The sequence below is a fragment of the Aristolochia californica genome, unplaced genomic scaffold (genome assembly GCF_029961685.1).
Source record: "Aristolochia californica isolate CCGP_79_NKW_82.1479 unplaced genomic scaffold, dmAriCali1.0.hap1 SCAF_7, whole genome shotgun sequence".
Classification (NCBI taxonomy): Eukaryota; Viridiplantae; Streptophyta; class Magnoliopsida; order Piperales; family Aristolochiaceae; genus Aristolochia; species Aristolochia californica.
In genome coordinates, this window is record NW_027182268.1 from 36,245,031 (window position 1) to 36,354,854 (window position 109,824).

The window sequence follows — 109,824 nt, forward strand, 5'->3', positions numbered from 1 at the left end:
CTATATTGAAGTCTCCTAATAGGAGTCATGTGATTAATTATCTATTGAGCACCCCTTGAAGATGAGGTCAAAGATCCCATAGAAAACATGCTATGAAGGTCATAGTCACCATAAGTCACACATGTCATATATTTAATTATTTACAAATAATAATATTTTTTACTCTAGTAACTCATTTTTGTTCTTACAATTGCCATCATAAAGACAACAAATTTATTTTTTTAAATAATTTTTTTAATTAATTAGATATAAAAAAGAATATACTTAAAAAATGGTACTTTTATAATGTCTAGATACTTAATCAAATTTTCACTTTTATAATATCTAAATTATCACTCTTAAATTAGTAATTTAATATACTATTAAAAGTCATGAATATAAAAAATAAATAAATAAAGTATTTTAATAATAAAATAAGACTGATTTTTGTTAAGTCTAAATTAATACAATAATTACAAAGGAAAAAAATATTAATTTAATTAATTATAAAAATAGAATACTTAAACAAAAATGTTTACTCTAAATACTTGATCAAATTCTTCCTTTCACGATATCTTAATTATTACTCTTAAATTAGTATTTTAATATAATATTAAAAAGTATGAATATAATAAATAAATAAGATATTTTATTAATAAAATAATACGAGTATTTCCATTAAAATCTAATTGAATTAGTCTAGAGTCAATGTCGAGCGTCGAGTGAAAGTGAATTACCTGTGTAATTCACTTTCACTTTTTACTTACACAGTACAATAATGTTTTTGGAGCCGTTTTCCCTAGTAAAAGTGAATTCATTTTCACTTACACGGTGCACTAACAGACCCTAAGGTAACTTACAAGTACCATGAATTAAATTTACGAAGCATGACTCGCTCGAGTCATTCTGGCTCGTCTTCTTTCTCGAGACTGAACGAAATCTTCACGAGCAAAAGATATCCACGTAAAAAATAGAATAGGAAGTACATTATTTTAACACGAAATTGAGAAAGAAAAAGAGCATTTATCGATAAATTGGAGAAACATAGACTTGAGCAAACTATATGTATTAATAACTGTACAGTATCGTATAAATTACTCTAAAATGGAAAGAAAATCTTCCATTAATACGAAGAGATGAAAGAAATATTCTTATTATTTACTAGTTTTACACAATAAAGCTTGGCTAATAATTTATTTAAACAAATAAAATTATGGTAATTTTCATGCTTGATCTAGCAAGGCAATCTCAAGTTATAGAAATTTTTTGTTTAGAATATTGTAGAAGATTTCCAAAACGAAGGTATTTTGGCATTTTCGAATGATAAAAGAGGTTTTTGTTTCACAGACTGGTTATCTGATCAAGAAATTTTCCAAAGAAAGAGAGCTGGATTTCTCATTAAAAGAAGAAGGGGGTAGAACCGGCGTTCTACAGCGACAGGAAGGGTCCGACCAGCAGTGCAGAGAGTTGGCGTCGCATAGGAAATGCAGCCTATAATTATAAGGGCACCTGCAGTCATTTCTTCTCTCTTTTCGTCCCTCTTTCCTCTCTTTATAACATGACCGGTCTGTCTTCGTGGCGTCGGGAATAGCTCGGAAATTTTCGGCCATGGAGAAACTTCCCCTGCAGCTTAATTGGAAGAATTTATTATCAATAAAGAGCGACGAGCCTCCGGCGGAACTCGAGGTCTTACCCGGATCATCCCCGAAAGAAAATTATGAGTCTCTCCAAGATAACCAGCTCGCTGAGTCGATTCAGCGGCATCAATGTCACCTCCGTCTCTCTCACAAGTTGCCCGACAAAGGCGAAAAGCTTCGCGCCAATCTCAAGCGCTTGACTGATGAGTTAGAACGCAGAAAGTTGTCCAGACTGCAGAAGGTTATTAATCTCCAACCGCCTTGCATCCTTCTTTTAACGTTGTTTTAAGGTAGTTGATGTTTTTAACTGAGTTCCTCACTCCACTTGAGTGTTGAAATTTTCCGACCTTAAGATAGTAGGGGCAAGGTTGTGCTGCTAACGACGGCGATGATTTCAGGGTTGAATGTTGAAGCGTTCTTCCTGTTATGACATCCCGTTCTTTTGCAAGTATTCTTGGTTTGAAACATACAATTTCATCGTTGTTATCGCCAGTTTTTCCCTTTCCTGATAGCAGGCCTTTTTTTTGGGTGGTTTTCTCAAGACCGATTACTTTAATCTTTCATTGAAAGCCTTGATCTAGATTCTAAAATGCTCTCTGCTGCGGTGAAAAGAAATACTTGTAAATGAAAACGTGATTATTCGTCTTTTCTAGTGAGAAAGTGTCTTCAGGTAAAAATTACTTTTTCAGCAAATGGTGGCCGCAATAGTTACTACTCTAGACTGCACCTTGGTTAGCGACCAATTGTGGTACCATCTTAATGTCCACCTGTTCTTTTAGCTTCTTTTCTGGTTTATGATATTCATTCAACTCACTCTTAGTGCGTTCCCATGTTCATCATGTCATAAGATTTATTTGATTTAATCTGCTTTTATATTTATTAATTTTCTGTGATCCTTTTTATGATTGTAGACACAGCTCATGATTATCTTGTAAGCTGATGAACTACTCCGTGCTAAACAATTAGACAATATGAAATTTGGTGGACCAGTGCACATTACCTGAGTTTTTTTTTTTTTTTTTTTAAAAAAAATTTCTTGTAAGTTAGAGGCTTTGATATATTCATCATGTTTTCCATGGGTATGTTTTGCCCATTGATAGGATGCTGAAGGATCTGAGAAGCCAGTGTTGTCAGGAAGCTCATATTGCTCAGGTGAGATTAAAATGAAGCAATGAAATTTCTTGCAAAATTGCTTTTGTAGCATTAGTTAGTTTTTTTTTTTTTTTTTTTTTTTTTTTGAGAACACAATTGTTTGGCCTGGACAAGCATATATTTTTTTATTTTATTTATTTTTTGCCCTGAAGTGCAAAGATGGTTTTGAATTTAGAAAGTCTTATGGAGGTAAGCTGATGATAGAGTAGATGGAGGAAGAATCATGTACCTGATGCTAACATAGTTGGGATAAGCTATGGGATGTACATGACGACAATGCTGATCTGTTACCAATTGGGAGTTAAAAGATTCGATTTTTGATGAAAATCTGGTTTCTTAGGTGCAAACTTTTACCAAAACTGTTGGGTTGTTTGTTAATGGTAGTATAGCTGTCTAGAATCGGCTCCTTCTCCCACTGGCAGAGCTGAGAATATTGTAAAGGAACTTTGCATGGAGAAAAAAAAAATATGACGAAGAGACATGGAAAAATATGATGGAATTGGCACGCTTAATGGGCGTGATGTATCATGAACAGCTGAATGGGGACATTACGGCGTCGGGAGTTCAAGGCTAGGGTAGCAAATGATCTTGCTGTCTTGGAATGTCAGAGGGATTGGCTCTACCCGGAAGCGCGACACGATATCAAGTTACCTATCTCAATTTAAGCCTTCTATTGTCATATTCCAAGAAACAAAGTGTCAAGAGATGACAGATGATATTGCCAAGGAACTTTGGGCGTGCCCCTCAATCAAGTGGGCATCGGTGAATGCAATTAGCCACTCCGGAGGTATCTTTGTTGCATGGGACACGACTAAGTTTGACTCGCTTAATATCATGGAAGGTCGTTTCTCTCTGGGTATTCAGTTCAGAGATTTATCCACTAACAAAATTTGGTGTGTGGGTGGAGTTTACGGTCCAACTAGTTACAGGGACCGTAGCCTACTCTGGGAGGAGCTTAGTACGCTTCTGGAGAATTGGAATTCCCCATGGCTCCTTGTAGGGGATTTCAATGCCATCAGATACTGTCATGAGAAGAGCCCCCCGGCTACTCGCATTACAGCCTCTATGCGAGGCTTCTCAGACTTCATTGGGGGGAATGGTTTGGATGAAATTCCCTTATCCGGTAAGAATTACACATGGACAAGCAGTCAACAGCAACCCGTATTATCTAAATTGGATCGGTTCTTGGCATGTTACAACTGGCTGCAGATGTTTGGAAATGTTACCGGAAGAGTTCTGAACAAGGTAGGCTCAGATCACTGGCCTATCTTGTTGACATCAGTGTTTGAAAAATGGGGGCCATCGCCTTTCCGGTTTGAAAATTCTTGGTTAATGGAGGAAAATTTTGAGTCTCTAATTGATGGTTGGTGGGATGAGGGTCCAAGTCTTGGCAGAAGGGAGTGGGCATTCCCCCTAAAACTGCGCTTCATTAAAGGAAAAATTAAGGAGTGGGCCACTAGTCGTCATACCTCTCTGATTGCCGAGAAGGCTTCCCTCATATCTCAAATTGCGGCTCTGGACGTGGTGGAGGAACAAAGGTACTTAATTTCTGATGAATTTTCGCTTCGAGTCTCTCTCAATTTTAAGCTCAGCACTATTCTGCACCAAGAGAAAGTTCGATGGAAGCAAAGAGCCAGATTCAAATGGCTAAAAGAAGGAGATGCAAATACCAAATTTTTTCATGTTGTCGCTTCGGCAAAAAGGAGGTCCAATCGAATTACCTCATTATGCATTAATAATGAGGTAACGTCGTGTCGGATCTCAATAACTAACGAGCTGGTTAAGTTTTTTACAGAATTATACTCAGAGGAGTGTACCAGTAGGCCGAAGCTTACACACATCCGTTTTTCTCGCATCTCCCCAGCAGCGGCAGCACTAATAGAATTTCCTTTTTCTTCGGCTGAAATTGAGCGGGCGGTCCTGGGCATGGAGAGGGACAGGGCACCTGGCCCAGATGGTTTTAATGGAGACTTTTTGAAAAAGTTTTGGGCTCGTCTGAGGGAAGATATAAGTGCTATGATCCACGGCTTCTTCAGAAACGGCATCACATACCGCAGCATTGGCGCGTCATTTATCACATTGGTGCCGAAAAAAGCAAGTGTTGAAAAACCTGAGGATTTTCGCCCCATCAGTCTGGTTACGAGTGCATATAAAATCATTGCAAGATTATTAGCACATCGTTTAAAGGCAGTGCTGCCCATCGTCATTCACAGAGGTCAAGGCGCTTTCCTAAAGGGGAGAGAGATTCTGGATTCCACAATGGCTGCACACGAGCTTATGGATCATTTTAGGTGTAATCTGGGCCCTAGAATCGCCCTAAAGCTCGATCTCGAAAAAGCTTTTGATCGAGTAAATTGGATCTTGCTTGATGAAATAATGGAAAAAATGGGATTTAGTGAAAGATGGCGATTTTGGATTCGGAATTGTGTGGGTTCAGCATCATATTCCCTTCTACTCAATGGCTCGGTATGTGGATACTTTAAAGGAACCAGGGGTATTCGACAAGGGGACCCTCTTTCCCCGCTCCTATTTAACATAGTAGCAGAATTCCTGTCCTCTATGTTCTATTCAGCGGTCGACCTTGGGTGGCTACCTCCCACAAGTCCGCACCGGGCTTCAGTACGCAGATGATACTATTATTTTTGGAATCGGAGATATGCACAGTGTTAGGAGGATAAAGGCAGTATTGGGTCTTTTTGAAATAGCAACTGGGCAGAAAGTTAATTGGGGGAAAACATCTCTCATAGGATTTAATGTGGACCAGGAGAACCTTGCAGAGATGGCAAGTTCATTTGGTTGCTCTACTACTGCACTACCTGCAAAATATCTTGGTCTCCCTCTCTTTCATGGGCGAATTTCTAAGAACTTATGGAACCCGGTGGTGGAAAAAATTGAAGCTCGGTTAGCAACTTGGAAGGGGCGGCTCCTCAGCAAAGCAGGTAGATTGATACTCCTCAAGTCATGTATTGCTGGCATACCAAACTATGCGCTATCCTTTTTGCCCTGCCCGTCATCGGTATGCAAAACCATGGATAAATTGAAAAGAAGATTCCTTTGGAGAGGTTCGAGTGATTCCTTTAAATATCACCTGGTTAGATGGGATGAAGTTTGTTTGCCTAAGAAATTAGGTGGACTTGGGATTCGAAAATCAAAAGAACTGAACAAAGCCTTGCTTCTTAAGTGGATATGGAAGTTTAACACAAATTCATCAAACCTTTGGAAGGATATGGTTCGTACCAAGTTGGGTTGGAATTCTTTATGGTGGATGTCAGGGGGAAATCGAAGAAGGCTATCATCAATTTGGAAATCTCTTCATTTACTTCTTCCAGTTTTCTCCTCAGCTTGTAGATTCTTTGTGGGTAACGGCAGGTCTCTTAAATTTTGGGACGATTGGTGGACAGGACAGGAACCTTTGAGAAACTCTTTTAGCAGTCTATTTCTCATCTCCACTCAAAGGGAGATAACAGTGGCAGATGCTTTCGAGGGAGGTGTTTTGAGTCTCCATCCCAGAAGGGGTCTTTCTGATGTAGAAGCAATGGAAGCAAGCCGCTTACTGGATTCTTTGAATCATGTCAGGATGAGGCCTTCTAATACAGACAAGTTCATATGGTGGCCTGACAAAAGCTGAAAATTCTCAGTTGCATCCTCATACAGACACATTAATGGTTGGGACCCAACGCATAGTGCGCTTGATATTTATTTTGTGTAGCGTCTTTGTTGCCCTCCAAAGGTAACATGCTTCATGTGGAGTGCCTGCCAAAATAAGATCCTTACAGCGGATGTGCTTCGAAGAAGGGGTCACCCCTGAATAGACTTGCTATGTCCTCTTTGTAACATTGAAGAAGAATCCGCCAGCCATACCCTGTTATTATGCCCGTATTCTTGGAAGGTTTGGTCCTCTATCTTTTGCAATTTCGACTTGCAAATATGTATCTCTGCAGATCTGTTCAGTTTTAGCAAGTCAATCTATGGTTATCCCCTTCCTGGGCTCGGTAAAATGATGCTATCGACATGTGCCAATTTTGTGCCATGGGGGATTTGGAATGAACGGAATAGGAGGCGGTTCGAGGCTAAATTTGAATCTGAAAAAAATGTAGCGGACAAAGTGATGGGCCAAATATCCACCTGGCTCTTGACAAAAAAACCTTTTAGTTCTTTCAAGGGTACTTCTATTCGTGAAAACTGGAGCAATCTAGCAAGGATGTATTTGGGGACCAAGACTCAAGTTATGAAAGAGTGGGCCCCCCCAGAGGTTGGCTACTTAAAATTGAATTTTGATGGTTCTTCTCTCGGTAATCCGGGGATCGCAGGTTTCGGAGGTGTGATTTCAGACTCATTTGGCAATCAGTGGTTTTCTTATGCGGGTCCATTAGGCATCTCCGACTCAACGTCTGCAGAGCTTCATGGTCTTCTCAACGGGCTCCGGATTTTCAAAGATAAATGTAGTGGCCCAATTCACATTGAAGGGGATTCCAAGGTAGTCATTGGATGGGGCCGTGGCACTTCATTTCCGCCATGGAGGCATTGGGAAATTTTCCAGGAGATTTTAGAGATAACCTCACTATTTTCTTGTATTTGGTCTCACACTCCGAGATCTGCAAATTCGGCAGCAGATGTGCTTGCCAAACAGGGAGCATCTCTTCAACATCTTGTTGTTACGGATATGCTCCCTATCTCTTTGTAATTTTTTGTTTTTAATGGATTACATCTTTATCAAAAAAAAAAAATGGTAGTATAGCTGTATCTGTAACTTTAATGAATTGTTTTATTCTTCTTTGCCCTGACTTAGTGGTTGCTTGCTCTTGATATTTTTGCTTGGTTACAATGTTAACATAGCTTGATGGGCTGGAAAAGTTTTAACATTTTCTCTTAGCAACTTGTTATGAATATTGTGCAAAATAGTTATGCCTTTTCTGAAATTATATTTTTTGGTGGCCCTATAAATCATTGAAGTATTAGTATTCATGTCATTGTTTCATAGTTATTGGCTTTCCCGAAGAGGATATAAAACCCCAATACTGCATACTAACTGCCTAAGAAACCTTAGATTCTTAATTGTTTCATATAAAATTTTCTGGCAACTATCTATTCTCATTTTCAGCGTGTAATTCCACTGACTGCTGCTAGCTCACCATCCACTTTATCTTCAAATTGTTAATTTTTTCACGCAAACTCTTCTGGCATACTATGTATTCTCATTTTCAGTGTGTAATGCCTGCTACTAACACACCATCCACTTGATCTTCAACATTTTCCTTACTATTGGATACTTCCCTGCACTATAGGGGTTTTGACCTAAAGAATTATATGGGCATCTTGAGCATGAGTCTTAACATTCTTTCCATCTTATTGTCTTTCTTCCTCATTTCACTTAAATATCTAAAGGTCTCCTTGGTAGAAGCCGAAGCACCCTTGTTAGGAACAACTGTTTTTGTGTTAAGTTTCCCAATTGTTATGTCACTCAGTTTGCCAACATCACTCAATTTTTAATGTTTCGCACCTGCCCGCCACCCCCCCCCCCCCCCCCCCCCCCCCCACACACACACACACACACACACCCCTCCTCTTTTAAATTCAACAATACTTCTCCAATCCAACTTTTGGCCAATCAGTCTCACCACCAGTGCATAAAAGGTGATTGCTTCCTTGCTAATCGCCTCAGGGCGGTTCTCCCTATTGCCATTCATCATGGGCAGAGTGCTTTTATCCAAAGAAGGAACATACTTGACTAGGCCATGGCATATCACGAGCTCATTCACCACTTTAAGGTCTTAAAGCTCCCCAAATTCATCCTCAAGCCTGATTTTGAAAAAGCCCTCTACAAAGTTAACTGAAAGCTTCTTGACACCCTCCTAGGGAAGATGGGATTTGGGGAAAAATGACGCTTTTGGATCCAAAGTTGCATCTCCTTTGCAAGCTACTCTGCTCTTCTCAACGGAACGGTTTGTGGGTACTTTCAGGGAACTAGGGGAATCAGACAGGGAAACCCCCTTTCTCCCTTGCTCTTCAATGTGGTGGCAGAATTTCTATCGTCCTTGATCTATTTGGCCAAGAACTTGGGATGACTCTTCCCCACGACGGACTGCACAACCTTTGATATTCCAATCCTCCAGTTTGCAGATGATACTATTTGTTTCAAGGTTGGTACTAAGGATCAAATCAGAAATTTGCATGTTGTTTTTGGGATTGTTTGAATTGGCTTCTGGTCAGAACATCAACTGAAAAAAAATCATTCTTGTAGGCTACCACATCGATTCATCTGTGCTTTGGGGTATGGCTGACTACTTGGGATGCACCTTGGGAAATCTGCCAGTTACATATCTGGGGCTCCCACTTTTTGACTCTTGGCTTTCGGTGTCGCTCTGGTCCCCCCCTCATTGAGAAATTTGAGAAGAGACTAGCTACTTGGGAGGGGTAAGCTTCTATATACAGCAGGGCGTCTCACTCTCCTTAAGTCTTGTTTGGCAGGGCTGCCAAACTATTTGCTATCATTCATGCTTTGTCTGGCCTCTGTTTACTCCAATATTGACACCATCTATCAGCGCTTTCTCTAGAGAGGATCAAAAGACACCTTCAGATATCATTTGGTCAGTTGGAAGGATATTTGCATGCCCCGTAATAGGGGAGGATTAATCATCCGGTCTACGAAGGAAAGGAACAAAGCCCTTTGCTCAAATGGATCTGGAACTTCAACATCAAGCATAACAGCCTATGGAGAGATATGGTTAGGTTCTACTTTCAATTTTCAGGTGCCTGGTGGAGTGAGGATGGCGTCACTCGCTTCCTATCTCCGATATGGAAATCAATTTATAGGCTTCTCCCAGTATTTAGAGATACAACTTCCTTTCACACAGGCAATGGAAGGACCCTCCTCTTCTTATTTAGAGATACAACTTCCTTTCACACAGGCAATGGAAGGACCCTCCTCTTCTGATTGGATGAATGGTATGGCCCCTGCCCCCTCTCTGAGAACTTCCTGGGGCTCTCTAGGGTGGCTAGGGACCTCTCTTGCTCAGTGGCTGATTCTTGGAGGAATCATTCATGGAGTCCCTTGTTCTGTCAGGGACTAAATGATCAGGAAACTTTGCCTTTTTGCTCTCTCCTCTCCAAACTTAATAGTACTACTATCCGGGAGTATGCAGTTGATAAACTGACTTGTAAGCCCAACGTTAATGGCCGATTCACTGTTGCTTCTGCTTACTCTCATATTAGAAAGCAAGTCTACAATATGCATGAGCACAAGGCAAACCTTGCATGGAAGCTCTCAAAGGCAAGTAAAATCAAATTTTTCGTGTGGTTGGCCATCAGGGAATAGATCTTCACATCTGACAACCTTTATAGAAGAGGCTTCACCACCTCTGATCGTTCTTGACCCCTTTGTGGGGTGTGCAATGAGATAGTTCAACATGTTCTCTTACATTGTGGATTTTCTTGGCAAGTTTGGATGAAGATTTTTCAGAAGATTGGGCTCCAAATGGGCTACACCAGGACCTCTTCGGCACCTATGAGATGGTTATGGGGATTTGCCTTCCTCGGTTGGGCAAGTTAATTATCTTGGCATGTCCCATGGTGCCTATGGCTAAAGCGAAATAATCGGAGATTCAACTACGAAGCTAGCACCCCAGACAATACGGCTTCACATGCTGTGGGCCTTATCTCGATCTGGTTACATACCGGGAAGGAGTTTACTGCTCTATCGGGTGTTTCCCTTCGGGAAAACTGGAATTTGATTGCTCATATGACAGGCCCTTGCTGGACTTTGGTTATGGCCATCTGGGATCCTCCCCCTTGCAACTGCATCAAACTCAATTTTGATGGTAGTGCTATTGGCTATCCTAGGCCGGTTGGAGCAGGTGGTGTTGTCAGAGGTAGCAATGGAGACTATATTCTATCTTATGCTGGGTCGGTGGGCTTTGCTGATTCAAATATTGTTGAAGTGAGTGCTCTTCTATTCAGCCTCCGAATCTTCAAAGAACGTCTCCATGGCAAGTTGATTATTGAAGGAGACTCAAAGACTGCCATTAGTTGGTGTTCAAAATATAGCTCCCCCCCTTGGCGCCACTGGCCCATCACTGATTGTATTGTTGACATTGTGTCCTTATTCATTGTAATTGGAATTTCATTCCTAAATCAGCCACCTCTTTGGCTGATAAATTGGCACAATTTGGAACTTCCCGGCGATCTCTCATTATTTGGGAAGGCGTCCCCCATTTGTAATCTGCTCATTTGAGCTTTTGTCTTAATAAAATTCAGCACCATTTAAAAAAAAAAAAAGAAGAAATTATTCAAAGATTTGCTTAAGTGACACTTTCTTTATAATGCAAAGTACTTAGACTTAGAGAAACGGGGGAAAACTCCCTCTCTATCAAGGTTCCCCATATCATCTTTATTTTCTGCTTTTTGTCCTAAATTGCTGATACTTAGTGGTTTGCAGATGCATCGCCTGCCATTCAATTAAAGTCTGGAACACCTGAATCTGAGCCACGGTCTTCACTTACACCAAAATGCTCTCGACAAATGCAAGACAAGGTAAAATGCTATAGCAACTTCTTGCGTGTACCCAAAACGACCTTTATGTAGCATTCCAGAATGTGCATCATGGATGTGTGACTTGGTCCCACCAGCCAAATCTTCCTGGAGTGAAGAGGTCAATTTCCAATAATTTATCTTACTTCTTCTTGAAAATTATATTTTCACTCTTATCACTTAGCAACAAATGCATGATCCCTACCAATTAACCAGATAGGGCTAATCCAAACAATGAGATTTCCCTGTTGACTCCATGACCTTTCAGCTGGTGGGTTCTTATCACATGTAGATATGGTTTGCATCCAAAATATCCAAGGGCCAAGTTTAATAACTTTGTGATTCTGGATACTACTGTATTACTTTATGTATCTTTGGTACGTCCAGACTTTTTAATGCTTACTTAGCAGATAATAAACACGTTCTCTTTCATCAGTCAGATGGTAGCCTCTCTAGTGCATTTGATCAGGACCTGAATTATTTTGGTCGGACTAACCGCAAGAGTTGCAGAAGGATGGAGAAAGGGAAACCAATGCCTACTGTGTCTTCCCGGGACTTACCTTTTAGATCTCCAAGCAGTTTGTCTGACATGAAAGATAAAAGTGGACGCCCAAATGCAGATCAGAGTGGTATCTCTTATTCCAAAATTTCTTATCCTTGTAATGGGAGAAGCTCGCCTGGCCATTCTTCTAAGAAGTATGCTTTTCTTTCGTCGAGCCTTTATTTTCCTGTTCCAATGTATTGTCATGCTTGAATTTCTTAATTCATAAGTTACTTTAGGGTTTATCACAATATTAAATGTTATTCTAATGTACTTACGGTTGGTTGGGTTTGTTTTGGTTCTTTATCCAATTACTTGACAGCAGGCCATTTTGTTTTTCCTCTATACCTTTTTTGAGTAGCAAATTGAAGTTGGATTGTCAACAAATAAATTGATATTCTTTTACTTGCCCTATCAACTTCAAACTGGTTGATATCTAAATTTAGGGCATTCATTTCTGTATTTCTCTCCTATTGTAAGATATCTGGTATAAAAATAATCCACATTATTTTTCTCTTGTTAATATACTCCAAGTTCTTTGAAAAGCTGTGCATGAATGGAGTCAGTAAACTCTCTCTCTCTCTCTCTCTCTCTCTTTCTGTGTGTGTGTCTGTGAATATGGATTTGTATTTATGAGTTATATAGATGTGTATATGTGAACAAAATATTGAACCATCCAATTAATTAAATTTAGTATAACACTTCTTCTTTATATTTGTTGAGCATAAGGCTGTACTTAGCATTTGAGATACCTATCTAATATTTTATTTATTACTCTTGAATAGAAGGGATGCCCAAACTAAATCTTCACCAGCTTCAAAAGTAAGAAAGGTAAATCTGCTTTCTAATTCTTTAGTCCATGAGAGTTCTAATTATTGTTATTCTTATTGTTATATTACTTTACTTTTAGTTATTACAATTATTGAACTTCCATCAACATGAAATTCACTATCCTGTTATGCAGTGTTGATTTATATTGCTAGTTCAGAAAGCAACTGTAGGATTTTCTTCTTAATGAGACAGGTCCAGACTGTGGTTCTTTTGGATGAGGATGAGGCGCAACCCACACATCCTGTAGAAATAGAGAAGGCTGAAAAATGGTAAAGTGACAAGCTAGACCATATCTTTTGACGTATGTTTGGCTTTTATAAGTTCAATTATGCTCAATCTCCTAGTTGTCAAATTGTCAATCAGCTGTAGTTTGACATTTGTTACCTGCTTCAGGATGAAGGATGCTAAGATTTATTACCCTTCAAGGTATTCTTTTACTCTTTATCTATTGTGCAAATGCAAATATTAATGGAACAATTAAATCTCACACTTTCTCATTTAGGAATATTAAATGCAATTAGTGTGTAACATGGGCTTTTCTGCATGCAGGAGTGATCCGGAGGCTGTTGAACTTTGCTTCTCTGATATGGAATGCTTAGATCCCGAATCTTTTGTGTCATCACCTGTTATGAATTATTACATTCAGTAAGTATACTTTATCAAAAAAAAAAAAACATTCAGTAAGTATATATTTGCTTCAGATTATTAAAAATTATGCTATTTTATTGTGTTGATACAATGGGCTGAGGCTGTGGCAGGCTCGTTAGTATGTTATGGAAGCAAATGCCGTGTTATATCTCATTTGCATCTTGCATGATCATCATGTTCAGAGCCTTAAACCCACTATTTTTGGTCCAGTATTTGCTTGGCATCACACACTACAGTCAGCTATTTCACTTGCTGATTCTAGCTAGAGATGGTATTGGCCTCCAACACCTTGTTGTTGGAAAAATTCTGCTCTTACAGGCTTGCATGTTTATTTTGTCTCTTTCCTTTCTTTTATTTATTCTTGTCTTCCTTCTTCATCAATAATATTACCCTCCCAACAAATATAAGAAGCTGAATTGCTAAACATTTAGACCATAGTCCTGGTGTGACTCATACATAAAGTGGGTGGTAACTTCTGACATTTCATGTTTAATTTTTATAGAGATTTTATGTGACCTGCCAATGTGATGCAATACCCCTTTACCAGGACTTGGGACCGAGGATTAATTAACTATTGTTGTATTCCATTTTATAAATACAAAATAATTGCTTCCTCTCTACAGCTTTTGTTTAGCTTAAATATAACAACTTCTGATTTTAGTTTAAGCTTAAGTCTTAATTAACTATTGTATCTTGATGTGTAAAACTAGTAAATAATAATAATATTTCTTCCATCTCTTTGTATTAATGAAAGATTTTTTATCCATTTTAGAATTAACTAACCAATAGGGGTGGGAATGGGTCGAGTTTTGTGCAAAACTCGACCCCAACCTGACCCTGACCCTGACCCCAATCCTAAAACCAGAACAAAACTCGACCCCAACCTGACCCTGACCCTGACCCCAATCCTAAAACCAGAACCCGAAAAAAACTCAAATCGTCAAACCCGACCCTGACCCGATCACTGTCCCCACAGGCCCGTCCCTGCCCTGTTCCCATAAACCCGACCCATCCCCGACACGTCCTAACTTTGTTTTATATCCTTGCCTTGTCAGTGTGTCCAGTTCAGGTTAGGTTTTGGAAAATCCATTTCCCGACCTGAAACCTGGTGGATTTTTTTTCCCGCCCTGTCCCCAACCCACGGTGGGAAACTAGAAACCCAAACCCGAGTTTTTTGTCGTGTCGGGTTCCCCGTAAAACCTGACTCAATTGCCATCCCTACTAACCATTGGTGTTTGTCAGTTCCTTCCAATTATGAGGGGTCCCAGAAGGAACTAAAAAACATTGATCCATTATTATTGTGGATTTAGTGCAAATGGTCTCATTCACAAGTTCATTAAGGTCAGAGTTGATCATCAATTTCTTGTTGTTATGATCTTCCCTCTTTAGTGTTTGTTTGCTGCTTTGGCCTTTTGGCTCTTAATGAATTCGCCTTTTTCAAAAAAAAAAAAAAAAAACTGATGAATTAGTGGCGTGAAACTTTATATATGGAAGCAAGTTGTGCTTCAAGATAGTTTATGAATAACATTTTAACAAAATGATAGCTCATCAATGTAACTTCTGTTTTCTATGTGAAAAGTTACATTTGTGATCGTTACCATTCTAATTGTCACATTTTGGCAGATATCTTCAGAAATCAAAATCTCCAAGTGATAGGCCGGGGGGTGATTATCATTTCTTCAACACATATTTTTATAAAAAGCTTGAGGAAGCTGTATCTCACAAGGTAATATTTCTTAGACATTCAAATGAATGTTGGTTTATGTATTCGTCACTTTCAGTGAAGGAATATCCTTGTAGAGTCACATATTTTTCTTTTGACTAAGATGGCAAGAGGCATTTAAAAAAATAAGATGGTAATGTTATTGAAAGGAAAATAGAGGTAAATTACAAGAACAGGAAGGCATGGGGTCTAGAGGGAGGAGAGAGAAATCTAAAGAAAAAGATGGATAAAGAGCACAAGTTCTTGATAGGGAGAATCGCTAATGCATATAGTCCTAGGTACACCATTTGCCGGAGAGTCCACATAAAGAGCATTTTGGAGGAAATGATTCGAAGAGATCAGGCTGGGGAAGGCAGTAACTATGAGATCCAAATTTTCATCAAACAAATCTCAGCTTCCATGGTCAATAGGGACAGACTTTACCTAAAGACAGGTATTAGGTGAGAACCTTCAAAATCAGTGGCAAGGGCAATGCTTGAAAAAGATCTGTATCCTTTGGCTGTGAGAGAGAGCCTCTGCAGTAGTGGCATCAGCCATGCCATGGGGCTCATAAATTTAAAAAATTGTTCCTCCTGATAAGTCTCCATTAAACCTCCTTGGCCACTCGAACCAGTGTTACCATGAGTTCTTGCACCAAAATTACGAGGAGATTTAGGCATGTATATAATGAGATTATAAATTTATGTCAAGATATGCATCAGCAACTAAACATAATTGAACTTTCAAAAAAAAAAAAAAAAAAAAATTATGTCAAAGGAGAGGAAGAAAGAAGCTCAAAATTTTTACTTTTAGTATGTATCTAGTTTTGGAAATTCAGCAATTGGAAAGTCAAACAATGGGGAAATCAGCCAGTCGACAACTTCACTTATTCTAGGAGAGTTGCATTAGAGAGCCTAGAATAACTAGGTCTTATCTGCATAAAAAGGGGGGTTAGTGTGACTTAAATTGCTTTGGAATTGAAATTCTATTCTAGATCAGCACTGATTCTAGATTTAGCATGTCTAGAATTAGTTGTGGACAACTTTTTCAGAAGCCCCAACTTTTCTAAGCAAATCTGGAATTCCAAATCAGTTTTCCAATAACTGAAATGGAATTCCAAAAATGAAAGCAAAATAGGAAAAAATCAAGTATTTTTGTTTTTATATAAAAATAAGTTATTATTTGAAAACATTATAAAATAATTAAGTTAAATTTTATTTAAATAAATAAATTAAGCTATTTAAATATATCAGTTTTTTAAAATAAAAATCTAATTTTCTTTACCAAAATTAACTCAATCATTTAATATTTATAATCTTAATTATAATTTAAAATTTTCAATTTTTACAATTAGTTTAACTATTTCAAACTAACAATTCAATTATAACATGTTATTTATTATTAGTTATTTAAATAATAATAAAATTTAGTCATTTAATGATTTAAAATAATAATTATTTTTATTATTATTATTAGATACTCAATAAAATGATAAGATGTAACCAAACTAACAATAAAGTTATTATTTTTAATAGTGAAAGTGCAATTTTATTTTAATAATATAGCTTTAAATTACTCTAAATATGTTTTAGTTATTTACATGATTATGTAAATTTATTTAAATACATTGCTCTAAAATTAATTAATAATATTTTAAAAATAAATATAATTAATAATTAATAATGTTTTCTTTATTATTAAAAAGATGAATTAATATGATAAAATATTAAGAGAAGTGCAATACAATTGCTATAAATGATTATTATGATATTTTAAATTATGTAAAAAATAACTTCTGAACAATTTTTAATTATAATAATGCTTTATTACTATAAAAATTCAGTACTATGATAAAATATTAATACATTAAGTACAAGTTATTTATTTTGATTAAGTAATATTTATCTCAATTCTTTTGATAGATCCAATTAATTATACTATCATAATATTTATATTATTTAAAAAAGTATGTTAAAATTCCAATTGTCACACAAACTCTGAAATTCTAAATTCTAGAAGCATTTGTTCTAGAATATTAAATACCAGTGACAGAAATCCAGTATAATAATTCCAAACACACTAGCACCCCCTTATGTGCTCTGCCTTGAGAAATTTTTTTCCTTTTAACTAGATGCTAGAATTCTTTCTAAGCCTACTTAAAAATGTCTTGGTTGAATTTTATTTAGTTCAGTCCTGGGAAATTATATATTATTAAATTGCATGAATTAGTAAGTGTATGGTTGAGTTTTAATAGGAAACTCAGTTCTAAGAGGCGACTATGGTTATAGTATTGAAATTAATGATATTTCATTGTACCTTTGGCTCAGATTTTATTTTCTCCTTTTCTGTTTTTTTAATTTGTGTGCTAATTCATTGAATCAACTCTAGCTTATGGACTGTGTTACTTCTTTAGGTAACTCTAGTAAAATCTTGAATCTCAAATAGCAATCTTGAGTACACAACTTTGTATCTTTGTATAAATGACTGTCATGCGGTACTTAATCAAATAGGAGCCCGTAAAGCAGCATGGTTGAGAATGGAGAAATATGGATGGAAGTAGAAAAATCTCATCACTAAAACAAGTAAATATATTTAAAAAAATGTTAAAACCTGATACCATTACTTGTATGATAGGGCCTTAAGTGCATTGACTAACTTGTTTTGAGAGTCTAATATTGAAGTTAGGGATTTTTTTTTTTTGGTATGTATGGTGTTAGATTTGACTGTGAAACATGTAGCACAAAGACAAAGACGAACATGAGAGACCGAGAGTGAGAGCACCAGAGAACTGAGGATTTTGAAAAAGAAGGTGGCACGCCGGAGAATGAACAAGAAGGAAGGACCACTCACTGGCCAAGGGAGACAAACACGCACCTTACAGTTCCGAAAGAAGCCAAAACCTCCATCATCAATGGTGACAACAAATACTATCTGGATAAGCTTTTTCAAAAAAAAAAAAAAATACTATCTATCATCCAACTTGGAGGGAGCTTCCAATAAAAATTGTACTAAAACATCCCTAGCATCAATCTTTTTATCAAAATCAGGGCAGAAGATTTGGACGACCTGATTCACCTATTAAACAAAACAACAACAAATGGAAGGTTGGGAGGATTGATGTCCACGCAAAATGCAAACTATCAAATGGAAATATACGAAGATAGAGACAAGAAATCTGACGGATAGCTGAAATGCGCAAGACAACGATCGTCGAAGCAATGGCGATATCCAAAAATCTCAAAAGTAATAATGGATGGAGATGGCTCAAAACAAAACTACTAAATTTTGAAGAAAGATAAACCCCATAAACATAATGAACAATGGATCGATAGAAGAAGCATGTCCAGCAGCCCCTCCAACGAACCAAAATCCAACAACGAAGATATATTAGGATATGCTACGCTCGAACATAACACCAGCACCAACAAAAGCATATGCACGGAGACTGGCACTGGTGCTGAAACCGGCCTTCACCCAACCATGGCAAAAAGAATTAGAGAAATGCTTGGTTGCAAACACAACAGGAAAATATGCAGATGGGGAATACTGACAGTAGAGGACTTGCCGCACCTGGAGATTAGCAACACCTCCCAAATTTCATTATATGGGACCAGATACTTGGCTGGTATCCTTGGAAACGAATGAGCGAAAAAGACGAATATTAGCAGTAAAAGAGGAAATCAAGGACGACCCTTACTGGGACCTAAAAGAATGGGAGCCTCAGATAGCAGCAGATAGTCAAGCCATTTGGGTCTCTATCAAGGGGATTCCCGCTCATCTATGGTGCGCATGGAAATCGTTTAGGCCATCATAGTAATCATTGGTGTGGTCACAGACTTAGACGAAGAAGCAACTTCAGGCTGAAGGTTAGATTGGCTAAGAGCCCACATACTGGTCGCAGGAGCTGTCATAGGCAGGAGTGAAATCCCCATACAAGTAGGGGGATACATATATCGAGCGAGGGTTGAAGTAGATATGAATCTAGAAATGGCCAACATAGAAAATAGTCGCAATTCGAATAATCACTCAAGAAGTAGCTAGGCTGGGAAGAAAGCGAAGAAAAACTCATCCAGCAATAGTGACAAAACAACTGATAACAGTTTGTCAAGCCTGACGAACAATGCAAGGACTAACACGAACTTGACCCCCAACCAATGATAAAGCTGCAGAAGTTGAAAAAGTTGCAGTAGCTTTAAATGCAAAAGCAAATTCCAATTCAAATTTTAATCGCATGAAGGAAGCATCCAGAAAGTGGTTCCAATTTCAGAATTGATTGTGGATCCGAAAGCCGAGGTAGCATCAGTAGAGGAACTGCATACAAAGAGGGCTCCAGATCCGATCCTCGGCCCAATGGGAGTGGTGTAAATTCCATTGGAGGCAGAAGCAGCATCAGAGACTCCAACTCGCACCAAAACCCCGATGGGCCTCCCAACAGTTGATCGCTCGCGTAATATTGTGTCCCAAGTACAAGTGAATGAAAATTCTGAACTAACCCAATCTAGTCCTAAGCTGCCCGACCCAGCCATTTCCCGATGTCTCTATGTGAGGTAGGAAAGCTCATCGTCCCCGAGCGAAAAAAGAACCCCCCGTAGAAATCGAAAGTGAAACCCAACAAAAACATCAGGTGGGGTTCCTTTGAGATACACATACGACGAAAGGAAATCGAATCAATTGATAAAAGCATCGAAACTACCTTGCAAGAGCAAGATGAATAAAAGCATTGAAACTACCCTGCAAGTCAAGATGAATAAATCAACAAAGAAACGTCATGAGGAGATGATATCTGCCAATGACCATGAGGACACAAAAGAAGAAAAAGAGCAAGTATGTGCCTTCGAGGAAAAGATAGATCTCTTCCTAGAAGCTGCAATGTACGAATTCAGTGCCTCCTTAAAGATGCGCAAATAAGATATTGATGCTTGCAGGAAGAGAATCAAACAGTTGAAAGACAACAATAGAGCTAGTAATCAATGTATCTTATGTCTTGGAATGTGCGAGATCTCGACATCAACAAACAAAAGAGCAATAGTCAGGGAAACACTATAGAGAAACAAGATATCACTGACTATCATCCAAGAAACAAAAACTTAGCCAAAGTATAGGTTATGCTAGAGACATTTGGTACACAAGCCAAAGGATAGAAGCCAAAGCAGTAGGTTCTACAAGAGGCATGGCCATTTTCTGGTACCATCAGCCAGTGGAAATGATAAATGCCGAGGTAAGACAGCATATACTGCCAATTCTCTTCAAATCAGAGAAGGATGGATCTCGCTGGCTGCCTTATCTGTATATGGACCAAACTGCCATTCACTACGACAAGCAATGTGGGAAGAGATTGCCGGTATTCTAAACTTATGGCCCTTGCCATGGGTAATCCGAGGGGACTTTGATTCCATCAAATATGGTTTTGAAAAAAAGAGAGGTAATAAAAGTCATACTACAATGCGAAGGTTCTCTGATTTCATATCAGGTCACACCCTGATCACACCTTCCCTATCGGGGGCTGAATTCACCTGGTCCAATGGCAGATCCCCTCCAATAATGACTAAGCTAGACTTCTATGGAAACTCATCGGGGAAAATTCTTCCAAGACCTACCTCAGTTCGTAGCCCAATTCTTCTGAACCCCCCTTCTCCATTTAGATTTGTTTTAGAGATGGCAACTTACTGATTCAACCAAAAACTTGAACTGTTGAATGCTACACTACAGGTATGGCAACTTACTGATTCTGCCAAAAAGTCGAACTGTTGAAGCAAAAAATCAAGGCATGGAGTGTAGAAAGAAAGATAAATTTTGAGAGAAGGAAAAAGGTTGTCTCCTACACAGGATACAGGGATTTAACAGAAAAGAGGAACAAACAAACACTTACTGCGCTAGAAAATATAGAAGAATCTTACTCAAAGAAGCCTTCAAAAACACTGTCGACCAGGAACCAATATACTGGAAACAGAGAGCAAGATACAGGTGGGTGAAAGAGGGGGATAGCAATACTAAGTTCTTTCATGCAATAGTCTCAACACAAAAATGAAGAAACAGTATTGCACAAAGCTTGATGGCAATTTTTGAAAGAGGACATCATAAAGCTATAGGAAGAATTCTAAGCACATGGGATCACGGCCAAGAGTATGGGTTCATCATTCATTACTCTGATCCCCAAGAAGGAAGGAGCTTGCCACCCAACAGAATTCAGACCCATCAGTCTCATATCAAACCAATACAAAATCCTCTCAAGAGTGCTGGCAAAGAGAATGCGCCAACAGCGATAAGCAAAATCCAATCAGCCTTCCTGCAAGGAAGACAAATCCTGGATTCAGCCTTCACTATACATGAGTGCATGCATCACTTCACAAAAAAGGGTATCCAAGGTGTATTTCTTAAACTGGATTTTGACAAGGCCTTTGACAAAGTAAGTTGGTCATTCCTAGACTCCTTACTAAAAAAGGTGGTACTTCTGGTCAGATAGAGGGGCTGGATAAAAAGTTGCATATCATCTGCAAAATTCTCTATCCTCATCAATGGCATGCCAAAAGGATATTTCAGCAGTACAAGGGGATTAAGACAAGGAGACCTTTTCTCTCCTTTATTATTCAATGTTGCCAGCAAGGCATTTTGCTCAGTGATATATGCTGGACAAAGAACAAGGATGGTTCTCAGGGCTGCAGCTAAAGAAACAACAGCTAAAGATTCCAATTCTACAGTTTGCAGATGACACAGTGGTGCTATGTGAGGGGGAATTAGATCATATCTTAAACATTAAAGCAATACTGAATCTATATGAGATATGTTTGGGCCAAAGCCTCAACTAGGGAAAATCAGGTATAGGAGGCCTCAATCTCAGTGGTTTCATGCAAAATCAAATGGCTCAAATTCTAGGCTGCAAACCACTACAACCCCCCTCAAATTAGCTGGGCTTACCACTCTTCTATGGTAAAATATCCAAACATCACTGGCAGCCAATTCTAGATAGATGCCAATGAAAATTTGATACATGGAAGGGACCACTACTTTCACAAGCGGGCCGGACCAAACTAATCAAAGCCACCTTATCAGTCATCCCGATGTATTACCTGTCGTTACTATCCTACTCAGCAAGTGTGTAACTATCTTTTTATTTGATGTAATAGAAAGAGGGACTTGGCTATGAAAAAAACGGAGGGATTAGCAGCTCAACTATTTTGGTTGATGCCCTAATGTCTAAGGTTTTATGCAATGGCAACTTGTCATCTAAAGTTCAGTTTTCTTCATCAAATCTTGAAGGTTTGATCTTCACATGGTATCAGAGTCTAATCTGTTAGTCCTTTATGAGTGTTTCTATCTTTAATTTTCTGATTTTGGTCTTCATGTGAAGATATTTTCCCGAGACATGTTTTTGGGACATCTTGACAGCAGCTCGTGGGAAATTCTTAATTTGTGAACTGAATTGAAGAGGTTTTGAAGTGCCGAATAATTTATTCAAGCTGTAGAAAAGTGAGGAATCAGCTCATGATCTGCTTATTCACTGTCTTTAAGCTTCCATCTAAGGAGGGCATTCTTAGTATGTTTGGTGTCAGCATTTGCTTACTTGCAGCATTCTCTGGCTTTCGTTGATCATTTCCTTGCATTAGTAGAACTCTATGAAAGTTAGCTATGGCCACCGTTCCATCTCTGGCTCCTTGGGGTGTATATTTGAAATTGCCCAGCTCTCCATTCTGCTTTGGCAAACACACAAGAAAATGTCCCCCTGCTTACTAGCTCCTTCATCTGTGGGCACTACAAGATTGTAATTTAATTTCAGAAATCTCATGCATCCCTTTGTCATTCCTGTGGTGCATCCACAAGGTTGGTTAAGACTGAATTTTGATGGCAATTCGCTTGGTAACAATGTCCTGCAAGCATTGGAGTTGTCAACAGAAAGTGGAGGCTGAAAGGATGTCACTCCTTGCAGGAGTCAAGCTGTAATTTCAGTTTTTTTCCTCCCTAGTAAAAATAGGAGACTTAACTATAATGATGTTGTGGATGACAGTAAAATTAAATCCACTATGGTGGCTCAGTTATATTTGCTTCTGAAAAAAAAGTACTGATTTAGTATTGTTTCTTTATCTCATTTAACTGTTATAAATTTCCTTGCTAGTCACAAAAAGGAAAATCTGAGATAATTCTTTTGTTCTCTGTGGATTTCGATCAGTATTATGGCATGTTTTCCTCCAACTCTTATTATGCGACTGAAGGAGATTTTTTTTTTAGTTTTGTTTTGTTTTGTGTCCTTCTTATGCAGAGGTTGTGTTGGATTTTAGTCAACATCCATAGATCTGGTTCATTGAGATTCAACTGAACAGCTTTTTTATATGGGTGTCTTTTGTACTTATTCTCTCTTGGGAACTGAGAAATCTCCGCTGCAAATTTTCTCTTCTAAGTGTACAACCCAATCTTACAACCTATAGTTTCTAGCTCTTGTTTAATCTCTGTCCATTCTTACGTTTTACAGACAATGCCAGAAGCTACTTTGTCCTTAAACTAGCTATCAAAATCATATGTTATGTTTGACCCGAGTTGCAATTGACAAAAGAAAATATCTTTAACTTGAATGATAGTCAGAATTACTTGCAATGGTCATTTCCTTTCGAAAGTTCCTCCTTATCAAGGGTATCCGGAATGTCTCACAAAATAGCCTCTAAAGAAGGAAATCAGTGATTAGTATCAGAAGAGGATACTCCAATTGTCTACTTTGCTGAACATGTTTTCTCTCATACTTTGCCATTTGTGTGCCTCCCTGAACTTAACATATCAAGAGTATCCTTTTGGCTATACATTCACTTTTCTTACTGTATTTAGATGTTTTGTTTAATTTTTTTCTACTTTTTGTGGTCAATAAATACATATATATAATTTAACCTTTTTTTACTGAATGAGATCATTTTTGTCACTGTGTGATTTACAGCGCCGTGATAAGGACACTTTGTATGAGAAAATCAGAAGGTGGTGGAAAGGTGTTAACATTTTTGAGAAAGCATACATATTTTTGCCAGTACATGCAGAGTGAGTTTTATAAAGATTTGTTCATGACCACATAGCTTTATCTGCATTATATTTTGAAAAATATGGATTGTGTTTTCCCTCTGAAGGGGGCTTTCTATACTTTTTTATATAATTAAAATTATTTTATACCTGTTTTAAGGAAATGTTTACACATTTATAAAGAGCATATTCTTTTTATGTAAACCTTACATATGATCTCCAACAATTGTAGATTTGCTAGTTTTAATGATTTTCTTCTGGTCTGCATATTTGGTTTTAATATTTACAGTCATCATTGGAGTTTGGTCATTATTTCCTTTCCCGCTAAGGAAGAGGAGACAGGTCCAGTTATTCTGCATTTGGATTCATTGGGATACCACCCAAGCAGCGTAATTTTTGAGAACATTGAAAGGTACAGCATTTGAACTCTAATATGTTAAAATGCTTGTGATTGAGGACTCTTTTGTATTTACGTTTCTTGTTTTTAAATTTAGTTCTGCTTTTGCCCTAGCTATCTTAACAGCTTGTAGAATACTTGCTCCATCTCCATTTGAGATGCACTGACGTGGGAATAGGGCTCTGTCATACAAAAAGGAGGCTAGCATATGGTTTATACAATTATACCTGACCCATCATGTTCCAAGCAAAAAGAGAAAAGAATATGGACTGATATGAACTAATCATTTTTGTGGGACCCAAGAAAAATTCATGTTGACCTTGGTGTTAAAATGGGCTTTTATGGTGGTGTCTGCCTATTCTCTTGTTCTTGGAGCATTTTAATGTTTTATTTGTGAATCCTTACTAGGATGTAGCATGTTCTTAACATTGCATGTTTCATTTCCTAAAACTGCTTGAGAAAACCATGGAGACTACTCTCAGTAACCATTTATTTTATGTGGACATGCCCTTTTTTTTGTATTGTATTGTAATGTACTGAAGACCAAATCAAATCATAAAATAAATGTAGCAGAATGATAGAAAAAATTCTGCCCTTGATTTTGATATGTTCGGGCCATTCTGAGGACTCGATGCAGACAATATGAGAGAGAAAATATCCACCAAGACACTGGAAGATACTATTTGATTGTTTGGAATTTGTTTTGTTTCCTACAAACTATTCACCGAAGCATTCAAATAAAACAAGCAAACTTAAATTTTTCCAAAACCAAATTTATAGATGAAAACATTGTGAACTAACTTATTTGTTGTTTATAAATGATCTCCGTGTTTTTTTTTATATTGCACAGTTAGTGAATTAACTTTTCTTCTTCTTTTTTTCATTTTTCATTTTTTTTTTTGTGAAAATTTTGTCTTGAGTTTACAAGACCTTTTATATTCATTTCATGTGTGGATGCAACAGGCAGATGACCTATTGTGCAGGATCTTTTACTTAGCATTATGGATAGTCTTAGTATTGTATTTTTTATAGTCTCTTAGGGAGGCTCTTTTCTTAATCTGAGGGAAGTTTTCTCTGATCTTGTGTAGCTTTCTGAAAGAAGAATGGAAGTACCTAAATCAAGTTTGTGATCATACAAATGTTACTTTTTCAGAGAGAGTGTGGAAGAATCTTTCTCGTAGAATTGAGCGGAAAATCATCCCGGTAAAAAAAAAATTTAGCAGTGCATTCTCTGTGCTTATTGACTATTTCATGTTTCATCTTTTTAGTTCCATTTTTTTTCTTTGTTACAACTGAACTTTTCTACATAGCTTCTATAGGCCAAATCCAGTTCCATGCTGATCATTAGCACAGTAGACTAGCTTTTATACTTTTGTTTTTTAATTGTTTGAAATGGTGGCTATCTTTTCCTGCTGAGAAGAAATAATCAATTACAGAAAGAGGGCAGAGAAGAGGCTCTTAACTCTTCCCCTTCTCTGCCAGGGGAAAAGAGTTCCCCAGCACTAATGCTGGCCAGGAGATACCCTCCTTAGTTAATACATCAGATACTTTACGAGCAGCGCTAAGAGTGTCTGCGAAGATATTGCTAATAAGATATTTCATAATAAACATAAGTGAACTGGTATGGAAGGGTGGAACTTTCTTTCATCCAGCTTATCACAATCTAAGTGTCCCTTTTGATTATCACCGGGGCTAATGTTGCACATATCATTTCTTGGAGTAGAGCCCTGCTTTCAGCTTCAGCTCCACCATAAGTGTCAACGGGACCAGAGAAAGTCATAAGAGGAGAGCCCAGTTGATCCCACGTAATGCTCTTGATTCTAGCTGGATCATGCTTCCCCATAAAATTCCCATCGAATTACTGCTTGAAGGAACCATTGAGGATAAACGCACACATTATTGAGCCGAGGCTGGGGAGAGTGAGAGGCCATTAATTTTTAGTGTTTTCTGATAATGGATAAAGGGAAGGAAGCAGACCTTTGTAGGTACTGTCGTACCATTTTATGTGCAATATTTTTCTCAATGAGGCCTCCAATTGAAGAAGAGCTTCGTCTGAATGTCCTTTTGTTTCTTTCCTTCTAAAGAAACCATGGGACAACAGCTACAAAGGTTTTTCAAAGGTGCTGATTTGTTATTGGCAAATTCCAAAGGAGAATCCCGGGGAGATTGAAGCGAATCCTGAACTTTTTTCGAATTGCACCCTTACCCAAGAGTCTGAAGGGGCAATGAAGCACCAAGCGATCTACTGTTTCTTTGTTTATGACTGGGATCCTCTCGTGTAACACATCATTTGTTAAAATCTTCCTGTGGACAGCAGTCCATAAGAAATGGATTGCCTTCTCTGGACCAATTAATCACGTCCTCATGATATTACAATTGGGGCAAAGGAGGTGCTTGTAGGATTCTTCTGTCGACGAAGAGCCTGATGATCCCAGAGATCAGATAATTGAGCCACAGCCCTCCCCTTCTGCCGACCAACCAACCCTTCAGCATACCTCATCAAATATTCCGTTCATTTAGGCCTCTTCTAAATTATAGGATCCATGATTTTGAAGACCTGTGTGTCCAATATATTCTGAATTGTGATTATTCTGTTTATGGGAAGGTTTTATAATCTTGTAAGCCTGTTTCTCAGTTGTGAGTTACCCAGCCAGGTATCAGTCCAGAAATTAGTGCTGCTACCATCCCTCAGATGGAACCTTATGAACTGCTGCTTGCATTTACAGATTGCCCTCCATATGCTAGAGGCTCTATAGGGGGAGTTTCTGTGGGAAGCCAACTTTTAGGATCATATCCGTATTTTCTGTCAAGGACTTGACTCCATAATGAGGATTTGGCTGCTGCAAATCTCGAAAGCTATTTTGTTAATAAAACTAATTTTGCGTGGAACGTAGATGTTTTGATTATGTCAACTTCACAACTGCAGTGTCCAGGGCAGGTGTCTCGGTTTTCTGTGACATTGGTTGAGATGCCTTGGGTTTAATGTTACATGCTGTTTCTAAACACCCCCCCCCCCCCTGAAAATCCAAGATGTCTTACCAGCACACCCCAGGAAATGGCAGCTCTGATTCTAAGTCTTCTCAGTCTTGTTAAGGCGTTGCAATAACACCTATAGAACTTTTTTTATGTCTGCACAAGGGATAATTGTTTATTTATGTTATTCTCTTATGAGAGTTTGACATTAAACTAATACAATTTAATAAAACTACAGTCTGCCCATCGTGGAACATAATTTAACAAAACCACCTTTATTTATGTTTCTCATCTGCAGTCTTTTTTCTTTATTATTGTGGATAACTTCAGTTGCCATTTTCAAAACCAGGTGCCGCAGCAGAAAAATGATTACGACTGTGGCCTTTTTGTACTTTACTTCATGGAGCGCTTCATTGAGGAAGCCCCAGAAAGACTTCGGAGGAAAGATCTTGCTATGGTAAATGTTCAACTCCTATGGTTTCATTTCATATTCTATTTCTTAGTGACTAAAACTCCTCGTGTTCTTCAGTTTGGTAGCAGATGGTTCCTGCCGGAAGAAGCATCTGGTCTGAGAAAGAGAATTCGTAAGTTGCTTCAGGAACAATTTGAAAGAAGTAAATTAGAGAGTGATCGTAAAGAATCGAGCGACTCTCCTGTAGATAGCGAAGTGCAGTCCTGCGATTCATGAAGGGACCTACTACTAATGATCGGCATAGAGAATGTATAGTTCCCCATTGTCCATAATTACCTCGGCTTCATCCAACGTAAATCAAGGTTAGATTTAGGTCGAACTTCAAATCATATGCTGTTGACAGAAATCATTGGTGTATCTTTTAACTTTTCCATATCGCCAGAAATCGTGCTTATTTTAGGGCTCAATCTGCTGTTTCTGTCTCTTTTCTTGTTTTTCCTTGTATCCTGGATTTAATCAGGAGAAATCAAATTTGATGCTCGATGACATGTTCAGTACTAGTGCTTCGACTTACCCTTGTGGGAGAGAATCTCCAAAGCTGTATTTTTACAATGTTTTGACATTATAATATAAAATATTATGTTCTCTTCGATTTTCATCACCAAAATTATGAAACGTTGATGTTAGGACCACAAATGCCCTTCTAATCGATCTACAAAGGAGCATTTTTGTTAAAAAAAGTAATTGTGAAACAATTCTCTTTTAATTTCCCTCTTATTTCTCTTCCATTCTTGGTCTCTCTGCATCTTTGTAATGTTTCTAATTTGCTAATCCGACACCCAGGAGTAGAACTGCTTTTGCCCATCCAGATGCCTGAGGTAAATTAATTTAGTTTTAGGAAATTTTAACGGGTTTTGTTTAGATCCCGAAATCAATATTTCGTAATTTTGGTGATAAAAATTTGAAGAAAGTGTAATGTCGATCTGTTCAAATAAAAATATTCACAACTGATCCCAAACCCTAATGGGCATTGCTGCTGGATTGAGAAGGTAAAATATAAGCTAGTAACCAAGCGTCGTCACACAATTGCTGGCAAGGTTAAGTAACATCTGTAACTCCAAATTGCAAACATTGTGTTACATGGAACATGTGAGAACATCCACGAGGTAAATTACATAAAAGAACACCCACGAGGTCAAGAAGGAGGTAACAAGTCTATCATCTTGGCTTCGTTGACTTCCTCTGAATCCCATACAATCTCCATGCTATGAGCGATTTTCTTATACCAAACTGGAGCAAAATGAACAAGAGAATTCGATAACCAATTGCCATCAGGAACAGGATGAGTAGGTGCGACCACTTTGAATTTCTTTCTGGAGAAATCTCATAAGAAGAACGAAGGGCCTGTATTCCAGGAATGAACCTCACCTGCCCAACTGCAAATGAAGTTCCAATATACTCGTTTTCTAGGATACCCTGTGACATTAGCAGAGACTACAATTCAGCAGATATTTTCTAGGACGAGGGTACCATTAGCATATAAATAGTTTCATACAATTTGCTTGCATGTAGGCATGTATCTGTTTCTATTGCTGGAACAAAGAGCAATTTTCTGGATGAAATGACAGAGCGTTGACATTGAGAGACATTTCCAGTTCAATACAAACGAGAGGAGGTTGACTCAAGCTTAGCTAGGTAGCACCCAACTTTACCGATCGTTAGAAACTATTGTATTTAGAAATTGTCACCGATTTGATTAGTTCTACAACAATGTCATTATCTCAATCTTATTATTCAAATCTGATTAAAAATAAGGGATGCACATATACCATGGATGGATAAAAAAGGGAAAAAAATATGGATCTAATAAAATAAAAATATGAGTGCACATAACTTTCATCAAATTGAGTTTATATTTCCATTTATATGAAGCATTATAATTGTTGTTTCCTTTCTAGAGTAATCACACAGATTTCAAGACATCAACTAGAGTTACCTCCTTGGCAATTTCCACACAAGAACTAGAAAGATAAAGACAAGAATACAGTGGTAATATACAACAGAAGATGGAGGTCAGGGGCAATCTCTCTACCATGCTTTCTTTCTATGGAAAGGGAAAGAAAAAAGAGAAAGAAAATGAAATCCGTTCTACTAGCACAACAACCAGAACACTAGTCAGACTCAGGATGAGAGCACTGATGACCCATGCATACAGAAATCGGGTCAAGATCTATTGAGTGAAAATTAGGTTTGAGGAAATATCACATACCTGGATGCAGTAAGTATGGATAGCAACATAAGACAATGGATATTTCCAAATTGGAATAGGCAAAGCACTTCGCATTCTGAAATAGCCTGACACCAACATCATGACTATCTGTAGAACATAAAATAGTACTATATCAATGAATTTTTAACATATCATTATGCTGAAAATAAACACCAACTTCTTAACAATCAACAAGGGCAGAGGGGGAGAGAGAGAGAGCCACACAAAGAGCTGCAGATCAGGGAACTGAACCATCATAGGCTGCCCATGTATGTCTCCACTCTCTTGAGGAGCTTCTCCTCATCCTCCTCCATAATCAAGTTTACAACTGTAGCTGCAAATTGTTTTCTTCACTGCTAAACATGTAGCCCTCTGAAGAAGCCAAAAGCAGCCCTATATATCCAAGTAGAAGCCCTTAAAAACAATCACTTCGATTCTTTGATCTATTTTTCTTACAGAAGGTTTACCCTGCCCCAGGTTCTGCTCAACCAATCAAGCACAACCCAAGTTTCATCCCCACCAAACCAAAACAACTCCATTTTTTATATATGAAAGAGCCAAAATAGAGAAATTCCCTAAAAAATGAGACTCACATGTACACATAGAAGAGTCAAAATTCCCTGAAAAAGGTTGAGCCAGATGGAAGCAACAACCATCATGAGTCCTTCGATTGTTAGGAGGCACATGAACATATTTAATACAAAATACATCAGCAAGCTAAACTCACTCCTCATCCCAACCAAGAAGTAGAAAGCCAGACTTGAAGAAATGGATATTAGGAAGAGGAATGGAATGCTGGAGAGAAGGTGGCCTAGAATGAAAACTATTGCCCCAGAGTGGCAATTTGATTCCTCGTGGAAGTATATCTGCAGAACAGAGCCAAAAAGATTAAACTCGCCCAGATGAATGGATAAATAAATATTGGTTCAGAAAAATGTTTGAATGTCTAATAATACTTAGTATCATGGCATATTATCAGTTTTAACTAAGAATTTCTTTTTCCAGTCCATTTTGGCATAATTCATTTCCCATAATCTGAATTCATGAGTGCGAAAAAAGTGAAAAAAAAGATTATTTTTTCATAACATCGAAAAAAATTTCATACAAAAACTTTTGATGGATCTATTTCAAAAAAAAAAAAAAAAAACTTTTGATGGATAGCTTGTTCCAAAATATTATATTCTTTAAATTAATTAGAACATATAGTTTTTAGGAAGATAAAGGAAAAATAAATACATAATGCAAACTGTAAAACCTTGATTGACCACACAATTCCTCCTTTGCATACAGAAATGAAATATTATAACATTAAAAAGGAACAAGTTGGGCCTTCATAAATGACTTGTAACCGACCACATGAACTTTTGGCATTCCCAGAACATCTAAAGGTGCCAACATTGCCAAGTGATGCTGGCAGGTATAATTCACGCATCAAATAGTCTAGAAAAAAAAACTGAATAGCAATATGGACAAGATGAATTATCATTTCGCAAACTAAGAAAGAGTAACACAATTTTTTGAGAATCTTCAAGTAGAACTACCTTTGTGTCTACTTTCGTTTTGCACAAAAAAAAATTCTGAAAAGTAGTCCCTACATTTTGAATCATCGCTAAAATTATAATCAGCAGGTAATAAAAAAGGCTAAACATATTATTTTAAAATGATTTCTAATCCCCTGGACCACTATGCTTGTAGTCACGCACAGAAGAGGATCCACAAGTGCAATGATGATGCAAAAATGCGCCTGTTGATGAATCTAAAGAAGTTGAGAACAATGCCACAGTTGTCATTAGCTGGACCCCCTCTTGCTGTCCCCAGCCACAGCACCTCCTTCCGTGCTTCGATGAGATTCTTGACCACAAGATACCCAGGCCGCACTTCCTAAGAGAAACCAGCATGGCTGATTCCCTCATGAAGGGGATCCAACAACATGTCATTGTGGGAGACTCCATTCCTCCTCACCTCCAGAGAGATTGCACTGGATTGCTATATCTTGTCTTTGGTCTTCCCCCACCCCCTACATTCATCTTAATTCACTTATTGCCTCTTTGGGAAAAAGAAAAAAAGAAAAAAAAAAGGAGAAGAAGGATAGCCTTTTTTGGGTTTATAGAGGGGTTGATTAATGCAAAAATTGGTCATTGTTTTTTTGTTGATAGAAAAGCTGTAGAGGAGGCAGTTTTGATGCTTTTTTTTTGTTTTCACTAGCACATTTCATATTTAAGCATAGTTAATTCATTTCTGGAATCCAATAGGGTGGTTTGTATGGAATATGGACCATCTCTTTTAAATTCTTTTTAAAATAATATAAATCAAAACAAGCCCTAAATCTCCTGTTTTCATTCAACCAACTAAAGCCAGTATAGGTGCACAACCAAAATTAAAGAAAAAAATGGTTAAGAAATCAGTTTTACTACAAATGAGAATTAAATAGAATTAATATAGACCATCTAGTAAACTCCAGAAACACTGAAAATTCCCTGCTTTTCACTGTTGTACAATTACCAAGTGATGCCAATAGTACCTTAATTTCTTTTATATGTGCAGGTAGTCCAGTAATGCTTAGCAGTGATGTAAATGATACAAATACAAACACAGCTGCTACTCTGACCTGCAACATAGAACAGTAAATAAGAAAAAAAAACAAATGGTAATTCAAAATCACATCCTACATTTAGACAAGAGATAGCACTACCTTATTGCAGCAATGTGGCTGTTATGGGGGTCTAAGCATACATTCATAAACTAAAAATAAAATAAACACTAAACTGTTCTAACAAGCATAATGTGCTAGTAAAGTACTGTCACACTACCTCACCCCGCCACCTGTCGATGGGGCTGACATCGCCCAAGTTCTGAGAAGAAACCCAGCACCGCCCTTGAACTCCTTCCCACAACCCTGCTCCCCCTCGAATCTTGCGTCAAAGGAATCAACTCGCACCCGAAACGTGTGATTATCAAGGCGACCCTTTTTGAATGTAAGCCAAAGATTGCAATATTGGTTGAAACTAAATTACAATCTTTTGATAATAATGTCGCTTGTGACCTTTGGTATAATTCGGACCCTGAATGGGTAAAGGTTGACGCGATTGGGCATTCTAGTGGCATCCTTTTCATCTGGAAACCAAACTCTGTTGAAGCCACCTTCACCCAACCAGGCCTATTCTCTATTGGAATCCGTTTTCGGGACTGATCCTTGGGGACATCTTGGGCCCTAGCTAGCATCTATGGACCTACCCGCCACAACGACCGTACCTCCTTTTGGGAAGAAATTCTGCTCCTCGTCCAACTCTGGGACCTCCCCTGGCTCCTTGCTGGGGATTTCAATGTCATTCTTCAATGTTTTGAAAAATGCCCTCCCGCCATTAGAACCTCTTCCACAATGAGAGCCTTCTCGGATCTCATTAGTAGCCTCGAACCATCTGAAATCCCTCTCTATAGAGTTTGTCCTCTCCAAACTTGATAGATTCTTTGCAAGCAATGAGTGGTTCCAACTTTTTCCCAACACGTCGGGCCAAGTCCTCAATAAAATTGGTTCCGATCATTGGCCGATTCAAATCAACACACACAACCCAGCTTGGGGCCGATCTCCGTTTCGATTTGAAAACTCTTGGATCCTGGTTGAATCCTTCAACTCCGATCTTGTTGTATGGTGGCAAGAACTCTCTCATCACCCTAACCTGGGTTGGGTGCTCCCTCTAAAACTCAAAGCTCTGAAGGCGAAGATCCACACATGGGCATTCAACCACCGCGCTGCTGCTGCCTCTCGGAAAAATTCAATATGCCGCCACTTATCTGAGTTGGATCTCCTCGAAGAGCAAATGTCCCTTTCTTCTCCTGATTTACTTCTCAGAAATAAATTGAATCTTGAGTTTTCAAAATCTTCTTTGAAATGATACCATGCACTGGAAACAAAGAGCTAGATTCCGCTGGCTAGCCAAGGGGGATAGAAATATAAAAAAATTTCATGCTATTGCCTCGGCCAAGAGGAGGGCTAACCATATCCCATCTCTCTATCATGGAAACCAACTGATCACGCCTCCATATCTAACTCTCTTGTGAAGTTCTTTTCAGATCTTTATTCAAAGGAATACTTCACCGTCCATCACTATACCAACTTGAATACAAGCGTATCTCCTCTTCTGATGCGGATTATCTAGAACACCCTTTCAATACTGAAGAAATCGATCTGACCTCTCTTGGCCTTCCTAAGGACAAAGCCCCTGGTCCAGATGGTTTCAACAGTGAATTTTATCACAATTTTTGGGGAGTAGTCAAAAAGGATGTATATGCATTTGTCCATAATTTCCACCAAGTCGGTATCACTCACAAAGTTGTTGGTGCCTTTTTCATTGCACTAATTCCAAAAAAAGGCAACTCATTTGTTCCCTAAGATTTTAGACCTATCAATCTCACCACTAGTTTTTACAAAATCATAGGTCGAATTCTTGCCAACCACCTCAGATCCCTCCTTCCAAAAATCATCAACCCTTGTCAAAGTGCTTTTATTTGTAGTCAAAATATCCTTGATTCTGCCATGGCAGCCCATGAACTCCGACATTCTTTCAAAAACTCTAAGTTGTCCAGATTCGTTCTGAAACTTGACTTTGAAAAAGCCTTCGACCGAGTCAATTGGAAATTAATTGACCAGCTTTTTGACAAAATGGGTTTTGGGACCCGCTGGAAATTCTGGATGAGAACTTGTATCTCTAATGTGTCATACTTTGTCCTTGTTAACGGAAAACCTTGTGGCTATTTTAGTGCAACAAGAGCCATTCGGCAATGTGACCCTTTATCTCATTTCCTCTTCACTCTCATTGCAGAACAACTGGCACCCATGGTCCGTCTTGCAAAAAATTCCAGTTGGCTTAGCCCTATCTCGGATGACCCCAATCAAGATATTTCCCTCCTCCAGTATGCTGACGACACCCTTTTTTTTGAAGAAGGTACTATGAACAAAATATTTCATATTAAAGCCTTGCTTAACTTATTTGAACTCTTATCTGGACAAAATCTTCTATCACTAGCTTCAATATTGATCCTAATGAGTTAAACTCTATGGCTTGTTATCTAGGATACAAAATTGTTTCACGTCCCTGTACCTATCTGGGCCTCCCCCAGTCACCTACTCTACCTTCCAAAAGCTCTTGGCATCCTGTTATTGAGCGATTGGAGGGCCGTCTGGAAAATTCCTCTCTAAAGTATGTAAGCTTGTTCTTATTAAGTCTTGCCATCACGGCATCCCATCCTATTTCCTCTCACTATATCGATGCCCTGCTTCTATTCGAAAAAGAATTAAACTACTTAAAAGGAGATTCCTGTGGGGAGGACCGAACGGTGAAAGGAAATATTGTCTTGTGAAATGGGCTGAGGTATGTAAACCAAAAATCCTAGGAGATCTTGGGATCCGTGATACTGCTACCACTAATTCGGCCTTGATGCTTAAATGGATTTGGAAATTTAATTTGTATCCTGATCTGATTTGGAGGACTTTAGTTGCTACTAAGGCAAATAAATTACCTGGTTGGTGGACTGAGGGTGGGAGGCGTAATAAGTTGTCCCAGGTGTGGAAAAAAATTGTAATATTGTTACCTGTTTTCAAAAATGCTGTCAAATGTTACTCTGATACAGGATTTCTGACAAAATTTTGGTCAGACTGGTGGACAAGCACCTGCAGTATCAACATCAGCCATAGTTTGATTTCAAATTTGACAAGAAATTTGGAAGCCTCTATCTCTAACCAGCGAACTAAGTCTGGAGAATGAAACTTAAAATCTCTGGAGAGCTCTTTCGGACTCAGAGGCTCTGGTGGCATCCAACCTCATCACTAATCTATCCTCGGTAAGCCTCGGAAATGTGCCTGATACTCTTATTTGGACACCCTGCACTAAAGGTAGCTTTTCCACCTCCTCTGCTTATAATTTCCTGAACTGCCCCAACCCCCCACAAACCAATCATCTTGTTGCCATCGCATGGACTTGCTCCTCCTCGTGCTAAATTTTTTATCTGTTGCGCCTGTAGGAATAAGATCCTCACATCTGATTCCCTAATCCGACAAGGAACCCCTGTCCAGGACCCCTTATGTCCCTTCTGCCAAAATTCCCCAAAAACAGCCACCCATGTCCTTTTACATTGCAACTTTGCCCACTTTGTATGGACTAGCCTCCTCAACAAAATCGGTCTCTAGTACTGCCCCTCTCAAAATCTCTCATCTACCATCCTCTCAGTTACTAATGTTAGCATCCCAAAACTCGGGAAATTACTTATCTCTTGTTGTGTTGATCATATCATTTGGGCATTATGGAAAGAAAGAAACAACCGAAAATTCAATTTAAAATCTATCCCTAGCGATACACTTGTGGAAAAAATTGTTGGCCAAGTTTCTACATGGATCCTTCTGCGTAAGGAATTCCAAAATCTAAATGGATCCAACTTCCAAGAAAAATGGTTAGAAATTGTTGGCATGTCTTATCCACCTCGCCCCCCAATTATGGAAATTAGGACTCCTCCCCCAATAGGCCATTACAAATTGAATTTTGATGGAAGTACTTTTGGATACCCAGGCCCTATGGGTTTTGGTGGTGTTATTTGTGATTGCAACGGCACTTTTCTTTTCTCCTTCACGGGGCCAATTGGTATCTCAGATTCAACCACGGCGGAGCTCTCCGGTCTACCCAATGGGCTTCAGATCTTCAAAAATAATCTTGTGGGGCCTCTCTACATTGAAGGCGACTCCAAAATTGTCATCAAGTAGTGTGCAAAGACAGTTCTTCCACCATGGCGACACTGGGACATGTTTTATGATACATGTAATTTTTTTATTTTTTTTAAACTATAATGGGAAACACATTCCTAGGTCAACTAATCATTTGGCGGATGCTCAGGCTAAATTAGGTGTTTCATTGCAACACCTTATTGTGGAGGAAGGCCCTGTTTAGCTAGGTATACACATCTTCATTCAAAAAAAAAAAAAAAAAGTATTGTCACACTGGTAATTCCTTTATTAACACATCATGGTAGTTTCAGTTCCTTTCTATGAGAGTGATCATCCATTACTTTTTAAAAGTTAAAAAGAATTTAATCCTAACACTTCTATTTTACTTGCGAGCAAAAGCTTTCCTTGAATAGAATACACAAGATTCTAATGACCTTACATAGAAAACATTGGAACAGACATCTCCTTAAATTTTATAATCTTACTAAAGCAGGTATGTAGCAGAAATGTCCTTATATGTTTGGTTTGGTTCAAACATATCAAAGGTGAGCAATTCAGTCTGGTTATCACAACTCTTACTTAATTAGTCATGGAATTAAACTCAAAACCAACCTAATTATTGATCGTATAAACCAAAAACCTACTCATTTATAACTTGGTTGGATTCAGGTCAAATAAATGGATTAGATTATTGAGTCATGTCAAATTTTGCCACTCTTACAGCAACCTCCAAGAGGCAAGTGATATCTTGAACCTTTTCATACAAATGGCCAACCTTAGGAGAATCTTTTAGAGCATCCCATGAGGGTTCAACTTTATGAGTCTCTTTCCACAATCACAGGCAACAGAAAAGAAATCCGCAAAGAGCTGCAAGCCATAAGGAATACAGCTGACTTCAGCTTTGATTGAGTCAGCAACACTAAGAGCGATCAAGTTCACCAACAGCACAAAGACATAGTTTTCATTGTTAAATTTGGTCTAAGATCAAACTTTAAACAGGCCACTTAGGAGACCTTTAGTCCAAGCTTGTCAACCCAACAAAATAACAAGCTATTTTAGATGCTGGGCTATTCTTCAACAATCCTAAATGACCTGGAGGTAGGGGTTACCTTTAGAACTCCTGTCAAAGTTTAATTTAAGACAAAGAAAAGGGGGAGGGGACCAAGGAGTAAACTGGTTTAACTGATCTTCAACATCACATTATGTTGATTAGACATACTTTTTAAGCTAAATTTCAGCTCACTTCTCAATGATATTTGTTAAAGAATAGTCCAACATGGATTAGTAAGTACAAAGATCTTGAATTTATTAGTTGGGAAAGAGGTTTCCTAAGTTGACTAGTCATTTCGGGATAGGGCCTTGAACCCAATTTAACATGGTATCAAAACAGGTACTAATATGTGGGCCTGCACCTAAAAACTATCTACTTGTAAAACCACAAAAGAGGGCCTACACCTAAAACTATCCACTTGTAGACCACAAAAGAGGGCCTACACCTAAACTGCCTACTCCTAAATTATCCACTTGTAGAGCTACAAAAAATGGTCACACGTGAGGGGGAGTGCCAAGGAATAGTCCCACATGCATTAGTGAGTACAAATATCTTGAGTTTATTTCCTAAATTAACTAGTCATTTTGGGATAGGGCCTTGGACCCAATTTAACAATATTAATAAGATATAATAACAACCAGAGTATGCTCCTTTGCACAAAGGACTTCAACTAACCAAAGAATAACGCTAAGGTTAATTTGCAATGTTTCTCAATCAACAGACAAACAGTATAGCTACAAACTGCAGAAGCATATTCTGTACTTAGTAAAAGAACAAGGAAATGAAGTCAGAAAATTAAAAGCCATATGTTTGTGGCATAAAAGTTGCATATATAAGATGCTTTTATGGTTTCATGACTACGCTACTGTCAAAGGTTAACCAACATACCGCAACGGATGACAAAGAATGCCCAAGGTTGTAGAATATGGTGCCGATAGAGAGACTGAGAAGCATACACAGAACAAGTCGAAGCCAGAAGTAATTCCATTCCCTCGACATAATCAACAGTGATCTCCATGTTAAAACTGCAATTCTAGTTGCAGCACTAGCCTTACCCTTGCTTCTGGGAAGTGGGCCTTCCTACATGAGGTACATGGAAAAAAAAAGAAGTACAAAGACAAATGAGTAAAGAAAGCAGCTTCCACAAAATATTCCATTATCTAATATCTGTATGAGATAAGAAATAAAGTAAGAGTGATCTGCAGGTGAGTCCATTTCCAAAAAAAAAGAGCAGAGAAAATTCAGTGAATTTCCAGTAAATATGCTTCTAACAGTTTTTAATTTTTGAACAGCACGCATTCATTTAAATCCTGATATCTCTATATTGTTCCACTTTCATGGAAGAATTGGAAGCTTTACTTAATTTTTAAATGAATGGGGTAGGCATTCATTTGCATATCCCAGTAACAAAGATAGAACTTGTCCCCGCCTCCAGCGTGCCTCACCAATGGTTGTAAGAGAGATTGATCCAGAGAATATAGGAGACACCAAAGATAAAATCATTTAAGAAAGAAACTCAATAATCCAATTTTAGAATTTTTCTAATTTGGAAAGTTGAAAACCAACCCTAACTAATTCTTGCTTATTGTTAAAAAAGTCAACTGGGATCATTTTACTTTAAAAAAATTTTAATAAGCATGTCTTATGTTTTCTTTTGATTTTGGCATTTCGTCTTGGTCAACAAGTTTTTCTTAATTAGCTCTGGGAATTTGTCAAATAGAGAGTTATTTCACTCTAGAAAGACAAAGTTGACTTATCTGCTATAACTCAATACTAAGAACTATCTCGTAACATTACTTAGCAAGTATGTGGGAGAGACTTAGGCAGTTACAACCTGGTGAGGAAAAGATGATACAACTATCACTTCAGGTTCATATTGTTCAAATTTTCAGACCATCTTTAGTTTTTGTTCTCATGTTCTCTGTTTCTCTCAGCCCTTTGCTGCATTAATTCACAAGCCTAACTCCAGCATCTACACTGTGTCAACGAAGCAGGCAGGTCATTGTGACACCAAAAGACGTACAACCACACCAGACTCAGAGAGCAAAACGGGATGCAAATTCACCTTGTCAGTCAGTTTCTGTATCATAGATTCAACTGCAGCAGCATCACTAGATGATTTGTATGTAGCTTCCAGAGTGCGAATTGCTACAGCTGTGTCCATATTCACAGAGGAGAAATCACCATGGTCATCCTATTCAAGGTAAACCATCAGCTATTAGAAGCATAAAGTGCAAAACCTTTTGCAACACGTAAAAGCACTAAAAAAGAGGATTCACCCCAGCCAAAACAACTAGCTAAAACAGGTTCCAGAAATTTTGATCTACATCGCCTATCCAGTAATTGAATCAACAGAAACAACAATATTTTATGTTCCCAGAGTATGAACTTAGTTTCCTAATCCAACTCAGTAGATGGGTGTTGGACCCTTCTGAATCTAAGATGAATCAGCTGACAAGTGCTATGTCTATCCAGTTTGGCTTAAATGGGCCCCTTCAAAACAGTCTGAATTAAAAAGTAGCAACAGAATAGTAGCACAAAAGGTACCTGCCAATTTTTGCACATAGCTATTATCCTGTCAAAATCTGTATTTATGGCTCGCAAAAAGTGGTCGGAGGGACTTTGCATAATCGGACAAGGAAATCCAGCATTTGAGAAGTGCTACCACATCAAGAACCCAAGTTATTTCCCCACTTAACTGTGAACAAGTAAGATATGTACATAAATAAACAAGCAACAATATGTTGCAGACAAATGAAGGAACGTAGTCAGAAGCTCAGAGTCACACATTGCTCAAGTATTAGACAAGTAGAAACAAGATAAATGATGTAGGATCACTACAAGAAGAGATATGTTGAGCTCAGAAGAAGAACGATGTGCAGGGACAAATAAAGATCTGAAAATCCATCAAATGCCACAGCATCGATAAATCATGCCCCAGAGGATAAATGTAGGCATTTCTGCTGCCAGGTCAGGATCTTTCCTCTTAAAGGATCTCTGGGACAGCTTATCTCAGACTGAACTAATTGCAGAAATAATCTGAAAAGCCATAAATAGAACATTTTATCATTTACAAAATGAGTACATGAGCTTCATCAAAGTCAAAATTCAAACCATGTTTTGTTGAAAAATGAGAAGCACAGTTTTTCCGTGTAAAGACGACATAAATGAAGAAAACAAGCAGTCAAGACAAATTATTCACCTGGAGGCATGCTAAAGTTTCCCCAAAAAAGAGTGTATTTCCATTTGAAAGCAAGCAAATCCTGTCAAAGAGGCCAAATACTTCAGTGCTACTTTGGTACATGGTAAAGATAAGAGTACACCCAGTGCCAGCAAGTTTCTTCAAAGTCACCATCATTAAAAGTGCTGACACACTGCAACAAAAGACAGATGAATAAAAAATCAAAATTTGAATAAGGGGTGAAAGCAGTAAAAGAAAATCAGAAATTTTCTTTGGAATATTAAAAAAATGTTTTAAGCATTCAAATAGTACGGCTACAGACTCCCACCAATAGTAAACACTCAAGTAGCCTCTGTTCATGCAAAACACATGAACCACTCAATTCAACAAAAGGATTCACAGAAGATACGTGATGAACAAGGTTCACCATCAGGCATTAAGCCAGCCAAACCATGAGCTTTGGCTGATTGGAAAAGGATCTCAAGCTAGCTCAAACTGTCAGATGGCATGTTCAATCGAATAGTAGCTCAAACTGTCAGATGGCAAGGATCATTCCTCATCCATAATGAAACATTTCAAAGTCATTTTATTTGCAAGCATTCGTCCTACTACATAATTGCCACTATTCGAAGTGTCAAGACCTGTCAAGCTGGTATAGAGGTTCATCTATAAATAAGATGTGTGGCCGCATCACTAGCTCCCTTGCAATGCTAACGCGCCTCCTCTCACCACGAGGCAGACCCTTCATGTAACAATAGCCACCTATGAGTTTGTCTGCATAATCTCCCAAAGACATAGCTACAATAGCATCCTCCACCACACTCTTCTTTTCTGAGAAGAAACCAGGAAGTTGTAAAAGTGCAGAGTAATATAACATCTCTCTGACTGTAAGTGATCCAATCAGCGTATCTTCCCTCTCAACATACCCCTGTAATATCAGAAATGAACAGGACTATAAATCAAGAACAACCTTTTTCTTTTCTTGGAGATTACATAAAGCGTTTCTGGTATCTAGCAGAAAATGTATTGCTTGAAACCAGCACTTATTTCAGCACAAGTCACAATATAAATAACTAAAATCAAGATCAAATCTCAAAAAGTAGGAATATTCAGAACCAAACTGTAGAAGAGCTCCATTGTCTCTATGAGTTGACAACCAACTCACAAACCTACACAACCTGTTCGGATTCTATATCGAAATTTGCAGGAGAAAAGAAATGGGACATATTTGGGTTTTAGACCCTTCTCCCCTATTTATAACTTCAACAATATGAAAAATCACATGCATGACCCTGATCTCCCTCAAACCCTAGGACACAACATTCCTTAAAAACAAAGTAAACTAAATATAACCTAATTACACTTTCCAACAATTTATACTTACCCTACTTGAGATTCCTAGTTTAATGTTTTCTCAGAACCAAGAACATCAACACTTATATTTAGTAACATCTTGAGTGATTTCCCTCAGAACACCATAGATGCCCATTATATAAACATAGTGAGCTATTTTGAGTTGAAAGTACAAGCATAGAGTATCTGTACAACTTTAAAAGAGGAACTTAAAAAAAAACAAAAAAACAAAGAAAACAAAAGAGAAAGCAAGAAGATAAGAATGGAAAACCCTCAGCAGCTTCATGTGACTTCTTACAGCTGACAAAAGAAGTAAAAAGCATGTAATTTGTTCTTTGATGTAATCACTATGCAAATACAAATAAGAGAAACCAAGGAATGTACCCTTTTCCCAACACAAATGATGAAACAAAAAGGGGAATACAAGTGAGCACATACATATGACCCATATGGCAAGCGGACTTTTGAGCCATTCACAAATACTTCACCATACATTTTAGCAGAATCAGATAGCCTTCCTACAATAAAACACAAAATCAATGTTAGGGGTGTTATCAACCTTTAAAAAAACTCCATTACATAACAAAATCTGCTACCCCATTACAGAACAAAATTTGCCAAATAATGCACCTGAAATAGCCCTCAATAGTGTTGACTTCCCTGATTTGGCAGGGCCCATGATCACTGTGAGGGTTCCAGGCAAAGCATAACCGTTCGAACTCTTTACAACCTTATCACAACTCTTTCTCTTCCCCTTAATTGTAACAGTCAAGTCCTTCCACACCACTGAAGCCCCAGCCACTTTCCTGGTAACAAGAGCAGATTCTGGCAATAAAGGGGATGGAAGTGACCCACTGTTGAGCTTTGATAGAGACGGGGAGGCTGTAGCAGTGGCAAGATTGATGGAGTCCCCTCCTTCCTCCATGCGTACATCTATTTCACTGTCCTCCCATTCTGGTGAGTCCTCAAATGAGATGGGTCTCTGCAAATAACCTGGTTTTCGCAAGTAGAAGAAGGAACCAGATGGCACTCTACTTGTTGGACTACTTGCTGAGGAAGAGGATGATCGATAATTGTCTGAATAAGATTGTATTTCTTCCATCTCTATCCAAAGAGCAAAATTTCAGACAATCAGACACTCTATTCCATCAGACTTATGCCAAGAACAGTGCAAAATCTAGCAAAAAACAACACATAGACACAAATTGAAAAAAAAAAAAAAATTGTATACTTAATAAAACCAAATCATTGTCTTTTTTTTTTAAATAAAAATTGAATCTGAATCCACGTCTTGTTGTGATTTTAAAGACTGGACAGGTTATCTAAAACCTACAGGGCAGAGTTATGGACTAATAAAAAGGTGAATTGGCAAAATATATATATATATATATATATATATTCCAAAATGAAGATAATGGAAAATCGAAAGAACTCCTCTGCTCAGCTTCAGAAGAAGCACAAGTTCACACTTAAAGTCAAAAGCTTCTGTAGCGCAAGCAGCAAATATCAGACAAATAAGAGATCCCCGAGAGCCAGCAAAAATCTCATTTACTCGTAATCAAATGCCTCTTTGCAACTCAGAAACCCACTTTCAGAAGCTCCCTCCAAGAGAAAATCTCACAACTATACCCCTTACACCCTCCCCCCTTCTGCTCTTACAAAAGCTGAAATACAGTTCAGTAAAACAAACCTCGACAACGCACTTACAGTCACGGGTAATCACCTCACGAATAACGATGAAAAACAAATACAAAATCTCTTCAATATGAAGATAAAGCAAAATTGAAAGAACTCCTTTGATCAGCTTCAGAAGAAGCACAAGTTCACATTCAAAGTCAAAAGTTTCTGTACTCCAAGCAGCAAATATCAGACAAATAGGAAATCCCCAAAAGCCAGCAAAAATCTCATTTACTCTAAGCAAATGCCTCTTTGCAGCTCAGAAACCCACTTTCAGAAACTCCCTCCAACAGAAAATCTCACAACTATACCTTACACCCCTGCTGCTCTTACAAAAGCTGAAATCCAGTTCAGTAAAACAAACCTCGACAACGCATTTACAGTCACGGGTAATCACCTCCCTAGTAACGATCAAACAAATACAAAATCAATAGAAACTTAACATTTTTTCATAAGCCCAGGTGTCCAGCATTCTTAAAACCCTACCCATTCCAACACGGAGCTACTTTCAAGCACAGAGATCCACACTGAAGCCAACCTTTCAACCTGTCACAACTCCAAAACCCATAAAGGAAATGCAGTAGAGAAGGAAAAGAAATACATAGCAACGTTGAAGTGACACTAAAAACAGATGGATTCCTCCCGGAACCACTTTTTCTTTTTCTAAAGCCGTCAAAGAAATATCAGAAAAGCAATAAACTACACTGTGTGAAGAGCACAATTGGATCTGGGTAAGAGCGGGAAATAGGACTTTCGAGGGAAACGAGTTGGAGTAGAAGCAAAAACTGATAGCGATGCGTATTTGACGCTTTTGAGTATCGTCGGCTGCTTCGACTGTCGGAACTTGGAAGTCCTTTTTGGATTATTCAGTTTTTTCTTCGTAAAATAGAGTTACGATTGCATCGACGCGCGCCCACTTCAGAGCCACGTGATCGAACAGCACAAGCTGCGGTGATTGGGAGTTCTTGCCGCTATGGAACCCACAAGAGAAATTCTTCCAGATTGTTCTCTGCCTGCGTGGTGCTCCACAGTCCCAGTCCACTCTAATTTGAGAATTCATCTCCCGCTAATAATGTTTAAAAGTCTAAACTGAAAACTCAACCAGTGGGAACTGATTAATGAGGTTCTGAGCCAGATTGCACGACCGACTCAGAATCTTAATTGCCTGCAACCATTTTTCAACTGGATAATTGGGTATTGCGTAGGTTGATGAGAGTAATTATCATTCCAGTAGAATGGGTTGAGACAGCATTCATTAGGTTTACGCTTCAAGTTACTATCATGTCAATTGAGATCCATATATCTGAGCACTCTTACTACTTGAGAAGTTGGCTACGCTATCATTTGGGATCGGTGTATCTGACACCATTACTTAATTACATAATTAAACTCAACTACTTTTATTTGTCTCAGCTAACATTTCATATTCCCTTTGGAACTAAACTTCTACCTTATCATAAGAGTCTCGTACCCCAAATATGAATGCATAAACGGATGCCTAGTCAAACTCATTACTTAGTCCATGTTTTGTTCCTATCCTCCTACCTTACAATGAGAGCCAAACTTAAATATTATTGGGAAGAAATAATGTTGGGATCAATTTTGGAACATGAGTGTTTTTTTTTTTTCATTTTACATATCGTCGTACATAAGTTTTACATATTGGAATAAAGGGTGCAATAGACCCTATTTCCCCTTTGTTAAAGAGCAGGTATGGAAGAGTCTCACGTGACTCTTACAACAAGAAGTCTTACAAAGTTAAACTCTTATGCTAAAGTCTTATAGGAGTCTCACAGAAGAATCTCAGCTAAAGGTGTTTTAGTTATGTTAGTCTTCTATTTATGTTTAATTATTCAATTATTCTAGGACTTATCTTTTAGTGTTTAACTTTGGGTGTAACTGTGATAAGGGTGATTTAATTATAATTGAATTCTACTTGTTTTATCAATTATAAATAGAAGTTCATGTACTCAAATAACATAAAGTTAGTAAAAATTTTATCTTTTCCAAAAATTCAATATGGTATCAGAGCAAGTTTTGTGAGTTGATTTGGTTAACCCACAGCGATAATATGATCTATCATCTCTAGTAGTTTAGGTTCATATTTTATCTTTTTTTTTTGCTTATCCCATATCTATTGTTTTATTGGCTTTCACACATCCATACTAAGTTTTTCATATTGCAAACTATATATTGAAGAAAATATCTTTGAGTCTACTTTCCAACGCAAAAAATAATTTTGGCAATCAAAGTTTTCTAAAAAGAAAAATCGATATTTGAAACATTAAAGGTCAGATTGCAAGAGAGGTTCACAAAGCTTAAGCTTTTGAGTCATTTTATGCCATTAAAAACAAGAGTTTATATGGATAATTATATATCAAAAGAAATATTTGTAAGTTTATTTTCATACATATTCAAACAATTATTAATCTGAGTTTTCTAGAGAGAGATCAATATTGGAGTAGTCAATGGTCATTTTGGCAAAAGAAGAAAGAGTAATCAGTTCGGCCAACTTACAAAGTCCAAAATTTGTCAGATTCTTTATCTCAAAACAAGTATATTTAATAAAAATAAATTATAATTGGATAAAAGGTATCAAAGTCTGGTTTCGTAAGGAGAATATTTATGTCAAATTGATATATGTTTAAGAAGATATTTGTATTGGAGTCGGCAAGGGTCAAGCTACTAAATAAAGATAATTAAGAGGTCATAAAAGATTAAATAACTATTTTTTTGTCAAATTAGGTATCAAATAAAATATCTTCAAGCCTAGTTTCTTGAGCAATTAATAATTTGTTATTCTGAGCTATATTTTGGGAGATATTGATATCAGACATACCAAATGTCAATTTTGCCGAAAATCTCTTTTTTTTTCCTATTTTCTTCCCTATTATCTCTCTGGGTATTAACATGAATTGAGTTTTCTTTTCTTTTAAAATCTGAGTTTTTTAGCCAAATTAGTCTTCTAATTAGAGTGTTTTTTTTGTCATAATTCAACACTATCTTCTTTTTTGAAATTCTAATTTAAGAATATGTTGCTAATTCAATAAAGTCTATCATTTTAAAGTTTATGTTTTTATTCTGCAAAATCTGGAAAGTATTCCATATAGGAATTTATTGAGTATTTGATTAGAAACTTTCCTCATATGGATCAATTAGGAAACAAAAACTTGGAAGTTAAGTTATACAATTATCAAAGTTTTCATAATCAATGTTGCTTTCAAGTTTTGTGTTTTCGTTACTTGGTTGTATATCATCTATATCGTCAACTCATTGATTTTTTTATCACATTCATGAAATTATCTTGAGGTAATACTTGGTCAAAAAATTTAAGTTATTTTTTCTATCATTATAGTCTCCTTCTTATTATTGAGGTAGTTTTTTTCCTTCATTACATTCCCCACTTACCCCTTTTTATCGGTTACTTTTCTCCTACCATCTTTTTTACTCTTGCATACCTCTTTGAGCTAACCTCTCGTGAGTTGCTTTGGTTGATTTCTCTTTTTAAATACATATGGGTGTTTTAAGTTCATTGAGACTTTTGTATGAGTATCCTTAAGTGGGTTTTTATCGTTGTCCTTTGAGTGATCTGCGTTATCCTTTTTAGTGATTATTATCACTACTTTTGTTCAAAATCAAATGAGGTTGATTTCGACCTTTTTTTTACGTACATCACTCATTTTATTTTTCGAGAGTTTGTGTTTGATTGAGTTCTTATCCTCGAGACACCTTGATGGAGGAGATAATAAATTCAATTATGTTTTTGTTTCAAACTAGGTTTACATCGATACCTTATAGCTTGAGGGAGAGAAGTAGAAGAAGAAATACAAGAAATAACTATTTTATTTCACATGTTGTGGTAATTTTTGTGTAACCAAAATATTAAAGAAATTTGCATATATGATTTTTTTTCAGCAAAAGATGATTGAAGACCAAAAATTATTTTTATTGCAAGCTAAAGTTATAAACTCCAGCATGAGAGGGAGCGTTAAATAGTAGGTACGAAAGAGTCTCACATAACTATCACAACAGGAAGTCTTACAGAGCCATAATTTTTGTGGTGGAGTCTTACAAGAGTCTCACAATAGAGACTCAATTAAAAGTGTTTTAGTTATGTTAGTCTTTTATTTATGTTTAGCAGTTCAATTATTTTATGACTTATATTTTAATATTTAACTTTGAGTAACGGGTATAAGGTTAGTTTAATTGTAATTGGATTTTACTTGTTTACTCTATTATAAATAAAGGTTTATGTACTCAAATTATAAAAAGTTAGTGAAGTTTTTTTTTTTTCATAAATTCAACACCTTTCGTAATATAGGAGATTCACATATTGGAAAAGAGTGTTTAAGGACCCTCTACATCTCTAGTAGAAGTTTCATATATTGAGAAAAAGGGTGTATGAGTGTCTTTTCCAACCGAAAAATGGAAGAGGGATCTCCCACATCCTCCCTATTGCATGCAAGGGAGGTGAGGCATCTTCCCTTGCCTCCATAAATAGGTAACCCGACTCAAGGTCCAGAAATCCCAAGTCACAGCGAGCAAGCCAGCTCAACTCACCTGACCCAACTGTCCACTTGCAAGCATAGACTAAAAAAAAACTAAATAAAAACTAAGAAAGGTGTTAATTTCATACCCAAGGAAGCCAATAAAGGAATATTGGAAGAATGAAAAAGATCTAAGCAGGGAGCAGACAAATTTATAGGTTTACAAATGATCTAAGGATGAGGAGGTCTTCAACCAAAAAGTTCCAACATAGACAATGTAAAAAATGGCACGATATCGTTGAAAAATGAAGAGAAACATGAATAAATAGAGGTTGTTATTGGACCAAAGGAGGAAAAAAACACCAAATTCCAATGCAAAGATGAATCTAGGATGAGAGGGAAGGGGCTGATGGTAGGAAAAATGACGATTTGGGGAGATTTAGGTTTTCAGACACTTTATATAGGGGGAGTTCGAATCATAATGGGAATTGAATTACAGACCTCAGAACTAGGGGTGGCTTCGAACCGAGCCAGCTCGAGTTCGGCTCAATTCGATTCATTATCAATTGAGCTCGAGCCGAGCCCGAGCTCTGAAATCGGCTCGTTTACCTTAACGAGTCGAGCTCAACCGAAGCAAGGTTCGGTTCGTCAGCTCACGAGCCGGCACGAAGTGAGTCGGGATCGGTATCGGGTTGGGAACGGGAGCGGGAGCGAGAGCGAGAGAGAGGGGGGGGGGGGATTTTTTCCTCCCCTAGTCACTATCGAGCCCATCCCGTCGGTTGTTGTCGCCGCCTCTACCACCGTCGACAGTTGTTCGTCGGCCGCCTCTATGGCCGTCAGTTCGATTTCTTCCTCTCCTCGCCGTCACCTCTATTTTCATCGTCGCCGCTTCCATCGCCGCCATCGCAGCCGTCATCCCCGACGATAGGTCCTCCCTGGCGTCGTAACCCCCTTCCCTCCGCGTTGTCTCGGCTCTCAGCAGAAAACCTGAACCAGTAAGTTCAGGGGAGAAATAATCTCCCCCCTCCCCCGTGCGAAGATGATCTCGCACGTGTGAGATCGTAAAGTAAATAATAAAACTTTTTCCTTAAACTCTCCTTCCTCATAGCTCTTGAAAAAATAAAAAATACATTTTATAGAAATAAGTTTCTATGAACTATTAGTGTCTCATTTTTTTTTAAATTATAATTAAAAATTCTTATTAAAAATCATATATTTTTCTAAGTAAGATTTTCTTACCAAGATGGGGTAGAAAATTGTATAGAAATTTTTTTAATAAGTATTTAACAGTTGATGCTGTAATACTTTTAGCATTAAGCAATTTTCATTGCAATTTTGTTTTTGACATTTTATTTGATTAAACATTTATCGATAAGTATAATAATATATTATATTGATTATTAATTTTTATTTATTTCCCTATAAGAGGCAATAAAAGGTCCATTTAACTTTACTAAGAAAATTTTAAAATATTTCTTGAAATAAGTCTTTAATAGTAATAGGATTTTATTTAAAGGTTTTTTTGGGAATATGTATCATAGGAAAAATATTTCTAGTTTTTCCTAGAATATAAATTTTTATCTAGGGGCACTAAGGAAGCCATAGTAGATTTATGGCTAGATTACAAGCTAGACAACAATTGGAGTAAAAAATATTAATATTGGTGCATTTTAATCCATTATTGAAATTCAATCGTGAACCTCCACTATCATTATTTTTTTTTAAATGTATGCATAATTTTATATATAATTTATTCGAAGCCACCCCTATGTGCGAGATCATAAATAAGGAAAAAAAAACTCTTTGTCCCTTCGTCATGGCTCTTGAAGAAATTGAAAATATATTTTAGTAGAAATACGTTATAGAGACTATTAGTGTTTTTTTTTTCAATAAATGTTGCAAAAACATTTTTAGTAGAAATATAGGGACAATTAGTGCCTCATGTTTTTTGAAAATATTTTTCTAATTATAAATTCTTGTTAAAAAATCATATAATTTTCTAAGTAAGATTTTCTTGCCAAGATGGGCTAAAAAGCCATATAGAAAAATTTTGAATAAGTATTTGACAGTTGATAATATAATCCTTTTAGCATGAGACAATTTTCATAGCAATTTTGTATTTGACATTTTATTTGATTAAAAATTTATCGATAAGTATAATAATATATTAGATTAATTATTAATTTAAATTTATTTCCTTAGAAAAGGTAATAAGAGGTCCATTTAACTTTCCTAAGAAATATTTAAAATATTTCTTTTAATTTTATAGTAAGTCTCTAATAGTAATAAGATTTTATTTAAATGAATTATAGTTTTTATTTGGGTGATTTTAAATTGATAGTGATATTTAATTTAATTTTGTTGTGTTTGATTATTGTATGGAGTTTATTCATAATGTTATGTAGTGTATAGAGTGTTTAGACTATTTTATGGAGTGTATGGAGTGTATAAACAATTTCATGAAGTGTTTATGGAATGTATAGACATTTTTATGGAGTGTTTATGCAGGTATTATGTATATAGATTATGCCCAATTTTAAGTAGAGGTCATGCCGAATTTTATATCAGTATTATATACATAGATTATGCTTAATTTTAAGTAAAGGTCATGCCCAATCTTATACATGTATTATAAATATAGGTTATGCCCAATTTTATGTAGAGGTCAAACCCAATTTTATGTAAAATATATGCATAATTTTATATATATTTTTTGAAAAGTTTTAAATATATGTAGAAGCTCGAGCTCGGGTTGAATTCGGTTAAATTTTTTGGGCTCGAGCTCGATAACAATTTTAGGCTCGAGACGAGGTTCGGCTCGAAATATTTAAATCAAGTTCGACTCGAACATAGGCAAGTTCGGGCTCGGCTCGGCTCGATACCACCTCTACTCGGAACCACCCTGATTCTATACTTGATCACTCGATTCTCTCTTTCTAATGCGGGTTAGGTACTCGAGACAATTCTAGATCCCCAACTCAAATTTGTTACTTCAAAATATGAGTGAACCTAACTGCGGCACAAGTCGTCTGAGTCGTGGGTTGACCCTTCAGTTAAAAAACCTTGATTTCAACTTGGACTCTGAATAGTAGTTCAAAACCACACCATGTCCATAAATAAAGGGTCCTCCCCTCCCCCACAAAAAAATTGAAATAGTACATCTTGACAAAACACCCCTCTCAAGTTTTAAATTTTATTTTATACTATTGAAGTCATTCATGTTTGAAAATATTATATTTATTATACTTTAGTTTTTATTTTAGTACACAAATTATAATTAAGTCTAATAATTTTATTTTACTGTAATTTATTCTATTTATTTTTTACAGTGTATTTGAATGTTATTTGGATAGTGTTTAGTATAACTGTATTTTTATTTTCTTATGTTGTATCATATGTTATTTTTAGAATATGTTCGTTATCTATAAATTTTATAGGGATATGTAATTTATCAAATGTTTCTAAATAAATGATTCATTTTCCAATCGATGGATCAAACCTGATAAATCATAACTTTCTCTAATCATTTTTAGTTTTTAAAAAATTATAGCACAAAAACCAATGTAATGTGAATTAGTTTGTAACTCACAATATTTTTATAATTTTAAATAAAAACTAAAAACATGAGTTTATTAGAATGTCAAATATAGTTGTGGTATCCCCAAAATAACTTTTTTTTAAATAAATAATTTGCTAGAAAAAAGGTGTGAGATAATTTGAAAAAATAATTTGTTTAAAAGAAATGTGGAGTCGGGCCAAACTTGAACCAACATATGTTTGAGTTTGACTTAATCTGAATACTTGGAACTCGAGCTCAACCTCAAACCTGAAATTAGAATCAAGCTCATGCCCAAAAATTTGAACCGAGTTTGAGCTCAAGCTCGAGCCAAGGTCGAATTCCAATTTACATTTAAAACTAAACAAATAAAAACTTATAAAAAATAAATAAAGAGAATATTGTGATGAACTTCGTACTATTGAACTATAAGCTATTAAGGAGTTTAAAACTTTGCAATGAAGTATACTAATGTATAATAATTAGCTTAATAGACCTAAAAGAAATAGCAAACACCTCCATCAGTAGTGTTTATTCCATTAGAAAACAACAACATTAGATGTTGAGGGACCCAAAAGGGTTGAACTATCGATCGTCTTTGAGGTTTGATGTAAATAAGAGTAACTATCAACCAATTAAAAAGGGAATCAACGCGAACAATTAGAATAAAGGGTATTTTCATAAAAAAAATCTATGCCAACAAGTCGACTCATGAACTAACAAGCCGAGTTTGGAAATTTTCGAGTTTGACTTATTATATTTAACAATATTTCAAGTTTGAGATCGAGCTGAGGTCAAGTAAAAACAGAACCGAGTCAAGTTTTTTTCAAGCTGAGTTCGAAGGGCCAAAAGGTGAGTTAGTTTGCAGAAAATCAAGGAGAGGAGGAGTGATTTGTGAATTTTAAGAAATGGAGAATAATTTCTGCAATTTTAGTGAGGCGTCAAGTGTCACTAGGGAGTAATTACCAACTGTCCAATATAAAAAAAAAATCCAAGCAATGTTATTGAAAGCAAGCCCGGCATCTGATGATCGTTGAACACGCGAGGTTCCGTGGTAGCGTACTAGTCTTGTCCCTGATCCCACGGTAAATATAAAATTCTCACTCCTAGGTCCTCGCGTATCGCTGATTGAACCGGAGTCTACCCATGGGCTGCTCGTCCTCTCTCCCAGGTCGTATCCCTAAATTGAATCATCTGTCTTCTTTCATTTGTTATAGGATCATTCCATCGTGTGATCTCGATGCTTCGAAATTCATCATTGCAAGTAAAGATGGAATTTCCTGTAGTACAAATGGAATCGCTTTAGTGATTCGGGCGCATATGAGTTTCTCTAGGCTTTCAAATAGTTAGACGGTACTCGAGAGCTTTACGACTTATTTCCGGTTCTTTTGTCCTGAGATTTGGGTTCTACTTTGTTGGAGGCTGCACGCTTTAATTGCTGTAATTGGAGTTAAAATGATTTTTTTTTTGCTGTTTTCATCTCTACAGCCTGACATCTTACTGAACCTTGCAACATGGACGTCTTAGTTACTTGCACGTTCTGGATTTCTGTGAAGTACTCAGTTATTTCTTTGTGAATTTTCTGTTTCAAATTACTTTTAAATTAATTACTGCGAAGGTAATTATACAAGTAGGGAAAGTAATACTCAAAAGGTAAGGGTGAAATCTGTAGCTTGGATGAAGAAATTACAATGGGAGTGTGTGAATGTGTTATGGCATCCACTCTTATACTTGAGATATCTAGGAGCAATTTTGGACCTTTTTCTACTATTATGGATCATGGATGTTCCTATTCCCCCCCTCTAGTTTCTCTCTATTATGATGCTTTATAGTATATTTTGGAACACATTTTCTAGCTTTGTAGATTAACAATATTAATTGCTGAATCTCTTCACTGTTAACCACCTCGATATCTTTAACATATTGATGCTGGAAATGTTTAATAGATAGAAACTCTGGGCGTCTGGGTGCAAATTTGGAAAATTCAGCTAGCGCTGACTCAAAGAACTTGAGGGTGAAGGTATACCTGTCTTTCTTTTAAGGCCTTTGAAGGTCTTTCAGTATTTGGTTATGCCTATCTCTACAAATGTCAATAGAAAGAATCTCTGAGCTGCTGTGCAACTAAATCTGTACTTTTCTTTAGCATCTAATATCTTTTGGGTATACTCCATTATGGTCTTAAGGTTGCAGAGTAAAATCTTAAACTTCAGATTCTGCTTTATAAGAGCCAAGTGGTTCCTGTTGCAGTGGCTTTGCAATGTTAAACGCACAGATGCCTTGTTTTTTTATTGTTAAGCCTAATGGCTTTTTGTTTCTTTTATTATATTGACCAATGAAGTACAACACAACTAATCTGAATATCTTTCCCATATCGTATTCAGTAGGTAATCATCTTTGTTAAGCTATTCATTCCCTGTAGTCTAAGAGATTTTCTTGCACTTTTGTTTGAAATAGTGGATTAGAAGTTCTGTTTTTGGTTGGTGGGTTGCGACCTGTGGTAGATTTTCCTCAAAACTGCTGTGTGAATTTCCACTAATTCTAGTTCTAGATTCTGAGGTTGAAATCTGGAGAACACCATGTAAGCAAAGGAACAAACAACTTTAGTGTTAGTAAATTTTGATTTGGAGCTATCTTTGTTGCTCCTACCTGTAGTTCAAAACTTTCATGTTGGTTATTTTGAAAAATACATTTTGGTAAGTGGGGATTTGTTAAGTGCACAATCTCTGCAGGCCATAAATGGGTGTACCACCTCATTTGTTTGAGTGGTGGATGTCGATATCACCCACTTAGCTTGGTTTCATTGATGAAGCTGCCTGGTTTAAGAACAAACAGATAATGGTTGTGAGATGGTAATCCAAATCCACACCATCTATTGGTTAGGCAAACATAAGAGCTGCCTGCACTTCTTTTCCTTATTTCTGTAGTTGTATTCCGTTATCAGAATTTTTTATAGCCACCCAGTGTTATTGCCAGTGGATTTACTTCATGTACTCCCATGAGATATGTTTTATCAAGCTCTAAACATGCATATATTGTGTCATATAAATTTTTATCTTTTGTATTCTTTTAATTTTTTCTCTTGTATGACACTTTCTTGTATCCATGTACCTTTTTTTTGTTCAAATACAATTTATTTTTACCTCAGCAAACAAATAATTGGTCACTGAATGTCTTACAAAAATTTGTATTTTTTAAACCTTTTTTTTCCCTAAATCTTGGGGCTGCGAGTGCATCATAGACTTCTTATGAGCCTTCATGTTATGGAAAGAATATCCACCTATTTCCTTTTATTATTATAGTGCACTTTTTCAAATTGATTTCTCCTCCTGCTTTTGATTCAGGCGTTGTTTTCTATTTATGGGTCATGTGACTTATTTCTTTTTGTGCTTTGATTGCCATAAATCATGATACAGTTGGTGCTCTTGGGGGATTCTGGTGTTGGTAAAAGCTGTATTGTTTTGCGCTTTGTTCGTGGTCAGTTTGATCCAACATCAAAGGTGGGAATCTCATTTTGCTTATTTATGAAATATCATTTTTCTTGTTCCTCAGCCAGTATAAGTATGGATTCTCTTCACTGAATGATTAATAGATGTTTTCATATGTCCCTGATGATGAAATGGTTTTCAGGTGACTGTTGGTGCATCATTCTTATCTCAAACAATAGCTCTGCAAGATTCCACAACGGTGAAATTTGAAATATGGGATACTGCAGGCCAGGAGAGGTAGAGTTATAGAATAGTTCCATGACTTGTCTGCTTTTTAAAGCCTAGTTTTGAATATTAGCACAAGTTTTGAGTATTAGCACATTTCACAACAAGCAAAAAAGAATCCTGAATGATTTCAAATTTCATGTGGAAGGAGTAAGGTTGTTTTTTTGAATTTGTATTTTTTATCTTTGATATTCTGCATTTTTTTGGGAAGTATGAGACTTTCCAGGGCTTTATCCTTCTCTTGGCCCCACACACTTAGATTGGCAAACTGCGTTTCTGATTCTCTGGTTAGAGTTGGAGTGGGACAAAACTCTTGATGTATTTCCTTGCCGCCTGTATTTCTTTATCTTTGCTAGTAGCAAGGAGGTTTAGCCTTAGTGCCTCCCCCGCCGTCTGTTCTTTTTCCTCTCTTGGTTATAATATATTCTCACATCATTGTGTAAAATAACGTTGTTTTTTTTTAGGATAAAATTCAAACAATTATGTTTTTGTTTTTAATCAGGTATGCTGCACTGGCGCCTCTGTACTACCGTGGAGCTGCTGTTGCAGTTGTTGTGTATGACATTACAGTCCCAGTGAGACGGAGGATGAAGCCATGGTGTGGCCAAACACCAAGGTGGAAGACTGTGCAAGTCCAGTGCACAGCAATAGAAGCAATGGCCAAGGCCAAGTGCAATGGCACGGCCCAGAGGGGCGCACACATATGGCTGGCCCAGCATCAACTTCAGCAAAAGAAGACACACTTGAGCTTGCCAAACGGATGGCCAAGCAACAAGGTGCACAACAACCCCAACAGCCAGCTCAGACACAAGGCAGCACGCCAGCAGACACTTCTGGCGGGGCGAAATGGGGTTGGGCGCAACCAGGAATCCTGGCGGGGCGAAATGGGGTTGCTGGCGCCCAACCAGGACTCCAGGCAGGGCGAAATGGGGTTTCCTCAGGACGCCAGGCGCCAGGCGCCCGCGCGCGCAGGACTCCAGGCGCAGGCGCCAGGCGCCAGGCGCCCGCGGGCGAAATGGGGTTTCCGCCAGGCGCCAGGCGCCCCGCGCGAAATGGGGTTTCCTGGGCGCTAGGCGCAAGGCGCCCGCGGGCGAAATGGGGTTTCCGCCAGGCGCCAGGCGCCCCGCGCGAAATGGGGTTTCCTGGGCGCCAGGCGCCAGGCGCCCCGCGCGAAATGGGGTTTCCTGGCGACCAGGTCGCCAGGCGCCCTGGTCTGGCGGGCGCCAGCCTGACCAGGGCGCCCCCTTGACGCCAGAAACCGAATTTTTGGGATCTGACGGATTTTTGAGCGTTTTTAGAGATTTCAAAAAGCCTAGGGAGAGACTATAAATAGAGAGGCCTCTCCCATTGTAAAGGGGTCGAAAAATCCTTAGCCTTCTTTACTCTTTTGGTGTATAGAGAGAGTTTTTAGCCTTGGCCTTCAAGAGTGTTTGGCCACCCTTTGTAATCTTGTATTCTCAATACAAAGTAGGCTTTTCTCTTCTATACTTTGGTGCTTTCATTGTCCCATTTGGCTTGCAACTTCTTGTGTGAAGTATTGGTTGGAGGATCCGAGGCTCAAGGAGGCTGACTAGTTCTTCGGAAGAGCTAGGCCGCACGGGGTAGATATTCCGCTTGGCTAGACGGACCTAGCCCAAATCTTAACCACGTGACAACTGGTATCAGAGCGTACGTTGCAATCAATGGCTTCCACAAGTGGAGAAGATGCTTCAAGAGGCAAAGATCAAGTAAGTGATGTTAACTTTCGTTTTTCTACTCTTGAACATCGGTTGGACAGTGTTGAGAACCTTTGTACGAATTGGGAGGAATTCGTTCAAAAGACTATTGAGGAGCATCAGCCAACTCCGAATTGGTTGAGAGGATTTGAAGAGGACGTCCATTCGGCCATGGCTGTCATGAGGATGGAAATGGAACGATTGGGGAAGGATGTCAAAGATCTCTCGGGAGAGCTTGGGGCAAGACTCACTTTGTGCGAACGAGCCTTAGCAAATGGAGGGGCTGTTCACACACAAGCGAAGATAAAGGTGCCCGAACCGAAGTCTTTCAATGGAGGGAGAGACGCGAAGGTCATAGATAATTTTCTATGGCAAGTGGAGCAATACTTCCATGCAAGCAAGCTCACCGATGAGCAAGCTAAGGTTAGTACGGCTGCCATGTTCCTATCCGATGATGCGATTCTTTGGTGGAGAAGACGCATGGGAGATGAGCAAGAGGGAGAGGACCCCGTCCACACTTGGGAGGATTTCAAGAGGGAGTTGCGGAGGCAGTTCTTTCCGGAGGATGTCGAGTACCAAGCAAGGAAGGAACTACGTGCATTGACGCAAAAAGGTACAATTAAAGAGTATGTACAATCCTTCACTTCTCTTATGCTTTGTATCTCCAACATGACGGATGAGGACCGTCTCTTCTCCTTTCTTGCTGGCCTTCGTCCATGGGCTGAGCAAGAATTGAGAAGGAGGGAGGTAAAGACACTAGTTTCAGCGTTATCTACGGCTGAAAAGTTAACCGAATACGAGAGGAGGAATGATTCGGTTAATAAGGTGTCCAAGGAAAATAATGGTAAAACAACTTTTAAGAAGAAGGAGAAAGGGGAGAAGAAGCCATGGGTAAAGGATACCAAGGCTAGGCCGGAAGAAAAGAAGAGAGGGGACAAACAGAGGAAGAAGGTAAATTGTTTCATTTGTGAGGGAGAGCACTATGCGAGGGATTGTCCTAAAAAGAGACTCCTCAACGCTGCTCAAACAGAAATGGACAATGGAGGAATTGAGCCTAGGATGGGTTCTCTAACCCTTCTCAATGCTGCTGTCCGTTCCAAGGAGGAGAAGGCTGCTCCACTTCCGGTAAGACCCTCAAGAGAACTTCTTTTTATTTCTCTCACACTTGCTGGACACACTGTTAAGGCAATGGTGGACACGGGTGCTACCCACAACTTCCTTTCGGAGGAGGAGGCTAGGCGCCTAAGAATACGAGGAGAGAAAGATGGAAGCAAGATGAAGGCGGTAAATTCTGCTGCTCGTGAAGTCCAAGGCGTTGCCAGGAATGTACCGGTGGTGATAGGCAAGTGGGTTGGATTTCAGAACTTTACCATTGTTAGCATGGACGATTTCAAGGTAATTTTGGGAATGGAGTTCTTCAAGGTTTGTAAGGCATTTATTATGCCACATGTGGGGGTAGTGGGAATTATGGACGAGCAAAGTCCTTGTACAATTTCTGAAGTGGAGGCCAAAGATGTAACAAACAAGGATTTAATGCTATCAGCCCTCCAGCTTAAGAAAGGTCTTAAGCAGGGCTGTTCTACTTACATTGCTTCTCTTTGTGCTATGGAGCAGAATGAGGCATTGCCTACCCCTAAGGAGATACAAACCGTTTTGCATGAGTATGGAGATGTCATGCCGGAGCAACTTCCAGCAAGGTTACCACCTAGAAGAGGGGTAGACCATCGCATAGAGCTTGAGCCCGGAGCAAGGAAGCCAGCACAAGCACCATATCGTATGGCGCCCAAAGAGTTGGATGAATTACGGAGACAACTCAGCGAGCTGCTGGATTCTGGGTTCATAAAGCCAAGCAAAGCACCTTATGGGGCCCCTATACTATTTCAGACAAAGAAAGATGGAAGTATGAGACTATGCATCGACTATAGGGCGCTCAATAAGGTAACCATAAAAAACAAGTACCCTATTCCTCTTATTGCTGATCTCTTTGATCAATTGAAGGAGGCTAGAGTTTTCTCCAAGCTGGATTTGAGAAGTGGTTACTACCAAGTTCGAATTGCGGAAGGAGACGAGGGGAAGACTACTTGTGTAACGAGATATGGGGCTTACGAGTTCATGGTTATGCCCTTTGGCCTAACCAACGCACCAGCAACTTTCTGCACTCTCATGAATGAGGTATTTTCCGAGTACTTAGACAAATTTGTCGTTGTGTATTTGGACGATATTGTGGTGTATAGCAAGAGTATGGAAGAGCACAAAGAACATCTTCGAAAAGTGTTCAAGAAATTGAGACACAATCAGTTGTATGTCAAGAAGGAGAAGTGTTCCTTTGGGTTGCAAGAGGTGTCCTTTCTTGGACATTGGATAGGGGAAGGACGGATATGGATGGACAGCAAGAAGGTGGAGGCTGTGCGTGATTGGTCAATCCCTACCAAGGTGCGTGAGCTTAGAAGTTTTCTTGGCTTGGCAAACTATTATAGGAGGTTTATCAAGGGTTTCTCAGCTATAGCAGCCCCCTTGACCGATCTCCTCAAGAAGGACCAAAAATGGCAATGGACGGACTCATGTCAAGGAGCATTCCAGCGGCTGAAGGATACCATGATGGTTGAACCGGTGCTTCACCTTGCTGATTTCAGCAAGCCATTTGAGGTACATACCGATGCCTCAAATTATGCCATTGGGGGTGTGCTTGAACAAGAAGGACACCCAGTCGCTTATGAGAGTAGGAAGCTCAATGAAACTGAGCAACGGTACACTGTACAAGAAAGAGAAATGACGGCGGTAGTGCATTGTTTACGTCTTTGGAGGCACTATCTCTTAGGCTCCAAATTTATTGTAAAAACTGACAATGTTGCTTCTAGTTACTTTCTTACACAGAAAAAGCTCAGTCCAAAACAGGCCCGGTGGCAAGATTTCTTGGCCGAGTTTGATTTTGAGATGATGTACAAGGCGGGGAAGTCAAATGGTGCTGCGGACGCACTGAGCAGGAAGGTGGATACACCTATCTCTTACGAGGAAGAGACCAGCCAGAGCTTGGCGCACATGGCGCAAGAAGGACCAGCACCTTACACGCATGCGGCAAAGGAGAAGACGCATGCGGCTGAATCCCCGCATACCGCAGCAGACGGCACTTGCTTCACGCGCACCACGCGCGGTGCGGTAGCATCAATACACGAAGAGGCGCGCGACGCAAGCGTAGGCGCAGGAGATAGGCGCTTTACGCAAGGCAAGCGCGCGCGCATGGAGGACCATCTTGGCGCAAAAACAGAAAATGGAACTTTGCGACTACAAGCCTTAGCAGCAATTACACAAGTTGGTACAGAGTTGCTAGACAAGATTCGCATTGGAATCCGCCAAGATACCCAAGCTTACAGCATTGTACAAGCTGCTGCCTTGGGAGAGACGAGAAGATTCTGGCTTGACGACGGATTGCTCAAGACCAAAGGTAATCGACTTTATGTGCCTAAGTTCGATAACCTAAGGCGTGACCTCTTGAGGGAATGCCATGATACCTTGTGGGCAGGACATCCAGGTCAAAGAAGGACATTGGCCTTGTTGTCTGGCCAGTATTATTGGCCAGACATGGAGAATGATGTGGAGGAATTTGTGCGCACGTGTCTTATCTGTCAACAAGATAAGATCGAACAACGCAAGCCTAGGGGTTTGCTACAGCCCTTACCTATTCCAAAGCGGCCGTGGGAGTCTATTTCGATGGACTTCATCTCTGGATTACGTAAGAAAGATGGGCTGGCGTCTATCATGGTGGTGGTAGACAGATTTACGAAGTATGGAACATTCGTAGCAGTGCCGAGTGATTGTACGGCAGACGGAGCAGCTAGAGCATTCATGGCACATGTGGTGAAGCATTGGGGATTGCCCACAACGATCATCAGTGATCGTGACCCCAGATTCACAGGAAAATTCTGGACCGAGTTATTCAAACTAATGGGAACATCTCTAAGTTTTTCCACTAGTTTTCATCCTCAAAGTGACGGCCAAACTGAGCGGGTAAATGCTTTGTTAGAACAGTACTTACGCCACTTTGTTGCAGCAAATCAGAAAAACTGGCCAGACTTGTTAGACGTGGCCCAATTTTCATACAATTTGCAGAAATCGGAATCAACCGGGCATAGTCCTTTCGAGTTGGCGACAGGACGACAGCCTTTGGCTCCCACGGGTCTCTTTCCAGACACTTCACGGAAAAGTCCAGCAGCTCATCAGCTGGCGAAGAGGTGGAAAGAGAAAACGGAGTTGGCACGGGTCTTCTTGCATAAGGCAGCCAAAAAGATGAAGAAACATGCTGATTTGAAAAGGAGGGAGTCTTCTTTCAATATTGGTGACCAGGTCCTTCTCAAACTCAGACCTGAGCAATTTCGTCACCTTAGAAGCAGGAACAAAGGTCTTTTAAAGAAATATGAAGGACCCTTTCCTATCATTGAACGTGTGGGCAACCTCGCCTACAAATTGCAGCTGCCCAAAAGGTTTAAGTTCCACAATGTTTTTCATATATCGAACCTTAAACCCTATTTTGAAGATCCAGACCCGGACAGAGTAGTTGACCCAAGAGCTCCCATGGATATATCTACTACCTTTGACAATAGGGTAGAGTATATTATTGCAGACCGAGAGGAGCGCCAAAGGGGCAAGCCCCGGAGGACGCAATACTTGGTCAAGTGGCAAGGTCAACCGGAAAGCGAGGCAACATGGCAAGACGCTGCCGAGTTATGGCAGTTCGAAAAGGAGGTAGCCGTCTATCGCCAGGGGTTGCAGACGAGGGCGTCTGCCTTATGGCGGTGGGAGTATGAGACGGAGGATGAAGCCATGGTGTGGCCAAACACCAAGGTGGAAGACTGTGCAAGTCCAGTGCACAGCAATAGAAGCAATGGCCAAGGCCAAGTGCAATGGCACGGCCCAGAGGGGCGCACACATATGGCTGGCCCAGCATCAACTTCAGCAAAAGAAGACACACTTGAGCTTGCCAAACGGATGGCCAAGCAACAAGGTGCACAACAACCCCAACAGCCAGCTCAGACACAAGGCAGCACGCCAGCAGACACTTCTGGCGGGGCGAAATGGGGTTGGGCGCAACCAGGAATCCTGGCGGGGCGAAATGGGGTTGCTGGCGCCCAACCAGGACTCCAGGCAGGGCGAAATGGGGTTTCCTCAGGACGCCAGGCGCCAGGCGCCCGCGCGCGCAGGACTCCAGGCGCAGGCGCCAGGCGCCAGGCGCCCGCGGGCGAAATGGGGTTTCCGCCAGGCGCCAGGCGCCCCGCGCGAAATGGGGTTTCCTGGGCGCTAGGCGCAAGGCGCCCGCGGGCGAAATGGGGTTTCCGCCAGGCGCCAGGCGCCCCGCGCGAAATGGGGTTTCCTGGGCGCCAGGCGCCAGGCGCCCCGCGCGAAATGGGGTTTCCTGGCGACCAGGTCGCCAGGCGCCCTGGTCTGGCGGGCGCCAGCCTGACCAGGGCGCCCCCTTGACGCCAGAAACCGAATTTTTGGGATCTGACGGATTTTTGAGCGTTTTTAGAGATTTCAAAAAGCCTAGGGAGAGACTATAAATAGAGAGGCCTCTCCCATTGTAAAGGGGTCGAAAAATCCTTAGCCTTCTTTACTCTTTTGGTGTATAGAGAGAGTTTTTAGCCTTGGCCTTCAAGAGTGTTTGGCCACCCTTTGTAATCTTGTATTCTCAATACAAAGTAGGCTTTTCTCTTCTATACTTTGGTGCTTTCATTGTCCCATTTGGCTTGCAACTTCTTGTGTGAAGTATTGGTTGGAGGATCCGAGGCTCAAGGAGGCTGACTAGTTCTTCGGAAGAGCTAGGCCGCACGGGGTAGATATTCCGCTTGGCTAGACGGACCTAGCCCAAATCTTAACCACGTGACACCCAGAGTCATTTAACAAAGCACAGTATTGGGTTAAGGTAGCTTGTTTGCAAAGGTGTGGGATGTTAGTTCTTTGGTTTTGATCTATATTGAACTATGTGCGCACTATCTCATGTAACAGGAGCTGCAAAAGCATGGAAGCCCAGGCATTGTCATGGCTTTAGTGGGTAATAAAGCTGATCTTCATGAAAATCGAAAAGTTTCAGTTCAAGTATGTTCACATTCTCGACCATGAATTTTATAAAATACATTGGCCCCTAATTTGCTACAATAGCAGCAGTTTCGAGACAGTTATTTGACATCTAAGCATCTTGTTCCTGAAGGATGGTGTAGACTATGCTGAGAAGAATGGAATGTTCTTCATTGAGACATCTGCAATGACAGCCGATAATATAAATCAGTTATTCGAGGTTAGTATCAGACTTACTGCTGTAATTTTTCTATCAGCATGCACTAGATGGTATCTATTGACAGTGAAGACTTGGATAAGAAATATATACTGAAGAACAGGAGGTTGTTCTTTTATTTCCTTGCTGATCTTTTTTGTTGGCGGCTCCAGTAGTTACAGTTTTAAGCGTTGTCATGCCGTTATTTGGAAATATAAGTTGCACGATTTTATGTAATCCATGTTGGGTCCTGTGTTTATCTTGTCAGTCTATGTGAGTAAATTTACTTGGATAATGGTATGTTATTGCTTACATTTGCCAAGAGGTGTGACGATGGATGTAGTAGGATCAGCACAAGAGAGACGTAGAGAGGCAGCATCAAATACCTATTCCTACATTATAAGTAAAAGAGTATTGCAATATCATCTTTATTACAGTTGGAAAATTTTGTAAAACAGTCTCTTGCACACTTTAACTAGTAAATAGAAGAGGACTTGAAGCTAGTGATGTGATGCGATTCATGTCTAAAAATAAGATGCTCAAAGCAGTGCATGGGTTCCTGGGGATTGAGCCGGTTCAATGGCCACGTGTGGTTTCTTAACATGATGTCCTGGGTTCAAGTCTCACTGAAGTCAATTAGAGAAACCAGAAAAAAAGAAGTGCAAATAATGGAAGAAGTCCTATATTTAGTGCTGCATAAGCAATCTTGTGCCACACCACCTAATCTCTGCTTCGTATCACCTTATATTACAACCTTATCTGCTGGCAAAATCCTGTAACTAACTCCTCCATATTGCATTCACTTTGTAGCCATCTCTAACAAGGTATCAGGACAGTCCGAGTGACGGAAAGCTTATTCCTGATTTACAGATTTATATTGGTTACTAGGGGGATGAAAGAGTGAATGCCTTCTCGACGGAGAAGGAAAGAGAGGAAAATAGAAGAGGTGAGGCAGAGATCACTAGACAGGCTTTATGAGGGGCCTTGTCAGTTCTGAATTAGCAAATTGGTGGTTTGGATGGTCAGGTGTGTATTATGAAGCTATGATACTGTGCACAACTGGGAGATGCCAATGGTTTGTTAAATGGCAAACTTGGGATTGGGCCTTCAGCTCAATGCTCACATGAAGGAATTTCTATTGTGACGTCTAGAGTTCAAGCCTCGCAGGAACTAGGGAGTATTGGAGGTAGAATGTTTGAGTAATCGATGTTCAAGAAAAAGAAAAAAAGACTTGTTGAACTAATTGCCTACATGGCTTCACAAAGAGGAGAAGGTTGCATGGTTTTAAGTAGTTAGAACTTGGTTTTCGGAACTATAAGGTTACTCTGGGATTATGTGAACATAGTTGTTGAAAATGCTAGTTTGGTGTTGGAAATTCATTTTCCGGGAAATTCTTTTTGGAAACTAAAATGAAATATCACCTAAATCTGTGAGAAACCTTTTGTGTAACTTCAAGGAAATGTTTCTGATACATTTTTGAAACCTGTACTAAACTTTATTGGTTATTCATTTTGATTTCATAAAATATCATATATTTATGTTTCCTCAAAATGAGAGGAAAAAAATGAAAAGGTTAAAGTATTTAGTTCTAATATGTAGTTTAATTAAGTAAAATCAATTAAAACTAGTTAATTATTTTGCATGTATTCAATAAATTATAGTTAATAAAACATACAATAAAGTAGTCATAGTTAAAATAATTACTTTAATTGATTCTGTAAATCATTTGCCACATGACATATAGAAATTTCTTTTTCTATTTTTTTGTTTTTTACAATTTTTAGATTTTTAATTGTTTATTTCCTTGAATTTCACAAAAGTGTCTGAATGTTTCCTTTCTTTTAGCTTTATGTTTCTTATAATATTTTGCTGCATTTCTTTTTGTTTCCTATTTTAAGAATAATGATCTAGGCTCTAACCGTATAGTGTCTTGGTTGTACTGAGATGCAATGATAGTGGTAGGAGTTTTTGGCTTCAGAAAATGTGAAAAATGTGAAGTAAATGGTTTCCTATAATTTTCAGATTGCCTGTGAAAAAGAAAAAGAATTTCAATACGGATAAAACATACAGACTTCTTTTGTTAATTTATAGCCTGCTCAAAATTGCATTATGGCATAGAACATGACGATGAAGTTGGATTCTCTCTCTCCGCTGATGTCTGTCTTATTAATTTTACAGGAAATAGCCAAGCGTCTGCCACGATCATCTTGACCGTAAAGGTTGGAATTCAATCAATCAAATCCTATCGTGTAATGTTTTCTTTGTTATTGTCTCAGTCTATGAATTTTGTTTCACTCTGATGGTTTCTTGTAGCTTTTCAGTTGTTTGTTCCTGCCATGTATCCGTGCAAGGTGGTCTACCATCGTTTTATCCATTTGTTGTGAACAGCGTGACTGAGCTTTGTGTGGCTTACGCCACTCTGACTACGCCCTAGGATGCAAATATAATCACTTTATATGTACCCGCTTGTCTTTTTCGTGCTGCTACAATGAATAGTTTGCTCTAGGAACAGTCAGAAACTCTTTATTCTGACTTTTTTTCCGAAGCTTAGAGACCTGGAAATGTGTAAACAGGAAACTCGTAACTTGGCAAGCTCTTTGTGGTTCATAAGAAACTGGTTCTGATTCAATTGTAATATCATATCGAAAGACTAACTCGGTGCTCTCTATTTTCCTTTTCATGATAGTGAATGGAGTGGACAACTGTCAGCAAGCAGTAAGCATATCAAAGTTGCATGGTCTGAACTTCGAGCTAAAGGTTAATATTTTCGTCTCCCCACAGAACCAGCTCCTGTTTAATTTTTGTGCGTCTATCAGCACCTGAAAATTTCAATTGTGTAAATCAGTTGAAATAAAAAGTTTTCCTTTCGAGTCAGTGAAAGTGAACTATCAAATTTTAAGTTACTTCCCTCTTAGCAACTGTCCTGACCCTTTCAAAACTTCTCAAAAAGTTTACCATTGTGTGACCTCTGCATCATTAGTCTAAATAACATTTGGAATCATATACAAAGAAAGCACCATGGCATTGTCAGGAAGATAATCTTCGGTCAGAATTAATTTTTTGCCCAGGGTACAGCAGCCAAACAAGGGCAATTATTGCCACTCTAGAAAGCTATCATCTCCAATTCTGAGCCTGCATCTACTGGACTAAGGCTCGGTGGTGTACATATGCTACAACGGTTTTGATTTACTAACCTCGTAGGTCACATTACCAAACTCCAACTTACAAACGCTGGAAAGTGGAAGCTGTCTGCTTCTCTCCTGACCTAGCCTTTGCAAAGAAGTCCCCAACCCGTGATAAACTGTCTCCTCTCCTGTCCTAGAAATTGCAGGAAGTCCCCAACCTGGGATTCAATTCCATGTTTTTCCTAGACTCTAATGCTACAGGTAGGAGCTTCTCAAACCTCTCAAGAAACGAGTCCCATTCTTCTTCGTTCATGTCCTGGAAAGAAATTCCTCCATGTTCTTGCTTGCGTTTCATGACTGATTCACTCATACTCCTTGGCAATGCTGCTTTGAGCTCGTCATCGACATCCCCACTGTCACGGTCGTTGCTACTGTTCCTGGCATCGACTTGGCTCTGATCGTCTTTTTTAACAACGTGAACAAGGTTGTTGTTTTCTTCTTCATTGCCCTCATTGTCATCGTCTTCCTCGTGTAGAGGGGACAAAACTCCCTCCCGCAGACACCCGTTGATACATCTCACTGGACCACGCGTTGGTGGCGCTCTGGGAGGCTTACCCGAAGGAGGTCGTTGAGTTTGGAGTAGTCCGGAAAGGTCCGGGGAAGGGCTGCAGAAATCACACTCCTCGAAATCGATCTCGAATTGGCAGTCATCCAGGCCAGTAGTATCGTCTTCTCCTTGAAATTCACTACCCATGGTGGCTTTGACCTCTGCGCAGAGGGTCTCCAACACGCTCGGCTCCTCCTTCATGCCGCCGAACTCTCGCGTCATCATGTCTCCGATGTCTGCGAGGCATAGGCTCGCCGCAGCAGCCCGTTGCAAGAAAATGGTGCTGAGAACAAGAGCCCGGATGGACGACTCCTTCAACAAGGGCAATTCAGTTCGGAGAAGCTCGGCGTCTCTTGTAGGATCGAGAGCACTTATATATTCGCATTCAGCTTCAGTAAAAGGAACAGAGGCTTGCGGCCAGTGGAGCCACTCGAAGTAAGGGTCTTCGATGAACTCTGGTAAACACAGCCCATGGTCGATGGGGACTAGCTCAGCCGGTCCACCTACGGCGGAACCATCATTCAAGTAGCTGCCGAAACCAGTCGAATGGCTCTGTTTCCTCACTAGGATGTTTCCGGTGTGTCTATCGATGTTCAGGATCCTAACGTCAAGAATTCCGATCCGGTGTACGGAAGCGACTGAAAAGCAGGAGGACCCCAGGTCCCCCGCATCGTAATCATGGGGGACAAACCGCTGAATTGAAGCCACCATTGGTGGCGTCGCCGGTGCCTTTGAACGATTCGAACGAAATGCGGCTTCAGAAATATTGACAAGAGCAGTGGGGGGTACCCCGGCGAAGCCACCATGGTCGAGGAGATGAGCAGCGACCTCACGGACCGCTGTCTCACCATCCTGTCCGGGGCGACTCAGCCCTTGAGGCCCTAAGATGAGGCGAGCCAAGCCCTTGGAGATGCCTGGTTCATCATCTATTGGCTTCACCACTGCAATCTTGGTTCCGTTGTCGCTGCGCAGGTAGTAGGCGGCACCGAGACCTCCCGGCGTGGGGAGCAGGTCTCCCCCCGATTCCATTGCTAAAGTTGCCTCGAGAATGAGTGCAGGGATACCTTGAGCCCCTCTACCAGCCAGGACCTCGATACGGGCATGGCCGGCGTCCTCACTGTCCTGGTGCTCATCCACCCGGCCCACACTGTTGAGGCAAGGAGTGGAGAAGCTGCGTTTGATGGTGGTAGCAGAGATGGCTGCAGTCTTTATGGAGCGGACGAGGTTGGCTCTGTCAAGTTCGAGAGCCACGGGGTCAGGGAAATGGCTGAATGATCGGAGCTTGCAGATGCGTGTCCTTGCCAGCGGCTTGAGTCCATGGGGATGATCGATGGTGACCGCCATTTGCAGTGTTGTAATCGTGATCCTCTAACCGAGATGAGGAAGTGCAAGCATGCAACATGCTTAGGTTACTCTTCTTTCGTCTTCTCTGTTGCACTCGTCGTCCGCGACCTGCTTCCAAGCTCTACACGCCATTTTCATCTCTGCAACAACGAACTCCCACAATAAGCATGGTAGCATTCCTTCCTTACGTTATCACTGGGTCTCTCATGCTCGGCCTATAACCATATTTCAGAAGAAATGCCATAGTTACCGGTGCTTTTGGGATCAACCAAGATATTTCTAAGCTCTAATTTTCAATTATGCTGTTGAAGTTACTCTACTTTTCTGGTGGCTTCAGTCATAAAAAACAGTCTACTCCTCTCTCCGATAAACCGCTTCTCAGAAACCTATAAAAAAAAATTGAATCAGACGATTAAAGTGAATAGAAAAACATTCCAGTACAACCATTAATCAAAGAAAAAATGGTTTTTTTTGTTCATCTCATAGGTACGAACAGACTCTAGGAAGATCCAGTGAGCACCGACCTCTTATCCCTCACGCTTCCGCTTCAAGATCTTTGAAAGCTGCAAAACCCAAACAAAAGGAAATAAGAGAAAAGAGAACAAAAAATCTGAGAAACTTTTGCCCATCAAAAGTGCTATTGCTTACAGATGGTACAAACCGCAACATTGGACAGAGGAGCGAGAGAGTGAGAGACCATTTGAAGACGCAACCCTGAACACAGGAGTTCGTCTTCAGGCAAGGAACTAGAGAGGAGGTGAAAGGAGTTTGTCAGATGTTTATCATCGCAAACAACGATCAATATGAGAAAGAAAGGTAAGGATCCAGAAAAGAAAAAAAGGAAGAAGATAAAAGACTCACCTGGAACCGGAAGAACCGACCGATCTTGGAACCGGAGAGCGATCGGCTCTGTTAGCCTTTCCACTTTGTTTTCTTTTCTGCTCTACCCATTCTCTGTTTTCTTTTCTCTCCCCATTTTTATTGCTTGTTCTAAATAACGAATAGCGGCATTTTGCTATTTATGGGAGCCTAAATTAAGCTTGAGGTCCTCTTTAGTTGGATTAAGCAGTTTGACTGAACTCTTAAAGGGTTCTATTTCTTCTTCTTTCTTCCTTTTCTTCACATGTTTAAGCTATTTTTCAAGTCCGGAGATGATGAAGGACCAAACAAAAGAAAATAGGTTGTTCCGCAAGTCTCGCCTACCACCAAAACGAGGGGTTTTTCTTTTTTCTTTTCCGACTATAACTGGTTTTATAAAAAAATAATTAGAACCCATTTGAAGGAGAATATTAAGATTGTATGTATAAGCGAATGAGGATGCCAAATGCTGATTCTAAGATTTTCCTTGAATGATAATCATTTGTTGGATATTCATCCTCCAATTATTGCTTGCTTGGTGATTGATTTTGAAGGAGTTTCGAGGCTTCCTTGGTAGAATAAGAGAGATTTTCCTTTGCCACATAAACTTCAATTTGGGAGAGAATTGAGGTAAAATATTGAGCTTCACTGGTTTTTTTTATAACAAATATGGAGAAAGATGGATACTGTAATCGGTTAATGCTATGCCTCCACATTCAATCCAGCTGCTTGTGCATTCCAGAGTTGGATTAATCAGATTCAGAAATGAGGGAACTCAATATAGCTGCTTTTGGATTTAGAGGAGCCACAACTAGGTAAAGATAGGATCCAGAAAACCCTAGATACAATTGGAACATTTAGTATTCAGATAAACCTTATTCTGCCCTTCCTTACAAACATACTTAAGTCAAAACTCAATGAAATTGGCCGTATGAGACTGTGAAGTAACCAAAATACCATTCATCCAGACACCCTAAAAAAAAATCATAAATCTCAATTATTGAAATCTTCATATTATAATTAGAATATAGAAGCTCATCTTACGAAGTAGTTGAAAAGCCAGTCAAATCCCTACAGCAGGCTAGTCAATCAAAATACACAGAGAAGAAAAAACCTTTACACAAGAGTGTAGCAACCAGGAATACAAATGATGTGCCAAGCTCCCTATCTACTGGTAGCCATCCGATTTCTATAACTGGAAAGCTTCATCCTCTAGTTACAAATGGTGATTACAATGAGCTCATTTTCCATGTCTGGGCCCAACTAAAAATTTCTGTAAGAAGAATCTTTTTGTTACGGGCCCCGATGTCTCCTGAAGCACAAACATCCCTGCTGCTGGTCCAAAGGTATCATCCCTCCGCCCTTGGATGTGTCTATCACCTCTATCATGGCTACCACTTCATCCATCTCAGGCCTCTTATCTGGGTTTGCATCCCAGCATCTCTTCATCACATTGGCCAAGGAACTTGGACAACAGCGAGGGATCTCAGGTCTCAAATTCTGCCATTCCAGGACTATTCGTAATTTTTTACAGCTCAAAACTACAAACAGAAAAGGATTTTGAGGGCTAAAGAATTCACAGCTTACTTGTCGGACAACTGCAGAGGTCACCTCCGAGAAGCTCAGATCAGGATATGGCATGTCACAGCAATAAATCTCCCACAAGCAGATACCGAAGCTGTACACATCACATTTTCTGTTATATGGGTTGCCATTGAGCACCTATAATAATTTATACCAGTCAGTATGAGCAACGGCATAGAAGAGAATTTCCATCGAGTCAAAACTGTTGCAACCAGAGAGAAAAGAAAACTGTAAAAAGTATAAAGAATAATACTCTACTCTGGAAGAATGATGGATACAACAACAAGTACCTCAGGTGCCATGTAACCAAGTGTTCCCGTCTCACCAGTCATGTCATTAGGATTTTGAGCCTCAACACGAGCAACCCCAAAATCTGCAATTTTTACAGTTCGAGTCTTATCCAGAAGCATGTTCTCTGTCTTCACATCTCTGTGAACTATCTTTTTTGAGTGTAGATAACTCAATCTACAAATACAGAAGATCTTTACAAAAATGGTTTCTTGCTAAACAAATATTTTTTATAATGATAAATAGACAATCACAACTAAATCACAGCTAGTGGAGGATCTTTACCCTCGAGCAAGATCCAGCGCCAACTGTACTACTACTTTAAAAGCAAGCTTCCTTCTTCGATTTTTTATGAGGTAAGACTTAAGTGCCCCCCCAGGAAGATACTCCACAACAACACAACAAACATTACTTGGCATGCCAATTTGGCCATTTTCTGTTTGTATATTTAACTCGGATGAGCCCATAGTTGCACCTATAAACTGCATAAGAGTCTTATGAGGTTACTTATGTTGAAATATATTAAACAAAAATAAAAATAACAAGAAAATATTACATTAAGTAGGAACATTGGAGAGAAAATAATATATGCAACAAGAGGCATTTCACCACTCCTATGCGATGGTGCACACAGAAGTGTATAATGAAACCAAGTTTTCTTAATGCTTATTGTTGTAAATTTTATCACAGTAGAACACTGATCTGTTTCAGGACACCAGTCAAGAACCAGTGACCAAAAAGATTAGCAGAATTTGATTCAGCATCTAGAGGACTAACTACCCAAGTAAACAAGGAATGCCTGGTTAACATAATTTCATGGTACGCAATAATATTTTGATACATAAAAGCATCCAAGATGTCCCATCAATTGTGACAAAATCACTCTGACATGACCTTAGGATCAAAGTACATTACTACAAGAACTGACAAGTCTGTCCAAAAAACTTAAGAAGAGAAGAGAGAGTAACAAAGAAAACTTCTGCTGTCCATAAGAACTAATGTTACCTTAGTAACATTAGGATGATCAAGCTTATGCCAGACCGCAACTTCTTGTGTGAAAGCTGCACGGAGTGAAGCATTTTCCGCTTCTGTTCTATGTCCCTCCTCCCCCCAGTCAAGCAGTTTTACTGTATATACAACATAAAGACAAAGATGTACTGTTACTAAAACCTAAGTTGAACGTTTTTTTTCTTCATTTAAAATCAAAGAAATCAAACATAGAGCAGCTCTAAAAAACCAAATTCTTCATAGTGAACCACACGGAACTGATCAAGAAACAGCAAGAGGTACATTTCATCTTCTTGAATATTTACCTACAAGGAGTAAGATAGACCGAGGGTAGATTTTGGGACATTACCAAGAACTACCTGAAAAAGAAGAACTATATATACACCGACATAGGGGTACCAGTCTTGGTACTAGCATGCTTCTTCAAGCAGCGTGCTTTATTAATGATACCAGTGCAAGATTCCTGAATGACCACAATCCCAGGAAAAAAAGTATGCTTAAACTATTCAAGTAGCATCCGGAAACATATCCCAGAAATGAAACACGACTATTGTTCCATCGCGGATGGATCATAGCCAAAGGACACAACCATATGATAAGTGACCTGCAATGGGCAATTAAGATAAAAAGAACAGCCCCATAGTTGTAACGTAAAACGTACACAAAAAATGCGTATTTCCTCTTAACAAGCAAGGTGAGTCTGCAGGCCACCCCTGTTGGCACTCTTCAATAGGAGGGGTTGGTCCAAGATGATTAAAAAGAACAAGCGATAAAACAAAGTTGTTCCTATGTCAGTTAGACTGTGGGTGGTGGGGTGAGGGGCATGAGACTAGAGCAATGTCCTGTATGGACAGTTGACAATACTAAGACTCAATCTAATACAAAAGCCAAATCATCTGTTTAATTTATGAAAACACCGGTCATCCATGGTGCCTAGTTCCATTTTGTATTTGTGTTTTTGCAGGAACTTCATAGTTCAGTAAATAATGTACTCTCCTCTAATCCATCCTATTACTTTTTTTTTTTTTTTATCTCCAACTGCCAGGAAATCACAAGACTGACATTACTGGAAAGGTCTGAACCAACAAAAAGTTGGAATCACATGAACACTCAGGAAAAGATACCAAAAACAGCAAGTCATAGTGACTACTGTGAAAGTCACGGATTATCTGAAACAGTGAAGTCGGTGAGAAGAGACATAGAACCATGGGAGCTTATCAATATGGAAAAATGTGGCCTGCTTGAAACAAGACCATTTCCCAAAACAAAATGGTAATCGTACTAGCTAATCAAACCCAAGACAAAGACTAAAAGACAGGATCACACCAAGATGAAGGGTTCTTCTTCAACAAAACAAAATTTACTTGTATACCTCGGTGCTCAAACTAAATAATGCAAGTATGAAAAAGAAAAACTACCGGTTGCCTAAAACCAAGACCAACAGAGAACATCTAAAATCTAAAATTTGTAATGGCTAGAAAAAAAATACACAGAGATGAAGATGGGTTAAACCCAATTCCATACTCGTACAAGAGGGAAAAAGAAACGAAGCCCTAAATATAAAGAAGACGTAGATGAGAAGATCTAGGTCTCAGAGAACAGATACCACCATCATCATAATCAAAGCCTTGTCCAACTACGTTGGTATCAGGATTCAGGAAACTCACTCAGAAAAGGAAAATCGAAAAACCAAACGGAACATAGACAACATTTGAGAGAGGTTGTTCATACCCAGGTCGAGGAAAGCTAGCGGAAAAAAAATAAAAAAAATGCAGATACTGAGAACCGAAAATGTAAACTCCTACTAAAAGAAATGAACGGCGGAAAGCCGCAAAGCAGGGAACTGAGAAAAAGACCAAGGAAACTCTAATGCCTCTCGGGCACCCCAAATGATTTCAACAGTTAAAAGTCTCGGGGGAAAGATGAAAAAATAGATCCAAAAGGCCTGAAGGACTCCAACAATGCATCCAAAACCGGATGATCAGATCACAAACAAAGAGAATTTCTAAGACAGAAAAGAAAACAGCAACACCAGTAATAACAATCCAAAGTCCGGAGCTTTTACCGAGCTTTTACCTGCAACATCCTGTCCGTCATAAATTCCTCGATGAACAGTTCCGAAGGTGCCCCGAGCAATTACGCTCTTTATAATAAGCTTGGAGGGATCGATTTCCCACTCTTGCCTGGCGGCCCTCTCCTCTTGTTTCTTCTCCACGGTCCTTGCCCGAGTGAGGTGCCTCTCGAGCTCATCGAGGCTTTTCAGGTCGATCTGATCCGCCCTCACGAACCCATCACTAGTCTCTTTCATTTCCGCTTCTGTTCCGCTCTTCCTTCCCCTGTTTTCAACGCTTCCGGAGGAGATAGAGGAAGAGGTCGGATTAGAATTAATGGGTGTTTTGCCGCCTTCTGTTTCTTGGGGGAGTTTGTTTTGCTCTCTTTCCTCAGTTTCCCTCTCCACTCTCCCTCTATGACTACTATTATCATCCATGTGGGCACATGGATTGCCTGATCCCGGCGTGTGTTTCTGACCCACCTCGGTCTCCTCTCTCTCCCCGTCTTTTTGAAAAATCTCTCGCAACTCTGCTTCTCCCCTCGTCCAGTCCCTTCTCTCTATTATACAACTCTTTTCAGTTTTATACCGTTTCTCAAATTTTGCCCTTTCCAAATTTTAATCTAAAAAGAAAGAAAGAGGAAAGCAGGAAAAAAAATACTATCATGTTTTTGCTTGATTTCTACTGGTTATTTGCTTTAGTACTCAAATCTTAAAGTTCATAAATAAGAACTTTCTCTTAATTGTTCTTTTCCCTTCGCTGTTTTCTCTTCTCAATCCGTTTTAACCGCTGCTCTCCCTACTTTGACCTTTTTTATGTTTACAGTTCTCCCCCTTGTCGATGCTTCTCTGCTACTTCTTATCTATTTTTTCAACTCGTATCCCTTCTGTTTTGTGATATTTTCCAGATCTTTCTTATCTTAATCCAATACCCACTTGTTGATTCACGATCAAGTGTACCTTTCCGCAACCAATCTCTTATAAAAACGGTCTTTCCTTGTTGATTATGGTGATTCTGAAACCTGGAATTTGGAAAAGTTCAAAAGGGTTCACGATTTCACTACTGACTTGGCGAGAGACTTTGATTTATGTTTAGTATAGCAGTGCCACAACACTTTCACTGGCACCGTGTTAGATTTCGATTAGGAAAAAAAAAAAAAAGAACACCAATCAAAGAGTTTCCGTCTTTCAGTGAATGAGAAGCACAGAACTTTTTGGATTTCTGAAAGGTATTAAAAATATAGAATTTACTTAGATCTCGGCTCCTGCTGTAACTGTCGGTGGTTGGTGGCTGTCGTAGGGGGGGAAAATCTGAAACATATAAAAACTGAACAAATAGAAGAAAAAAAAATTGCCCATTTAGAAGTGCAGTCTTAAATTTATTTTTAGAGATCTTGTTAGCTGCATTCATGGCGTCACCCATGTTTTGTCACCAAACTTCCAACTATCAAATTATCAAGGTTAATCTTCATCTATAACCAAAAAAAAAAAAAAAAAGATTAAGCAAACGAAGGCCAAGACTCTTTTCTTCTCACTGTTTCCGCTGGAACATTTCACAGATCGTCATTATCATCTCTCAGAATCGTGCTCATTTCAGTATTTGACTAAACGATCCATCCTGCATTCACAAGGGAACTGACAAACTGTTTTTGTCCCTAGGGAACAGTTCTTTCAAGACCAGTATTTAATGGGTAAACTCTCGAGTCATAATTGGGAACCAAACTATCCAATAATGGGCATGCACTCTTTAGACTGGTCAAAGAAGACCTTATTTCTGGTTCTCTGTCAAGTTTGAAGGTCAGTGAACTGAATTTCTTCATCCCTGTCTTTTCTTTTTCTGGGTATAGTTTGATCAATCCCATTTTCCATCTTAATGGATTATATTTGTTTGAAAATTGATAAAAAAAATGAGAGAAGCAAAGCATGAAGCATCTCCCTCCAAGCATTCGAGCCTTCTTTGCTTTGAATGAGATTAGAGGGGATTAGTAGAGGCTGAAAATGAAAGAGGAGGATGGGAAGAAAAGAAATTGAAATGAAGAAGATATGATCACATATGGAAGGAACTATTTATATGGGCTAAGGTGCATCAAAAGTCATGACAAAGACTAAAGAGATGTAGTGTGTTTGACTTCGATTATCCGACATCCACTTTAGAGGCACTAGTTTTTAGCATGTCCATCTCTAATTCGTCCATGATCATGTTTCTTATTTCAAGGTAGAGACACACATCATTTCCCCAATAAAATCTAATTACCCAAGTAGGCCACTACAATCATCATTATCATTTTATCGAAGTTCTTTTTTTTTGAATTAATCCCAGATGGGTTAGGTGAAACTCAATCCGTATTTATCAATCATTTTTTTTAAAATTTTTGTGAGTAATTATGGTAAGAAGAGTGATTCAGAGGAGTCGGAGGACTCCTGTTCTTATGGACGACTCAACTGATTAATTAATGAATATTTACAGTAAAATTTTTTATATTTTAATAGCAGGGTCAAAAGTGATTAGTCCCTTGTTTAGAATCAAAGGACTAATCAATAAAGTTCAGAATCAAGAGAGGTTACAGGTTGTAATGCTCTACACCATTAATCAGTGCGCATGCTACTCGGGGAGAATGATCCAGGGAAGGTCTGTATGAGCATTATCAAAGGTACGCATCATGATCGAATGACTTGGTTGATCAGTTCAACAAGACTGAGGAAGACATTCATATCAACTTGGAACTGAGCTCATTCTTTCATATCGACAATGGTTCAGGAAGTAGATCAGTGTAATCCCTCTCTCTCTCTCTCTACCCTTTTTTCCGCCGATTTTTTGTAATTTGTTTCTCATTTGTTTTCTCGTTTCTGTGCTATCTTAATGCTTGTTCATTGAGCAGTTCCAGAAGGAGCTTTAAAAGAAAAAACAGGTCATGGACGCATCAAAATCTGGTCTGGGTTGAGACGAATCACCAAGGCCACTGATCAGTTGTTGCTAGAAACTGGAGATACAGCAAAGGAACTAATAAAAACAGGAATTAATCCAGATTTAGTATCCGAATACAATTTGATACTGCGTCTTGTATCTTCAAACACGAAGAATACGCTCCATTTTCATGCATGATTCATGGTCTTCCTCTATTTAATCTGTTGCTGCTCCTCCTCCTTGCTTAATCTGTTACCGAGGCTTGATACCCATGAAATTAAGCTTCAAATCACTGTTGTTGTCTCAAAAGAAGCTCAATAAACACAAAACTGGGTATTCAGTAAATTGCCGTTGAAAAATGAAACAAAACTAGGAAAAAACAAAAACAAAAACATCGCTTTTGAGGCATTTTCAGGATGCGAAAAACAAAAATATTGTTTTGGCAAAAAGAGCTTGAGATCGATTTGTTGCAGAAAGTCTCTTCATTTTAAATAAGACAGGATTATTTTGGTCTTCACAGTCGGATTTAGCAGAACCGACGATAAAAACCCCATTACATGTCTTCATTCCATGCGATTGACAGTTGTTGTTGGTAGCTGAACCTCCTGTTTCTCGTCTTCGTTTTCGTCCCAATTTGTTGTCTTGTAATAACAACCATACAGTATTAATTGGATCGCTCCCAAAATCACACCTGAGCCGTTGGGAATCTGTAGAAGAAAACACGGTTTTTAAGCTTCGACAAAGCTTTAATGGAGGCGATGCAATTACATTTCTACAGCGAACTTACCACAAGGAAGGGATCAAAATAAATAAGACCGTAAATGGTCCAACATATGCCATTCAAAAAATTAGTCAGAGAGAGATAGAATGGCATATACTTCACGCTCTTCGTCTTTATTACTGTTTTCTGTAAACAAAAAACAAGTTAATCAGGTCCAACAGGTGGTCAAATCGTTACCTGAAAATTAAAAAAAAAAAAGAAACGGAGAGGATTACCATGATTGTCAAGGGTGAAGCATACATTGCACAGTTGAAAATCAAGCATAGAATTCCAACTATGCTTGATCTCTGTTTATGGGTATGAGCGACGGTTAGAACGATGATGACGACCACAGCTATGAAGACTATTTCAATCAGTAATATCACAATCATTCTCCACTGCATCAAATCGAAGAAAAACAATGCATGGTGAGGGATTACTTACAGAGAATGTTACAGAGAATGTTAGAAATGGAAGCTAACAGTGCATGCAGTGGATGGTGAAGCTTACCCTTTGTTTTTTGTTAGCGAAAGTGAAGTAAATAGTGAGGAACACGGCCTCTAAAACGAATCCGATACCATTGGTGGTGACGACGAGGATGCTGTTAGGGTGGACGATGGGGAGGCCGTAGAATATCCATAAAGCGCAGTTCAAAATAGTGGCCAAGTAAGGATCCGCTTTGAACTTCTCCGTGTCTTTCTTCTTATATATTTGATAAAACGTCGGCCTGCGAAGAAGAATAAAAAAAAATCATTCATTCATTCATTGATCGGTAAAAGGGATTTACTGAAACAAAAGCAGATTATAAGGCGAAAGTGACTTACGAAGGGGAGAGAAAGAGACCGAAGGATATCACATTTCCTGCAAAATAAACACAAAATAGTAAGTTAATCACCTGTTTCCCATTATCGCTCCTCTGAAACATGCAAGATAAAAAAAAAAAGATTCAAAAGATCTAATGCAGGTAGCTCTTGGATGAAGGTACCTATTATGCCAACGACGTTTCTTATCGCACCGGAGTTCACCATCTTGAAGATCCGTCGAAGAAGAAGTTAAACAGGAGAGAAGAGGAGGTGTACCGAAGAGGAAGTGATGGATCAATGAGGAAGACGAGAGGAAGGTGAAGCTTATATATAGAAGGTGAAGAGGGAGGAAAAGATGAAAGGGTAGAGATAACAAACTGGGGTTTGAAATCCGGTGTCCAGAGGATCTGGCGTTCGTAAGTGACGTAAATTTAAATTTGATATTATCCGAGAGAGGGAGAATTGTCGAAGTCTGCGTGACATTAATGGAGAGTGCCGGTTGATGCGACACGTCACCGGCGTGGTGCGTGAAGCCGGGCACGTCACCGGCGTGGGTTTTGGATAGAAACGAACCGGCACAGACTCCCGTTTTTCTCTCTGAAGTCTGAATTTCTCGCTGAAATTTTCAATCTTCGTCTTCCATCTTTGCCGGATCTCTCTCACCTGAACCATGACCCGGTTCTGCCCTTAATTCTTGCCCGCATCAACACCTTGATTCCTATATTAACGAGTCGGGTCGCGGACTCCATGCTCCGGCTTCTAACCCGTCCCCTTGACCCTGTCCCTCCCTATTTGGTCGGGTCTTCTTCTTTCAACTTGCTAACTCGGATTCAACTTGGTAGTGCAATTCTAGGTATTCAACTTCCCAATCAATTCCCAGGTTTACTTTTTCCCCTTTGGTTATTTTTATTTTTTATTTATAAATAATCGGATTTTAAGGCCAAAATCCTTCTTTGACCCAACCATACATAGTTTTTTTTCATCTAAAGGCAACTATTAAAGAATTTATCTATGGTGCAACTATTAAAGAATTTATCTATGGTGTTTGTGCCTATATAAAGTCTTGATCAGGTACAAAATAGTTATAATATGAAAAATACAAAAATAAAATCTTGATTGTTTGATCTTCATCACGGTGGAGGCGAAAGGTCGCACTCCCCGCTCCTCGCTTTTTTCCTCTCTTCTCATTTCTTGCCTAACCCATAGATCGCCCCGTTCGCATTTGCATATGTCGTTGCCTCACCTCACCATCGATGTCACCATAGCGCCGTCACCGTTGCCTAAGCCTCAGAGCTTTACATTAGGTTCTTGCATTTTGCAAACACATTCATGGATAGAATGCGGACGACCCAAAGGAATGAAAGTATGAATTCTATTAAAAAAAAATCATCAATTGAATTCATTCACAATTATGAAACAATAATAAGGAAACAAAGGTAGTAGGTTAAGAAGGCCGATTATGATACATCATATACCAAGCTTTGAATGATTACCCAATTCTATGTTGAGAAGCAAATAGCAAAGGTATATACAATGTCTCGAAAAGTTTCGTATGATTAACATCAACAACTTACATGTTGTCCTTGTATGAAGTTTGAGTTGGAAGATATCCCTTGTAGGTACATTCTTAGCATTTTAAAAAATGAATATATTGATCAACTTCCTGAACATTACATCATGATAATAGTAGTTGTGAATTTCGAGGTGATGTAATACCCTTAACACCAAATAGAAGCAGTGAGTTGGGACTTATTTGGGCTGATTGCTTACATATAATAAATTGTTCTAATAAATTGTTCTAATGAAACATATGCTTTCACAAAAGAAAAAGTAGTTGCCCTTCACCAATAGTTATTTGAGTTTCAATTACCTGAACAAGTGGAAAATGAATTCGAAAAATGAATTTGGGAACTAGAAAAGTAATCTATCATCTTAAGATTTTGAAATTTTTTACTTACTATAAGCCAGATTTTGCAGCAGCAATTATGCGCTTACACCCGTCAAAATATAATTTGCTTTTCAGTTTGATTACTTCGCCAATTAACGTGTAGGCCTGTAAAGAATATTATTGTAAAACGTGAATCTTACGAAAACTGAGAAGGAGCCCCGATTCGCAGTAATTGCAGTAGAGTGAATGTTTTAGCCTTTCCTTCGCCTCTTCTTCTCTGGTGTCTCGTGAACTTGAGCTTTGATCCCGTAAGTCTTGAGTTGGAAATTCTCAAACGCATTGGAAACAGCCTCTACCTGTAACGCCCAAAGCGTTAAGATTTCTAACCGAAAGCATGGTTGAGGATTTATGAAAAGAATGAGTTCTTTTTTGGAATCTCAATTTGCTGACCAGCTCAGGTTTTCGAGTATACACCCTAACTATTCGATCCTCGTAAAATGCAGGCAGCAGGTGACTAATGCGGTCATGGGATATGGTGAAGTTTTCCTCGCTCTCATAGTCCTGCACAATCCAGTCCGCTAATAATCAGGTGCAGAAAGTGTAGATACATCACTAGCAGCCAATATTTAAATGTTTAAAAAAAGATGCAAGTTTCCAAAGCTTCTCCCTGTTTTCAAACAACAGATAGAGGCAAAAAGTGTGTTCATGCCATTACATTGAACTGGATGTTTGCCTCAGATACATAAACAGATCAAAGAATGCAGCTTATTTGTGTCAGTATCAAGTGTTCAAGGTAGAGGCAGAAATTGTTCTTGCAATTACGTTGAACTAGATGTTTGTCTCACATATATAACAGGGATAACTGATTTGCATCATATTTACCTCCGTACTATTCAGCTAAAGGACTCCCAGTGTATCAGATTCTCACTTTGAAAATTGTAAGACATCATGTAGCACAAGTTTTTAGTACTTTATTTACCACATGCAATACCCAAACCCTTGATAAAAAACAAAAATATATAGAACCACAACTTTAAATTTGCCAATCTGAAATAAACATTATATAAAACAATAAAGTGGAAAGAAAAGCAAGTTCAGTACCTTGAAAAATTTGATTCTGGAAGACGCCGGACATGCAAAACAGCAAATGCAAGAACAAAAGAGAACATCAATGACAAGCATGTCAATGTTTTAAACTTTTTTTTTTTTTTTGAAATGGCGAATGTTATTAATCAGAGAGAAATAATACAAGCTTAGAGAGGTCCCTCAACAAATGGCAAGAAGACCCTTTGTTACAAGAGAAACTCGGGAGGTAACATCATTGCCAAAAGAATCGGCCTCCATGAGATGTTGTTTTAAACATTATCTTTGAAAGATGAATACTGACATAATTTTATCAATTACCTCTCAAGAGGATTATCCTTCCCACGAGTCAAATCAATCTTGACATTGCTCACAATAACATCTTCCTCCTTGAGATTCACTCTGGCAGTTTTCTAAAAACAGGTAAAGTTTCTTTGTAAGAAATGTGGCCCAATACAAATTAGAGACAGGAAACCACTGAGGTGTTGATGTATTAAGAACCTGAGAGCAAACAATATCTTTGGGAGTGATAGCTTTAAAGTGCTCCAGTTTGTCTTTTGGAACTGCATACTCATTACAGAACTGCCACAAGAAAACATTTAAATTTGAACAGATCCCGTGCACACTTGTGTGGTATCTTTATCTACATTTCCTCCAACCAAAGTTGATACCACATATGTCCAGATTACAAGAAGAATAAAATTCCAAAATAAAATAAAATCTACAAACACTTATCAGTTTGAGTGATCAGAACTTCTATTAGAACCTTTAGAAATTTGAAACCATTTGATATCATATGGGATAAAAAGATGGGCATATAGGTTCTAAGAAGCCATTTTTTTATTTGAATGTTGATTACACAAACATATTAGACCAAAAACCCCAGTGGGTCTTGAACCCAAATTCTCTTGCTAGAAACCCCCCATGTGGCCATTAAGCCAAAGGCTCATCTCAGGCAACCTGTCATCATTTTTCAAGTGTGGAAACTTGATTTCATGACAACTTCATTATAGTCCAATCAGACACCGATTTTTGCTATGGTTGCAGAAGCTTAAATTTATAAAAAGAATTTAACAAACATAGATGACCGTCTATATGAAGGACACGGTACAGGTTTGAAATAATCTTTTTAACAGTATCGTGCACCCATGGTTCATGGTGAAAACCTGATCACTTTTTTAGTAAAAATCATGGAAATATTTACCATAAAGCCTCTCTTCACAGATTAAATGTTACATGAATAAAAAAAGCAAATAATTTGGATTTAACCTCTTAGGCATCATTGGTGTATATTCTAAATTAATATCTCTGATGAAGATGAATCAACAAACTTTACAGGTTATTCTGAGAGTCTGGCAGGACCTGGTATAAATCCCTTCGACGAATACGAAGAATTAAATCCCTGGCTTCCCTCAGGTCCTCATCCGGAGCTGTTTCAATAGTTTTGAGAATGGAGTCATCTAACTGCAATAAGAGATAAACATCTGAATTTTATCTTCCGAACAGCAAAGCCTCAATTCACTTGGTCAAAGCTTTCATAAACCTTCCAGTATTCAGCTGGGTCAAACACTTGTGCAGAAATGCCAAGATAATCATTTGCTTTGAGAAGTGCATCCACAAACATGAGATCTATCGCCTGAAATCAATACCTCCTATTAGAACATTTACAGTTTAAATTATGAAAGAAAATTGAAAAATGATATTTGATATGTAATAATGTAGAGTTCTCCAATGAAAGATAACCACGAACACGTGTTTATACCTTTACTTTTGCATGTGTATATACGGTTCTATAAAGATCTGCCCGAGTAACAAATAACTTATTGATATTCAGATCTGATCAAATAAGAGAAAAGAGTTTTTAAGTGTACACGCACACACACATAAGTAAAAGGTAATTGACTAAAAGAAACTCAAGATTTTATAACACTAACATTCCTTAGCACGATAGCAGATCTCATCACCCATAACCCGCATGCTTTCAAGCAACCTGCAAGTGGTGGATTGACACTCAGAGGATTAAGAATCAATAACTCTGGGTTGTTTTCTCATATTCAATGTCCAATGTGATGCTTATGAGCTTTGGACCTCTACAGCCTACGTAAATTAAAAAGGCAAGCACGAACATTACATCAAGCAAATCTTCTTGGCCATACCTGTCAAATTCAAAATTGTATCCAAGGCCACAAGCTCGGCAATCACGAACAATGTAATCAAATCTGTAAAATTTTACTTTGAAAATCAGTGTCTATTATTTTGACATACACATACATGCATACAAACATATAAACATAAACATATCCCTGAGGGAGGCAGAGAACATAGGTGATTGATGCATCCTACCTGTATGTCATATGCTAAGCAGAACTGGCATTGAAATGGCATGATATGGGCAATGAATGCAGATGCAATGAGTAGATGATATTCTTGAGTCATTCAAGAGCAAATAGTGATTATATCAGGTCGGCATAAACTGATGTCTTCCATTAATAAACAATCTGCTCTCCATTATTGCACACCACTTTCTATATGTAAGCCACAAATTACATACTTAATTGGACATTCTTATTAAGCTTCAGTAATAAATATGATACCTGTAGCTGATGCATTTTAGGAACTTGCACAAACTCTGCATTTTGATGACATAATTTACAAAGGCATCCCAAAAGAAAAGGACATGATCGGCCATCCAATACAGGTCAGTCAAATATAATTATACAATTTTATATACATAATATAATCTATACATTCAAATGAAAAGAGAATTAACCTCCAAGTCTTTGTCTATATGCACAGAGAGGAGAGAGAGAGAGAGAGCACGAATAGAAAAGAAAGCATGTTAATTAAGATCTAGTAGTATCAACCTATTTTTATCCACCCACTGATCAGATTATGCAAGAGAAGATTATACCAAATATTATGTTTATCCAGTAGTAATAGCCTTTGAATCCATGTCCTGATTAAAATGAGTGGTTGTACTGTGATTGCCCTGGATTTAAGGTTTCCGCCTAATACATGGAGCTGAATTTTGGTTTGGAGGTAATATTCATGCTCCTCTTATAATGTAGCAAATTGGTTAACAATGCAATTGCAGTAATAATGATACAACATTCTATTTAACATCTTATTCCTCAATTCATGTACGCTAAAGATAAATCAGTTGAGGTCTCATGAGATCCTGCTTCAAAGTAATGTCTGTGTTTCAGTGTCAGTGAGTGGATAGCACCATGAGTAACCTAAACTGGATAGTCACTTACTTGTCAACATCTATTCCATTTCGACCATTGGCAACAATGTCATACAAGAAACGCTTCTCAATTGCACCCTAATCCAGTGGAGCCATGAAGCCAAAAAGATCAGAGTGAAACATAAGTTAAAATATCAGAAGATATTGAAATGTGTCAATACAGGATAAGCAAGCATGGGGCTCCCTCATATTAAAACTTGATAATCCGAATATAGGAAAGGCAAATATGGAAGGGAGATGAATTTTAACTCGGTAGAAATGACCAGGCAACTTACTTTGAGGATTGTGGTGTCTGAGCTGGCAAGGATCATTTCCTGAAGAAAAGAAAAGTATAATTCCTTATTGTGATGAAATCTATCATGCCCATTCTTATGTGTACCTGGGGTGTGTCATTTAACATAATGAAGAACAACTAAGGCCTAAGAAGATGAAAACGATATACGTTTTAACTTGAAACTGCTACGAGAAGGGAAAAAAGATTGACCAATACTTTTATGTCAAGTTGCTGGATTAAAAAAATCTAAGCGGTATTGCATGAACCAGTTTCACAGAACCATCCTCTGCTAGTTTAGTCAGAGCACTTTCAATACTCTGAACAGTCATCTTGTCTGTGGAAGTTGTTATGAACTTTTTGTATGCCATTAAGAATGAAATGCTGATGTGCATCACTCAGTTCAAGATGAAAGTTGTCCTTCCTCACGGAACCATAATAGGAACAAAATTAAGGTAACCATGAACTATAAGTTATATCATAAGGACATTATGATTGGAGCCCTCAAGCTATGACAAGTATTCATTCCAAGGAAAGACGGCTCTAAAACTTTGTTCCAAGAAAATCCTTGAGTCATTTGGTACACACCCATTAATCTCTGACACAATTAATGGAAGAGAACTTTTGCACCAGCAAGCTCTATATGATGCTGAGTTCCAGAGAGAGAAAAAGAAGTTGTAGCGCTCAGTATTTTTACTTCATCAGCTTCAGCATTTGCTTTTCCCTTGTCTCCCAACTGAGAACTGGAAAACTTCACTCTATTATGACCAAGATGACCATACAATCAACCTCTGAAGAAAGTTATTCTAATGACAAGGTAAGAACAAATAATCTGGAATCCAGCACCATAAAGTAATTAAAATTATTACCATCCAAAATGTTTGGTAAAATATAAGCATACAACACATATATTTTCATTTTCTCAAAGAAATGTAGCTTTCAAATCATAGAGCAATACTCTGCAAAAATAAAGCTTCAAAATATCCTATCAAGGATGGCAAAACACAAAAACAAAATGTGAATGGCAAGGAAATAATTTAACATGGTATCAGAACAGGTACTCATATGTGGGCCTATACCTAAGAACTATCTACGTGTAGAGCCACAAAAAAGAGGGCCTACACCTAAACTATCCACTTATAGAGCCACAAAAGAGGGCATACACCTAAACTGCCTACTCCTAAAATATCCACTTGTAGAGCCACAAAAGAGGGACTACACGTGAGGGGGAGTGTTAAGGAATAGTCCCACATGGATTAGTGAGTACAAAAATCATGAGTTTATTAGTTGGGAAAGAGGTTTCCTAAGTTGGCTAGTCATTTTGGGATAGGGTTTTGGACCCAATTTAACACGTCTTACATGCATCGACTTTAGGTAGTAACCATACATGTACCTACAATACAGTAACTACTATTAGACGCAAGTACTCAACAATGTCATGAGAATTATAGGAATTTCCAGAAAATACATTATGGAACTTGTAAGTAGAGAAATATTTTGAGAATAACAACTTACTTTTACTTTCTTGAGACTGTCTGGATCCATGTCAATGTTGTGCTCATCAACCATGTAATCGACCATCTTCACAGACATCTGCTCATGACACCTGGGCCAAGGCCATAGATCATCAAATTAAAGAAACACGAAATTAACATGTTTACAATTGCAGACAACAACTCATCAGTTGAAGTCTTTAGGACTAAAGGGGTTCTTTTCCCATGCTTAGTTCATGTTTCCTGACTGTGGATTAACCTATGGCTCAATCATCAAATAGGGAGCTTACTAGTGTGAAGTCTTGGTTCAGGTCTCACTAGGGGTTTCATGCATAACAGGCATGTGTGTATAATATCCAGGCTAAACTGAGCATGTTGCATGTCAAAGAGAATCACCTTGCCAAATGCCAAACTTGCTTTCCTAAACAAACTTAAGAGATGAGAATTACCATTCAGATCCATTCAAAACTTGAGGAAGAAACTCGCGCTCAAAGAGGTGGCTGAAAGGCCCATGGCCCACATCATGTAATAATCCTAAAGATTCATTAGAACTAATTTAATAACATTTTGGTCGATATGTTCTTTTTTGAAAAATGGTAATAGCTTTTATTCAAATTAGAGAATAGTACACATGATACAAGGGCGAAGAGCTCCCCTGCTTACAAAGGGGAAAATTTACCTGCAAGTTTTACTGTTTGTATATCAAAATGATCAATTTCAAGTTCAGACCCCTGCAGACAAAGGGCATCCATCAGAAAAGATTTCAAGATCGTTGTAGTTTTTGATAGCAACATTTAGACCATCTCAAAACTGAGCTGACTTGGTAAGTCTGAAGCTTGTGAACAGCTTGACTGGCAAGCCAATACACCCCCAGAGAATGCTCAAAACGAGAATGAACAGCTCCTGGATAAACCATGTGTGAAAGACCTGAAAGATGATAGATTTTTTATCATAAAAATTTCAGCAGCTTCTACACAATGCAAGAAGAACAGCGAAAATAAAAAATTATTTAATGGAAAAACACAGATTCATTTCTGATAAATTTTACAGAAATCATCTCAATCCAACCCCTCAATGAAAAACCATAATATATGTGATCGCATTGAGAAGAGCGAACATGTGGCACTTGGTCCTTGGGTGGTCCGAGGCTCTAAAGCATAAGGGCAGCAGATGGCTTATTGTATAAAGAGGCATCTGCGAAGGACAATGCCTAAAGAAAAAAATCTCCTGAATGGGCAAGGACCATTAAAAGACAAAGATGTCAAGCAGTTTGGTAGCTTTTCTGATTTGTTTTTTTCTTTTAACCGCTTGCCTGCCCCACTCCTGGAAAACTTCAAATGTCACCGTCTCACTAACCCAAAAATCAAAATACAGTTTAATCAAGCTTCCCAAGCTGGTAGACCTTCTTGGCTAGGTATTGAGAAATTCAGGACAAATGTTAGGCGTTAGTTTCATAAAAAGTGACTTAAGATAGCATTTACACACTTCTTCTTCTTCTTCAAAAAAAAGATAGCATTTTATCACATTGACTTATATTTCCAAAATGTACACTCTTTGAGTTTAATCAACTCAAAGATAATGAAAGAAACCATGAAGCTCTACAGATCCAATATGACTTTGGGTATCTCACTCTCCTGGACAGAGATCTTCACATATTCTCCTTTATCAAAACTTCGTATGTCCCTAAAACCTTGTAAAATGCCATTTGTTTTCTGTTCTCATGCCACAAATAAGCAAGAGAATTTTTAAAAAATAAATATGAGACATAGGGAAAAACCATTTCAGACAAGGAAGGCCAATGACTTAGAGCTCAACTCCTCAAACCTACTAAATCTTTTCCTAGTACTTGATCAATCAAAAGTAGACAATGCTCACCAAGTTGCTTCAGATCACGTAACCTGCAGTATGTAGTAAACTATCTTAGACAATTTAGCTGAACAGGATATAGCAGATAGAAATGATTATCTTTTTCATTCTTCTGAAAGTGGAAATGAGTATTTGATGTCACGAAATTTGCAGCAAAACTCCTCACCTTTGGAATTGCTCCGTGTCTATGAATTTCAAACATACCTGCAACCGTCCAGAAAAGAGTGATCAAATTCAGTTGTGAAACCTTCTGCGCATCCACTAACTATACCAGGAGCAATAGTTGACGAGCATAGGACAGTTTAGTGTAGTTTAATTGCAATTTTAACCATTAATAGCCTGCTATCTTTCTACTGCCTAACATTCATCTCTGTCTGTAACCAAATTGTTTAAAATCAATCAAACAACACCGTAATCGACACAATATGGGAACGCATGTCTGGTTTCCAAAAGCAACTTATAGCTAAGCCTGTCTCAAGCTTAAGCAAATCAATCTTCATGTGTTAGACACGAAAAACATTTATAGTTTAGGTTCTTTACAAGCATCTCAAGTCCGTGAAAACAACAGTAGCAAGTACGGAAGACGCATCTGTCCACTCTTCAAAGCTGCCAATTCCATCAGCCAAATACCAGATTTCTCTTACTCTCAGTAACTGTCAAATGAAAACAATTCCTCTTCTGCTGAATTGATGTTATGATGTTAAACTCTCTGACTACGCCAAATCAGTAAAACATAAACAACAACCAGAACTAGCATCGAACTCAACCAACACAGAGAAGATACAGTTTCCGATAATGAAGTAAACAGCAGTCAAGGATTGAGTTCCGGATAAAATTGAAAAAAGAACAAAACAAAAAGATGAGCGATGAACGAGTCTAAAGGAAGTTGAACAAGAAATGAATCCACATACTGGATCGAGATAGATATTCCCGTGGACGTTGTCGTGAACATGCTTCAACAACCTTCGATCTTGCGAGAGGAGAAGATCAAACGGCCTGTGCAAGTTGTCGAGTCCGCCCATCTGGCCTCTTCCAGTATCGGATTTCGAAGTGAAGCGTCGAACTCAATAAGGCGCAGCAAGAAGCGTAGGTGGAAAAAGTAAGGGAGTGGCGACGGAAAAGCGGGAACGCTTCCGAAACTTGCGTTACATGTTTATTAACCTTTTTCTTTATTAGTTTGGTGTAAAGATGCGAATGGACACAGAGGCCGAGGGAGGTTCAGGAAGATGAAATAAGAAACACAAGCCGACATTCCGGATGGTCGCCAATTATGAGCCTCCAGGAGGTTTTCGCTCCTCAGTCCTCACTCGTCCGGGCTCAATCAACCGTCCACATAGTTTTGGACAAATTACAAGCAGTGGAGTACGATTCATATGCTTTTCTTTTTTTCATGATGATTCTTATAGATTAGGAACTAAAAGGAATGTTGGACTTTTAATGGCAAATTTCCAGGTAGGTGAGGCACTTGTCCTGTGTTTCGATGACTGAAAGCCGAAAGAAAAAACAGAGAAAGATAAAAGAAAATAAAAGAGTTTTTTTTTATTTGGATGCTCATGTAGAACGAGAGAGAAAATATAAAATAGATATAGTTTTTCTTGTTTAGATACATGTGAAAAATAAAAAATAAATAAAAATTAGTAATATTTTTTAAAAAATTATAATTAAATTTTTCTCTGAATTTCTATTTCTTTCTTTTTTTCCCTTAAATTACATCATTTTGTGAGAAAAATTTTATTAACTAAGAGAGAGTGATTTTTTTTTTGTCGAAGCAGGCACATGTTGGGTTAAATAACAAAATATGTCAGAGATAGGTGGTTCTGGTCCACCCCTGGTCCACCTTGGTTAGGTATTTGGTATTTTGTACTTAACAGACCAGTCTGTTAAGTTTGTATTAGCTAGGCGTTTGACATGGTATTAGAGTTAAGCACTATGTTCCACATTCAAATCCTGGCGGAAACGGTAGGGAACGGGAACGATGGGTATTAGAGCTAGGTGGTTCCGGTCCACCCATGATGGATTAAGTTCTGTGCTTTCCGCACCTAACAAATCGGTCTGTTGAGTTGTATTGGCTAGGCATTTGGCATGGTATCAGAGTTGGGCACTACGTTCCGCGTCCGAATCTCGACAGAAGCGGTAGGGAATGGGAACGGTAGGTGTCAAAGTTAGGTAGTTCTGGTCCACTTGGGTTAGGTTCCGTTCACCCTTTGTGGTTAGGTACTTGACTTTCCGTACTTAATAGAGTGGGTTTTAGGCATTTAACAAACTCAACCTAAATTTACCCGGTTTTTATGAAAATAAAGTTTTTACTAGGACATGCACGGAGTAAAAAAATTTGGTAAGGATGGGTTTCCTATCCCCATCTTAGAACGTCAATTTGTATCCTATATTTTAGAAATTAATATATAAAAGTTTGTAACTTATTGTCTCGTATATCCGTGTGCATACAATTTTGCGGGAACCTGACCTGATCCGACCCGAAGACCACATTTCTCACTATGGGGGAATAACATGCCTCGCGTGTAACTTAACACGCTTCTTTATCCAAAATCCAACCAAACAGCGCGTGTAGAGACTCTGCACTCTGAGGCCACGGAGAGCTGTTCCGCCGTCTCCTACCCCCGCCAAAAACACCCTCAATTCCGGCGCCGTATCTCTCTCTCGATGGCTTTGATGAGAGGGACGACGTTTTCGCTTCCGCGGTTCGGATCTTATTTCAACCATCGGTCTCCTCCGTCTCGTCTTTTGTTAAGGGCCTCGCTCGTGGATTCTGTAATCAGTAATGTGTCTCATTTGTCTCCGTATTATTATAACAATTATCACGATAAAATCTTTCATTTTCGTATGTATATCGTCTGCATTTTCTTTGGTCAATTAGGTAGCTATCTATGCGCCTGATATAGATCATCATAATTGTTAAGGATACTGGCTCTACCTGTTCATTGGCATTGCGAGAACTGGCAGCGATTGCGACACTATTAATTTTACTATTATTATGATCATGCATATGCATGTATTATAGCGCGAGGTTCTTGCCTTTTTTCCTAGGAAGAGAAGATAACAGCAGGAAGTATGCGTCGAAAGTGTTGTTGAAGGAGATGGAATATCCGGAGCTTGAAGTAGGATTTTTTCTCTTATTATTTTCCAATTGTTGATTTAAGTTATTACGCGTCTGCATATTTATTAGCCTTCTCGTGACTTGTATTGATTCGAATCTGCGTTTATTTTTTTATTTATAGTTTTTCGTTTTAGATGGTGTTATTTTAGATCTCATTGCTCTTTCAACTCCATTTCAAGGAGGACACTTTGTTATTACTTGTATATTTTTTGTTGTTATTGTGATTGTTTAAGTAGTTTTATTTTTATCTTGGTTGCTTTTTTTAGAGTCTTCCACTAGATATGTGGTATCAATTTTTGTGGGTTCTAAATTGTGGAAGTTCATGTTTGTGAGCAGAAATGGGTTCAGTCGCACGGCTATAGGCCAGGGCAAGCTCTAATGCTTTGGAAGCACTTATATGGTGACAAAATTTGGGCTCATTCTAGCGAAGAATTGTCAGGTTTTTCTCTTAATGTTTACTTTCTATTTTCATTGTTCTTCACTTAGTTCTCTCTGTATTGTTGCGATTCCACCATAACTTTACAACTTTGATGATTACCAAGATCAGTACTCTCTCTCTCTCTCTCTTTATAGGCATGTGATTTCCACTAGCCAGCTGCATGTCTATGAGTTTCAATGTGTGTCTGAAACCATTTTGCAGTCCTTGGTTAGAGAACTCATTGTGCAGGTAAGCAAGAAAGGGGCATAAAACCTAAGGCCATTTGGTCTAGTAGTATCCTGTTTACATTAGGTGCGTCAGGTCGCGACTTCGAATGGCGCCACCCCCCTCTCAAAAAAAAAAAAAAAAGGGGCATAAACATGCCCTGGGTTCCTTATTCTTCTTCTATGAGTACTTCTGGAACCCAAAATCAACAGAAAGACCTATGACTGTAAACTTCTAAGTAAATTACTTCCAGGCTGTTAAGAATCGTTTTCCATTTGTTAAAATACATTCACAGATGACAGATCCCTTGCCGTATTCGTTAAAACTCATCATATTGACCTTTTAGCTGATTAAGTAAATCAGTGAACCAATACTTGATATACTCATTCAATTCCTTTTAATTGGTTGTAGCTTTGAACAAAGATTTCAGAAAGTTGTTAAGTGAAGTTGCTGAGTTGAAGGCATTATCCGTGAAGGATGTTTTGACATCATCTGATGGAACTCGGAAGGTACATAAAAAATCTTCATATATATATATATATATATATATTTCTGTTGGATTGCCTAAAATGTTTTTTATTGTCTAGTTCTGTAAATAATTTGAAAATGTAGATTGACTTCCAGAGAACACTCATTGATGGATACACCACACAGATGCTTGCAGATTCTATTTACTTTGGATGATGGGTTGTTGATAGAAACAGTTGTGATTCCCTGCGGTAGGGGTAGGACTACGGTTTGTGTCTCAAGTCAAGTGGGCTGTGCCATGAACTGTCAATTCTGCTACACTGGGAGGTATGTTGATGCAGAGGATTTTGGAGTATTTCATTTGTAAACCTTGTTGGGTGCATTTCACGAACACTCTTGAAGCTCAAATGTTTCACTTTTTTAATTTGGCTTGGATATGTTGTACTTTGTAGGATGGGTCTAAAGAAAAACTTGACAACAGCTGAAATTGTAGAGCAAGCTGTGTATGCAAGGCGTCTGTTCTCCAGTGAATTTGGTTCTATCACAAATGTTGTATTTATGGTAAGTTTGTTCGTATCCACACTCATAATCTCATGAACCGGGTAACTCTTGTTTGGCCTTACCTCACATATATCTCTTTCGTTAGGATTACTTTAATTATCTGTTATATCATTCACAAGATTGCAGTCAACATGATTTTGAAATTGTACAGCCTATTATTGGCCAGTGAATGTCTAACTTGTGTTTGTAATGAGGTTCCGTCAGATGTTCCTGATTGAAGAGTTATGGTGATTTCATGATATTGTGTTTCAAGTAGTTGGCTACCCAAGCTGTGTAAGTTAATACATGTTTCTGATGAATAAATGAAGTCAACATAAAGAAAAATGTGCATAAAGCGGTACTTGTATGGCTATGTCTGATAAAAATTTATATCAGAATATTACTTTTTCCTCCATTGTTAAAGATTTATATGAGAATATTACTTTTTCCTGTGTTTTTAATTTTGTCCTTTTGGATGGTTATAGGAGTTCTTTTGAAAACTCTGCACCTTTTAAGTACTCCAGTTCAATTGTATGTAACTTTTAAATATTTCAGTGCAAACAGGCAATGGTATTTCCTAGAGCAAATTTCAACTCTCATTACTGTCAAATGATGAAATGTTCATTTGAGGCTTGAAGTTTTGTGCATCAGGCATCATTGTGACTTGTAGCTCATAAAAAATTTCTTGAAGGTTTTATTTTTATTTTTATTTTTGAATGTTGAACCCCCTACTTTGGTCAGACTTGAACCAAGACTTTACATTAGAAACCCCTCATATGGTAATTGACTAAGGGCCAATCTACAAAGTTTCATCTTTCTTAACTTTGTTATTTGATTTTTCAGTTATATTAAATTATTTCCTTAAATTTCATATTTTTAAAAAGTTTATGTTCTTTATTAAATGTCTTTTTGCAGCAGAAGAAACATATCTCTTTCTATATTAAGAAACAAAACCTAAAGCAAATAACAATTCGAATTTGTAGGGTATGGGTGAACCACTGCAAAATATTGACAATGTGATTAAAGCTGCAGCTATTATGGTTGATGAGCAAGGCCTTCACTTCAGTCCTCGTAAAGTTACAATTTCAACTAGTGGTCTTGTGCCTCAGTTGAAACGCTTCCTTCGCGAGTCCTGCTGTGCACTAGCTGTCAGTCTAAATGCTACTACAGATGAGGTATCGAATCTCATGTTTGACTGAAAACTACTTTCGAAGGATGGCTCTGAAGTTTTTCTCCAAATATATTATGATTTGCAGGTCAGAAATTGGATTATGCCAATCAACCGCAAGTATAATCTACTGCTACTTCTTGCAACCCTCAGAGAGGAGCTCCAGTTTAAACATAAATATAAAGTACTGTTTGAATATGTAATGCTTGACGGAATTAATGACAGGTCAGGAAGGCTTCATTGCTTTTCACCATTTTTTTTATTTATTATTTGATACATAGAATGAGAAGAATGGTTTTAAGTATGCCACTGACTTGAATTCTTCAAACACGACGACTTTTTGGCATTCTTAGAAGCATTAGGTGACATATGTACTTGTACTCATTCATAGGAAATCAGTTCCTGAAGCGTTGCTCTGACGATAGCTCCAGTGAATATTTAACTTGCATCTTGTTTTCTCTTTTATTTAAAATCACTGAAAGGTTGAGCTGAGTAGAGCGTTCTGTTCTGGGGTTTGGCCAACGCAAATAACTGACATTTCTCCATTCAATTTTTTATTGGTCATCTCTATTAATATCCTATAAAAGCAGAACTATCCTTTTATAATGCCATGCTCTATGTTTGAGTGATGCTTTCATCCCTCAGTAAGAGTGATGATAAAAATATTCGGAAAAATATTTTATTGATGCTCCTCCTTCAGATGGCCAGGAGTAACTTGTTCTCCAAATGTCTAGAGAGATGTTTGAAATATCTGGGCTCTAGTCTCAGCGAACTTCCTTTATGGCTGAGTTAAGAAACTCAAAAAGATTCATTACTGAAAATAACTGTGTTTCAGCATGTCCCTCATTGATTTTTAGATTTTTTTGGTTATGTATCAGAATAAAAAACAATTATTTTTCATGATCATTGATTATTTTAGTCCATGTGAAATGACCTCCACTTCTGCATTGTTCTTCTAATCTTATTATTCTATTGCATAATTACAGCATCGAGGATGCAAAGCGGTTAATCGAACTCGTCCAAGGTATTCCATGCAAAGTTAATCTCATCTCTTTCAATCCTCATCCTGGGTCACAGTTCAGGCCCACTTCTGAAGAGAAGATGATTGAGTTTCACAATGTGCTAGCTCAAGCTGGATTAGTTGTGTTCTTACGATTTAGTAAGGGGGATGATCAAATGGCTGCATGTGGTCAGCTTGGGATGCCGGGCGACATCCAAGCTCCTCTGCTTCGGCCCCCTCCTCGATTTCATATGTTTGCATGATTGGGCTCAGGTAAGACTATGTACTCATTTATGATTAGCTCTTGTAAACTCTAATTACTCGTTGGCTGGGAGATTTTGGATGACCTAAATTTTTAATGGATAATTTCGGTTCTTCTATGTAGATTGGGTAAAGTGGTCGTGTTCTGTGCTCGGACTCTGGAGAGAAATTTTCAGTAATGTTGGGAAAACGAATCAAAGAAATGGAAAAACGAGATAGTGAAGTGAGCCGGTACACTCACCATCGGTTTCTCCTGTTTTGGTGATCTATTTTCTTTTTTGTTTTCCGGAAGCAATTCGGACTTTACGGGCTCTATTTCGTGTCAGATTGGGGGTGCTTCTGGCCTGAAATGGAACTTTGTATCAAGCAACTGTGTCATGGATAAATCTTATGATGTTCAGGATAAATCAGAAGTTGAAAAAAGAGCTAGTAAAAGTGAAAAATATGACACGAGAAACTGAGTTGCCGGTAATAGATTAATGTCAAAATTGACAATTGCGAATGTGGCTCTACCACAGAATCTTATGGTGAGTTCAAGATTTTGCATTGATTATATTAATATTAATATAATATTAAAAGGGTTATACCATTGATCGTATATGAGGTTTGAGGTAAATAAAAATAATTATCAACCAATTAAAAATACGAATTTGTGACAGAAATCTGAGGACAATAGGCAAGTAACGGAAATAAAAAAGGTTTCAGTTAATATCTTGGAGCTATCTCCTCGCCGTGGCCGCGTATGTTTGAGGCCACTATTAACTGAAACGGAACTCTCAGCTTCGGCCATGGTTGTTGTGGCATCTCCTTCCCCTTCGATGCCCACCCCCCATTTTACTTCCCAAAGAACGCTCTCCATCATCTCTTTCAAATCCTCGCTTTCTCCTTCAAAATTTTGTCATTTTTACCGATTTACGCACCAAAACATTCCCAAATTAACTAGTAGGAATGGAGTTGTTTTTATCAGGGCGTACATGGAAAATTCCAATTCTATGACTAGCATTGCCGGCAGGGTTATTGGTTCTCTCCCCGTGGTCGGGCTTCTGGTCAGGATTTTCAGTGACGAAGGTGGTGTAGGAAGCGATGTTATTGACTTTGCCGAGTTCCGCCGGCGTGTGGGGAAGAAGTGCAGCATCACGGATTCGAGGGCTTTTTATGAGTTCCAAGATCGGCGTGGCCGGGTGGGGTTCCTTTAGTTTTGAATGTGAAATTTTGTCGAATTTGTTGAAGCTCCAGTTTAGAATCTTAATTGTTTTCGACCTATAAGTTGAGATAAGCTATATCTTTTTTGTGTTTTTTACTGGTTAGCTTGATTATTTCGATGCCATGTTTACCATTTTCCTTTTTTTTTTCCGAGAACTCGTGATGCATATGAAATTATGAATACTATTTAGATCTTTGGGGGGGTTTTGAATATGATTTGATTCTTAGTAGTTCGAGTAAAGAGAATTCCCCTTACTCCCTAAGCTTTGAATTTTGTAACTTATCAGCCTTTTTTTTCAAAAAGAAAACTGAGCATACTACTCTTTGTTGGCATTTTTGTTAGTGGCAAACTGGAGTTAATATTAACCTCTAATCCCCTATATGCAAATTATTTCTCCCTGTATTTTTTTACTGAGTGTACATCTTTCTAGAATTCAAATTTTGTTGTGGACTATAAAAAAATTGATTGTGGCATAAATAATAAATCTTTCTTACTGTCAGTGTTTAACTTAAATTAAGTATTATTGGGTAGGCAGGAGATCCTTTGTATGTCCTCCTCTGCTGTTGGCTAGCTGCCGTTGGTGCAGGACTTGTAAGATCTGAGGAAATTCTTGAAGGAGTAGCTCGGCTTCGCATTTCCAATGATATTGAGTTTGAAGAGCAAAATTTCATGGCTATCATGAGTGCTACAAAAGAGGTTGGTGCTAACTGCTAACTACACTACAACAATCTTGTTCGCAAATAATTTTGTTGTGTGGTGGTAAGTTTTGCTCCCACTAGAGCAAAGAGCGAACTTGCATTGCCATGGCAGTCAGCTTTCCTGTAAAAATAGTGCAATCCCTTCTTGATAAGAATATTTCTTTGTACAGAGGCGTGTTAAGGTGAAGGCTTCAATTCTGGAAATTCCAATGGAAGTTCGAGCTGAGAAAGCCCTTGAAGCTATATATGTCTGTTGCTTTGGCAAGGATCCTTTAGAAGAAGAAGACATGAGATTGCTTCAAACTATACTCAGTGCAGTATTTCCTTCTGTGGGGCAAAGAGAGGTGGATAGAATTGTTAGCACCAAGGCAAAACTAGTAGTAGCTGAGGGAGAGGGACAAAATTATCCAGAACCTAAGCCTTTACCCAAAGAAGCTGCACAACTACAAATGAAAGACCTCCAGTTTCTGAAACAAAACAGAGAAACTTGAGTTTCCTTTCTGTTACTGTAACTGTACTCTTATCATCTCCTTAGATGAAAGTTTATTGGAATGTCATTGTTTACTTGTACTAAAGTTTTGAGAGCAATGCAAAATCTGTTAATATAAATTGAAACTTGAGGCATGTTGCTCAATGTTTTGGAATATATATTGATGTAGATCACTGATCAGGTCTCAGATTTTCTTTCAAATGTTTGCATATCGTTTTACTCGAATTTCTATAGTGGTTCAGAATTATGTCGGATTTGAGTGCTCGTGTTGGAACTTGGTTCAGATTTTCTTTCAAATGTTTGCATATTGTTTTACTCGAATTTCTATAGTGGTTCAGAATTATGTCGGATTTGAGTGCTCGTGTTGGAACTTGGTTGAGAATCTCTTCGAATTGGTGGTGTGGCTCCTTTTGGCCTCAAATTTTCCAGTTGTTTACTTCAAGAGGAGAAACAATCGAGTAGAATAAAGAATGTCCAATGGTATCATAGAATGGCTACCAAGATGGTGCTTGAGGATGCCGCCATGCTCAGCTGTTACATGTAGGCAAAAGAGATGACCCTAAAAAACTGGAGCACACAACAAACCACCAATATTTAACATATTTAATCTATATGCAGGTTTACAATCCCTACCAAACCCCCTCTACCCACCATGCTCACGGATTCTTCACTTTGATCCTTAACTTTCTGGCTACATGAGCCGCTCTAGGATGTGGAGGCCTCTTACTAGGGTCATTCTGCTCCACCTCTACCCAGTTTATTATCTTCAGAATTAGAGACTGCGGGCAGCAGATAGACATCTTTCGAGGGTCTCCAGTTGTTGATCCTTTCTTCTTCTTCAGACCCATCTCAAGGGTTTCTTCTAGAAACTCCATAAACCAATTGCCTGCCACAACTTCAACTTCCTTGGCCAATTTGATCGCGTTGCTAAAGGTACTGGTACTGGAGGAAGTTTTCTTGTTCTCATTAGATACTCTTTGATTTTCAATCTGCCTCTGTTTATCAAGAGCAACAGAAAGTGAGTTAGACACAGCTGACCTCCGCTTTGATGTGTTTAGGCCACAATGGGTACTTTGCTTCATTGAATTTTGTTCTATTTCGTGTAAGATGGACGAGTCATTTTCAGTATCGTCCTTGGGTGATTGACATGTTATACTGCTAGCTGCTTGAATCGTTTCCATGTCTGTTACTGCTTGGACAGCTTCTTGGTGGAAACCCAGAAATTGATCGAAGCAGGATGCCGGATCTTCTAGGTTTGCACATTTGCTCAACTGGGTAAACATCCTGTAGCAAGTACCCAAATCATTCATTCAACAAAGACACTCATAAAAGAAAAAAGGGGCAATTTTTAATGGACTTTGTCTAAATCCATACTTGAGGAGTCTAACTAAAGTCTCCGAAGCAGTGGCTTCTCTAAGGGCTTGAACAGCAATCTTCTGAGTAGCTTCTCTCTGCTGCAGGATTTCCTGTCGAGTATTGCGGCATATTACAGTTAGAAAAATTGAATTTGCATCTGATGGGTTGAAAACGTGATCCATAACGCTGGAGGATTACCTTTCCTATTATGCTTAGCTTTCCGGGAAATGCCTTGACCTTAACGGAGCCAGTCTTAACAGGTATAGCCTCAGTTGCGCTGCTTTTTGAAGTGGTTTTATCAGACTGAGACTTTAATCCCTGGGTGACATTGGATATTGACGTGTTTGATGCATCCTTGGAGAGATTGAAAGAAACTCCTACTCTTGCATTCCTTAATCTCGGTGGTGGTGTCGTGCTCTTCTTTTCCTTCAAGAAAAATGAACGCAAAATTCTAGTTAAGATGCCTAGTATGGATGGTTGCTTTGTTTGCCTTGACTGCAGAAGCTGGATTTTCGACAATCCAAAAAAGTTCCGGAAGAAAAAAATTCAAACAAAGAGACACAATGTACCTACAGATGTATTCATGGGAGTACTTGGGACCCGCTGATCTCGTTCACAGACGCTCTTGCTCCTTGGAATCTTGGAGGCAGACGAAGGAGCGATACAGCTTTTCCTGACAGAAATTGGGCTCTCTCCTCTCAGGTCCGCCATCGTTGGTAGCAGCCCGTTCATCGAGCACCTAGAATCTACTCCAGATGAGTTGGCTCCCTTCCCGAGTCTCCCTCTGATCAATGGCGAATTCTGAATATTTCCTATCCGCATGGAACTGCTCCTCTCCTTGATTGGCGTACTCTGCTCAAAGTCTAATGGGATCGCCTTGACAGCCATCGAAGAGGAAACTGCTTCAACAGCATTCAGGTCGGTGCCCCAAGAACCTCTTCTATGGAATAGGAGTTTCGAATTGTCCACTTTCTCCCCATTGTTCTTAAACCGAGTTATCGGCTCCGGGGTCCCAACCAGTGGGTGTCGACCAGGGAGCGGCTTTGCGCCTTGAAGAACAGGAACTGGCGATCCAGGTTGAAGTCTATCGACATAAATGAACTGACCGAGCTGAATTTTGTTGGCTAGAACGAGGTCGTCTTGTTCGAAGGGAAGACTCGCATAAAGGGAATGTGAGGAATCGGAGATTTTGATGTAGAATCCATGTTTCGGCCATAGATCCTTCTCATCGAGGTCCACAGGTACTATGTCAGTCACTTGCAGGAGAGCACTTCGGTGCTCCCCCCTCGGTTTAATCCCTGTATTCATCCCATCGATGAGCTTCAAAAGTATTCCCGGAGCTAGAGCTGTCATGGTCTTCGTAATGGAGCCAATGTGACTGGGGTGATCAAAATCCTTTATAAAGATGAAGAACGGCCAAGATTGTAAATGAAGTTCCAGCGACGGTTTTTCACCAGAAAACCTGCAAACAATTCAGAATTCGACGGATGAGGATATCAAAATACTACAAGAGGAGGGAAGGGATTCGATCCTCAGTTAGGAGTCACCAAAAAAATGCCAGAGAAAAAACGAACAAACCCAAGAAAAAAAAAAAAAAAAACTCGAATATGAAATTAATTCGAGAGCGTCAAAACAAAGAAACCATTCATGCCGAAAGCTCACCCGAAACTCGATTGCAGCTTCAAGAGCAAACACAAACGAGTGCAGATGCGTTCAAATTCTTTGAAGAAACAGGTGACAGTTGCTGCAGTCTTGCAGAGCTCGAGCAGCCTAGTCCAGAAAGGCTCGGCAGCAGCGTCCTTCTCAACGGTAACCATAACGCTCAGATAGAGGATTTTAAAATTTGGATCCTAGGAACGTTGGAGCAACGGTCATGTTTCCGTCGGTTAGAAATCGAGGGACGAAATTACCCTTAACTATTTTGTGTAATGACATTAAAAAATAATATCGGAACACAGCAAGCGGAGGTATATTTGTCTTTCTAAAATAATAATTAAATGCGTAAATGATTAGGTTTGTAAGGACAAAAATTGAAGCCCCTTTCCACCTCCCGTCTTTACTAGTAGGAACAGGACTTAATCCCTCTCCTTATAATTATCAAAACAATAGGGGAGGGGCGATCGAATCTACTCCTTGTTCATGAGGAAAATGAACTGATGCCTAGGGGTAGCATCAAGCCGAGTCGAGCCCAAACTTGCCTATGTTCGAGCCGAGTTTCGAGCCGAATCTCGTCTTGAGCCTAAAATTGTTATCGAGTTCGAGTCCAAAAATTTTAACCGAGTTCGAGCCGAGCTCGAACCTTAATATACATTTAAAATTTTTTAAAAAATATATATCAAATAAATTGTATATAAAATTATGTATACATTTTATATAAAATTGGGCATGACCTCTACATGAAATTAGGCATAACCTATATATATATATATATATATATATATATAAATACATGTATAATATTGGGCATAACCTCTTTTTAAAATTGAGCATAATCTATGTATATAATACTTGTATAAAATTCAGCATGACCTCTACTTAAAATTGGGCATAATCAATATACATAATGCCTGCATAAAAACTCCATGAAATTGCTTATAAACTCCATACAATAATCAAACACAACAAAATTAAGTGAAATATCACTATCAATTTACAATCACCCAAATAAAAACTATAAATCCATTATAAATTTACAAACTATAGTTGTTTCTCTTAATGCTAGAAAATAATATACGTCCATGCATGAGTAAAATCTCCACCTATGAAAAAAACAAAAAAATAAAATTAGTTATTGTCAGATTAAAAAAATACTCTTCCTCTACTAGTTACTTAATGTCGTTAAAAATATTAAAATTACCATGATGAGAGAAACATGAAAAATCATGTAGCTGGTAGCATTATCTCTACACTCTTCTTCTCATGCTGTAAACATAAAACAAAATTTTAATAAATAAAACTAAAAAATATACTAAAAAATATCATAATAAATAATTAATCAAAGAAATTCACCTTTTGATTTTTCTTTACACCGTGAAGAACTCGAACCCAATCACTCCCACAAATCAAAGCTTGAACTGTATTTGGTGCTAAGGAAGAACGATATGAGTCTATTACTCTACCACCAGCACTAAATGTAGACTCTAAAGCTACTGTGGATATGAGAATTACAAGGATGTCTGCCGCCATCTTAGATAATACCCAAAATTTCATATGATTCACTTTCCACCATTTTAAAATATCAAAATCATATTGTGAAGTTCCCTCACAACTATATACACCTTCTTCAAGATAAATTTTCAATTCTAACCTTGGTGAATTAACTACATCCTTTTGTTTCACATAATTCATTAACTTTGACCAACCTAAACTTGATGAAGGCCTATGACTTGTGGAAACACCCATAAAGCTAGTACTTGAAACAATCTCTTCATTTCTAATATCCACATTATATAAGGATACATATTCATCGTAGATCTCATATAAGGTGCATCAAACTAAATTTATATTCATTGTAGCTTCCTCCTTAGAATAGATCACTAGAAAACACATTTCCATCAACTTTAATTTGACCATTGGATCCAAAACTAAAACAACAACCATCAATAAATTGCATTCACTCTAGTACTTCTCAAATTTCTCTTTCATTCTACTAACCATGGTCCTAATAAAAATATTTTCATTTGTAGAATGAAAATCCAGAACTTCTCTGACCCTAAATACCTCACTAAGGTACAAATTAGAAGTAGGGTAGTCACTCCCATAAATTATATAAGTAACTGCATTAAAAACTTTTAAAATCTCATACGCCATGTCAACCTTTTCCCATTCATCAAAACTTGGCAAACAATCATAAGTTGGTTCTCCAACTTTAAATCTAGAGAATGCATCTTTAAGTTTTAATGCAGAAGACAACATGTCATAAGTGGAGTTCCAACGAGTTGGACAATTCATAACCAACCTCTTTTCACCAAGTTCTAATTGTTGTACAATTTCAGAAAAAGTGCAAAGTCTAGCCTCAGACAGATTTATGAATTTGACACTTTCACGCACATTATCAATGATATCCTTAATCTGAACAAGACCATCTTGGACTAATAAGTTCAAAATATGAGCACAACAACGCACATGAAATAACTTTCTACCACACACCAAAATTTTTTTCCTTGAAAAATCTTGTTTCAAAACTCTCATACAAACATCATTATATGTAGTATTATCAACTGAAATACTAAAAACTTTATTTTCGATCTCCTACTCTTTCAAACACTTGTAAATAGCATCTGCTATATCAACGCCACGACGAGGAGGAACATGCACACAACTCAAGACTCGTTTTTGTAGCTTCCAATTATTGTCAATAAAATGCCCAGTAATAACCATGTATTCAATCTTTTGATTTTGGAACTTCGAAAGATCCGTGGTAAGATTAATCTTGTTAATCTCTTTTAACAAAATTTTCAATTTCTTTTTCTTTGCATCATACACCTCCATACACTCCTTCTTAATGGTCTTACAGGATATTTTCTCGTAATGCATATTTTCCATCTTCATTACAAAATTAAATCCCTCCTCTTCTACTATCATGAATGCTCATGCATAAAAATCCAATGAGCAATGAGTACTCTCATTTTAGCTTGATCACATTTTCCTCCAAAATCCATAAAAGGAAGTCTAGATGGACTCTGATCAACATTAGACCCCGCTCCCACTGGTTGAAAGTTTAAGGTTTTTTGTTTTCTCATTGCCACTTTTCTACTAGTGCAACCTTTCAAATGTCAACTCATATGTGTGGTCACTCCACTACTAATAGCACTCAAATTGATTTTACAATGAACACACTGAACCTTTTTTGTACCATTAAGCGATACTTCTTTGAATTCCAACCACACATGAGACTTTTCTTGCCTTTTTGAAGTATGGGTAGAGTCACCTTCATGCTCATTTATGGTAATTTCATTTGGGCCCACTTCTATGACAGAGGGTAGTGACTCTGGTGGAGTTGAGTCACTATTTATGGTCACACTAGAACTAGTGTTAATTATTGATGTCAATTGAGGAGGTATTGACATTCTTACTTCTACAAAAAAACAAAATTACAAATTAAAAACATAAAGAAAAGAAAGTTATCCAAACAACAAAGATCCTACATATAATTTAAGATACTTGTCTATTCTTAAAGGAAGGAAGGTGACGTTGTGACAATCGGGAACGACCCTTGTCTTTCAATGCAACAGGGTCTCTTTGAGCCTATAGCCCTGCACCCAATAGTTTCCAGTCCAATATCCAATCTTTTTTTTATATATAAATTTTAAAAATTCTAAGAGAAGGAAATAAGCACACCAACATTCTCTTCTAATACTCTGATGAAATTCAACCTCAATACCAAGAAATTAATGATAAAAAAAAATCAACACTAACAGAAACAGAAAGTGTGTTCGCTGTTCAGGGATATCTCCAAAAGCCTTTCCAAGAATGAAGGAGCATTGCTGAAACGAAATGAGAGTAAGAAATTTTGTAGGGTTAGGTCGGCGAAGAAAAAAAAAACAGAACATTAATTAAAAATCTTACCTCCCGTCGGACCATCGCTTTCTTCTCGTCAGCGAGGAAGAACTTCGGATGAAGAAATCGAAGAGGAAGGATAAAAATTGATTGCAAAAAAGAGAGATAATTTACATCCATCTGTATCTAACGTATCAGTTCAACGAAATATTGGGTCTAAAAATAAAAATTTTGTACTGTATTCGGAAATGTTCTGATCTAATATGTATGATGAATACATGCTTACTAGACTTGTTACTAGTCTAACATAACAAAATTGGGTTGAGTTCCATATGCAAAAAAAAAGTTTTGTTTTGGTGAACAACAATTTAATTATTATGGTTGTTTTATGGACCACAATATTATATTTAGGAATAGGAAGAGTTCCATAGGAATAAGAAAAAGACACATAAAGAAATAACAGGCTCTGATCACACCAGATAGTTTTTTTTTTTTTACAATTTTGCAGTTTGGACAAGATTTTTGTCTACACAATTGCTTCAAAGAGCAAGTTATCGTAATTTTAATTTGAAAAAAAAAACAGAACCGAATCACAATAGAAGCTGCAGAAAAAGGTAAAGACTAATCATTGCATTTTGGTTAAAAAAAGTCCACTACCAGATAAAATATAATTAATATGGACACAATCTATATGAATAGAGATCAATATAAGTAGTGAGCTAGCAAAAGTAGATGTGCACTGTACATTGAAAATGTTGATAATCCACATATTGTCACTAGAAGAAGGGCTTTGAGACTTTGTCCACAGGAAAATCGTATAGGATACCAAATGTAGGACAACATATGAATGACGATAGTACAGAATGCAATGCCAAGCAAAGGATGAATGATCCTTTTCAGCTTAAACAGATTCTTAAGAGAGAACATAAGTTTTATGCATTTAAAACCAATACCATTGATAGCAATATAGGTGGAAATTGGAAGGTCAAAGTTTGGGCCTGTGAGTAATAAGAAAATAATCAACTACATGGTCTGCTAAATTCTCTTCAAGCTTAAAAAAAAATCACATGATAGAAAACGGATACGAGATAAACTTATTGATTGAGGAAAAAAGGAAAAAAATGATTAAAATGATGTATTTAACTTTATTTGGAACATATACAACGAACCCCAGAGTCCTGTCAACCAAAGGCTAACTAGACTTACAAAAGACAACAATGAAAAAAAAATCAACACCGAAATCGTAGAGGAAGAAAACGTACAAAAGATAAAAATTCAAAACAAAACTCAACACCGAATCCACAGAGGAAGAAAACGTACAAAAGATAAAAATGAAAAAAAAAATCAATACTTACAGAAATAGAGAGTGTTCGCCATTCAGGGATATCTCCAAAACCTTTCCAAGAATGAAGGATTACTGCTGAAACGAAGCGAGAGTTAGAGAATTTGCGATGCAAAAAAAATAAAACATTAAATAAAAATCTTACCTCCCGTCGAACCGTAGCTTTCGTTCGTCGGCAAGGAAGAACTTTGGATGAAGAAATCGAAGAGGAAGAAGATAGAAGAGGAAGAAATCACAAAGGAAGACGAAAAAATCGAAGTCTTTGACAGAGATTGAGGAATCGGAGAGGGAGAGGGAGAACGAGGGATTTGAAGACCAAAATCTCCCGTTTTCCATGAATACCCGCCGACGGACAGTGATTTCCGTGAGAAAATTATGTTGAAACGGTATGGAAATGGCAGAGAAGTATGGGTTTCCCAGGCGGTAGGATGGAAGGGAAGAGATGGGACTCTCTTTCCCAAAAAAATTCCTAACTCCCTGCGATTCCCGAATCGTTGTTCGTTAAATTAACGAGCTAGTTCGTGTTAAGTTCCTAGCCAATACTACCCAAAAGACCGGCCTGTTAGGAGCGGAAGACATAGGTACTCAACCCAGTCCCATAACCAGGATGTCCCATAACATCACACCCCCCTTCGTGAGCCGACGACCACGGCGACGCAATGACACAGACCCGACCCGGGTTTTTATCCTACGGCCTACCTATATTTTAATCCAGCCTTTGCGCACGACGCAGCGACACTGACCCAACCTGGGTTTATATCCTACGGCCTACCAGTATTTAAATCCAGCCTCTGCACCGTTGCCGGGAATCGAACTCGCTATCGAGGGTCGGCTCCGATACCAAATGTTAACCACCTAGCCAATACTACCCAAAAGATCGGCCTGTTAGGAGCGGAAGACATAGGTACTTAACCCAGGCCCATAACCAGGATGTCCCATAACAGTTCGCTAGCTGACGAGCAGAACCTGGCTTTGCTCGAGCTCGGCTCGTTAATCTAAATGAACCTATTTCTGACCTCGAGCTCGATATATAATGAATCGAACCGAGCTGAACTCGAGCGGCTCGCGAGCCGGCTTAGTTCGAAACCACCCCTACTAATGCCCTGTTAGTGCCTAGCGTAAGTGAAATGTATTTCACTTACGCTGGGTAAAATATGCCAAAAGTTGTTAGTGCGCAACGTAAGTGCAGGGAGAAAGTAAAATACAAATGTATTTAACTTTCCCCCATTTTAGGCATAATGGGAGGGCAAGTGAATTCAGAGGGGTCGAGCTCTGAATTAACTTTCCGTCTCTCAATTACATCGGGCTCGAGGATGTCGGGAAGGAAGGCTCTGTTGAACGAGGGTTTCGAAGAAAAAAAAATTCTCTTTCGCTCGCTCGTGACCGACCTTCGGCGATTTCAATCGCCCTCTGTGCGACATGTGTCTAGCACTCGACTCCCTTCCTCTCGCCGTCCCCAGCACCGACGACCTTCGGCGACTTCTCTCCCCTTTTTGCAACCTCTCCAGCTCCTCTCTCACTCGCGACCATCAGCGATTTCAGTTGCCCCCTCTGCGACCTCTCCCCGACGCTTGATTCTTTTTCGATCGCTGTCCCTTGCACCAATGACTTCTCTCCCCTCTCTGCAACCTCCGTTATTCGTTCCACTCGCTGACGAGGAAGACGAGCTACATTAACTCAATGCAACGCATGCCATAATTACTATTATTAATTTTTCCTTTTAAATAACCATCGTTATTATTTATGTTATGTTTTATTTTTTTATAATCTCGTTTTTCTATATTTTATTTTATATTCATATTTTGGACTTTTTCATTATGCAATATTTAGTATTTAATTACTTCGCAATTTTATTTTTTAATTATAAAGTATAATTAAAACTAATAATTTATTTTTATTTTCTTTCATTCCTTTTAAAATAATTTTAGCTTTGTTTAATGTTTGGGTAAAGTGGAATTTCTAAACACTCAACCTAACCTCGAGCCATATTTTTAAGGACTCAACTTTACCCCGAACCCTTAATTTTAAACCCCAACTTCTAATTTGACAAAAAAAAAAGGACTTAGATCCACCCTGTTTCCCCTCCCTAATTTGACAAATATTTTGTGTGTTGTATTTTTGTATATACAGTTATAATTTTTTATATTAAATAAGTGATTGAGTTATATTTGTATTATTTTTATTTTTATTATTACGATATTTTTGTAGTACGTTGTATAGTAGTATAATGTTTGTATAATTATTCATATTTAGATATTAAAAAATTACAATTTTAATAATATAAAAGTAAACATTTATTTAATTGTTATATTTAATATATTTTATTTATTAACTAATATTAATTTCATTTTCTAAAAGTTAGATATATCAAAATATTTTATTTAATAAATAATTTATCTGCACTTTACACCACACTTTCCATTGTGCACACTAATACAAACAAATAACTTACAGTGCACTTTTCATTGCACACACTAACACAAACAAGTACTTTACTTTCTCTCTCACTTTCCCTAGGGAAAGTACTTCACTTTCCCCCTGAACTTACATTGTGCACTAACCCCCCCAACTGACCAAACTAAGTTAGCCAATTTATCAGTTAATCAGATAATACTGGCTAGGTTAGCCAAATTTTTGCCTTCGTTGGTTTTTCTTTTGATGTCATGCCACTAGATTGAGTAAGAAAAAACTCCTCGTCCTTTAGAGTGCGACCTAACTTACTTTGGGTGAAAAGTAAGCTAATCACCCTATTTTTTAAGAGGAAACTAAACTAAAATGAAGATAAATGAGTCTTTCACATAAATGATCACCCTATCTTTTAAGAGGAAACTAAACTAAAATGAAGATAAATGAGTCTTTCACATAAATGGGGAGCTCTAAGCACAAATTTGAAGATGATACAAGTGATTTACACGGCCCTGGTATCCCTTATTCAAACTCTCCCAAATGGAAAATTGCCACCTAAGCAAGGTAAATATGAAATTTATTCAAATTCACAAGGCATTATCTCACATGCTTAAAATTCATAACAAAACCCTATCCAAATATGTCTGGCTAGGCCGCCAACTTCAAATTTTGAATTTTGAACCGTTTAG

General features: G+C 38.4%; 9 protein-coding genes across 13 annotated transcripts; 3 read left to right on the forward strand and 6 right to left on the reverse strand.

Moving 5' to 3' along the window:
* The first annotated feature begins 1,540 nt into the window (after positions 1-1,540).
* On the forward strand, positions 1,541-28,509 carry LOC137936506 (ubiquitin-like-specific protease 1D). The gene is made up of 14 exons (XM_068781225.1): positions 1,541-1,857; positions 2,717-2,768; positions 11,203-11,297; positions 11,731-11,990; positions 12,621-12,666; positions 12,859-12,935; positions 13,060-13,092; positions 13,216-13,311; positions 14,938-15,040; positions 23,934-24,031; positions 24,300-24,422; positions 25,496-25,610; positions 27,730-27,837; positions 27,910-28,509. Exons 1-14 carry the CDS (start codon positions 1,588-1,590, stop codon positions 28,066-28,068), a joined length of 1,635 nt encoding a protein of 544 aa, XP_068637326.1. The 5' UTR covers positions 1,541-1,587; the 3' UTR covers positions 28,069-28,509.
* A 324-nt stretch (positions 28,510-28,833) lies between these two features.
* On the reverse strand, positions 28,834-45,029 carry LOC137936897 (ABC transporter G family member 3). 3 transcript variants are annotated; one of them, XM_068781854.1, is made up of 13 exons: positions 44,522-45,029; positions 42,989-43,462; positions 42,797-42,876; positions 41,647-41,933; positions 41,027-41,198; positions 40,372-40,485; positions 39,890-40,018; positions 38,713-38,904; positions 32,583-32,669; positions 30,655-30,927; positions 30,062-30,169; positions 29,221-29,268; positions 28,834-29,082 (listed from the first exon to the last, which is right to left on the reverse strand). In XM_068781854.1, the coding sequence occupies exons 1-13, from the start codon at positions 44,523-44,525 to the stop codon at positions 29,011-29,013; spliced, it is 2,040 nt and encodes a 679-aa protein (XP_068637955.1). In that variant the 5' UTR covers positions 44,526-45,029; the 3' UTR covers positions 28,834-29,010. The 3 variants fall into 3 exon arrangements, with proteins under 3 accessions (XP_068637955.1, XP_068637953.1, XP_068637954.1); XM_068781852.1 differs by having other exon boundaries at positions 28,834-29,268; XM_068781853.1 differs by lacking the exon at positions 32,583-32,669 and having other exon boundaries at positions 28,834-29,268.
* Positions 45,030-66,811: 21,782 nt separating this feature from the next.
* Positions 66,812-68,971, reverse strand: LOC137936695 (phosphatidylinositol 4-kinase gamma 8-like). Its single transcript, XM_068781526.1, has one exon. The coding sequence runs from the start codon at positions 68,839-68,841 to the stop codon at positions 67,084-67,086; it is 1,758 nt and encodes a 585-aa protein (XP_068637627.1). The 5' UTR covers positions 68,842-68,971; the 3' UTR covers positions 66,812-67,083.
* Positions 68,972-70,673: 1,702 nt separating this feature from the next.
* LOC137936696 (serine/threonine-protein kinase 52-like) lies at positions 70,674-75,166 on the reverse strand. Of its 2 annotated transcripts, none has more exons than XM_068781527.1 (6): positions 74,656-75,166; positions 72,577-72,698; positions 71,857-72,053; positions 71,574-71,748; positions 71,287-71,421; positions 70,674-71,199 (listed from the first exon to the last, which is right to left on the reverse strand). In XM_068781527.1, the coding sequence occupies exons 1-6, from the start codon at positions 75,065-75,067 to the stop codon at positions 70,993-70,995; spliced, it is 1,248 nt and encodes a 415-aa protein (XP_068637628.1). In that variant the 5' UTR covers positions 75,068-75,166; the 3' UTR covers positions 70,674-70,992. The 2 variants fall into 2 exon arrangements, with proteins under 2 accessions (XP_068637628.1, XP_068637629.1); XM_068781528.1 differs by having other exon boundaries at positions 71,113-71,213.
* A 2,931-nt stretch (positions 75,167-78,097) lies between these two features.
* Positions 78,098-79,322, reverse strand: LOC137937383 (bidirectional sugar transporter SWEET6b-like). Its single transcript, XM_068782447.1, has 6 exons — positions 79,280-79,322; positions 79,119-79,155; positions 78,805-79,021; positions 78,531-78,692; positions 78,322-78,441; positions 78,098-78,241 (listed from the first exon to the last, which is right to left on the reverse strand). The coding sequence occupies exons 1-6, from the start codon at positions 79,320-79,322 to the stop codon at positions 78,098-78,100; spliced, it is 723 nt and encodes a 240-aa protein (XP_068638548.1).
* A 1,719-nt stretch (positions 79,323-81,041) lies between these two features.
* Positions 81,042-90,028, reverse strand: LOC137936797 (uncharacterized). Of its 2 annotated transcripts, none has more exons than XM_068781681.1 (19): positions 89,857-90,028; positions 89,112-89,149; positions 88,955-88,977; positions 87,900-88,006; positions 87,759-87,810; positions 87,529-87,613; positions 87,102-87,192; positions 85,591-85,629; positions 85,326-85,393; positions 84,225-84,287; positions 84,003-84,058; positions 83,831-83,904; positions 83,612-83,704; positions 83,431-83,532; positions 82,570-82,650; positions 82,390-82,481; positions 82,087-82,102; positions 81,436-81,546; positions 81,042-81,341 (listed from the first exon to the last, which is right to left on the reverse strand). In XM_068781681.1, exons 1-19 carry the CDS (start codon positions 89,965-89,967, stop codon positions 81,237-81,239), a joined length of 1,407 nt encoding a protein of 468 aa, XP_068637782.1. In that variant the 5' UTR covers positions 89,968-90,028; the 3' UTR covers positions 81,042-81,236. The 2 variants fall into 2 exon arrangements, with proteins under 2 accessions (XP_068637782.1, XP_068637783.1); XM_068781682.1 differs by having other exon boundaries at positions 89,112-89,210; positions 89,857-89,935.
* Positions 90,029-91,506: 1,478 nt separating this feature from the next.
* Positions 91,507-96,642, forward strand: LOC137936736 (uncharacterized). Its single transcript, XM_068781595.1, has 10 exons — positions 91,507-91,721; positions 91,991-92,061; positions 92,397-92,499; positions 93,115-93,212; positions 93,368-93,498; positions 93,624-93,732; positions 94,695-94,886; positions 94,968-95,104; positions 95,866-96,152; positions 96,265-96,642. Exons 1-9 carry the CDS (start codon positions 91,607-91,609, stop codon positions 96,140-96,142), a joined length of 1,233 nt encoding a protein of 410 aa, XP_068637696.1. The 5' UTR covers positions 91,507-91,606; the 3' UTR covers positions 96,143-96,152; positions 96,265-96,642.
* A 211-nt stretch (positions 96,643-96,853) lies between these two features.
* Positions 96,854-98,706, forward strand: LOC137937613 (photosystem I assembly factor PSA3, chloroplastic-like). The gene is made up of 3 exons (XM_068782713.1): positions 96,854-97,321; positions 97,876-98,040; positions 98,213-98,706. Exons 1-3 carry the CDS (start codon positions 96,929-96,931, stop codon positions 98,531-98,533), a joined length of 879 nt encoding a protein of 292 aa, XP_068638814.1. The 5' UTR covers positions 96,854-96,928; the 3' UTR covers positions 98,534-98,706.
* Positions 98,707-98,993: 287 nt separating this feature from the next.
* Positions 98,994-101,674, reverse strand: LOC137936595 (uncharacterized). Its single transcript, XM_068781374.1, has 5 exons — positions 101,551-101,674; positions 100,462-101,350; positions 100,087-100,314; positions 99,907-99,998; positions 98,994-99,816 (listed from the first exon to the last, which is right to left on the reverse strand). The coding sequence occupies exons 2-5, from the start codon at positions 101,239-101,241 to the stop codon at positions 99,189-99,191; spliced, it is 1,728 nt and encodes a 575-aa protein (XP_068637475.1). The 5' UTR covers positions 101,242-101,350; positions 101,551-101,674; the 3' UTR covers positions 98,994-99,188.
* Positions 101,675-109,824: the final 8,150 nt, after the last annotated feature.

What these genes read in the sequence shown, in the direction of transcription:
- LOC137936506 (XM_068781225.1), top strand. Translation starts at nt 1,588, where the DNA reads ATGGAGAAACTTCCCCTGCAGCTTAATTGGAAGAATTTATTATCAATA. An exon ending in AGTTGTCCAGACTGCAGAAG is followed by an intron (nt 1,858 to 2,716) that starts GTTATTAATCTC and finishes GCCCATTGATAG; the next exon opens with GATGCTGAAGGATCTGAGAA. An exon ending in CTCGACAAATGCAAGACAAG is followed by an intron (nt 11,298 to 11,730) that starts GTAAAATGCTAT and finishes CTCTTTCATCAG; the next exon opens with TCAGATGGTAGCCTCTCTAG.
- LOC137936897 (XM_068781852.1), bottom strand. An exon ending in GCTTGCCATATGGGTCATAT is followed by an intron (nt 41,934 to 42,796) that starts GTATGTGCTCAC and finishes CTGATATTACAG; the next exon opens with GGGTATGTTGAGAGGGAAGA. An exon ending in AAACTTTAGCATGCCTCCAG is followed by an intron (nt 40,486 to 41,026) that starts GTGAATAATTTG and finishes TTGATGTGGTAG; the next exon opens with CACTTCTCAAATGCTGGATT.
- LOC137936695 (XM_068781526.1), bottom strand. Translation starts at nt 68,841, where the DNA reads ATGGCGGTCACCATCGATCATCCCCATGGACTCAAGCCGCTGGCAAGG.
- LOC137936696 (XM_068781527.1), bottom strand. Translation starts at nt 75,067, where the DNA reads ATGGATGATAATAGTAGTCATAGAGGGAGAGTGGAGAGGGAAACTGAG. An exon ending in TGACGGACAGGATGTTGCAG is followed by an intron (nt 72,699 to 74,655) that starts GTAAAAGCTCGG and finishes TTGTATATACAG; the next exon opens with TAAAACTGCTTGACTGGGGG. An exon ending in TTGGTTACATGGCACCTGAG is followed by an intron (nt 71,422 to 71,573) that starts GTACTTGTTGTT and finishes AAATTATTATAG; the next exon opens with GTGCTCAATGGCAACCCATA.
- LOC137937383 (XM_068782447.1), bottom strand. Translation starts at nt 79,322, where the DNA reads ATGGTGAACTCCGGTGCGATAAGAAACGTCGTTGGCATAATAG. An exon ending in GGTCTCTTTCTCTCCCCTTC is followed by an intron (nt 79,022 to 79,118) that starts GTAAGTCACTTT and finishes TCTTCTTCGCAG; the next exon opens with GCCGACGTTTTATCAAATAT. An exon ending in CTTCACCCTTGACAATCATG is followed by an intron (nt 78,442 to 78,530) that starts GTAATCCTCTCC and finishes TTTTGTTTACAG; the next exon opens with AAAACAGTAATAAAGACGAA.
- LOC137936797 (XM_068781681.1), bottom strand. Translation starts at nt 89,967, where the DNA reads ATGGGCGGACTCGACAACTTGCACAGGCCGTTTGATCTTCTCCTCTCG. An exon ending in ACAAGCTTCAGACTTACCAA is followed by an intron (nt 87,811 to 87,899) that starts GTCAGCTCAGTT and finishes CTTTGTCTGCAG; the next exon opens with GGGTCTGAACTTGAAATTGA. An exon ending in CTGCTATCGTGCTAAGGAAT is followed by an intron (nt 83,905 to 84,002) that starts GTTAGTGTTATA and finishes TTATTTGATCAG; the next exon opens with ATCTGAATATCAATAAGTTA.
- LOC137936736 (XM_068781595.1), top strand. Translation starts at nt 91,607, where the DNA reads ATGGCTTTGATGAGAGGGACGACGTTTTCGCTTCCGCGGTTCGGATCT. An exon ending in CATCTGATGGAACTCGGAAG is followed by an intron (nt 93,213 to 93,367) that starts GTACATAAAAAA and finishes AGATGCTTGCAG; the next exon opens with ATTCTATTTACTTTGGATGA. An exon ending in TAAATGCTACTACAGATGAG is followed by an intron (nt 94,887 to 94,967) that starts GTATCGAATCTC and finishes TATGATTTGCAG; the next exon opens with GTCAGAAATTGGATTATGCC.
- LOC137937613 (XM_068782713.1), top strand. Translation starts at nt 96,929, where the DNA reads ATGGTTGTTGTGGCATCTCCTTCCCCTTCGATGCCCACCCCCCATTTT. An exon ending in TCCAAGATCGGCGTGGCCGG is followed by an intron (nt 97,322 to 97,875) that starts GTGGGGTTCCTT and finishes ATTATTGGGTAG; the next exon opens with GCAGGAGATCCTTTGTATGT. An exon ending in TCATGAGTGCTACAAAAGAG is followed by an intron (nt 98,041 to 98,212) that starts GTTGGTGCTAAC and finishes TTCTTTGTACAG; the next exon opens with AGGCGTGTTAAGGTGAAGGC.
- LOC137936595 (XM_068781374.1), bottom strand. Translation starts at nt 101,241, where the DNA reads ATGACAGCTCTAGCTCCGGGAATACTTTTGAAGCTCATCGATGGGATG. An exon ending in AGCTAAGCATAATAGGAAAG is followed by an intron (nt 99,999 to 100,086) that starts GTAATCCTCCAG and finishes AATACTCGACAG; the next exon opens with GAAATCCTGCAGCAGAGAGA. An exon ending in ACTTTAGTTAGACTCCTCAA is followed by an intron (nt 99,817 to 99,906) that starts GTATGGATTTAG and finishes TACTTGCTACAG; the next exon opens with GATGTTTACCCAGTTGAGCA.